The following is a 144,179-nucleotide window of genomic DNA, read 5'->3' on the forward strand; positions in this document are numbered from 1 at the left end:
ATTTGCATTTAAATAAATTTTATTTTCATTTGTGGCGACCCACCTAGCTTCGCTACATACATTGCAGACGTTCAGGTTCACGGATTTCCAAGAATGCAGGTTTCAAGGAATGAACGCAACCTTCGCATGATGAGCTCAGAATTATTTCTCTTACGTAGCGGTTGTTGACATTCGCTCTAGGTTTATTGCTCCTTAATTCGACTGGTATTAAGCAGCAATCCACATGTCTAAAGAACTGGAAGTTAATGTGAGGATGTCAGAGGCAGACACAATGTCAACACGATAGCGTTAAGGAGCTGGTGCCGCAGAAAAGCCGGTGTCGTCGGCGTCGGCCGTGATCGAAAAATCCCTCCTTCTCCTCCTCGCAATGTGTAATAGCGAGCCACGGTAGCGCAAGGAAATGAAGGGACGCCTGTTACATAGGTCGGTCTACAACCCAGACGGCGCCGCAAGGGAAGGAAAAGGAAATGAAAATTGGTTTTACGGAAAAGAAGTGGGCCCTGTATAACATATCTCTGTGGACACCCGAAACGCGCGGTTAGGAATGAAAAATGAACTGAAAATTGATTTTTAAGGAAAGGATGTGATGCGTCTGACATATCTCTAGATTGGGCAGTGGGGCCTTGCGGGCACTTAGGAATCACGCGGTGAGCGGCTAACAACGCAGCGCACAACCGAAGCCCGTTCACTACGAAGCTTGCGGCTTGCTGCCCGTTCGTTCAGCGCGGAGGCTATGCTGGCGTTCGTGGCATCGGGTTTGTCGAGAACGATGTGCCGACGAACTAAGACAGCAACATGAGCCCCGCGCGTTTCGGCAGGTCCCTAGCTGAGCATTTACGTGGTTTGTCGCTCCGCGCGTCCGTTTCACCGAATGTAGCAGAGCGATTTGTCTAACGGGGAAGGCGTCACGCCGAACGGGCGATGGCGTTCCGTGGACTCCCTGGCAATGCTGCAATACGCTGTCGCGTTCCACTCTTGCAGGTGAAGCTTAAGCGTCCTATAATTTTTTTTACAATGTGAATATGAGGCGACGGTGACGACGAATTTCGCAGTACACCGAGTCCACGAAGCTTCAGCCCTTCAGTGATAAGGGCACTCGACTGCTGCGCCAGAGTACACGCGATCAATCTAGTCGGCTGAGGCAGCGTTTCGATAGAACTGAACCGCAAACGCGACAGTGTGCTGTGCGATATGAGTGGACATTATAGACCCCCAGATGGTCGAAATTATCCCGAGCCCTCCACTACGGCAACTCTCTTTCTTTCTTAGTTCCTTTCCTAGTTCCTTTCTTAGTTCCTTAGTTTCTTTGTTAGTATAAGCACTGATGGTGAAAGTGGAAGAACTATTGTTGGTCAAGGAAACTAGCGAAAAGGTTGCTTCAGCAGTCGAGGACATACAGTCAGCTATTGACTTCCTTTCGTCACGGTATGACTCTGTGTTTGCTACAGTGACCTCTAATCAGGCTGAGCTTGCAGATCTTCGGTCACAAGTTCAATCACTGTCTTCAACAGTAGTTTCCCAGACAGAAGTGATTGACAGGATGAGTGGAGAGATAAATTATCTCGAACAATACAGCAGACGATGTAACTTCGAGATTCACGGCCTTCCAGTCAAATTTGATGAAAGCTTGCACACTTTCTCAAGTACCTTAGCAGGCAAACTAAACCTTGCCGATTTTCAACCAGCAGATATATCGGCAGTCCATCGGCTGCCGTCCAGAGGCGACTATATCCCACCGATCCTAGTACAGACTCAGTCGGTTTCTGTTAAGCAGAAATGGCTCGGAGCTCGGAAGGGCCTTCCTGATTTGGTGCAAGACGACCAGTCTCCTCGGCTGTTTTTTAACGATAACCTGTCTCGGGTTGATCGCGAGCTGTTCCGACTAGCAAGGTTTCGGGGCAAACAAAAGGGTTTTGAGTTCGTCTGGACCAAAAATGGGAAGGTCCTTGCAAAGCGGTCCGAAGGCGCACCTCTCATTCGCATCAACAAGTTTTCGGATCTTGAGTAACTAACATAACCATGTCTGATACAGGTTTCGTGAAGTATTCCGATTTTTCTGAAGTCCGGAAGTTTTTTCAGTATCAAACAGGCAATTCATTTCAGTTTACTCATGTTAATATTCGCAGTATACGGAAACACTGGGACCATTTTTGTGCGTTAACGCACCCTTTTCACTCAAGTTTTGACGTCGTTGCTCTCACGGAAGTGAACGCTTCGTCAGACGTGTTACTACATTTCTCGCTGCCAGGCTACCAGTTATATTCTTACACTCGTTTACAAAGAATGGGAGGAGGAATCGCAGTTTTTGTTAAGGATTTTTGGTCCGTTTCTGAAATTAGTGTTCCTTTCACTCAAGCAGAAGTAGTTGCGCTCCGCCTAAGTACACCTTGGTTGTCGCTGGTTCTCACAATTTACCGCCCTCCGTGTTTTAACGGTCGAATCTTTTTAGCTGAGCTTGATTTTGCAATATCATCGTTCTCCCGCGAAGAACACGTGTGCATTATCGGTGATATGCATATCGATATTCTACGCCCCACTGTGTCAACGGTCGCAGATTATCTGGACATTTTATCAAAGTGGGGACTAGCGACTACAATCCACAGCCCTACACGTGAGGAATACTTAGCTGGGCAGCTTGTCGCGTCTTGCATCGACCACATCAACGTGCGTTCTCAAAACCTGTCGGTGCGGTCTGATGTGGTTGAGGTCAAGCTTGCAGACCACTATTTCATTTGCTGCTCGTTAACAGATAGTTCCAGCCATCCTGCATCTACGCACAGCCAGCAAAAGGTATCAGTACTTGATTATAAGCGTCTTGATGAAAGAATAGCCAAGCATGATTGGGATTCTTTTATACACAGTGTGTCCCCTGCGGACTTCTATGACAGGTTCGTCGATGTTTTTCGTTCACACAAAGCAGAATCTTCCCGCATGGTGACAGTTAAACAACGAAATTTAGACAATAAGTGGATGGCTTCCGCAATACTGGAAGCCATTAAAGAGAAGGATCTGCTCTGGGCTCGATCAAGACGTGCCCCAAACTGTTCTCAGCTACAACTGCAGTTTAAACGTGAACGAAACCGTGTCAATGCCATGATCCGTCTGGCCAAGCGCAACCACTTTAGGTCTCAGTTTAATGACGCACGTTTTAACAGCAAGAAAACATGGTCATTGGTGAATAGTCTGAAAGGAGGGAGCGCTGCTATCTACAATGATACATATTTCATCTCGCAATTTCATAAAGATGGACAGAGCATTGCGAATGACTTCAACAATTTTTTTTTCTGGTCTCTGGTGCATCTCGAACCCCTCCTACCGACTGTCCTATGCCTCTGATTGTGATGGAATCTGCTTTCCTTCCTGATTTTACTGAAAGTGATTTAAGGTGTATACTTTTCAGTCTTAAACGTAGCAAATCTCCTGGTCATGACGGCCTCACGATTTCTGAATTGTGCAGAAACTTTGAAGTGATTAAAGGTGTTCTACTAGTTATCCTTAACACTATCATTTCTACTGGTATAATACCTGCTTCAATGAAAACTGCTAAAGTTATACCTTTGTACAAGGGTGGCTCCAGAAACATTATGAGTAATTACCGACCTATCTCTATTCTACCATGCATTGGCCAAATTTTTGAGAAGCATCTATTACTCACCATGACGAATTTTTTGAATACGCACAGTGTTCTATCACCTTGTCAGTACGGCTTTATAGCAGGAAAAGGAACAACGGTTCTTCTTGAAGAATTCTCTGACGTGCTAAATTCAGCTTTTGATAAGAGTCAAGTCGCATGTTCTCTTTTTCTGGACGTAAGCAAGGCTTTTGATAGCATCTGCCACGTTCTTTTGCTTGATAAACTTTCTGCGCTGGGATTTCGAGGTTCGTTTTTAGAACTGCTTACTAATTTTTTACAAGATAGGCGCCAATATGTGTCGATTTCAAGATTCCATAGCGATTTCACGGCAATTACCTCTGGAGTCCCGCAGGGTTCTATATTGAGTCCTTTATTATTCAATCTATACGTTAACGACCTTGCTACCAGTGTGCCACCTTTGCTGCTTCAGTATGCTGATGACACTGTTATTGTTGCATGTGCAAAGAAATACACTGATGCTGTTACAGCACTACAGATAGCAGCTATTAAAGTCATGGACTGGTTTAAGTTTAATATTATTAATGTTAATACTTCTAAAACAAAACTGATCTGTTTTCATAACCCATTAAAACAAGTTGAATTGACTGACCCTGTTTATTTGCATACTTCCTCTTGTTTTAATTGCAACTGTGTACCAGTAAAATATGCGCATTCGGTCAAATATCTTGGCCTGATCTTCGACAGCGATCTCTCTTGGAACTCGCACCTTTCTTTTGTTTGCCAAAGTCTTCGTGCTGTATCGTGTGTCCTGTATAACATCAGATATTTTATGCCTTTTTCTGTCCGTAAATGTGTTGCACATGCTCTAGCCTATAGTGTACTTAGGTACGGAATTACTGTTTATGGTCATTGCACGGTTCGCTGGCAACACAGGGTGAATTCGCTTTTGCGTTTGCTTCTAAAGAATATTGCTTACGACCTGTCCATTGGTAATGACATTGATATTTTTAGAAGACTAAAGCTTCCAAGTTTTAACTCTTTATTAACAGAAACTATTGTGCTAAAACACTTCTGGTACAGTCAGTTCACCATTCCATATGTTCCTGCTCGGGATTTAAGACCAAAATACCGCTATTGCATTCCTCGCTCCTCAACCCGGTACGGAAAGCGCACAGGCCATTACTATGTACCTGCCTGTTTCAATAGCTTGCCACCTACTGTACTCCGCATGAAAACTAAATACACCCTGAAAAAAACTTTGCGGTATGTCTCCGCGCTGCTTCCTGCCCCGTAGTTATTTCATCTATTTACTGTATTAATTTCAAATTACTGTAATCTCTCTTGATGTTGTAATAGTTATATATTTGTTTCACTATGTTTGGTGACCTTTTTCTTTTCTGCAAAGTTCATTGCAACGTCTCTATTTTCCTTTGTTTTGCCAACGTTCGCTGTCTGCCAGGCGCTGCTACTCAAGCCCTTTGAGGCTTTGGTAGGCCTGATTTATGTTGTCTGGCAATTGACATGAATAAAAGTTCTATCTATCTCTCTCCTCTAACCCTTCCCTTACGACGCCGTTCATTTGTCCACCCAGATATGTGAGGCAGTTACTGCGTCATTTCCTTTCTTCATAAATGTAAATTGTATATTGGTTGTTGAGGAAAGGAAATGGCTCAGTATCTCACATCTCGGCGGACACCTAACTGCGCCGTAAGAGAAGGGATAAAAGAGGAACTGACAGAAGAAAGGAAGAGGTGCCGTAATAGAAGGCTGCGAAATAATTTCGAGCACCTGGGGATCTTTAACGTGCACTGACCAAATTTTTTTATTTTTTACGCGTTCTTGTAGTACAATCAAAATGATAGTTTATAGGAAATACATGGCGCCCGTGTTCTGTGCGATTAAAGATCCACAGGTAGTCTAAATTATTCAGGAGCCCTCCACTACGGCAATTCTTTATTTCTTCTATCACTGTCATTTTCCTCCTTTCTCTCATGGTGCGGTTGGCTTCTCCGCCGAGATTAGACCATTCTTGCACCGTTTCCTTTCCTGAAACAACTTATTTTGGTTTGGTTTTCGGAGGGAAAGGAAGTGGCGCAGTATCTGTCTCATATATCATTGGACACCTGAACAGCGCCGTAAGGGAAGGGATAAAGGAGGAAGTGAAAGGAGACCAATTTTCATTGTAGAGCACACGGCTGTTTATTTTTTTGCGGTGCGTCGCCAACCGGGCAAAGCAAAATGAAGAGTAACAATATTATCTCCGCTTCGTTTAAATCTCAGGATCTAAATTTACATTGATTAAAACTTCGATGCAATGCCGCCAGTACACAATCAGCATCGAAAGCAAGCAAGGGCTCTGGTTAGACTTCAGATTTGTTGAGCAGAAGCCTCTTACTGGATCACCGATTTCTTGTGCGCTCAATGCATTAGCTAGCGGTACCTAATCAAGTAAGCACCGGTTCCAATTGCGGTCTTCGCACTCTCCGCTGACGGAGACCAGCTTGCTCATGATGTTCGGCACCACTTGGTTTTGTAACTAATTGCATCTGTCAGGTATAATATGTGCTTTAATTAACCCTTGTTTGCACACATTGAATGCTTGTCGAGCGGTCAAACTCTCTTGTTTGTATTTAATAAGCGTATTTAGCAATGGCTACCCAGCCCGTCCTCATAAACTTCATTCGTTTTTTAAATTCACCTTGCAAATATTTCGCGGTAGTTTTATTGTGTCCGCGTGGTCGCGTGGGGATTTCTTGGCGCTCCATTACGAAGATATCGCAAGCGTTTCACTTGACTCCTAATCCTGCTGTATTACAAGTAATCGCACGTATTCTGAGCCGCTAATTAGTGGCCCTCAAAGCTACGTTTTCCTTTAATGTTTTTAGCGCACGATGCTGTGAGACGTGCTTGTATAAATCCTCTGTTTATCCTCCTGAACGAACATCCTCTTTGGTGAAGAGGTTGCGCCCGGCTCCCGACCGAAGGGACTCCTCTTCACTTCTGCTTGACAACCTTTTAAAGCGAAAGCTTCACCACGGCCGCTGAACTGCATCTTATTTGGTGCCATTGAGCGGCAGTGGCTTTACTATCCACGCGGATCCGATTTTGCTGCGTCTGCACAAATGACCTCGAACAGTAGGAGTGGTGCTGCGCGCTGCCTATCCACCGTCTTACTATGGACGACGCAATTCAGCCGGAGCCGATGTCCTCGACAGTGCGTACTCGCAGACGTCGGACCGAGGTTTATCACCCGGTCGACATTGCCAACTGGTCGAGGGTTTTAGCAATCGATAGGGAGTGTAAACCCGCCAAACGGTCAGCCGAAAGCATGGGAGGACGGGAGCTTCGCCTGGCTCGACGGCGAGCGAAAGATGCCGAATAAAGACAGCGACGAACCCTGTTAGCAGCCGCAGCGGAGACTGGCGAGACACTGGAAGCGAGTTCTCGCAGTGCGGAACCCGCAACGACCCACGTGGTCCGTCTGCCTGTCAGACTGTGCTTCTGCCCCAAGAACGTTAGAAAGTTACCTCATCTGTAATCCATGCTTTTGCTTCCATAGCTAGGCTTATCTGAACTAAGCCGACCCATTTTTTTTCTTTGCAGCAAGCCTGTTTTTCTACGTCACTACACGCATTCCACCTAGTTGTACTTCCCAGTCGCGCCGATGCCCGGTTTTGTTCCGAACGGGACCATTAACGCGTTTGCTTTAAGGGGTAATGCGTTTTTAGTCCCCGCCTTGATGTCTTCCAAAATCAAGGATTGATACCGGTCATAATTCATGGCAGTTGACAGGCGTAAATGTATTTCATTTATTTTCTTAATGCTGCCTACTAGTAGTAACAACTAACTCTGCTTGCAATCCACTTTGTGAGATAACTTACGCTGACTCTATAAAACCCAGTTAGACGGCTGTACCTCTCGCTTGCCGTAGACATCTCAATGGCACCATGAAGGAGGTAAAGCGGAAAAGAACTGCGTGCTAGTACAATCTCCGTTGACACCGAACACGCATCACTGGACGCGATCTTGCTCTATGTTTCCTTCGCTTACAAACCACAGCTAAGGAGGCAACCCCGTGGATCCCTCACCTCGTAAATAGCAGGGAGGCCGTAACAACTCTCGACGCAATGTTGCAGGATGTCACCGATGAGGACCACCTCGACGTCGCCGCCTACCTGCACTCCACTGTAAGCACGAGTACACCTATATGAGAGTAAGAAAGGGAGGATGCTTTCGAGGGAACTAGGCATAGGTTAAAACCAGGTGTGTGCGTTAAGCGACAATGAGGACGATGCCATAAGCAAAATGGATACTATATGGATACTATATGGATACGCAAATCTATACAGCAGCGATTGTAAACAGAACTTTAATGATAAAGACAGTAGCGCAAACCATTGCCGCATCCCGCCAGTAAAGAAAAAGGAAGTGAAGAAATCATTAGCAACAGTGCAAAGGGGAAAAGCCGCTGTATAGGATCAAGTAACAGCAGATCTGTTGAAAGAGAGAGGGCAGATTGTGCTACAAAAACTGGCTACCCTGTATACGCAATGCCTTACGACCTCGACCGTACCACAAGCTTGGAAGAATGCAAACATTTTCTTAATTGATACGAAAGTAGACGCCAAGGACTTGAAAAAAATACAGACGGATCAGCTTCCTGTCCGTTGCCTACAAGGTATTTACTAAGGCAACCACTAATAGGGTCAGGACAACCTAAGACTATAATCAACTAAATTTGCAGGCAGGCTTTCGTAAAAGATATTCAATAATAGATCATATTCACAGTATAATTAAGGGGATAGAGAAATGAACAGAATAAAACCAAACCAAGCTATATATATATATATATATATATATATATATATATATATATATATATATATATATATATATATATATATATATATATATATATATATCCTTCATTGATTACGAGAAAGCATTTGACAAAGTGGAAATGTTAGCCGTCATAGAGGCATTGCGTAATCAGGGTGACTAAGAGCCTTATGTAAAAAAACTGCAACATATATACAGGAACTGCACAACTACCATTGTCCTCCATGAAGTGAGCAATTAGATACTGATAACGAAGGGCTTCAGGCAAGGAGACGCTATTTTCGCGATACTATTCACCGCCTGTTTACAGTTGGCATTCCGAGGCCTGAATAGGGAACAGTTGTGGATAGGAGTTCATATAGAATACCTAATTAATCTGCGATTCGCTATTGACTTTTCCTTGCTGAGTCACTCAGGAGATGAACGGCAAATCATGATCAATGAGTTACACAGAGCAGAACGATGGGTCTAAAAATTAACATGCAGAAAACCAAAGTAGTGCTCAACCTTCTAGCAAGGGAACGGCAGTTCAAAATTGACACCGAGGTGCAGGAAGTGGTAAAAGAATCTGCTTAAGGCAGGTATTGGCAGCTGATCTGGATCATAAGAGGGAAAAAACTAGGCGGGTAAGAATGGGGTGCAGCTCATATGACAGGTTCTCTCAGATAATGAATCCATGTAGCGGCCGCCGGGATTGTTAATCCTCGTGCAAGTCGGCCGGCCCCTTCCTTACCAGCCTGTTAGGCGTCAGCGGTGTAGGCTGGGGCTTATTATTTTTCAATCTTTTCATGTTGCCCCAACCTGATATATGTCCCTTCGTTACCACAGGTGCCCTCATGGGCGGTTACCCGGAAAAGTTTAAATTTGCGGTCGGGAGTGCAGCCGCGCAGGATGCGTGCGGCGGCAATGAAGATGCAGCCTGCCGAGTAGTTTAGGATTGCTCGTTTTGAGTCAACGAGGACTGTGCGCGTACGGCGTTCAGTGATAGCCATCGCCATCGCTGTCTCTTCTGCTGCGGCGGAAAAGGGGGCGCACATCGCGGCTCCGGAGATAGAAGAGTATATCGCGGCGTGGTTGCACGAAAAAAGTAGGTTGCACCTTGCCTTGCCGCGTCCATGAGTGTAGTGTGTTAGTCGGCATAACAAAAATCATTAAGTCCTTGGGATATGTGCTAAAGGCGCGCGTCGTGTCGGCGAGGCAGCTGCTTCTTCGGTAGCGGTTTGACATAAAGGCGGGTATGTTATACACCTGGGAAGAAGTGGAGAGGGAAGCGACAGCAACAGCTTCGGAGCAAGGACGCATTACCGGAGATGGCGTCGGAGTCGAAATATGACTTCAGGTGGCGGAAGGAGGCGGAGCGTCGGAGGCAGCAGGTGCCAGCATCCGACCACTTGCTGCTGGACTTAGTCGGGCCAGTGCTCACGAAGCAAGAGTCATAAGTGTCTTTGCGAAGGGTTTCGTGGCTGCGCGGGCGTCACTGTGTATTCAGACTGCAATGCCGACGGTGTGTGTGAAATGCAGTCAGGTAACGCTTTATTTTTTTCGGTAACTTAGTAAGGTACTCGTTATCATTTTGTTACTGTAAAGGTTAACGTACTTGCGTTAACATTTTTCGGTATCGTGAGGTGTCACGTTATTAGTTACTTTTTATTCCAGTTGTAGACCCCCCCCCCCTTCCGCCTACTTTTTTTAAAGAAAGAAAGCGCGGAGTGGCTAAAATGATATTGCAGATAAACGAAATGTACAGGTGTTCTCGACAACCCTTGCTGCGGCTTGCATTCATGCCAGAAAGACCTGCCCTTGACGACGCACCCAACTGAAAGAAAAAACACGAAACACGTGCACGAACACGCATTCAGGCACTTGCCTTCACCTACCTCCCTTCCCAAGCCACTGCACACGAAAATCTTTAAAGGGTGGAAGCATACCCGGCATTTTGAAACATCACATTGATCAAAATTGCTGTAAATTTCCTGCGAGTTCAGCGTTGTTTTCTTTGGAAAGTTAAAATTGATGATGAGGTGTCATTTTGTGCTTAATGTCATGTTCAGAAAATGTCTTCACCATGTGCCACAGTGTCTGAAGCCATCACATTAAACTCTGTAGGACTCTTGAGGCCACTCTAACATAGCTGGACTCCTGAACATTTTTGTAAATTATTCTCATTAAATCAAGATTTCGGGTAAAATGGCTATTTTGGCTAGAAGCTTTATATTTGGCTTATTATTTGGCTAGAAGCTTTATATAAAATTGTTATCGAGAGCTTTTGCAGCCAAGACGCACTGATTAAAAATTATGGCCATGCAGTAATGAAAAAGTAACGAGTGGTACTTTTTTCGGTAACGGTAACGGTAAGGCGTTACATTTTTTGTTAGTAAGGTAAGGCAGTAACGCGTTCCTTTTTAGCGTAAAGAGTAACGAATTTAGTAATTTTTTCGGTAACACCTACCACACTGGATGCAGTGTGATGGAACGACAACGACATCAATGTCTGTGGCCTGCGAGGCGACCGCGTCTATGTGAACAGGGAGACGAGGGCGCCCACTAAGGTACGCTACCGGCTCAAGGCACGAGAGCCGATAAATCCTATACGATGGCTGCAGAGGCGGGCTGCAACATCGACGATCATCGATACGGTAAGAGCGCGGGAAGCCAGTCTCAACCGGTTGAAGAGGCGTTGAATTACGCAATGATAAGGGGACATGAAGCGACAGAAGCGTGCGGTCAACGTCGAGTTGCGGAAACGTGAAGCGGAAGCAATGCGGCAGATGCGCGAATAAGAGGCTCAGGTAGGTGGTGGTGGTGAAAACTTTAATGGACTCAAGGGAGTGTAGCACACGCAGGTGCTTGGGCCCCCGCACGGCCCCTCTGCGCTCAAACGTCCAAACGCATCTCTCGCGGGGCTATAGAGCTTTCTCATCCGTACTCGTAACGAGTCTTAATTGTCCGTGGCGAATTTTTCTGCCGGCCTCTTTTTTGTTTATAGGTGTGTGATCGAATCGTCGGCAGTACAGACAATGCCGCGAAGGCTGTTAATGTTTCTTCTTGCTCGAAGCCGCCGGTGCGCGGCAATAACATTTTCTGCTGAGAGAGATGGCTAGTTTTATCTAGAATGACTGCAGCCCCGTTTCAAATATTTTCATTGCTCGAGATTGCGCAGTTACCTTTCAGGCTGAACCGGAGTTTCTTGGCCAACTTTAAATTCACAGCGGCCGAGAGGAGCGGGAATCCTGTCTTTCGTGGTCCGGCCAACACATCTCGTGCTATCTATGCCGCCTGGTTGTTCAGGTATTTGTGGCCGCAAGTCTGCCCTATAACGAGTCCTTTTAAGAACCAATTCATCAAACGTTAACTAGGCTGACAAATCCTAGGAATTTTGTCTTCCTCGCGCTATGGGCGCAATAGGGGTACTCGACGTCTCCGCAGCGGCTCGAGCAAGAGTCGAATTCGGAAACTATTGGACACCATTGATTCGTCCCGATTGTTCCCGATGCGGTGGCAGGCGCGTACGCAGCTGCAGGTTAACTGGCGCCATCTCGCGTCCTACAAGCGATCTGCGCATGCGCATTGGCGACGTGCGGACTCACGGTACTCGGGTAATGGTATACAGCACGATGCGCGTTATGGTAAAAGCGTCTAACATCTGCGGGGATGGTCCTCGTTTCTCATATGGGTAAATAACATAAACCGCTTGTTTCATCTCTACATGCGAAAGAAAGCACGGCATTGCTCTCATGAATGCTTCCCTGAACAAAATGGAGCAATGCTCATTTTCCCCTGATGTGCGGAAAAAGAGCGCAGTCGCTGGCAAAGATCAGGCGCTCGTGACTCTCCCGCTAGAAAAAATAAGTATTCTTAAGAGCACAAATGCGAAAGCCTTTCCCTGCCCTCGTTTTACACTAGTTTCTTCATTTTCTGCTTTTCCTGTAATTTATAATATTCATAATAATAATTGGTTTTGGGGGAAATTAAATGGCGCAGTACCTGTCTCATATATCGTTGGACACCTGAACTGCGCCGTAAGGGAAGGGATAAAGGAGGGAGTGAAAGAAGAAAGGAAGTGAGAGGTGCCGTAGTGGGGGGCTCCTTAATAATTTCGACCACCTGGAGATCTTTAACGTGCAATAAAATCGCACAGCACATAAGCGCCTTTGCGTTTTGCCTCCATAAAAACGCAGCCGCCGCGGTCGGGTCCGAACCCGGGAACTCCTGATCAGTAGCCGAGCGCCCTAATCCGGAGTTCCCGGGTTCGAACCCGACCGCGGCAGCTGCGTTCTTATGAATTTTTCAGGTTTTTATTTTTATTTATATCTTATTTATATTTTTCATTTTGCATTTATTTATTTTTGTTTATTCTGACTTTTCGTTTTTATTTTTAAATATCTGGTATATTTCATTGCATATACGCTGCTTGAGAACTGCGGCTTAATCAAATTTTGCCTTTTTGTTTTATTACCACAGAACTTCTAATTGATAGTTCGCGCGGAAAGCTTCCGTCTACAACGTTCGTCCACGCCACTCATGATATATAATAATTGGATTTTTTGGGGGGGGAAAAGAAATTGCGCAGTATATGTCTCATATTTCGTTGGACACCTGAACAGCGCCGCAAGGGAAGTGAAAAGGGAGGGAGTGAAAGAAGTAAGGAAGAGAGAGGTGCCATAGTGGAGGGCCACTCATGAGGCAAGAAAGGTTTTCGCCTTAAAATGCTCTCTGGGACGTTATGCCGCGCGACTATCCATACCTTGGCACAGCTGCGCGCAATGAGCCGATGCCACTCGCTCATCTCGCAGCTAACTAAACACGTGACGCTGCGTTGCGGAGCAGACGGCCCTCTCGCAACTGCGGGAAATCGCGTGACGTGCCATTAGCTATATAAAAAAGTGTGGCGTGTGCTTACCTTCGTGGGTTTATTTCAACTGAGCTTTTACCTGTCTTGTTCAGTGGTTAGGGCGCTAGTCTACTGATCCGCTGTACCCGGGTTCAAATCCGACCGCGGCGGCTGCGTTTTTATGGAGGCAGAACGCTAAGGCGCCCGTGCGCTGTGCGATGTCAGTGCACGTTAAAGATCCCCAGGTGGTCGAAATTATTCCGGAGTCCTCTACTACAGCACTTCTCTGTTCCTTTCTTCTTTTACTCCTTCCTTTATCCCTTTCCTTACGGCGCGGTTCACGTGTCCGCCGATTTATGAGACAGATAGTGCGCCATTTTCTTCCCCCAAAACCAATTATTATTATTGCTAGGATCAACCGGGTTGAACCACAGCTAACTTTTTGGGGCGAAAAGCTGCACTTCTGGAATGCAAAGCTGAAGGTCAAATGACGCATGGATTTGACCTATGGCTCGCCGCAAGTGCGGCTGAGACATAACATGCCACTTGTCGCACTGGTACTGCTCGTTCCGCAGCTGCGCTGACCGCGGCTCAAACCGCTCGCTCTCAGAATTCGCGTCACGTGACTAACAACGTAATTCGCTCCTGCTGATTAAAGGCCAGAGCTCACTTCCAGACACCCCCAAACCACTTGTGGAAGAGCCCGTAAGGCCAGCACTTTCGTTTATAATATTCCTTCAGTCGCAACAACAGACACCGCAGAAGGCGAGGTGGCTTCCAAGCCCTACAGGAATGGGATCTATAGGAGCTCTCACCAATCTGGCGAGTGCTCCTTGTCAGCGGGTGTATCTTCTTCTTCTTCACCCAAGGTATATGGCACATACCCACGTATCTGTTGCTAAACCGTGGTGGTGGTAGTGGTTTTATTAAAAATAATAGTAAAAAGGAAGGAAAAGATTTTCGCTAGCCCCGGCATCTGCCATCGATACTGAAGCACCTGAGCTGGGGCAGGGGAAATAAAGGACAGCAGGCAGAATGGAGAAATGAAATGAAAGAGGTGAGGGGACAGGAATAGAGGACAGGGGGAGAAGTAATATGTACAAACTATTTACACAATAAGTAATGTGTCCAGGTTGTGCGCGTGATTACTTCATGTTAGAGGAATTAAATCACACACGCGCACAGCACTGTGTAGGTTACAACTGGAGTGGGGCGTCCAGTTATTAATCGTTCAAGGTAGAACTCGCGGAGCGTTCGGTCACTGCGTGTAACTACCTGACGGAGAACAGACGGGACGTCAACCCCGTGTGTTCGAGGAATGCACAGAGGCTCACCAAAGTTCGCTCACGAGTGCGCGCACTGCCCTGCGGCCAGAATAGCGTCTTGATGGAGTCTGGTAGTATGCCCTGCGCCCTATAGGCCGCGAGCATATCGCGACGAGCATCGGCGAACGCGGAGCAGCGAAGGAGCAGATGTTCTAGTGTTTCCACTGCACCGCATCCGTCACACACATCACTCGTCGCGATTCCGTGACGCACCCGTCGTTCCCCGGGCCACACGCAGCCAATGCGCGCGCGGAGGATCATTGCACGTTGCGACCGTGTAAGTGCGCGACAGGCGGTGACACTGTCGATGCGCTCACCTCCCGCGATGCGTGGGTCGGGGTGCTGCTTTCGGAGATGGTCGTGAATGGTCGCACGCACGTCCTCCAGCGCAAGGGGCAGATCGCTGGCAGGTAGTTGGTGTGCAGCGGTCGCGAGGTCGTCAGCTTCTTCGTTGCCGGCGATGCTGCAGTGACCGGGCACCCACTGTGCACGCACGGCACAACCTCCCTGCGCGAGGCGCTCGATGCGCGAGCGAATTTCCCGCACTAGTGGGGTACCGCGGCCGTTAGATTGCAGGCGGCTGAGGGCATCGCGGGAGTCGCACAGCAGAGCACTCCTGGGCGGCGGAGGGCCGAGGGTGAGCAGCAGGTCCAGCCAGAGCCGGATCCCCATCAACTCCGCCGTGGTGGAGGAGCCCAGGAAGGTTGCGTGTTGCTGGCTGTGCAGTCGCAGGGCGGGGATGGTGGCCGCCGCAGCAAGAGAGCAGCTGTCGCGGGCCACTGAGCCGTCGGTGTACACGAGGAGATGGTCCTGGAGCGCCTCGTGTATGACGGCTCTGGCCAGCTGCTGCACAGCGGAGAGGGGTGTGCTCCGCTTTCCCGCGATGCCGACGATCTCTCGCTGTACCTCCGAGGCAGCAGGCCAGGGCGCGCAGGAGCCGTAGGGGGGTCGGCCTTGGGTCAATTGCTCATACTCGAGCAGCGCCGCGCCCATTCGTGAGCGCGGGAGCGAGCGCATACGCTGCAGCAGCGAGCCGCCGTCCGGTGCGCGGTGAAGCCGGTCGATGTGATTCAGTGCCCTGCGCGCTGCTTGGAGCTCAAGGACCCACGCTCCTGCCTCGGCCAACGTTGCGGCGCGCTGCGAGTTTTTGGGCAGGCCCAGGCACACGCGCAGGGACTTGCGGTGCTGAAGCTCGAGCTTCTTCTAGCACGGCTTGCGCACCGTGAGGAGCGGCCACGCATAGAGCACCGCCCCCAAAGCTGCGGCATTGTATAGACGCAGCGCGGCTTGCTGGGAGATGCCCTGGCCTCGAGCGGTGAGCTTGTGCATGGCGGCGGTGATCCTCTTCATCTGCAGACAGGCCTTGGTCGCCGCGGGGCGGAAGGAAACGCGCCAGTCGATGTCCAGGCCAAGGTACCGCACCGATTTACGCCAAGAAAACGGAGTCCCGTCCAGTGACAGTGGCGCAAGGTGCGCGCGCGAGCGCGAAACGCAGGCCATGGCCACCGATTTGTCCGCGCTCAGCGACAGACCAAGGCCGCGCAAGCTGGCATCGATTGCGGTCAGGGCTCCCTGAAGGCACCCCCGCACGCGGAACGCCTCGCCCGGTGGTCCCCGGCACCACAGAGCTATGTCGTCTGCATATATGGACATGTACACATGGTGTCGCCCGCTCGTGGGGAGGGAGGCCGGCACCACCGACATGGCCACATTAAACAGAAATGGTGATAGGACAGAGTCCTGCGGCTCGCCCATGTCGACCGGGCTAGGCTTCGAGAGCTTACCCCCTACTCGTACGCGCATGGTGCGCCCGCTCAGGAAGCCATGAACGTATCGCAAAAGGCGCCCGCTCACACCGGCCCCCTCAAGCACCGCGAGAATTGGTGCGCGGTGAACGTTGTCAAAAGCGCCCGAGACGTCCAGCAGCAGCAGCAGCAGCGCAACCTGGCCTGCCGCCCTGGCATGCTCCAGCGCTAAAACAACGTCCGATATAGAATCAGCCGTGCACCGCATCCCACGGAAACCCGTCTGCCACTCGTCAAACAAATCAGCCTCCGCAGCCCGCTCGTTCAGACGCTGCAAAGCCATATGCTCCATGAGCTTACCTGCCGCCGATGTTAATGCCACTGGCCGGTATCCGCTCAGCTCCGTAGGTGGGCGCCCTGCCTATCGGATGGGACAAACGACCGCGGTTCGCCAATCCTCCGGTAGCTCCTCGCGTTCCCACACCAGGTTGATCTGCTGCAGGAGGATCTGTCGTTGCTGCGCATCCAGGTTTCGCAGCATTTGGTATGTCACCCCGTCCGGTCCGGGCGCCGAGCGGCGGCGGCAGCGCTGCAGCGCATTGTTCAATTCCGCCGCGGTGAACGGCGCATCACATGGACCTTCCGAGGCGACGGGCGAGGGACTGGCGTCGCTTCTGGGGCTCTCAGGAGCAGCTATGTTAGCGGCGTTTGCGGGGCTGGGCGGCGCGAACCGATCGGCAAACCGCTCTGCCAATTCTACAAAGCTGAGCCCGCTGGAGATTGCGAGGGCGGCCAGCGGTTGACGGTTTGCCTGTGGTTCGGTGATGCGCCGCAGGGTGTCAAACAGCCTCCGCGAGCTGACATCTTCCTCCATCCTTTGGCATAGTGAAGCCCACTGCCGGCGGTATAGCTTGTTGGCGTGGCGGCGCGCTGCTGCGTCCAAGCGGTTGTAGACAGTCCAGTCGGCGGCTCTGTCAGTCCGTCGCGCCCGTCGCTCTGCGCGATCTCTCTTCTCGCGCAGATTGAGCAGCTTTATATCAGGTGTGGGCTGCCCTGCCCTTACCTCTGCTCGTTGGGTGGCTGCGAGAGCGCTTCGGACTAGACTTGAAAAGAAATCTGCGCCAGTGGCCGCCGCCTCGTCGACCGCCCGCCTGAACGCACTCCAGTTGGTAATGGAGTAGGCACGTGTGGGGCGCGCCTCCATCGCAGTGGGTTCAATTAGGATGGAGTAATGATCCGAGCCCCAGAGAGATGGTGATCGGAGCCATGTCGCCTCGATGCCTCTGGATGCGAAGGCAACGTCGATGCAGGAGCCGGTTGTTCCGCGTCGTCGAAAGGTGGGCTCGCCGGTGTTCAAGGGGGTGAGCCCCAGCTGCGTTGCTGCGTCGTGCAGGTCGTCTCCCCGCGCGGAGTGGCGCGCACTGCCCCACGCACTATGGTGGGCGTTAAAATCACCACAGATGATTTGGCGCGGGGCACAGCACGAAGACACAGCACGAAAACACAGCGCGTTCCACGCGACAGCTGGACGCACATAAACACAGGCCACCGAAGTGTCAACACCACCGACGCGCACTGTCACCACCACGCACTCCTGGGCGTCAGATGTCGCCGCCGCCGAGCCGACGAGGGTGTGCTGGACGTCCTGCCGCACGTATATGGCGCACCTTGATTTCCCGGGGCGATGAGATGTGACACAACAGGGCACTGCAGCACAGGTGGGTTCCTCGCACGTGGTGGCTGAGTGGTAGCCAATGTAGCCAGGTAGCCGCATCTGGGGCTCCCCGTCATGTGAGCGTACGTACGTCTCCTGCAGCGCGATAACTTCCGGCGAATCCTGTGCGATGCGATCTCGCATTTCGGCGTACCGCGCCGCAAGCGAGCGCACGTTCCACTGCAGGATGGATGGTATGCGGGAGGGAGTCCGGCGGCTAGCCATCATGCTGGCTTATCTGTGCGGGAGCACCCGCTGCTTCTAAGCAAGCCCGGTGTACATCGGTGCCCTCCGGGAAAAGTGCGCTGAGGGCGCGCAACGCCAGCTTTAGGCGCGCGATCTCCGCGTCCCGTGCGTCAGGGGGCTGGCCGTGAGAAGCGGCCGCAGGCTCGGGCCGCGCTGTACGGGACGCCGGGCAACCGGATCGCCGCTGCCGCTGCCGGCGCTGCCGTTGCTTCTGTGTCTGCTGCTGCTGCTGATGGGGTGTTCCCCTGACGACCTGCGCATAAGAAAGAGCGCGCGGCGTCTGCTGATGTTGCTGGGCTGGGGCCGCTGTCTCAGCCTGGACGACGGCTCGGACAACCCGCCTGGACATCGGGGCCATGGATGTGGCCATTAAAGTGGCCACGTGACGCTCTCGCTGCCAGTGCGGGCACGCTGGGTCAATGGCTGCGTGCCGCCCCCCGCAGTTAATGCAGCGGGGCTTGCTCGCGCAGGTACCAGGCTCGTGTGGCCCGCCGCAGCGCGTGCATCGGGCAGGAGCACGACACACCTCAGTGGCATGCCCCAGGCTGGCGCACTTGGCACACTGGAGCGGCCGGGGACGGCAGGGGCGGACCGCGAGCCTGCGCTTGAATATGGTGATGAACGCCGGGGGTGTCGGTGCCGCAAAACGGAGAGCGAGTGTGCTGCCCGACAGAGACGCCGACACCATCGGTACCGTTGACTCCGCCGCCGCTAGCAGCTCCTCCGCCGTCCTGCGCCCGTCCACACCGAAGACCAGGCCGGAGCTTTGATTCCGAGGAGGAGTCTCTTTGGCGCAGACCGGCACGCCGCGGATGACGGCCGGGACTAGCAGGGCGTGGAGAGCATCGCTGCTCCCCGCGTCCACTGCCACCACATTCCGCCGCATGTTTACCCGGACGGCGAGGACGCCCGGGCGGGATCCGATCTCCTCGGCCAACTCCCAGCCCTGTTCCCTGGTGAAGACGGTGCCCCGGTTCGCCGGCCGAAACAGCACCGTCCCCACCAGGCTGGACGGGACCTCCATGGCAGCCGCGGCTCGCTCCAGGGCAGCTCTCCGACGTCGCTGCGCCTTGGTAGTGATAATGCGCCACGGGACCAGGCTGGCCCCAGCATCGGCGTCGCCGCTGCCTGCGGGGCATTGCTGCGGCGCGCCGCGGAGTTAGGCGCGCTCGGTGCCAGCAGACGAAGCCCCAGCCGCAGCCTGGTCTCGCGCGGCGGGATTTGGTGAGGTCGCACCCGTTTTTCTTCCGGACGCCGTCGCCCCACCAGCAACAGCAGCAGCATCAGCAGCAGGCTGGAGGTGGGCTCCATGGGGCTTCTGCTGGGAAGGCCCTGCTCCTTCGAGTGTGGAGGGAGAGGGAACAATGACGGTGGGGGGCCTTCGAGCTTCCCGCTTGGCCACCGCGATGTCCCTTTTGGTTTCCGATTCCCTCTCCTCCTCGGACCCCGTTGAGCGTCGCCGTTTCCGGAGAGCAGACTCGTCCATTGGGGTGCACATGCTCTCCTCGGCTGCAGGTGTCCGCGGTGAGCCCGCAGCAGCAGCATCCGTCGTCGTCGTTTTGGAGGACGCACGCCGCGGTGACTCAGTGGTTAGGCCGCTCGACTGCTGATAATAATAATAATAATAATTGGTTTTTGGGCGAGAGGAAATTGCGCAGTATCTGTCTCATATATCATTGGATACCTGAACCGCGCCGTAAGGGAAGGGTAAAGGAGGGACTGAAAGAAGAAAGAAAGAGAGAGGTGCCGTAGTGGAGGGCTCCGGAATAATTTCGACCACCTGGGGATCTTTAACGTGCATTTGACATCGCACGGCACATGGGCGCCTTAGCGTTTTTCCTCCATAAAAACGCAGCCGCCGCGGTCGGGTTCGAACCCGGGAACTCCGGATCAGTAGTCGAGCGCCCTAACCATTGAGCCACCGCGGCGGGTGACTACTGATTCGGAGTTCCCGGGTTTTAACCCGACCGCGGCGGCTTCGCTTTTATGCAGGCAAAACGCTAAGAAGCCCGTGTGGTGTACGATGTTAGTGCACGATAAGTGTCCCCAGGTGATCGAATTTATTCCTGAGGCCTCCACTACGGCACCTCTTTCTTTCTTCTTTCATTGCCTCATTTATTCTTTCTCACACGGCGCGGTTCAGGTGTACTATGATATATCGAACAGATACTGCGCCATTTCCTTTCCCCAAAACCAATTATTATTACTAAGCAAGGTCTCCAAGGGTTCTCTACTTACTGTATTTTGTCCCACCCCTGGTCATTGTGGGCACGCCCGAATTGTGTGGTCGAGGGTCCATCTCGCCCCACAGTATTTGCACGGATCATTAACCCTAAGCTATGGGAGCACGTGAAAAGACCAGACCTTCCAAGGCCGCAAAATAGATACTGCGGAGTAAGTTGCGATAGCGCTCCCTTGTGTAGGAACGGATGCCAAGGTTAAAATTAGTGACAGCAAAACCACCGCCTAAAATTTTTGAAAAGAGACGATGTCACTGGAAGCGGCCAAAATCCTCACCCAACGAACACTGAATACGAAAATTCAGTTAATTTGGACGCCCGCGCACGCTGCCGCCACTGGTAACGAGGCGGCTCACGAGCTATCGCTAGCTAACATCGGCGAAGCCGTCGCTCCCCACCCCCCTCCCCGCCCACTGGGCATACGACGTGCGCCAGAAAAACTGCGGGGACACAATCCACCATTATAAATTGGGACGTAGACTGGTACCCACGCTACATGTTGGCCTAACTAATCGAGAAGCTGTGGCGTGGAGGCGGCTCCAATATATTTCCTGCCAACGCATACGTAGTTCTAGCCTAGGACGCTCGAGAGTGCGGAAAGACGTCGAATCAGACGGATGCCTTCCAAAAGCCCTCCAGTGTCTCCAGCATTTAAGGTTCCCAAACAATTGTGCACTTAACATCTTAACCACACATCAGCGACCAAAGCAGCAACAACGCGCTAGAGGCTCTCCCCTAACCGCACTTTGGGTCAGCAAAGTGGCCCCCTGAATTTTTATGCTAATCCGCTGTCCTAGTGTGAATGCTCATGTATCGCGTTGCGGTTTGAATGGCACCTGTGTAAACAAACTTTTTAGCGAAAGCTGCACCATGATAGCCAGCGGTGCATTTTAGATAAGTGTCACTAGTGTACTGAGTATTCGCCACTAGTTGCACTGAGCGACAAGTGTTCCCCTGCTGTGCCGCGCGGCGCCTTCCCTCAAAATCTAGTTTTCAGTCCTCTTTCTTCCTTTCTTCTTTCCCTCTCTGTTAGCCGCCGTGGTGGCTGAGTGGTTATGGCGCTCGGCTGCTGGCGCGAAAGATGCGGGTTCGATCTCGGCCGCGGCGGTCGAATTTCGATGGAGGCGAAATCTTGAGGCCCGTGTGCTGTACGATGTCAGTGCAGGTTAAAGAACCCCAGTTGGTCAAAATTTTCAGAGCCCCTCACTACGGCTTTTCTCATAGCCTGAGTCGCTTTGGGATGGTAAACCCCAAAAAGCCAAACTAAACCTTTCCCTCTCTCTTATCCCTACCTTTTCGGCGCGTTTCGACTGGCTACCGAAATATTTGAGACAGTTACTGCGCCATTTCCTTTTTTCAGCGACCAAACAAAACAAGTTAGCCGCTGGCGTTCATTGGCGTTGAAAGCGTTCTAGGGGCCGTTCATTTTCCCCAATGGAAATGTGCACAACTGGCTCCCTCTGGTTGCTTCATTGGTGGAGGGGAATGGCTCCCTGGGTCAGTGTAGATGTATATAATTGGTTTTTGGGGAAAGGAAATGGCGCAGTATCTGTCTCATATATCGTTGAACACCTGAACCGCGCCGTAAGATAGGGAAGGGATAAATAGGGAGTGCAAGAAGAAAGGAAGGAGGAGGTGCCGTAGTGGAGGGCTCCGGAATAATTTCGCCCGTCTGGGGATCTTTAACATGCACTGACATCGCACAGCACACGGGCGCATTAGCGTTTTTTCTCCGTAAAAACGCAGCCGGCACGGTCGGGTTCGAACCCGGGAACCCCGGATCAGTAGTCGAGCGCCAGTGGAGACCTAAATCTCGCTTTCATGTACTTACGAGGGGTAGGTGTCCAACTTCAGAAACCTACTTTAATTGCGTTCCGCACAGTGCATAGACCATACCTATTGTTTTGGATTGCATATCCTGAGTCTGGCTTAAGGAAGTGCCACTCTCCATCGACTTGAGGACCGCCCAGGTTACCTTAATTCTTCAATACAGCAAAGCAGTAAGCCTGGCTAGTTGGTACATTCTTTGCATGGAAACGGCGCAGCAGAAGGTGATCGACACGGAAAACCTCCGACCCACATCCTGTGTGGGCAAACTTATGAAGATGATGGTATCCGACAGGTTGTCCGAGGTTATGCAATCCGAACACCATGTTCGGGTTTCCGCACACAGATCTGCACAGGATGTCCTGCTACAACTCATTGGGGCTGTCCTCGACCACGTGAAATCCGCCCTCAATGACAAGGTCGTACTCGCCTTGGATTTGAAATGAGAGCATTCGACAACGTTACCCACAATATAATTCTCACCCACCTATTTCAAAGTAACCGCGGTTCGGTGACTCAGTGGTTAGAGCGCTCGGCTACTGATCTGGAGTTCGCCGGGTTCGAACCCGTTTACGACGGTAGCGTTTCGATTGGAGCGATTGGATAGGTTTGGAGCAAACTTTATTTGTGCCTGCAGTTGGGCGCTCGCGCGCCCCGACGAGGGCCTACGTCGTCTACGAGGTTTCCGTTACTCGGTGCAAGTCAGCGCTCGCCGTTGCCGGCTCGCTGGGTCCCTGCCTTTCGAGCGCCCCGAAGACCTGCTGGACGGCCCATAGCTCTTGGTCTTGGTCGTTGCTCTTCGCGGCTGCCTCCAGCCGCGGCGGGATTCTTTTTGATCTTGCTTCCTTTGGATTTTTGATGCAGTCCCACAAGATGTGCGTGTCATCTGCCGTCTCCCTCCGGCAGACTCTGCAGGTGTCGGTCGGGTAGGTCTCGGGGTACATGCGATGCATCAGTCCCGGGCTCGGTAGCGATCCGGTCTGGAGCTGTCTCAGTAGTACCACCTCTGCTCGACTCAGCCTCGGGTGCGGGGGTGGGAGAGTCCTGCGAGCCAGGCGGTAGGCCTTCGTGATTTCGCTGTAGTCCGTCGTGCAGTCCTTGTCTGCGAACCACGTCGGACGGTGTGTTGCCGGGGCGCGGTTGGTTAGCGCTCTCGCCGCTGCGTGTGCCGTCTCACTGTGGTTCTCACTGCGTTCCGACGTGTCGCCTGTGTGCGCCGGAAACCACTTGATTCTTACTCTTCTGTCTTGCAGTTTAGTTGCTCGTAGTACGCGCTCGGCCTCCCCGCAGACTTGGCCTTTGGCGAAGTTTCGCACCGCCTGTCTGGAGTCACTCAGCACCGTGTAGCAGTCTGTGTCGGCGATGGCCAGGGCGATGGCCACCTCCTCCGCTTGTTCCGCTCCGGCGCTTCTCACGCTCGCAGCCGTCCTCGTAACTCTGGTCGACGCCTCTATGACGACCGCTGTGAAGGCGTTCCGTTGGGATTTGGCCGCGTCCACTTACCGCGCGTGCTCGTCGTTGGCGTGCAAGTCGATGAGAGCCTTGGCCCTCGCCGCTCTTCTTCACTTGTTAAACGTGTGGTTCATGTTCTTAGTATGGGGCCGATTCTGGTCTGGCGTCGGACCTCTTCGGGGACGGTGAGCTTCATCTCCGCCTCGTTCGAGTGTCCTATTCCCAGGCCGTCCAGTATCTTCCTCTCGGCTTTGGTCGTGGACAGGCGCTCCAGTTGAGAGGTCTGTTGCACTTCGGCTATTTCTTCGAGCGTGTTGTGCATCCCGAGTTGTAAGAGGCGGGTCGTGCTCGTGGACTCGAACAGGCCCTGCGCCGTCTTGTACGCTCTTCTGATGATTACATTGATTTTGTTGCGTTTGTGTTGCAGCCATCTGTGGTAGGCTGCAACGTACGCGACGTGGCTGATTATGAAGGATTGGACGAGCCTGATTAGGCTCTCCTCTCTCATGGCAGCCTTCCGGGAAGTTACTTTTTTGAGGAGTTGCATAGCGTTCGCCGCTTTTGCCGTGAGACGGGCGATGGTTTCGCCGTTTCTTCCATGCTTTTCGATGACCATGCCTAGGATCCTTATTTTGCTGACCACGGATATCACGTTGCCGGATTTGGTTACGATTCTGATTTTTTCGCATTCGCGTTGTCTGGTCTTGCCTCTGCCATTGTTGGTAGGTGGGAGTATGAGGAGCTCCGATTTGCTCAGCGAACATCTCAGTCCGGTGCCTTCCAGCTGGTCTTCTATCGCGTCGACGGCGGCTTGCAGCGCGCCCTCGATGTGGACGTCGCTGCCGCCGGTCACCCACAGTGTGATATCGTCCGCGCAGATGGTGTGCCTGACGTCTTCGATGTCCGCGAGCTTCTCGGCCCCTCCGATCATTACCAGGTTGGACAGCATCGGCGAAATGACCGATCCCTGCGGTGTGCTGGTGCTCCCGAGCTTCTTCTGTTGCGTTTGTAGGTCGCCTGCTCGTAGCTCGGCGGTCCTGTCCGTGAGGAAGTCCTTGATGTAGTTGTAGGATCTTTCGCCCATGTTGAGCTTAGAGACATGGGACTGAATCGCCGAGTGTTTCACATTATCGAAGGCGCTCTTTATGTCGAGTCCCAGGATTGCCTTGTTGTCGCGGGCGCTGCCGCCATCGTCTATGATTTGGTATTTGAGCTGCAGCGTCGCGTCCGGCGTGCTTATGTGCTGTCTGAAGCCGATCACTGTGGCCGGGTACAGCCCTTCTGGTTTCAGGTAGTCTTGCCACGTGTTGAGCAGGACGTGCTCCAGCACGTTGCCCACGCAAGACGTGAGCGAGATTGGCCGGAGGTTGTCCGTGTCTGGTGGCTTCCCCGCCTCGGTTATCAGGATAGTCTTGGCTGTCTTCCACTGCTTTGGTAGTGAGGCCGCTCTCCAGCACTTGTTGAAGTATTTGGCGAGGTTTTCAATCGAGCCATCGTCGAGGTTCTTGAGCGCCTTGTTCGTGAAGAGGTCCGGGTCAGCTGCCGACCGGCTGTTGAGGTCGTGCAGGGCCGCGCGGACCTCTTCGACGTCGATGTCACGGTCGAGCTTCGCGTTGGGTAGGCCGCCGTACGGCACGTGTTGTTCGGTGGGTGTAGTGGGCAGGTATTTGTCATTGATGCGCCCAGTGAATTCGTCGGCGCCGTGTACCGAGACCACCCGATGTATGAGCTTGGCTAGTCTGCCCCTTTGGTGCGACTTGGTCTTGGTTTCGTCGAGCAGGTGCCGCAGCAGGTTCCACGTCTTCACGCTATGCATCTGCCCCTCTGCCGCGTTGCAGATCTCGATCCACTGTTGCGCGCACAGCGCGCGGCAGTGCTCCTCGATCGCTCGGTTGACATCGGCCACGTTCTCTCTGAGTCTGCGGTCAAGCCGTTGTTTCTTCCAGCGATTGAGTATCGACTGCTTGGCTTCGATGAGATGCGCTAGCCGGCTGTCTACTTTATCAATCGCCACGTCCGTTTCAATTTCCTTGGTCGCGTCGCGTACACTCTTGGTGATTTCGGCCGTCCACGACTCTATGTCATCGATATCGTCGTCAGCGTCTGTCTTCTGGCGTCTCGGAAGGCATCCCAGTCTATCCATCTGTGTGTTTTGATGCTGGTGTCGTTGTGTTCCGGTATGCTGATTCCCACGATAGTGTGGTCGCTTCCGAGGTCGGTTCCCGTGTTTCTCCAGGTGATCGCGCCCCGGACGTCATTCTTGACGAACGTGAGGCCCGGAGTGGTGTCCCGGAACACAGAGTAACCGAATCTCGTCGGATGCGTCGGGTCCGTGATGAGGGTGAAGTCGAGTTCCATGGCGTCTTGGTACAGGTCGCGGCCGTTTGCTGTGTACTTTTTGTAGCCCCAGGCTGGGTTCATCGCGTTGAAGTCGCCGCAGACGATCAGCGTGTTGCGGCCTGCTGCGGTGCTGGCTCCGTGCAGTATTGTTTTGAATCTCTTTTTTCTCTGCGATGAGTTGCTGTAGATGTTGAGCAGAAATATGCTTCCTTTTCTCTTTTTGCCCGGGGTGATTTCGGTGAGTGTGTGCTAGATCTTGATATTGCTTTGCAGCTCGTCCTCAACGAACGTGAGTTCCTTCCTGACCAAAGTGCACAGACCTCTCCCTTCGGGCTCGCCCTTGTGCACTGTGTAGCCGGGGAGCGATGGTGTGTCGGTGTTTCATGTAATAGGATCACGTCCTGCTTGCGCGCGGCATGTGCGATGTGCTGTTGGATGACTGCCTTCTTCCTTCCTAGGCCGCGACCGTTCCACTGCCACGCTGTTCAGTCTGCTGCTGTTGTTGCGTTGGCGGCCATGATTGCGTTGGTTTGTACGTGGTTCCATGGTTGGGCGGATGTTGCGCGAAGAGGGGCGCAAACTTCGGGCGGCTCACTATCGGCTGTAGGGTCCTTCCGATGTAAGCGAATCTGTTCGTGTTCTCGACTTCGTAGGTCTCCATTGTTTGTTTCATTGCTGTCACTGCTGCAATGTTCACCGTGAAAAATTGTTCGAGTTTGGTGAATCTCGCTTCGAATTTAGCCTCGGGATTGTCGATTCGATCGTTTTCTGCTTGCTTCTGCGTGGCCTCGATGGCTCGCTTCTTCGGTGCCGGTTCCTCTACGGCTGTCTTCTGGGTGTTCATGGTTATTTCGTCGGTGTTGCTTGTGCTTGGCGTGGGTCTCTGTAGAGGCTCGTTGTTGCATAGCAGCAACTTACGGATCTCGGCGATCTCTCTCGTGAGGCTGTTCATGGTCGTTCACAACACCGCGTTCTCTTGTCTTAAGGTCTCGTGGGCTCCTCGCACCTTATTTATATCGTCTTTCTTCGTGGCTTCGGTGATTTTCTACGCGTTCCTTATATTGTTCTCTTTAGCTGCGTCGACCCAGCTGACTCGCTCACATGATGCTGACCTTTTCCTACTGAGGCTTCTCTTGCAGCAGCTGCTGTCTCTGGATTTTGGCGCGCGGTTCTCTGATGCAGTCCTTGACTTTCCCGCAGCTGGCGGCTTGTCGAGTGGCGGAAAATCACTCTCCGGCAGCAGCTGGCGTTTGGCCTGTTGGCGCTCCCATTGTCGCTTGCGCACTACGTAGGGGATCTTGTATTTCGCCTTGCACGTTCGGTCTCCGGTCGGGTGTTCGTCCCCGCACAACTTTTTGGGGTACAGCGATGGTCTCCTTTGGGGTTGGCGAGTCCGCAGGCCAGGCACGTCTTGATTATGGGAGTCGGGCACACGTCCTTTCGGTGTCACACTCGGCCCCACTGCTGGCAAACGTCGATCTGTTTTCTGTAGAGGCGGCACGGTATCAGGGTGACTCCGTATCGGACGAAGTTCGGTACCTTGGGTCTCTGGAACACTACGATTGCGATGGTCGTGCTGCCGATGCTCTTTGCGCCCACTGCTAGCGGGTTTCTCTCGTTGACGATGTTCCTATCTAGCTCGGTGGTGCTCGCGTCGATGGGGATGCCTCTGATGACGCCCTTTACGGTGTCGTGAGGAGCCGTGCGATATGCGCTGACCTCGTAGGGTTTGCCTTGAATATAGATTTCCTGGATTTAAGCGTACCTTGCCGCGTTGTCTTCGTTCGGTGTACTGACGACCATGATGTTCTGTTGCGCTTTGGGGCCGATGGTGTCCGCGGCGCTTTCCTCGCTCGTGATCTTGGCCGCGGCGAGTATAGCCACTGCGACAGTGGTGGTGCCTGTCTTGACGATGTCCAGTCCCCCTCTGGGTCTGACGACTATCTTGCTCTCTTCCAGTGGCATGGCGGGCATGCGTGCTGCCTTGATGACCGAGGCTCTGACGTTTCTTGTTGAATTTCAATTTCGGGCTTGTTTGACTCCCGCCGGGTCCGTCGGGCTTGCCGCTGTCGGGGGTCCGCTGGCGCAGCCTCGACATGCGTTTCCCCGCGAGCGTCCACCCGGCGTCGTTGTGGTATTCCTCTGATGCTACCTCTTTTCCTTGAACTTCAACGCACATTTGGTTGTCCACGATCATTGTTGTCGTAGCGGACGCCTCCAACCCGGAGCTGGCGAGCGGCCGCCGCCGAGGAGTACGGCAGGCGGCAACCGGTGCGACGGTGTTGGGCCTAGCGTCCGCGGGACAAGCCTAGGCCTAGCACTCCTTCACACGCCTTAACCCAACGACTCCGGAATCCTCGTGCTTCGAAATCAACTTCGGCTTACCCTAAGTGCTTTTCCTTACGTAGAACCTTCTGCAAAGTGCAGCGGCAGCGTTTCGTTCCCACGTTACCGCTGTGGAGTGCAGGTGACTGACCTTCGACGCTGCTGGGGGCCCCCTTCGGGCTATTCATCGCTGCTGCCTGGACGACACGCACCATAACTTGCCAGAAGTGGCGAGAGTGCGTTGTTGGGGGCGTCCTGGAAGGCGGACCCTCAAGACTGGACACGCGATCTACATCACAGTGATTCGACGCATTTTTAATGAACTAAATTCTCCAACTAGGGACAGGGGACCCTATTTAAGCAGCGATCTGGCATGTGGTCAGCTAGCTCCTGATTCACTATTGCTCTATGTAAAAATGTAAATAAACCCTTTCAGTCTCTTCTCCACCTCGAAGCCCATATCGCCTCTTCGTCCTCCGTAACAGCAGTCTCCCGATCCGGAACCCGTGGACATCGACCTTGGCGAGAGACGGCCCAGGCGAATCAGGGGCCCGCATCTAACAACTGGTGCCTGCGGTGGAATCGAAGCGCAATTCCCCCCAACACCAGTGGCCTGCTATGGGGTTGGAGCACAACATCTAACAATGGCCGTACAGAGATTTTTCTGCACAAGAAGTCTGGGCTCATTTCTGAAGAGCGTAAATTCTCTCTTCGTGCATGTAATCCACACCTAATTGGGGATTGCTTAGTAGCAGGCCAGACATAATGGCATGGCAAGCAGACTTTGCAGCAGGTGGAAGTCAATGGTTTCCACTAAATTCTTCTTCCTGAAATTTGTTAATCTCTCAGTGATGGCATACTTACTACATTAAAATTTTGCTACTCGGAAAGACGAATAAGACAATGAGGCCGTGAAGTGTTATGTCTGAAAAAAAAATTTAGCGACGATTACGATAGCCGCGTGAATACGAGATTTCAGTGCAGCTCTTCATGACCGGTAGGTGACGTATTAAGCTGCTAGCCACCCTCCGGGGATCTTCCCGAGGTGGTGTTTCTGGTTACGGGCGCCTTTAGAGCAAAGCGTACACTTCAGGGTACGCGGGATGCCGTTCAGAATATTTAGGGAAAAGACTATATGGGTGTCAGTCTCTTGTAGGGGGGATTGTATATGCAGAAAAACTGCTTCATAAAATGTAAAACCGCATGAGTGCATCCCGATCACGTTCCTCTCTGAAAGTTACATCCTTCAGCTCAACGTGTGAAATTTGCACAGGGCTCTCTGGCGCAGGCATCAAGCATTGCCGATCAAATTTTCACTCTTGCACCTCCAGATCGCTGGTAAGACTACATCTGTCACCGAATCCATGAACTTTGTCTCGGATCGAACTGCTCCTTCGAGCGCGACAAAATAAAACATGCACGTTAGAAGAAATGCGCAAGGCGGTGAGAAGCCCATCCGGTCGATGAACATAAGAGGCGGTTTAATCCAGTAAAATATTTAAAAAGTTAATATTCGTAAATATTTGCGCAAACGCAGAAATTCGCTTGCGTCATTCCTCGCGTTTAGCTTCCAGAGACAATGGCGTCACCAAATAGGAAAAACGTCCTGTTCAGGAGTCCTGTGGGGATACGCGCCCGTACCACCTCATTTCTTGAAGCGAATAGCTGAACGCGGAAACAAACTAACAAAAAAGCAAACATTAAACATCAAGGAAAAAACGAGTATATAGATGAAGTGGGAGCAGAATATACAAAGCACGAAGAAACGAACAATTTAAGGCAGCATATAAACGGTTTTGATGGTTTTTAGAAAAACAAAAGAATACAGGAGCAATGAAGGGAGTTGCGGAGGGAAAATAAATTTCAAGAAGGATAGGCGCTAATTGTGTTGCTCAACTACGGCCGCATGACAAAGACAGCTAGAAGACGAAAAATTGTATACAGGTGGGAAAAAATTAATGTGCAACTGAAAAGCGACCGAAACGGGTCAGGAATATAGTTTTGAGAATGGAGAGCAGCAGCAGGAGGTCGCGGTTTCTTCGGTATAACACAGGATGGCAGATTCCACGGAGGCTAATGAGATTGAAAAAGGTGAATAGAAGAGAGTGTTATTTAACAATACGAAGGACAGATTCCACGGGGGCTAATGACATTGAAACGAAAAAAAAACGCAGAGGGGAGAGGGGCGGGGAGAGTGCAATTAACGGATGGTCTGTAGGCAAAGTAACCAAAATCAGAGCTTTAAAAAATGACTACCAAGGGAGAGTAATAATAATAATTGTTTTTTTGGGGGGAAAGGAAATGGCGCAGTATCTGTCTCATATATCGTTGGACACCTGAACCGCGCCGTAAGGGAAGGGACAAAAGAGGGAGTGAAAGAGGAAAGAAAGAAGGAGGTGCCGTAGTGGAGGGCTCCGGAATAATTTCGACCACCTGGGGATCTTTAACGTGCACTGACATCGCAGCACACGGGCGCCTTAGCGTTTTTCCTCCATAAAAACGCAGCCGCCGCGGTAGGGTTCGAACCCGGGAACTCCGGATCAGTAGTCGAGCGCCCTAACCACTGAGCCACCGCGGCGGGTCCCGAGGGAGAGTACGAGGGCGGAAAATAGTGAAGAAACTAGGCGAGGGGATAACGAATAAGGAATTAAGGAGGAAACGTAGGGTACAAGAAGAATGGAAAGGGAAGGCAGGAAAAGAGAAACGAAGCGGAGGCTGGCCAGACGCGACAGGTGAGACGAAGCCGGCGGGGTCACTACTACGCGGCGGGGGCCGCAGGGTCTTCCTCCTTGCCGCGTATCGAGTTGGCCAGCGGTTTCTTGAAGGGCTGCTCGTCCTGCGACTTTTGCCAATAGCTCTTGTCCGCGTCGCCGGCGCCCTTTTCCTGGTCGTCTTCGTCGGCCTCGGTGGCGCTCTCTTCCGAGGCCTCCTTGAGAGTTGACGCGCCGCTTGCCGCGGCCGAGGCGCCCTAGCGGTCGTCCTGCAGTGCCTGCGCAGTTGGTTTTCACGACTTTTACCTGCTGGTGCCGAAGGAGTGACAGGGAGGCGCACCATAGCAGAGCTCGGAGGATTGCTTTCGGCCGCCTGCTATTTGCTCTAATGTTCAGCGTTACTCCACTTCAAGTGCTCGCCGTGTAGTGAAAGCTACGAGCGTGAGGCGACGGCTGCCGCATCTGTGTGGTAGGCGCACGAGCCTGAGGACAACACACTTCGGGAAGCCGTTGTCTCGCGCCTGTGTAGGGAGCATGCACCGACGTCATCATTTCAACACGAAAACTTTACTGGCCCAGCAGAAGCGAGCCTACTCTGCTCTGCGAAAACCTTGCAACAACCGGAGCGTGACGTCACAACCCCGTGACACGATTCCGCGCCTCTATCCTCTTACGGCGCTGTTCGCGGGTCCACCAACATATGTGAGATAGTTACTAAGTCATTTCCTTCTTCAAATCTAATTTTCTTGACCCGACGCGGTGGCTCAGTGGTAACGGCGCTCGGCTGCTGACAAAAAGTACCCGGGTACGAACCCGACCGCGGCGGCCGCGTTTCGGTGGAGGCGAAACGCTAAGGTGTCCCTGCGCTGTGCGACGTCAGTGCATGGTAAAGATCCCTATGTGCTCTAAATTATTTCGGAGCCCTCCACTACAGCACCTCTTTCTTCCTTTCTTCTCTTACTCTCTGCTTTATCCCCTCTCTAACGGCGCGGTTTAGGTGTCCGCCGATATCATACCGATACTGCGGCATTTCCTTTCCCCAAAAAACAATTTCCGATTCAGTCGCTTCGACCTTTAGCGACTTTTAGCCGCTCCGGAGCAGCGTCGAAACCGATGAAGAGCGGCAGCTTCTTAAGAAAAGGAAAGGCTCATAACTGGCCCTCTGGGACAGTGGACACGTCAGTAGCTCTTCAACCTATGTGGCGCAGGTTATTAGTGGTGACAGAGAGCGCTGCATTCTTTGTTATTGACAACGTTGTGGCAGAAACGCGGCACTGAAGCTATATATCATCGGCGTTCATTATGGTCATTGGCGTTGGCGTACTGACCATTAATTTAACTGCCACCTGCCAGGGTTGAAGGGTGGGCGCGCCTGGCGCGGCGCCTACACAGTGTGCGGAATGCACTCAACGTTACAGACGCCAAGACGCGTCTCAGCTTTCGCTCTCTCACTTCAGACAACTCAGCTTTCGCTCTCTAACGGGTTCAACAGTAGTTAACCCGCAACTGATTTCTTGTGGTTGTATGTGCGAATTAAAGGCCGCCGGCGTGTCCAAATGAATGAATTATCGCATCTTGCTCTAGCCTTCATCGCAGGAGCTGCGCGCTGGACAACAAAAAACAGTGGCAGTGGTTTTATTAAAAATATTAGTAAAAAGGTAGGAAAAGATTTTTTCTAGCCCCGGCATCTGCCATCGATACTGAAGCGCCTGAGCTGGGGCAGCGGAAATAAAGGATAGCAGGCAGAATGAAGAAATGAAATGAAAGAGGTGAGGGCACAGAAAGTGAGGATAGAGGGAGAAGTAATGTGTACAAAGTATTTACACAATAAGAAATTTACACAAAAGAAACAAAAGGCGCCCCTGATTTCACTTGAATATCGCCTCAATGCACAGGGGAAAAATTTTAGTATGTGTCTCATATATCGGCGGACATCTTAACCGCGTCGTAAGGGAAAGGATAAAGGAGGGAGTGAAAGAAGAAAGGAAGAGGGTTGCGCCGTAGTGGAGGGCTCTCGAATAATTTAGAATATCTGGGGATCTTTAACGTGCACAGACATCACACAGCATGCGGGCGCCTTAGCATTTTACCTCCATAGAAACGCAGCCGCCGCGGTCGAGTTCGAATTCGGGAGCTCCGGATCAGTAGTCGAGCGCCCTAACCACTGAGCCATAGCGGCGGGTAGGAAAACGAAATGAAAATTTGTTTTAAGGAAAAGAAGTGGGCCCTGTATCACATATCTCTGTGGACAACCCGGACCGCGCCGCAAGGGAAGGGAAACGAAACAAAAATTGATTTTTAAAGAAAGGAAGTGACGCGTCTGACATATCTCTAGTTTGGGTGCAGTGTGTTCCTGCGGGCACGTAGGAATCACGCGGTGAGCGGCTAAAAACGCAACACACACCCGAAGCCCATTCACCACGAAGCTTGCGGCTTGCCGCCCGTTCGTTCAGCGCAGAATCTATGCTGGCGTTTGTGGCATAGGGTTTGTCGACAACTATGTCCCGACGAACTAAGACTGCAACTTGAGCCCCGCGCGTTTCAGCAGGCCCCTGGCTGAGCATCTACGTGGTTTGCCGCTCCGCACGTCCGTTCCGCTCGTCCGTTTCACCGTATGTAGCAGAGCGATTTGTCTAAGGGGCAAGGCGTCGCGCCGAACTTTCGAAGGCGTTGTCTGGGCTCCCTGGCAATTCTGCAACACGCTGTCGCGTTCCACTCTTAAAGGCGAAGCTTAGGCGTCCTACAATTTTTTTTACAATGTGAAGATGAGGCGACGGTGACGAAGAATTTCGCAGTACAGCAAGTCCACGAAGCTTCGGGCCATCAGTGATAAGGGCACTCGGCTGCTGCGCCACAGTACACGCGATCAATCCAGTCGGCTGAGGCAGCGTTTCGATAGAGCCGAACCGCAAACGCGCCAGTGTGCTGTGCGGTCAGTGGACATTATAGACCCCCAGGTGGTGGTGGTGGTGGTTGTTGTGGTAGTGGTTTTTAGTAAAATAATAGCAAAAAGGAAGGAAAACATTTTTGCTAGCCCCGGAATCTGCCATCAATACTGAAGCACCTGAGGTAGGGCAGCGGAAATAAAGGATAGCAGGCAGATTGAAGAAATGAAGTGAAAGAGGTGAGGATACAGGAAGAGAGGATAGGGGGAGAAGTAATATATACAAACTGTTTACACAATAAGAAATGTGTCCATGAGCGCGTGATTAGTTCATGTTGGAGAAATTGTCTAAATTATTTTGGAGCCCAGCACTACGGCACCTCATTCTTCCTTTCTTAGTTCCTCCTATATCCCTTCCCTTACGGCGCAGTTCGGGTGTCTAACTCAGACATGTGAGGCAGTTACTGCGTCATTTCATTTCTTCAAAAATGTAAATTGTAAATTGGCTCTTGGCAGCTCCGCTCGGCTACAGATCCGGAGTTCCCGGGTTCGAACCCTACCGCTGCGGCTGCGTTTTTTTGGCGGTAAATCGCTAAGGCGCCCGTGTGCTGTGCAGTGTCAGTGCACATTAAATATCACAAGGCGGGCGAAATTATTCTCGAGCCCTCCACTACCGCACCTCTTTCTTCCTTTCTTCTTTTACTTCCTCCTTTATTACTTCTTTTACTGCGCGGTTCAGGTGCCGAACGATATATGAGACAGATACTGTGCCATTTCCTTTCCCCCAAAACCAATTATTATTATTATATTTGGGAAGAGGAAATGGCGCAGTATCTCGAATCTCGACGGACACCTAAACCGCGCCGTAAGCGAAGGGATTAAGGAGGAGCTGACTGATGAATGGAATAGAGGAGGTGTTGTAGTGTAGGGCTCCGAAATAATGTCTAGCACCTGGGGATCTTTAACGCTCACTGACAAATTTTTGTTGTCATTTTTGCCGTGTTCTAGTAGTATAACGAAAATGATCGTTTATAGAAAAGAAATGGCGCCCGTGTTTGTGCGATTAAAGGTCAACAGATGGTCTAAATTATTCAGGAGCCCTCCACTACGACAACTCTTTATTTCTTCTTTCACTTCAGCTTTCCTCGTTTTTTTACGGCGCGGTTGGAGTGCCCGCCGAGATTAGACAATTCCTGCACCGTTTCGTTTCCTGAAACAACCTATTTTAATAATAAGTGATTTTTGGGGAAAGCAAATGGCACGGTATCCGTCTCATATATCGGCAGACACCTGAACTGCTCCATAAGAGAAGGGATAAAGGAGGGAGTGAAAGAAGAAAGGAAGGATCAGAGGTGCCATAGTGGAGGGCTGCGGAATAATTTGGACCACCTGGGGATCTTTAACGTGCACTGATATCAAACAGCACATGGGCGCATTAGCGCGTTTTTCTCCCATAAAACATTTTTCAAAGCCAATTTTTATTGTACAGCACACGGCCGTTTATTTTTTTTCCTGTGCGTTGACAACAGGGCAGAGCAAAATGAAGAGTAACAATAATATCTTCGCTTCGCTTTAAATTCAGATTCTAATTTTACATTGAATAAAACTTCGATGCAACGCCACCAGTGCACAATCAGCCTTGATAGCAAGCAAGGCTTTCACTTAGACTTTGAATTTGTTGAGCAGAAGCCTCTTACTGGACCACTGATTTTTGTGCACTGAATGCATTACCTAGCGGTATCTGAATAAGCAAGCACCGGCTCCATTTGCGGTCCAGTTCTCGGTTTCACGGCCACGAGCACGCTCATGTTGATGTGCGGCACTAACAAATTGTCTAGCCCAGGTATGTGATGCGTTCCCAAGTATCCTTGTTTGCACACATTGATTGCTGGTCTGGCGGTCAAAATTTTGTTTTTTTATTTAATGAGCGTATGTAGCTATGGCTAGCCAGCCCGTCTTCATTAACTTCATTCTTTTCTCAAATTCACCTTGCAATTATGGCGCGACAGCTTTTAAGTGTCTGTGCGGTCGCTAGGGGATTTCTTGGCGCACCATTACGCAGATATCGGCAGCTCTTCACGTGGCATCACATCCTGCTCAATTACACGTTATCGCACGTGTTCCCAGCCGCTAATTAGTGGCCCTTAAAACTAAGTTTTCCCTTAACGTCATCTGCGCACGATGCTGTGCGACGTGCTTGTACAAATAGTCTGTTTATCCTCCTGACCAAACATTCTCCTTGGTGAAGAAGTTGTGCCCGGATCCCGACCGAAGGAACTCCGATTCACTTCCGCTTGACAACCTTCTAAAGCGAAAGCTTTACCACAGCCGCTCAATTGCAACGCACTTGCTGCTATTGAGCAGCCGTGGCTTTACTATCCACGCGGTTTCGATTACGCTGCGTCTGTACGAATGACCTTGAACAGGAGGAGCGGAGCTTATAGTAGGCAAGCCCGTAACGTTCCACGTGACTCGCACCAGCTGCCGTCACGGCTGCGCGCTGCCTATCCACCGTCTCGCTATGGACGAAGCGAGTCAGCCGGAGCCAACGTCCTCGAGAGTGGGTACTCGCAGACGTCGGACCGAGGCTCATCACCCGGTCGACATTGCCAACTGGTCGAGGGATTTAGCTATCGATAGGGAGCTTACGTAAACGCGCTAAGCGGCCAGCCGAACGGAATGGAGGGCGGGAGCTTCGCCTGGCTCGACGGCGAGCGAAAGATGCCGAGTGAAGACAGCGACGAGGCTTCTTAGCAGCCGCGGCGGAGACTGGCGAGCCGCTAGAAGCGAGTTCTCGCAGTGCGGAACCCGCAACTTGCCACTTGGTCCGTCTGCCTGTCAGACTGTGCTTCGGCCCCAAGAACATTTGAAAGTGATCTCACATGTAATCCGTGCTTTCGCTTGCATAGTTAGGGTTAGCTGAGCTACGCCGCAGCCATTTTTTTCTTTGCAGCGAACCTGTTTTTCTAAGTCACTACACCCATTCCACGAATTTGAATTTCCCAGTCGCGCCCATGCCGGGTTTTTCCTCCGAGCGGGAACAATAAACCTTTTGCTTTCAGGGGTAATGCGTTGTTAGTAAGCGGATTGATGTCATCTAAAATCAATAAAGATTGATATCAGTCATATTTCATGAAATTTGACAGGCGTAATTGCATTTCGTTCATTTTCTTAATGCTGCTTACTAGCAGTAAGAACTAGCTCTGCTTCCAATCCACTTTGTGAGATGACTTACGCTGACTCTATAAAACCCAGTCAGACGGCTGTACCTCTCGCTTGCCGTAGACATCTCAATGACACCGTGAAAGAAGGGAAGTGGGAAATATCTTCATGTAAGTACACTCCGTTTCCGTTCACACCGAACACAGATCAGTGGACGCGATCTTGCCCTAAGTTTCCTTCGCCTACAAACCACAGTTAAGGAGGCAACCCCGTGGAACCCTCACCTTGTATATGGCAGGGTGGCCGTGACAACGCTCGACACAATGTTGCAGGACGTCACCAATGAGTATCACTTCGACGTCGCCGCCTACCTGCACTCCACTCTAAGCATGAATACCCCTATATGTGAGTAAGAAAGGCAGTATGCTTACGAGGGAACTAGCCATAGGTAAAAACCAGATGTGTGCGTTAAGAGTCAAGAAGGGCGATGCCATTAGCAATGTGGACAAGTTAGGTAAAGTAGCCGAAGAGTTCTGGGCATCTTTAACGTGCACTGACATCGCACACCACACGAGCGCCTTAGCGTTTCGCCTCCATCGAAATGCGGCCGCCGCGGTCCGGTACGAACCCGGGTACTTCGGGTCAGTAGCCGAGCGCCCTAACCACTGAGGCACCGTGGCGGGGGTTCTGCATTTTGCCACCACGGTAACAAGCCCGAGAACTCCGGCTCTGTACCGATGAGTGGCTATGGCTCAGTGGTTATAGCGTTCTGTCACTGAGTTACCGCATAGCTCAAGTGTCGCACACTATCAAAGCCGCTGAACACGGGCACGCCGGGTCAAGCCGACAAGCTCAGGCCCAACAATGCACAGACGCAGTTGGCTCCGCAGCGCAACCTTCAGTGTACTTGCAACATTATGCGCGATAATGCGCGACGTTTCACGACGCGCTGACCTTCACGTGAACATTGTGCTTGATTGTTTCGGTCCGTATCTTTGCTCGCCTTTCCTTTCTGCGGTTGTGCAAGATGCCTAGCGTAGCCGATAAATGTAAAGGTACATACGTAGCGGCTAATCTTTTGGTGTGTAGCATCGTCATCCAGATAATCTGATTGGTTTTGGTTTGCGGATGTTTAGCGTCCCAAAGCTACTCAGACCAAGCCTACGTCCGCATCTAGTAACGTTGGGCCAAGCAAAAAGCGCCCATGTGATATGCGATGTCAATGCACGTTAAAGAGGTGGTTTAAATCATTCCAGAGACCGCCATTACGGCACCTCTTTATTCCTTGCTTCGTTTAGTGCCTCCTTTAACTCTTCCTTTACGGCAAGGTTCAAGTGTCAGCCGATAAGTGAGGAAGATACTGCGCCATTTCCTTTCCTCAAAAAAACTTGTGGCCCCAATCCACGCTGTGAAAGTGATTGGACAGCGTAGCTGTAAAACGACACCGTTACCCATTACGACGTCACTTGAAAATTCACACACGTAGCTCTAAACAGAATGAAACCAGAGACAAGTGAAATATACTTATATTAACCTTTATTACTTCACAACGACAACGATCTTTATGACTGGCTTATAGTCAGCATGATATACACTGAGATTTTCTGAATGAGTTGCTAGGCTGGCTTCCCTGCTATATATTAAAGCTTGGTGACGTCCCAACGTGATTTCTATGCTGTTGGTTACTTTCCACTCAGAGCAGTTAACGCTACCTTCTTCCTTACCGGAAAGCACACGTAGGGAAAAGGGACGCGCTTCGCATTATTTGCAGGCGCCGTTATCATACATTATGCGGTTTGCACTTCACAGGAGGGCTTCGGATGACGTCATCCCCATACGAAGCAGCTGCAACTAATGTTTCCCGGAACGCGTCCGACGGTGTTCCCATTGTTCACACGCTCTTTATCATCCTACATGTGCTTTTGATGATTGTTTTTTGGGTTTTCTTAATGAAAACGATTACTGAGCTATCTTCTGTATGCCTGATTTCAAGGAGGATATTCTCAGAGTTTGCATTTAATTTTTAGCCAGGCTTTTTTTTTGCTTACGACAACGACACGAAAATTTCCTTGGACGGGAGAGGTATAGAGTTCGCTGTAAAACCAGTTTATAATTTTTGTGAGGAACGCCATAGTGAAGTGGTTCAAACAATATCGAACACCGGGGTTCTTCTAACGCACACTGACATCACACACTACGTGGGCCTCAAGCATTTCGCCACAATCGAAATGCGACCACCACGGCTGGGTTCGAACCCGCGTCTTTCAGGTCAGCAGCCAAGCACCATAACCACTCAGCCACAGCGGTGATTTTTAATCTGATTTCTATGATGAAAAATGGCGTTATGGCGCGTGTTGCGTGCAAACGTAATGGACGATATCTGAAAGTCACGTTATAGAGCAAGGCATCCAGGGTATTAGGGATTTTTGAGGAAAGGAAATGTCACAGTAACTAGAACCGCTAGCTGTAGTTTCACTTCTCAGTGGACACCTCGACCGCACCATAATGGAAGGGAAGAAGGTTGGAGTTAAAGAGGGCTTCAGAGTAATTTCAACCACCTGAGGACTTTTAACTCACACTGATAGATTGCACAGCAGACGGGCGCCTTTCGCGTTTCGCCACTATCTAAACGTGACCGCCGCGGCCGAGTTCGAACCCGGGTACTCCGTGGCTCAGCAGCCCGCCCTAACCCCGTTGTCCGCTGCTGCTGTTTCTGTGAACGGATGGAGAAATAAGAAAAGTGCACGGGACCTTGCTGTGAACGACGTGAAAGTCCGTACTCCGGGCTGCTAAGTTGGTAATAGACTGAAAGTTCGCGCACCATCTGCTCACAAACGCCAGAAATGCCGAGCACAATGAGTGACAAAGTGTGCCTTGCGCGTCAGGCAATTTTATCTCCCACATTTCATCCAGGTCAGGATGTGTGCCTCTCTACGTAGCATGTGGCAAATTCATCTTCATACGCGCGTTTATAAAGCAACTGCTGCTGTGGTTTGAGACAAGCCCGGTTTATAAAATCATGCTTAGGTGCTACATAGCGCCGACGGCACAACAAGAGGTACAGACGATGTTGGTCTCACGGGGATAATAACAGAAACGGTCAATTCCCAGAATGCTTTGCTCAGATATGAGTTTTCGAACCAGCAGACGGGCTCAGAATCAGAACACTATGGTAGAAACTGCAAGGTGGAGGCCAACAAGACAATTCTTCATTAAAATGGCGGATGGTTGCAGGAGACGGAAGGGATGCAGGAAGAACAACCTCGCCACAAATTAGCGGAAAACAGCCAAGAATAATGCAGAGTGTTATTTTTTCCAGGCGGCGGCTCTTTGTTCAAGAATCACTCTCTGGCGACTGATTACGAGACCACGGATACCATGCCCGCCGCGGCTGTTCCGGAAGGTGGAAGTGTACCAAATGGCAATTCCAATCAGCGATCCTGAGTAGCTTTCCTAATCCGAGGAGGAGGAAGATCACCATTTAGTAGGATAACGCTGAAGCAGCAGATGGTAACACTTCATGGTACGCGGTGTCCTGTGTTATTCCGTGGACCATTTACAACAGCGAACAGAACCACATTTTAATGTTTGACTATCAAACTAGCCAGAGGCATCAAAATTCATGAGATTTTGGTTTTGTCACCTGATAAGCTTTTTCACGAGACGAAACGGGCTACTTTTCGTCACGGAGGAACTTTGTTCTGTGGTTCTGTTCAATGATCTGTCCTACTATAGGGAGTCTAGGGACCATATACCAATCCGAGTCCAAATCACCAATTGAAACACGTTCTTTGGTTTCGCAGAGCAAATAAGCTTTGTCCGCATCGCCGATTGGAATACGGCATAAGAAAGTTCCCAGCCCTGTTGAAAACATCGCACAGACAGCTACAGGCTTTTTGTTACCGACGGCTGCTACGCGCGCTTTCGGTTGATAATCCTGCCTGCTTGCTATCGCCACAACGTTATAATGGTCAAAGAAAAGTTGCTGTCAATTGACACCTGAAAGCTCTCGTAGTCCTCTGGTGCTATCGCAGTTAACGTAACACGCAATGGCTGCCAGCTGTGCGATTAAACACGAGGTGGTCGCCAAGTTTTCCCCGAAAAGCTTAATACACGCATCGCATTGACCGAGTCGCTTACCTTTTGCTTGGAGAGGGCCGACCGGATGCAGCAAATCAGTACGATGTCCCACGTGACGAACAAGTCGGCCAAGCCCAGGATGATCAGGACCAGCGAGCTGAGCGGCATCATTGAGAAAAAAGAAAGAAGTGTGGGCATGTTAAAAAAAAATAAAATCCTCTCAGGACGGTTACGACTGTGTAACGGGATGTTCAGCGATAGCTGTTCAGGCGTTTAGTTTTGGGCTACATGCGGACTTGTGCAGTGGTCAAGCGAATAGCCCCTGTACTGTTAGACTGCTGTTCCAAACAGAGCCACTCGTAGGCTTATGCAAGCCAGGTTGACAGTGACTTAAGATCTCGGTGACATTAACGCACCCACCCGGTTACGGCGACGGCTGCGAGAAAGCCAGGGGCGGGCTCCTAACAGCTATCGCTGTAAAATAATGTTGCCCAGCCCACACAATGAGAAACGACCAAAGGAAGAGTAGTATCAAAATGGACACTTACACTCTAAACAGAAAGCATTAAAAAGGGAGAAAGCTGTCTTCTAGTGAACCTCCTTTTCATGAACAAAAGTTAATGTGGATTAGCCCAGCTAATCCAGGATATACAAAGCGAAAGTTAGATTGAGGTCTCCAATGAAACACGGAGCCAGTTGTGCGCCTTTCCTTTCGTGAAAATGAACGGTCTTTGCAAAGTTGTCAACGCCAATGAACTATATGAACACCGTCGGCTCACTTGTTTTGTTTCGTTTTTCAGGAAACGAAATGGCACAGTAACCGTCTCACATATCTCGGTGCACACCTGAACCGCGCCGTAAAGGAAGGGATCAAGGAGGGAGGGAAAGAGAAAACTGAAAATTGAAAGTTGGATTTTTAGGAAAGGCGCGGAGCTGCGCAGCGGCGGAACCCCTGAGGCTCGGCGTTACTAGTTGCGCATGCGCAGTTGTGACTAGGTGAGTAGGGAGCGAGAGAGAGAAATGCGTCGTGTGTCGTCACTGCTCCTCGCGCATGCACAGCACGGCTCTCCAGGAATCACGTGAAACTGCTCAATCCGCGGTTACCCGCCGCGGTGGCTCAGTGGTTAGGGCGCTCGACTACTGATCCGGAGTACCCGGGTTCGAACCCGACCGCGGCGGCTGCGTTTTATGGAGGAAAACCGCTAAGGCGCCCGTGTGCTGTGCGATGTCAGTGCACGTTAAAGATCCCCAGGTGGTTGAAATTATTCCGGAGTCCTCCACTACGGACCAATTTGTTCCTCTCTTCTTTCACTCCCTCCTTTATCCCTTCCCTTACCGCGCGGTTCAGGTGTCCAACGATATATGAGACAGATATTGCGCCATTTCCTTTCCACCAAAAACCAGTTATTATTATTATCAACCCGCGGCCAGTAAAACACTCGTTAAAGCTTTACAAGGCGCATTACTGTTTAAAGTGTAGGCTCTTCCTCTTGCCCTGCCTATCCGCGGCTAATGGGATTTTAAAAAAACGCCCCAGAATAGAACAATGGGTATTGAGGTGAACTGATGAAGGGCGGTAAGTTGGGCCTGTTGGTTTAGCACAGAGAAGGGAAGTATGCAGCGCAAGAAACACATGGACGACAAAAGAAAGACAAACACAGCGCTGCATATTTTCCTTTTCTCGGCTTTGAGGCACACCGTACTGGACAACTCCGGAATTTATTTTGGCCACTTGGGGTCCTCTAACGGGCACCGATATCTCCTGCTCTCGAGCGTGTGAAAACATGAAGCCCGATTCTGCTTTCCAGTGAGTAATGTTATTGGCAAAACACACGCCCCAAGCGCAAGACAGCTGAACGTGGAGGTTCCGTCGAGTGCGACCGCACGTTGCATGGGCTAAGTCTTCAACTTAAGAATTCGCAGGGATTCCGCCTCAATTCGCGCAACATCCAATATCATCGGATTCAGCTCAAAGTCAGGAATCGACTGCTACCAATACTTCATCGGTGAGTCCAGCGAACTTAATTTCCAGACCGTTTTCATAGCCGTTGCCAAGATGCCGGGAGCTAAGCATAACTCCTGCGAAATTCCCAACGCGACTCTGCTAAGCCGCCGGCGCAGCGGCGGCAATAACAGCTGCTGCGCTCGCCTCATAAGGCCACGCCGGCGCCTGTTTCATCATGGCAGAAAATAGCAACTCCACACCGGCACTTATATATAAGAGGATGAGATCCCAGGGAAATGGAATTTATCATCGCCGCGACAGCCCAGATGCAGCTGCGTTCCCAAGAGAACAAAGCGGAAGAAGGCACCTCTGGCTGGAATACCGTGCTTCGTAAGAAGTTACCAAGCACAATGCAGCCACCACCACCTCCGCCACCGCCCTAAGAGCAGAAAGCGCCCGTTATCCGAACTCGTAGATCTCCACGACTACCGGGCCTGAGCAATATTAAACACAAGATCGTGAAGAAACCCAAAGAAACATTGCACCTACAGGCATGCGCTGCACGCTCCTTCAAATTGGAGAAAGGGATGCGAGCAAGTCTCAATACCCGACTGCAAGAACGACCCATGCTGAGAGCGCCCAGCCTGTAAAACATCATGGTCTGTACGAACAACGAAGCAGACGCAACCCTCATCGCCGGCCATAAAGGTAAACAAATCCTGGCATTATAAGCTTTGATCACTTTGCCGGACGCAGTCTGCAAAGGATTAAATCACAATATCAAGCCCGGGATAGATGACGGCGCTGTCTTCCGAGATCTATACTCACCGGAAGCCTAAATTAGTCGGCGCGAGAAGACTCGGCCAGACCGCGTCTCTAGTGGTGGTTTTCATCGAACGCCAAATTTCTTTTACCATCCACTATGACTGGCTCGAACGTCGCTGCCACGTCTACCGGAAACCGAACCGGCCTGCATCACCTGCGGGACTACTGGGTACCGAATAGACGCCTCAGGCCCCCAGTCCAGAAAAGCACTTTGCCTGGAGTGCGGGCACCCACTCATTGGGGGAACCCAGGAATGCAAACCCAAGTGCGCCCTGTGCAACAGACCTCACAAGACGTACTCCAAGGAATGCAAGAAGTCCCAATCTCCTCTGCACTATACCGCCACAAGTTGGCAACATGAGAGCAAAGACGACGTCCACCAACCATGGCGGGGAAGACCCCACACCAAGAAGCAACATCCACCCAGCACAGAGGACTCAAAGTCTCTTCCTCGGGCCGGCTCCTCCAACGGGAAGCGATCTATGTCGCGCCCGCGGGAACCATCTGTGGGATGCAGAAACAGCAATATATTTAAGCAACGGGAACCCAAAGAAGCAGACGTCATCGGGTCCCTCCGGATCATGGGCGCAGCCGCAGCAGCAGCATCTCACGAACCCAGCGTCTCATGAACCTCCGGTTACACAAGCCATGCTCGGCCAGATCTATCAACAGATAATCCAGCAAATGAGAACGAATAGAGATGAGAGCCGAATTGAGACTCGGAAAATGATCGAGGAACCAATCGCTCCCATCTGGGTGAACATTAGACATATACGAGACATAGCAAACATTAAAGAAAACGTACCCGAGAGGAAACAAGTCCTGTTTCACGTGACCCACAATCGCAAACGACGACTCAGTCAGTGACCTCTCGTCATGTTACTCGTCTCAAAAGTAACGTTATGGCAGTGAAAAAGCCGGCGCTTCGAAAGAAAATCAGCGTTTAGCCTTTGCATCTCCCAAGAGAAGAAGCCCCCGGCAGTGATACTGACACAGGAACCACACATGATGGAACTTAAACTGGCTATAGAACATACCAAGACGATCAGCCCTCCGCGACTGTAGTCCACAAATCCTACACGGCCATTATGCATGACCGCATTTCAAACGATACACCTCACTGCTACATTAACTCTCCTACTTCAACGCAGAGGCGAGGAAGGAATCCACATCTTAAACGTCTACAGCCCACTCAAATAAACAATCCAGACTAGGACACCTTATTAACAGGTTTTTGCGCGCCAGCGGACAAGGCTCCCTGCGTGATTGGGGGGGGGGGAGAGAAGAGGGGGGACTTCAACGCTCCGCATCAACAACGGGGATTCTCGACGAGCACGGCCAGGGGTCGAAAATTGCCTAAGATCTTTGCTCACGAGAGGCTCGCAGTCCTCACGTACCCCACGTTTCCAACCAGACAGAATGGGCAACAGGGTCACTCGAGACACCTGCCCGGGTATCACACTAGTCAAGAATGCTAGAAACTAAAACTTGAGCAACACCGGCCAGCCCTTGGGCAGCGAACATAATATCCTCACCATCAGCCTAACCACAGGCAGATTTAAAAGGAAGAGCGGTAGCGCTCGTCTTACGGACTGGAACAATTGGCGTCTGAACCCCCTTCAGACAACCCCATCCCCGACAAACCGCTCAAAGCACGCTCACTGCTCGTAAAGACGAATGGACCCAAAACATCAAGAACAGCCTAACTCGCTTCACTAAAGAAATCCAAACGACTGAGGACTGCCCCGCCGAGAAAATACTACTACTACTAATAATAATAATAATAATAATTGGTTTTGGGGAAAAGAAATAGCACCGTATCTGTCACACATATCGGCGGACACCTGAACAGCGCCGTAAGGAAAGAGATAGAGGGAATGAAAGAAGTAAGGAAGAAATAGGTGCCATAGTAGAGGGCTCCGGAATAAATCGACGAACTGGGGATCTTTATCGTGCACTGTCATCACGCAGCACACGGGCGCCTTAGCGTTTCGTCTCCATCGAAACGCAGCCACCGCGGTCACACCTCCATTTTTGGGAAGCACGACGATCTCTCACCAAGACGTGGAAGAAACAGACACGTTCGCAAGCTTCGCCTTAGCAAAGACCAAATCAACGCTCAAGCTGAAGCATATGCGTGCACTCTCAAACGTAAGTGTTAGAATTCACTACGCGACATCCTTCAAGGCAACCTCGGGGTGTCCAAGTCGTGGCAGTTGATAAGAGCCCTCACTGACCCCGCTCGAAGCAAGTCGGAATCCCGCGACAGAATGAAAAAGATCATCCATTCAACTATGGGGACCAATGAGGATGTCCTTGAAAGGCACAAATATTTATGCAAAGATCCACCAAAACCCATCCAGAATACACGTAACTCCCTAACAAAGAACCCGATGCCTCAATCACGGTAGAAAAGGTTAGAGCAGAGCTCGCCTTCATGAGAAGGAACCTTACGCCAGGACCAGATGGAATTCCTTTCCTAACGATTTTTCATCTGCCTGACGACCAGATCACATTCCTCGTAAGCTACTTCGACACACACCGTTAAAACAAAGGCAGACTACTAATTTTGTGGAAAATTGCAGACCTAGGATTCATTCCAAAACCCAACAAACCCATTCTCCTCGAAAATCTATGACCCATCTCTCTAACCTTCTACCTCGGTAAGCTCTTGGAGAGAGTCATCACCACCAGATTGCCCATACACCTGGAGGAGAACGGCCTGCTGCCGCCCGCACAGTTTGGTTTCTGGCCCCACTAATCGACGCAGGACGTGCTCCATCTGTTCAAGGACCCCATCGAAGAGCCTGCCAAACAACAGACAAGACCTATTCTGGCGCTGGACCTTAAGGAAGCATTTGATAAAATATTTAAATCAGGGATCCTCGGCGGGCTGATGGACAGCAACTACGCAGCCAAGACTTACAACATCGGAGACTTTAACGCCGAGACAGGCAATTCTCAACCTAGGATACCCTCAGAAATAATAATATTAATTGGTTTTGGGGGAAAGGAAATGACGCAGTATCTGTCTCCTACATCGTTGGACACCTGAACCGCGCCGTAAGGGAAGGGATAAGGGAGGGAGTGAAAGACGAAAAGAAGAAAGGGGTACCGTAGTGGAGGGCTCCGGAATAATTTGGACCACCTGGGGATCTTTAACATGCACTAACATCGCACAGCACACGGGCGCCTTAGCGTTTTTCCTCCACAAAAACGCAGCCGCCGCGGTCGGGTTCGAACCCAGGAACTCCGGATCAGTAGTCGAGCGCCCTAACCACTGAGCCACCGCGGCGGGTCCCCTCAGAAATTGGAAAATTGTTTTTGGGGAAAGGAAATGGTAGAGTATCTGCCTCACATATAGGTGGACACCTGAACCGCGCCGTAAGGGAAGGGATAAAAAAGGGAGTGAAAGAAGGAAGAAAGAGGTGCCGTAGTGGAGGGCTCCGGAATTATTTCGACCAAACGAATCAACTCTGGGCCCACGAGGGACTGCCCAGGGTGCGGTGTTATCTCCCCTGGTATTCAACTCAGTAATGAAGGACTTTCCTGTAGAGCTGCAGAACATTCCCGGCGCCCACCACGTGATTTAGGCGGATGACATCACGGTTTGTGTGCCACATAGGGAGCGATGCCGAGGCGGAACAGCGTCTTTAAGCGGCGGCAGATGCTGTCCATCAGTACGCGAGGGCCCGGGGCTTCCAGTGCTGTAAGTCCGAACTCTTAATGCTCAAGAACATTGGACAACCTAATCCCACAAACATCACGATATACATAGACGAACAACAGGTACCAAGACCAACCGAAGCCACATGCCAGCACATACCACTGGGAAGACAGAACACCACTACCATCAACAAAGTCACGAAGACAACACACCTAACTATAAGAATGCTCTGCCGAATCAGGAACAAGAAGCACAGGCTAAAGAAGAAGGAGGTGGTCCGGCTTGTCCAAGCCTTCGTGGTATCACGTCTAGCCTATGAGATTGCGTATCTTCGCCTTTCCCGAGCAGAAGAGGAAAAGCTGGAGGCTCCGCCAGAATGGCCTACAAGGCAGCACTGGGCCTTCCCATGTCAATGACCAGTCTGATGTCTCTCGGAGTTCACAACACACTCCGGGAGACCTGGGAGGCTCAGAAAACATCCGAACTGAAGCGCCTTGCAACCACCCACACGGGCTGCCTACTTCTCTGCAAAATCCATCTAGCACTGCCATACACCATCGACCAAAGGACAAACCTACCGCTGAAAACATACAAGACACTACATCTTTTCGATCCCCAGGCACACGACCCAAAATTCAACATACAAAGAAGAAACGCCAGGCCAGAAGTCCTGCGTAGAAAGTGGGACGACCGTCCGGACACTCTCTACATTGACGCGGCTGGCCCTCAATGCGAAAGCATGACCCTGGCCGTTGTCAACAGACAGGGACGTCTGATTAACTCCGTATCCATCAAAACTACGAAACCCATTCACGCAGAGGAGGCAGACATAGTGCCTGCACTACCTACATGACCCGGCTCAAACATATTAACAGACTCCCAGAACGCCTGCAGGAACCTTATGAAAAAACAAGTACACCATACTGTACTGCCAATACTGAACAAGCACCCACCTAACAAAGCCAACATTATTTGGTTCCCCGGCCACATGGACGAGACGAGAGGGAATGCCGCTGCTCACAGGCATGCCCGAGCACTTCTCCTCCGGGCCTCTTCCACGTCTGGTGAGACCGCGGAAAGCAATCCACTACCAGTGACCACTTACAACGAATAACATCAACACCAGAGGTTGGCGAGGCGCACATACCCTCTGCCGCACGAAGTCCTATGCAAGGCTGAGGAACACACTCAGACACCTTCAAACGAATACCTTTATAACACCCGTCAAACTAAACGTTTGGTATCATACACTTGATGAACCGCAATTCTCACACTATGGAGAAATAGCCTCTACTTATCACATGGTGTGGGCGTGCCGATTAAATCCCGCTATCGGCCCTATACCAAACCTAGACGCGCGGCGATGGGAGGTCATTCTGCTCAGCAGGGACCCTGATCAGCAGCGCGGACTGGCACGCAGGGACCTCGCAGCCGCGCAAGCCAGTGGACTGCCGGAATAGGCGGCCCACCCAGAAGACCTTGAATCTACTTTCTTCGGAAATAAAGTTTTCCTCCTCCCCATCTGGAAGACAACCTTCCACAGTGGACAGTGCGTTGCTCGCTGCGACCACGCTTAATCCTTCGACTGTCACTTTACTGCGGATAAGATCGGTAGGCATAATTGTCCGTATCCCGTAACAATACATATATGGTCATACTTATCGCGCTGCACGTGTGGACAGCAGCTTTACTTATAGTGTATGGAAAATAGATTTCGGCACATTATTGTCTGTCATTGCTCCATCATGAACTAATCACGAGCGCAGCCTGTACCCATTTCTTATTTTGTAAATAGTTTGCATATATTACCTCTCCCTCCTATCCTTCCTTCCTGTCCCCTCATCTACTTCATTTCATTTCTCCATTCTGCCTGCGATCCTTTATTTCCGCTGCCCTTGCTCAGGTGCTTCAGTATCGATTGCAGATGCCGGGGCTAGCAAAAATCTTTTCCATGCTTTTCCACTTACTACTACTGTAAGGGATCAGTGGATGCCCGCGGCTTTCTGGGAACCATCCCTCCTTTTGTTGCTGGCTCGGCGCCGCAACCCTACAGCCTTCCTTTGACCCTCCCCTTCCCCCATCGGCACCAGGCGACAGCAGAGCGCGCTAAAAAAAAAGCACCCGTCTTGGTGTCAAGCACCCGGGGCAGCGGCGGCCACGCGCTTTGTTCTCGCCCTGCAGGGCTGTTTCGCACTAGGCGTGCAAGGTGCAGTAAGTGCTGTGGCACTACACTCCACGCCGCCCTCTTCCCCCGTCCCCCTCGTCATGAAAGACACCAGACGCGACGAGCCCTTGCGACGAACGTCTTTGTTTGGAAGGTTTCTAAAAAGGCAGTCTTGACAAGGAGAGGGGCAAAAAAATGATGAATGGCCAGCGACGGCCAGATTTGAGATAACTCCACCGACGGGTATCGATGAGGTGTTGGCTAGCCGGTAGACCCAGTGGAAGCTAAGCCGCCTTAGTTTTCCTGCATAGGCTCACAAGAACACTAAGCCGCCTGGGAAACTCGGGACCGAGCTGGCAGTTGCTCACAGCGGCCCGCTGAAGCCCGATGGCAGTTCTAATTGCGGGACGGCGCCAAGGTTGACGACGGGCCTCCACGAAACCGATTGCTCGTGCTGGCACGATTGTGTGTTTGTTTTTGCTTTTCTTTTTCTGCGGGGGAGAGTGATTTGGTAATACTGAAAAAGCTTCCGGGCGGGGCAGGCTGCCAAGTGCACCAATGGTTGTGGCGCCTTCCGAGAAAATTGTTTTTTTAATGAATTTGATGTCCATTTTGTCTTCATACCTTATGGAGAGGGTTATGTGCCTTACGGAAATTGAAGGGCGGGCCATCCACCTGACTAGCCAATTGCGTTTATAGTTCGACATGATTAGGTGGTACTGAATGGGGGCCAGTCCTTTAGGTCTTTAAAACAGAGCCCCGGAGCCTGGGAAAAGCGTTCTAGGCTACGGTAAGATGTAATGCATCTTCGGCTATGCCGAGTAGGGGCCTCAATAGGGGCCCTCCACAGTGCTAGCCAGTTCCACCTTTCGTTGTTTAACATTTTTTCCGCTTTAAATTGTCTCTTGTGCATCAGCTTTTATAATGTAAATTTTTGTATATAAAACTTCAAGTCATACTTCCTTAATCCCTGCATCCTATTTAGTCGCAAGACAGTCTCTAACAAAGCCTTCAGTCAGTCAAATCAAGCAACAATGTCGGCTGGTGGGCACCCCTTGTGCGAAGAAGATAAAGAACCAAGTAGGCCAGCAGAGACCTACACTTTAATACTACCTTATTGTCTGGAACGCAAGTATAAAGCGGCATACTACGGCGCAAAGACGGCAATACAATTATTTCGACTCACGGCACATAGAGTGGCCGAGCTTGGCCTCGTCGCAGTTGTCGCCGCAATTGTTGACGTTGTCGCAGCGGTAGCCCTTATAGATGCAGCGGCCGCCGGACGCGCACTGGAATTCTTTCGGTCCACAGGAGCCGTCTTGCGCTGCGGCCAGCCATTGGAAAAATTGGTTGTTGGGGAAAGGAAGTGGCGCAGTATCTGTCTCACATATCGGCTGACACCTGAACCGCGCCGTAAGGGAAGAGATAAAGGAGGGAATGAGAGGAGAAAAGAAGAAAGAGGTGCCGTACTGGAGGGCTCCGGAATAGTTTCGGCCACCTAGGGATCTTCAGCGTGCACAGACATGGCACAGCACACGGGCGCCCTTGCATTTCGCCTTCATCGATACGCGGCCGCCGCGGTCGTGTGTGAACTCGGATACTCCGGATCACTAGCTGAGCGCCCTGACCACTGAGCCACCGCGGCGAGTCATTCATGATCGAAATGTATCTGCACCGATGCAAAAATACTCCGCAAGGCACATGGCTGATCGCAGGAGCGAAGTGATAGCTACAAGCCCAATGTCAACAGTCGAGTGCATTGTTCCAAGGCCACCTAGACGGCACGCATTTCCGATTGTGTAATCTACCCCAAATGCCTGCTCACCACTCTTTAACTACATTTCACTCTTCTTTAGTAAAGCTTTCGCTTTAAAAGAAAGAGGTGCCGTAGTGGAAGAAATTGAAAATTGGTTGTCGGGCAAAAGAAATGGCGCAGTATCTGTCTCACATATCGGCGGACACCTGAACCGCGCCGTAAAGGAATGAATAAAATAGGGACAGGGAGAAGAAAGGGTGTAGTGGAGGGCTTCGGAAAAAATTCTACCACCTGGGGATCCTTAACTTGCACAGACGTCGCAAAGCACACGGGCGCTTTCTGCGTTTGGCCTCCATCGAAAGGCGGCCGCCGCCGCCGGGTTCAATCCCGCGAACTCGTACTCAATAGCCGAGTGCCATAACCACTGAGCCACCGTGGCGAGTAAGCCAATCACTTTCCTTTTCTCTCGCGCTAAGATGTCTGCAATACGGCTCAGTAAAGTACATAAACAGCCGCCGCGGTGGCTGAGTGGTTACGGCGCTCGGCTGCTGGTCCGAAAGACGCGGGTTCGATCCCGGCCGCGGCGGTCGAATTTCGATGGAGGCGAAATTCTAGAGGCCCGTGTACTGTGCGATGTCAGTGCACGGTAAAGAACCCCAGGTGGTCGAAATTTCCGGAGCCCTTCACTACGGCGTCTCTCATAGTCTGAGTCGCTTTGGGACGTTAAACCCCCATAAACCAAACCAAAGTACATAAACATCCCGTAGATTTCAAAAAATAGCAGCGAAAGCTGTAATGCACTCACACATAGGCAGGCCCGACTCACATGACCCCGCAGAGCACATTATCGAGAACGCACATCCGCCGGCCCTCCCGAACATTCTATCTGGCCATGAAGTGAAGGCGGTAATTTCTGGTCACGACATAATACGCATCCGGCAGCGCATTTTGCCCTGCAGCCTGTTTCACTCATTGCGCTCTGGTTTGAATGAAATCGACCTGCGCGTCCCCTTTCAATTCTTTTCTTCCTCGCAACCGCTTCCCTCTTTCCTTTCCTCCGCTGTCTTCCCTGTCTGGTCCAGAATTGCGTACTGTGCGTAAAAAATCGGGATATGAGCTTCGCCTTGCTGGAGGTCTGTAAATTAATTCCGCCCGCCACGGGTTATCAAAACGCGTGTGCCGACATCGCACAGCACACAGGAGTTTCTGCGTTGCGTTCCAACCCCATGGAAATGCATCTGCCGAGGTCAGGATTCGGTTCTGTTCGGTTCGGTTCCGTGAGCTACATGGCTCAGCCCATTATATGACGCACAAAAAAGAGCGTTGGCGCGGCCACTCACACTCGGTGTAGCTGGTGGCGACCATGGCCAGGATGTGGTTGTCGAAGAACTGCGTCAGGGGAGTCTTGGAGAAGAGCTTCAGCTGCAGCGAGTGCATCGTGGTGAAGTGGTGGTTGTCCTCTTTCGTGATCCACCCGCACCGCTCATCCTTGTCGGAGCCAAAGTTGAACTTGCTGATGACCTGCAAGCAGCGTTCAAGAAGTCAGCGCTGGGTAGGCACCGATGGCGTGCCATTTTGTGCACTTAATGTCAGACCTGTGCTGGCTTGCTGCTTGCCAACAAAGAAAACAGTCAGCAATATTGTAGTTAGACGAACGCGCTCAAACCGAAATCGCTTCAAAAAGTAAAAGTATGGGTTAGAACGAGGAAGCTACTGCGACGGCGATTTTCACACAACCTGACTCTTCATCCGCTCAGGAAACGCAAAACATGACTTTTGGGAGCCGGAACTTGACAGAGCCGACCCGTCGACGTCATCTCCATTGCAAGCACTAAGCATACGCCGACAAGGACATCACTGAGCGACGGCTTTGTATCGTCCTTCGCGCACATCGACCGTATTCACTGACCGAGATGTAGGTGATGCAGGACTCGTTGAGCACGCCTCTCCGCAGGTTCATCTCGACCACGGAGACCGTGAGGCCCGAGCTGCCCGGCGCCGAGAACTCGAAGCTGCAGCCGTTCTCGCCCGTGGCACGGAGGTCGCGCAGCTGCTTCGCAGTCAGGATGCCCGCCGACTGGGGCGCCGACGTGTTGTTCAGGCTCTGCTTGTTGTCCTTGCTGTCACAGTGGTCGTTCAGGGACACTGCGCAGTGACGGCACAGAGCATAAGAATAGTACTCAAAGAATGCAAGGTTGTCCGTCGCGCTATGTTGCGCGCGTAGACGTATACCTATCGAGACACTCACTGATTTTGTACAGTTCCGGGTCGTTGGGAAAGATGGCGGCGTCTACAACGGTGACGGCCAGAACAGTTGCGGTGCATAGCCACGCCAACATGTCTTCTCAGAACTCCAGGGAAACGGAAAGTGCGCGAGCAGAGCATTAGGAAGGAAGGAAGGAAGGAAGGAAGGAAGGAAGGAAGGAAGGCCTCAGACGTTGATGGCACATACCCACTACGGGGGAGTGGCCAAGACACAGGCGGTTAATTACTGGATACAGAAAATTTTTGACGGGAAAAGCAGTAGAAATAGTATGTAGTCTGATAGATTGGAAGAGGGAAGGAGAGGAACTTGGAGATTGAAGACGGGACAATTGCTTAATGTGCATAATAATACACAATGCCTGTAATGTTGCAATGTCTTACTGACTGAGATCGGGAAAAAGAAATTAGAATGGGAGTCGCTGCGTTTCTTGAAGAAAATTTTGCACAGCAGAGCGCACACTCCTGTCGCTTCGTTCAAGCAAAGAAGCGCCAATGGAAAGAACAACCGCGGAAGACACAGGCAAGCCCAGTTGATGAAATGGAATTTGCAAAAGACGCTTCCTCAAATGAGAAAAGCGGCGGCAGAACAGCAGGAAGTGATCTACTGTCTCAGGTTCGGCACAAAAAGGGCACAGTGGGGAAGCTGCCAGGCCAGATCTGTGAAGGTAGAAATTTAGAAGGGGAACCCGGCAACGCAAGCGCGTGAAAGAGACCTCTAGTCTGCGTGAGCGCCAGTCTTTGCTACTCCAAGGATGCAAAAGATGCTGATATTCGGGAGATGATGTAAGAGCCGAGGCAGCAAATTCCTGAAATATTGTGTAGCTGCGAAACCTCACCGCAGCTGTATATGCACACGATGGTAGGACGTACAACAACAATTGGGCCGCTGAGAGAGGCTCTTGCTAAGGAATCTGAAACCTCATTTAAGTGAAAGCCCATGTGACCTGGTACCCAAAGCAACCTTACCGAATTTAGATGCAGCGGAATCAGGAACTTAAAGAGGCGTAATGGCCGAGAGTCAGTGGGTGAAGATAAGGAAGAGCAAATGGACAGAGAGTCTGTCATAACCACGACCTGGGAAACGGTAGATTCTAATTTTCTTAAGGCTAAGATTACTGCTAATAATTCAGCCAGAAAAATTGGAGTTAAGTCTGGAAGACGGAGAGAAAAAGACCAATCCAGTGAAGGTGAAAAAATTCCCACACCTGCCTTTTCGCGATACTGCGAGGCATCGGTAGCAATAAGAACATGAGAGGAAAAGGACCTTAGGTGGTCCTGCAATAGATCCTGAAGAAGCGGGAAGGGCTGCAGCTTTGCATTCGATGGGAAAATGTCATCGAATTCAATCTGGACAGACGAGGAGTTGTTATATATTTGGCGGACATCAGTGAAATGAATATTTATGCGATCAAGGAGGGACTGCACGTAACATATCTGCGGGGTATGAAATCGAGACCAGGCAGCACTAAAAAAGGCAGAAGGTTGACTAAGAAATATTATACTGGAAGCGTGAAGAGGTGAGTCGCACAATTTGAAAAATGTTTGAACTGTTAAAAGGCGAAACCTAGCTGATAACGAAGGCATTCGCGCCTCAAGGTGCAGAACAGCATTGGCGATATATTTTGGAAGCCCCAGACAAAGGCGCAACGCCTCACGCTCCAAAAGCACAAGAGGGCGAAGTTTATAGGCAGGATCTCCTCAGAATAAAACACACCCGAACTCCACAATTGGGCGGACGTACATTTTACAAATCATCAGAAGCGTATGCCTTCTCATGCCTGACCTAGCACTACAAAGCCTGCGCAGGATGCCAATGGCCCGAACTCCTTTTGCAGAAACTTGCTCAATGTGTGGCCGCCAGGAGAGAGTAGAGTCGTATATTACACCGAGATACTTCACCGTCTGAACTTGAGGTATTATGTTACTTCTATAGACCAGGCAGATGTTTACAGGAACAGAAACTCGCTGTCACGGGGACGAGCGCGCGAGCGCATCATTCTCTTTCTTCTTCCCTGGAATCTTATGGGTGCCCCGTGTAATATAAATGAATGTTTCTGACGATGATGATTGATGGCCTCTGGTTGAATGGCACGTACCCACGGTTGGGGATTAGCCTGGGTAAATTGTTGATACAAATACACACATGGGCAAGGAGTGGAATAATTGGATAATTTTGTGAAGAAGGCCAAAATTTAGAGCAAAAAAGTGAAAGAAAAAGGAAATGAAATAATAATAATAATAATTGGTTTTTTGGGAGAAGGAAATGGCGCAGTATCTGCCTCGTATATCTTTGAACACCTGAACCGCGCCGTAAGGGAAGGGATAAAGGAGGGAGTGAAAGAAAGGAAGAGAGAGGTGCCGTAGTGGAGGGCTCCGGAATAAAAGCCGTGAATTCACATTGTAGCATAAGAATCGACCTGATGCAATTATATTCCCGTGAATTAAATCGCACACAGATTTCAAGGCATACCCCTTGGCGCTTGCCCCCAAAGGAGAGTAGTATGTTCGAGAGGAGAGTAGTAGTACTAGCCCCAGCCTTTTAAGTCGAAAGCCTTTATAGCTCATGACTCGCCAGCGGGTATGTTCGCAGAAAAGTGTCACACTAAAGCTGTCAATCAAACTGATGACGTCATCTAGATAAGACACCAAGCAGCTACACCATCAATCGTTATAAGTGTAGAAGTGAGGGGGGGGGGGTCATCGCAAAGAAAATGATAAATCCGTGTTGCTGATCAGTGTATGGCGCCATTGAGTGTCGCCACCATTGTTCGAGAGGAGCGTACCCCAGGCAATCTCGCCAGACGCCTCTTGAAACCCGATCCGGAAGGATGCCGCCTAAACGCTCTGTAGTTTTTAATCAACATCAGCACACATCAGCGACACAAGCAGCAAAACCGCACTAAAGGCTTTCGATTCACTGCACTTTAGGTCAACAAAGTGCCCCCTAAATTTTTTTTCCAGATCACTCATCGTAATCTCTCCTTTGTGCCATAGCCCTTGTGGCGTAATGAACTTTATTGCTAGGAGCAGAATGGCGAAATAGCCACTTACGATCACATATGTGCAATCGTAAAGAGGAGCCACCTCCGTAATCTCCAATAAAAGTTCCTATACAATCTTGAGCAATGGGAACTAGTGTTGGTCAGCTCAGACATAGGCGCTCAGACCCGGGCCATTGAATGGTCTACTCAGATCGCTGTCAGCCATGGACCGACAAGCGACCTAACACGGATCTGCATTTTGCCTTCTGACGAAATAAACGTTTTGCAATTTAATGTCATGGCGCCACTGTGTCGAATTTCTACAGCCGATTGTGCGCCTCAGTATAGTAAAAACGCTTTCATATGGCGTTCGTTGCATTCGTATTGATGTGAGAGAAAGAATAAAATTGCTTTTGGGGAAAGGAAGTGGTGCAGTATTTGTCACATCTCGACGGATACCTGAACCGCGCCTTAAGGAAAAGGATAAAGGAGGTACTGAGAGAAGGAAGAAAGGAAGACGTGCGTAGTGGAGGGCTCCGGAATAGTTTAGACCACCTAGAGACCTTTAACGTGCACTGACATTGCACAGTACACGGGCGCGTTAGCGAAACGCGGCCGCCACGGTCGGGTTCGAACGCGGGACCTCCGGATCAGTATCCGAGCGCCCTAACCACTGAGCCACCGCGGCGGGTGATAGAGAACTAGTTTATAACACAGACTTTGTTGCTGAAGCCAGAAAAGCTTCTAGAAGAGTTTAGTGACATGTATTGTGAAGTTGCGCAGCGCAGTTAGCCAGATCGCTCACGAAATATGGTGACTTCGTGATGAGATTTGAGACAGGAAATGGGTGAGGACGGTTGCTCACGATCTTCAGCTGAGTTTGGCCAGTGTTGTCCTGGATGTAGTGTATGACCTATTTTCTGTTCGGGTGTGTTGTCTTGCCCTGTATTGGGCGTAGTCATGGGTTTTGTGACGCATAAGTCGCTAAGGGTACCATGCATCACAAAGAGGGTCAAAATGCCTGTTTACTGCACTAAAGGATGTGAACGTTTTCGAAAAGTGACGGCTTAAGGACAATCTCCTTGAAAGAACGAAATAGAGCAACTAAAACGAAGAAACAGGGAAAGGAAATACAGGTACGGTCTAGCGGGACTAAAGAGTAATCGCGTTCGTTCAGACTGAAGTAGACTAACAAATTTTTCGTGGCCTGATGGTCACTTTGTCTGCAACAAACATGACGGCTCATAAGATAATTCTTTGCCTACCAAAAGGTATTTTATTCGCCGGAGCCTTCTTGCAGAAATAAACCCTGTTAGAGCACATTAATCAGAGTAGGTTAGCCCTGAAGTGATCGCCTTCAAATCTCGTTAGACTGTACAAGCGCTTTTCTTCGTTTTAGTTGCACTGTTTTGTTCTCTCAAGATGCAATACTAACTCGCCCACTGTCCTACGTTGCAGCATTTCCTGCTTTAAGGACGAACAGACACGTGATTTTCTTAGATCAAGCCTCTCACGGATCCATCCCGAAGCAAAGCGGAAAACAACAAATAAATACAAAGGCTAGTGCATCAGTACAGCGGCACTGAAGAACAGCTACTAGAAGAGGTCCGGAACAAATGCCTTGTGAAGGAACAGGTAGAAAACTACAAGGAGGAATACAGAGGCGAAGAGAATGCGAACATGGATAGGTCCATCACCAGGGAAGAAGTGATTGAGGCGATGAGGTCCGCCACCAAGAACACAGCAGCGGGGGCAGATAAGATTAGCAACCCGCTAATCAGAAAGCTCAGCGACAAAGCCATAGACCAACTAGTCGAGTACCTCAGGAAGCTTTGGCAGGAGGGCGTAGTACCAGCAGAGTGGAAGCACGCAGTGGTGGTCATGATACCGAAACCAGGCAAAAAGCTGTCGATCGAGAACCTAAAGCCGATCTCCCTAACATCTTTTCTAAGCAAGCTTTACGAAAGGATAATCACCAAAAGAATCCAAACACACCTAGAGAGAGAAAGGCTATACCCAGACCGCATGTTCGGCTTCAGAGCTAATCTAGCCACTCAGTACATACTGCTACAACTCAGAGGATATCCTTACCGCAATGCCTAGGGCTGGAGAAAACGTGGTCATGGCCCTAGACATCAAAGGAGCCTTTCACAACGTCAGCCACGCGGCCATTATGGAAGGCATCAACAATACCAATTGCGGAAGAAGGGTTCATAACTACATCAGGGCCTTCTTAAGCAATAGAACTGCAACGGTCGGTCTGGGAGAGCTAAGAAGCGATCCATTCTCCACACCATGCAGAGGCACAGCCCAACGATCAGTTGTCTCACGAATCCTATTCAACGTGGCGATGATCGGGCTAGCAAGGCAACTGGAAAGAATACCGGGAATTCAACACGCGATGTACGCGGACGACGTCACGGTATGGGTTACGCAAGGATCGCTGCGGGGAAAACAGGACAGGCTACAGGAAGCGGCCTCCTGTGTGGCGAACTACACCAAAGAGGTCTCAAATGTTCGACCGAGAAGTCAGAGCTTCTGAGGGTCGGAAGGCACCCCACCAAGGCAGACCTAGAAGTCCGTCTAGAGGGGCAGAAAATCCCAGAAAAGGAAATGATAAGGGTGCTGTGTATGTGGATGCAAAGGAGTGGGAAGTGCAGCCACACCATTAGCCTAATAAGTAAAGCAGCAGAGCAGGTAGGACGAATGATCAGCAGGATCTCACACAGGAGATATGGCATGAATGAAGAGTACACACTCAGACTCGTTAACAGCCTGATAGTCAGCCGTGTCACATACTCCTTGCCCTACTAAGTGACAAGGAAGACAGACAGGGAGCAGATAGATGTAATCCTGAGGAAGGCTACAAGATCGCTCTCCATCTACCCAGGAATACATCAAACGAAAAATTGCTCCAACTAGGAATCAGCAACACTTTTTACGAACTGGGAGAAGCCCTGCTCAGAGCACAAACTATGAGACTCCGAGGCACGCTAACAGGCCGGGCGCTACTAAAAAGGATAAGTGTGGATACACAAGGTCGCATGGACATTTACCAGGACGTCCCAGACGAAATCAGGGGAAGACTTAGGGTAGCCCCCTGCCAGGGAATATGGATCCGAACGTCCACGAGGGCAGACGGAAAGCGAGAGCCGAGTATGTGGAACTGGGACTGGCCCAACTGGAAAGCACAGTCTATACGGATGCATCACTGTACCTAACCGGGAGGTAATGCACGACCGCAGCGGTGGTGGTCAATCACAAGGTAGACCTGGTTACATGCGCAGCAGCCGGGATTGCGGACGCAACAGAGGCTGAGGAGATCGCCATAGGCATGGCGGTAGCTAATGGGTCCAGGGAAAACAAGTCCCTAAATATACTTACTGACTCGAAGGAGACATGCAGAAACTACATCAGAGGGAGAATAAGTAGCGTGGCCCTAAACATACTCTGAAAGGTAAAATGCTTGGATAGAAAACACATACACAACCTGATATGGATACCCGGACCCGCAGGCATTAAGGGGAATGAGAAGGCGGACGGCCTAGCTCGCGAGTTGAGTTTCCGAGCGGGGCATCCGGACTACTTCTTCACCCTGGGCGGCGACGGGGGGTACGCGGAGCACCTGGACCTATACAGGGGCATGATATATAGGTACCCAACGCTACACAGGAGGAGGCGACCGGGAGGAGGCGACCGGGTGGCGCAGGCTGCAGACGGGTGTTTTTCCCAACCTACACCTACTGAACAAGATGTTTCCAAAACAGTACAGAGCCACATGCCCTTGGTGCGGGGCGGTGCCGACACTCTACCACATCACGTGGGAGTGTGAGCGAAACAGAACATTCCACCAACACGAACACCCGAGTGGGGAGCAATGGAAGAGCCGGCTAGCCAGCAGCGAGCTCACAATCCAAAGGACCCTGGCGCAGCACGCTTGTGAGGCAGCGCGGCTCAGCGCAGCTCTGGAATAGGGGCCCAACCTTGCGAGGACAGGACCCGGGACAGCCTGAGACGAGGACGACGCGGGTCCTGCAGCCGCGAATTACTTAAAATATCCAATAACGTTTGCTTACCTTACCTTAGAGCAAATTATAGCGGAAACAATGTGTCGTAAATTGAGCGAAATACTTTTTATTGGTCGTTAAAGTTTAGTGCATTTAAATAAAGCGGTCTTTACTGTGACCACGTCTTTGCGTCATTCACAAAGTTTCGTAGGTATGTAGTATGTAAGGTGTGCTATTCACTGCGAAGGCGGCATCAAATCGTTTCCATGAAACACTTTCGGCGCTACAAGACTTCCATTCCCCAAGAAAGGCCTTCCAGGTGCTGGTCGTTGTCGACTGCATTATTCCACTTGGTCTGCCTCCTGTTCCTTAGTTGAGTGTTTACTATAGTTTCATGAAATCTTTGCAGATTGTTTCTTAGGAGAAGCCTACCTTTGCGAGCTCACGAAGCACATACGTCAGTTTAGGAGGGTAGAGGTATTGGCCAGTTGGTGAAGCCGCCCTGTGTCCTCACTGCCGTCTGTCCTGTGTCAGCTGCGGTGTATAGCTTACTGACATATGTCAGGTCTTCCGTTACTGCTTACACGGCTAGCAGCCCAACATATCCTCAGAAGTTGGGCTTGTCGTATCAGTGAGAAGGAAGTAAGTTTGATCACCTCACCAGTATACATGAAATCGCCCCCCCCCCTGCAATGCTATTAACCCAAGAAAAAGTTCCTGAACTAGTTATTTCCGTAAAAGTACACAACAGGTGAAGTCCATGGTAGAGAGAGAGCAGGTAGGTGGCTTTCTTGCAAACGCAATGTGAACAAGGGAAAGGAAATAAGCCTCTGGGAGTTTACCAAAGTTTCGACAAGAGGACAAGAGAGACAAGTCCTCTCGTCGAGACGTTGGCAAGCACTCAAAGGCTTTCCTTTGCCTTGTTCCCTTTGTGTTTACAACAGGTGATGGCAATTCTTGCTTGCAATACCAAGGCAAATGGGAAAATTATTAAATTTCAGGTCTTGCAATCGGTACAACGGAAGCCTCAACATATAAGGTGCAAGAGCGTAGTGCGTCCAAGAACCGATAAAGGGAGCGCCATATAACTCGAACTCCAGTGTTCCGTCATTCGGTTAACTGACATTGCAGTGTGTCTTGAATAAGTCCCCTCTTTACAGAAACGTCAAATTAAATAGTCTCAACCGCTGACAAGAAATGAAACAAAGCATTTACACTACCACCACTAAGCAGGTCTGTCGCAAGTACTTGCCCTTGGAGCGGACCAAGCCGGTCATCCGTCACTTAACGTCTCCGACACAAAGCACCCCCAGTCAAGTGGCTAAGTGCTCAAAACCAAGCACGCGGCGACAACACCGGAGCACATGCAAACACACGGATGGCGAATCTTTCAGCCCCACGCTCTCATTTGTATGACAAATATGCAACTATACATCTCTGGAATGAAGCATAGGCTTGCCTGTAAACAAGCAGGTGACCTGAAGAAGCGACCACATGTCACGACAAACAGAGGCAGATATCAAGAATGGGAAACACTATTAAACGCAGTTAGTTTCATGCAAGCAGGACCGGGTATGCGTCGCGTACTTGTTAGCATCATCATCATCAGCCTAACTGCACCCACTGCAGGGCAAGTCTCTCCCATGTCTCTAATTAACCCTGTCCTTTGCCAGCTGCGCCCACACTATGCCTAAAAACTTAATCTCATCCGCCCACCAAACCTTCTGCCTCCCCCTGCTACACTTGCCTTCTCTATGAATCCACTACGTTACTCTTAAGGACCAGCGGTTATCTTGCTTTCGCATTACATGCCCTGCCCAAACCCATTTCTTCTAACGTTACACTTATCATTTTTCTTTTCATAGCTCGCTGCGTTGTACTTAACCTAAACCCTTTTCGTTAGCCTCTACGTTTCTGCTGCGTACGCGAGTACCGACAATATACAGCTGTTGTACATTTTTCTCTTGAGGAATATTGGTAAACTATTCCTGATCTGAGAAAACCTGCCATATGGACTCCACCTCATTTTTATCCTTCTGGTTATACCCCTCTCATGATCCGCATCAGCTGTCACTACATGCACTAGGTATATAGACGTATTGCTTTACTACTTCCAGTACCTCGCTGCCAGTTGTAAACTGCTGTTCCCTTGCTAGACCGCTGAACATTGCTTTGGTTTTCTGCATATTAATTTTTAGACCAACCGTTCTGCTCTGCCTAACTCACTGATCAGGATTTGCAGTTAAGCTCCTGAGGGACTCAGCAAGCAAATCGCAGATTATTTAAGTATTGTCCATTAACTCTTATCCCTAACAGTTCCCAATCGAGGCCTCAGAACACCTGTAAACAGGTGGTGAATAGCTCTAGGTTTCCACTGAGCCGAATGCTTTCTCGTAATAAATAAAGGCTATATATAGGGGCTGCTTATATTCTGCTCATTCATTTATTACCTGATTGATAGTGTGAATATTATCTATTGTGTGATATCGTTAGTAAATGTCTTGTTGGCAACGGACAGTAAGCTGATCGGTATGTAATTTTCCAAGTTTTTGGAGTCTCCTTTCTCATGAATTAACATAATGTTTGCGTTCTTCCAAGCTTCTGGTACTTCTACTGCGCACTCCGTAGTGATATCTGTCAGATTATCGTTCATTGTATGAACATTAAAGGGCCACAGAAAGGGGTGTTCGAGCTTGGCTTTAAAATGCTTGCACTACGTAGAGCACAGGCCACCGAGCGTCCATGCCGCGTACGAGACCTCAAAAGCGAGCGGGAAATTTACATTTTTAAAACTCCCGCTTTCGCACCTCGCGGCGACCCGCGGTGCCGGACTTTCGCACGAAAACCTGGCAGACGACGTCACGTCTTGCAAATGACGTCAGCAGCCAGGGGTTATTATTGGTTCACAGCGCCAAATTCTTTCAGACGTCACGCGCTACCGCGGCCGCGTCCACTCCGCGCGCGCCGCAGCCGGCGGTGGTAGGGAAGGGGCCGAGTGAGTGGAGCCGGCGGAGGAGCGCCGCCGTTTTGGCGTGCGAGAGGAGAGGGAAAGGTGCGAAGACGCAGAAGTTCAAATTTCGTCTGCGTATAACTCAGCTTCCACAAAACGCATTAAAATAATTCTTGCTGGGAGATAATTATGAACCGTCGTCTTTTAACATTACAGACATATCGCACCTTAATTGAGACCCCCTTTCTAGGTCAATTTCAGATAATCTTCCGCAGTTAAAGTTGAATATCTGTTCAGCAGCGATATCCCTAATTTCTCCATTTTCCCTCTTACAGCTAACTCGTTAATGGACTTCCACTTCACTAGCTTCTTCAGTTTTCCCGTAAAGTCTTACCTAATTCGAGACCTTACCATTCTGTGGCCGCTACAATACAACTTTTCGAGGACGTGCACATCCTGAACGATGTCAGGTTGAGCGCATAGTATGAAGTCGATTTCATTTTTAGTCTCACCATTGGGGCTCTTCCAGACCCATTTCCTGTTCTCTCGTTTGCGGAAGGAGAATTTATGATCCGTAAATTTTTTCTATCTGCGAACTCAACTAATAACTCGCCCCTGCTATTCCTAGAATCTATCCCATAGTCACCTACAGCCTGGTCGCCAGCCTGCTTCTTGCCCACCTTCTCATGGAAGTCGCTCATCAGTACAGTATACTCTGATTTTACTTTCAACGGTCTGGACATAATGGCTGGATGTTGGCACGTAGGCCTGCACCACGTTCAGCTTGTACCTCCTATTGAATCTAATAATATCTGCCACATTCTCCAGCAGCAGCTCATGCAAAACGCACTAGTAGACAAGTTAATTTTTCCACGTCCTTGGCGCCTCTAGAAACAGTCACTATTCAGCGCGTTCTTGCCGCATATTTCATATAAAAAAGCGAACGTATCGGTCGACTACTTAAGCATCTACTAAAATACCCATGCCTTACTGCAAGGCAAAGGATAGGAGCACCACAAAACGTGTAAATCAACAGCCATAAAAAGAGGTCTCAAAATCTACCGTAGCGCTAAGTGGTGCTCAGGCAAGCAATGCAAGTAGGCAAACCAACACACCAGCAAGCAATGTACAAACCGTACTCCAAGATCATGCTATTCATTCTGGAAACTTGTTTCTTGTCGACGCAGTATTGCCAGAGAAACGCACAGCATTGCTCGCTCGAGCTACGTACGCTATATGCTCTAGCGGCGACGATCGCAAGGGGTGCTGTACAGCTTGTGCATTTGCTCGAGACAAAGCTCGCTGTATAGCAGATCAGCTGCAGCCACGCTAAAGCAGGGAATCGGCAGTTCCCAGTTGAACGCTTTTGGCTATGTCTTTTATTATTACGCAAATATGTATGGCGAATTCATCCTTTCGTCAAAGGCGGAAATACATAACAATTTCATGATCATGTGGGGTCGGTGTTTTTTTTTCTGCTTACTTAGAAAACTAGTTTGTACATTTTTTTAGTCTCCGTTATACATTTTTTTAGACGCCGTGCATACTCAAGTGTGCACAGGTTATCATGAGGCCGATGTATTGGTCAGCCTCGATTGTCGCTCCTAGGATCTGCGCTTTTTTTGCCCCGCGAAAAACGAGAGCGACTTTTTGAGCTCCTCCTTCCGCTGCATTTCGGTCATAGCTCGAATCGGGGCAGCTTTCTTGGGCGTTTCGATGAACACTTCGGGCAGCCAGTGGACGACCCCGATGCTCAGCAGGGTCGTGAATGCCACGAACATGCTGAAGGCGGCGTTCGCGTTCCGCCCGGAGAGCGTGATGAGGGAGACGCTGAACAGCGTTCCGGCACCACCGAAGAAAGTGGACAGACTCACGCCGATGCTTCCAATATGGGTGGGGAAGATGTCTCCCACGTAGTACAGGGCCACGCCCAGCACAGCCGACACGGCAACCTTCATGCCTGCGTGTACGAAGGGGATGGCCGGGTTGTAGTCCCTGCTGATTACCGCCACCTCGTCCAAGGCGCAGCTGCACACGACGGCGAGGAGCGCGGCCAGCGTGTCGCGCAGGCCCCACTTCGTCATGGCCCAGTAGGTGGCCGCGTAGTAGGCAGTCGAGAGGAAGACGTGCGCCACATGCCAGCGGAGAACCGTCGCTCTGTCTCTAACCAAGACGTCAAAGTAGACGGCGCTCAGCGTAAACGTGGCGATGAAGACAGACACCGCACGACGGCGCATCTTTACCGTTTCGATGATGCCCTCCGCTGCGGATGCGGAGGCCGCGGATGAGTGGCTGCGGTCTATCTTCCCCAGCTGGGTCATGATCATTGTGAGGGTTGCCTTGGCCTTGTTCATGTCCACGCCGTTGAGCTCTCAGGATGGCCACTTCGGCGTCGCGCATGTTACCTGTGGTGAGGAGCCACGCGGGTGACTCTTCCTGCTGGCAGCACCAGGTGGCGCACATGGCTGTCGGAACGAGGAGCAGTCCCTGGGCGAGCAGCCAACGCGGTTCCAGCAGCGAAACGGCGTGCACAAGCTGCGGCACCACGGTGGCCGCCACGGCAGTGTGAAGCAGAGCGAACAGCGGGCGCCACGCGTTCCCGGTCACCTCGTGCAGCAGGATGAAGGTGAGGATGTATATGGCGGAGCCAGCCGATACGGCCACGATGCGGGTGACGACTAAGGAAGCGTACGTGGCCGCCACGCTGCTGCCTACGGAGGAGAGGAGCAGGACGAAGGCGCAGGCCAGCAGGACGGGCCTCCTGCCCACGCGGTCGGACACGAAGCCAGCCACGGGCGCCAAAAATGTGTAGCCGACGACGTATGCGAGGGAGGACAAGTCGTACAGGTGCCACCGCTCGCACACGAGGTAGAACAGGCTCACGAAGCTCTCCCTCTTGTCGGTGATGTCGTAGTCCCATTTGTGGCAAGGCACAGCTGTCCTGTTTTCCAGGAGGCTGTCCTGCAGGCCGCGAGAAACGTTCAAGAATGTCACATTGGGAATATCGCACGTTTTAGGACCAGAATTATGAAGGCGATAGCGTTAAAGCCCCCGTTCTCCAGAAAATTCGATGTTGGCGTTGCGAGCGAGAAATCACGAGCGTGGCTCTGGCCGGTGGTCCCTAGAGAGCAACATAGGAGGCAGGTGGCCAACTTAGGAAAGTCACCTTGCAGCGTCATAACAACCTGCCCGCCGGATAGTGAGCAACCTCCACCGTGTCAGGTGGCAGTTAAATTAATGATTGATCGCTGGAGAAGAAGAGAGGTTACACAAGACCCTCCACTGGGAGCACCTGCCATCGCAGGGCAGTAGCTCATGGCCGAACCGCTGCACCACTGTGGGAGTGGTATGGGGAATACCAGGGGTCAATGAATGTAAAGGAGAGAATGATCTTAATTGTGCATATACGCGAATTAACTCACTAAGCTGTCACGCCAAACCCAAAACGCGGAGCTTAAATGTCCCTCCATATTTTTTTGGAGCGATAGCTACATTACGCTAGCATTTCAAGCCTTCAGCGCGGCCACCGTGGCGGCCCATGGCTCATCACGTGGTTGGTCACGCGGTGCGGAGCAGCTGCCGGCGGCGCGGCGCGCCGGCGAAACCGAGTGGGGGAGGGGGCAGGGAGTGGAGAAGGGAAGAGAGTGAATCTACGTCTAGGGACGAAGATGAAGAAGGAACGCCCAGCGAAAGGGAGCAGCGAAAGACTGACTTTGCAGTTTGGCTGGGCGAGTTCTAGTCGGCCAGCTGTAGCTATCGCGTAACTCCAGGTTTGACCAGATAAACCACAGCCATTTTTTATTGCAGAAGCAGTACTACGCCAGGTCTAACCACCCGTCGCGTATGCCGTGCTCCCCCCAGAGCCGGCGCTGCGCTTGGCAGGAGGTGCGACGTCAGCTCTCTCCGTTGCTATGACGACGCGTGACGTCAGCTTGCTCCCCGCCGCACCTAGAAGGAAGCCGCTCGTCGCGTGTGCCATTGCCCCCGGGCCGGTGCCTCGCCTAGCAGGTGGTCTCTCCTTTGATATGACGACCTCCTCGCCTTGCGCTCGCTCCGTGGCGGCTCCACTGGGATATAAAGCGGTGCGCTACGCGCTGGTTGATCAGTATCGCCATGGAAGTTACCGACGAAGGGTCTATATCTGAATTTTGTTGCTCTACTGCTTCGTAGCAGTTAAATTCTAAACTTGCTCCCCGCCGCAGCTAGACGGGAGCCGCTCGTCGCGTGTGCCATTGCCCCCGGGCCGGTGCCTCGCCTAGCAGGTGGTCTCTCCTTTGATATGACGACCTCCTCGCCTTGCGCTCGCTCCGTGGCGGCTCCACTGAGATATATAGCGGTGCGCTACGCGTTGGTTGATCAATCTCGCCATGGAAGTTACCGTCGAAGGGTCTTTATCTGAATCTTGCTGCTCTACTGCTTCGTAACAGTTAATTTCTAAGCTTGCTCCCCGCCGCAGCTAGAAGGAAGCCGCTCGTCGCGTGTGCCGTGGCCACCGAGCCGGCGCCGCGCGTAACAGGTGGTCTCTCCGTTGATATGACGACCTCCTCACCTTGCGCTCGCTTCGTGGTGGCTCCACTGAGATATATAGCGGTGCGCTACGCGTTGGTTGATCAATCTCGCCATGGAAGTTACCGTCGAAGGGTCTTTATCTGAATCTTGCTGCTCTACTGCTTCGTAACAGTTAATTTCTAAGCTTGCTCCCCGCCGCAGCTAGAAGGAAGCCGCTCGTCGCGTGTGCTGTGGCCCCCGAGCCGGCGCCGCGGCTAACAGGTGGTCTCTCCTTTGATATGACGACCTTCTCACCTTGCGCTCGCTTCGTGGTGGCTCCACTGAGATATATAGCGGTGCGCTACGCGTTGGTTAATCAATCTCGCCATGGAAGTTACCGACGAAGGGTCTTTATCTGAATCTTGCTGCTCTACTGCTTCGTAACAGTTAATTTCTAAGCTTGCTCCCCGCCGCAGCTAGAAGGAAGCCGCTCGTCGCGTGTGCTGTGGCCCCCGAGCCGGCGCCGCGGCTAACAGGTGGTCTCTCCTTTGATATGACGACCTTCTCACCTTGCGCTCGCTTCGTGGTGGCTCCACTGAGATATATAGCGGTGCGCTACGCGTTGGTTGATCAATCTCGCCATGGAAGTTACCGACGAAGGGTCTTTATCTGAATCTTGCTGCTCTACTGCTTCGTAACAGTTAATTTCTAAGCTTGCTCCCCGCCGCAGCTAGAAGGAAGCCGCTCGTCGCGTGTGCTGTGGCCCCCGAGCCGGCGCCGCGGCTAACAGGTGGTCTCTCCTTTGATATGACGACCTTCTCACCTTGCGCTCGCTTCGTGGTGGCTCCACTGAGATATATAGCGGTGCGCTACGCGTTGGTTGATCAATCTCGCCATGGAAGTTACCGACGAAGGGTCTTTATCTGAATCTTGCTGCTCTACTGCTTCGTAACAGTTAATTTCTAAGCTTGCTCCCCGCCGCAGCTAGAAGGAAGCCGCTCGTCGCGTGTGCTGTGGCCCCCGAGCCGGCGCCGCGGCTAACAGGTGGTCTCTCCTTTGATATGACGACCTTCTCACCTTGCGCTCGCTCCGTGGTGGCTCCACGGATATATATAGTGGTGCGCTACGCGTTGGTTAATCAATCTCGCCATGGAAGTTACCGACGAAGGGTTCTGAATCTTGTTGCTCTACTGCTTCGTAACAGTTAGATTCTAAGCTTGCTCCCTGCCGCAGCTAGAAGGGAGCCGCTCATCGCGTGTGCCGTGGCCCCCGAGCCGGCGCCGCGCGTAACAGGTGGTCTCTCCGTTGATATGACAACCTTCTCACCTTGCGCTCGCTCTGTGGTGGCTCCACGGGGATATATAGCGGTGCGCTACGCGTTGGTTGATCAATCTCCCATGGAAGTTACCGGCGAAGGGTCTTTATCTGAATTTTGTTGCTCTACTGCTTCGTAACAGTTAAATTCTAAGCTTGCTCCCTGCCGCAGCTAGAAGGGAACCGCTCGTCGCGTGTGCTGTGGCCCCCGAGCCGGCGCCGCGCGTAACAGGTGGTCTCTCCGTTGATATGACGACCTCCTCACCTTGCGCTCGCTCCGTGGTGGCTCCACGGAGATATATAGCGGTGCGCTACGCGTTGGTTGATCAATCTCGCCATGGAAGTTACCGACGAAGGGTCTTTATCTGAATCTTGTTGCTCTACTGCTTCGTAACAGTTAAATTCTAAGCTTGCTCCCCGCCGCTGCTAGAAGCGAGCCGCTCGTCGCGTGTGCCGTGGCCCCCGAGCCGGCGCCGCGGCTAACAGGTGTTCTCTCCTTTGATATGACGACCTTCTCACCTTGCGCTCGCTCCGTGGTGGCTCCACGGGGATATATACCCTTGGCCAGTAGTATTTTTTGCCGTATTCGTGCCAAAGTTCGACAAAAACCCAGGTGACCAGAAGATGGGTCATCATGGCTCGCCTGCAGGGCTTCGTCACGAAGGGCCGTAGGCACGACGAGTAGATAGACAGCTTCTGTTGGACTGTGGTTTTTTTATTCAGCACGCCGACACGTAAACAGAACGACAACAGTCCGCGCGAAAAGATTCGCGGGGGAGACTGAGCGCTTCCTTCTAGATACTCAATGAGGGGCCGTAGTTCGCTGTCGTCCCTTTGGTGTTGAATGAGGTTGGACGTGGAGATGGCACCAAGGAAAACAGAATCGTCGTCGGGGTCAGCTCGGTTGTTCTCGATAGGAGCACGAGACAAGCAGTCGGCATCACTGTGCTTTCTACCAGACTTATAGACGATGGTGACATCGAATTCCTGAAGTCAAAGGCTCCAGTGTGCAAGCCGTCCCGAGGGATCTTTGAGGTGCGCCAGCCAACACAGCGAGTGGTGGTCGCTGACGACCGTGAAAGGGCGGCCATATAGGTACGGGCGAAATTTTGTTACTGCCTATAGAATCGCCAGGCATTCTTTTTCGGTGGTGGAATAGTTCGCCTCAGATCGTGACACTGTGCGGCTCGCGTATGCGATTACGCGTTCGAGACCATTATGCCTCTGCACAAGGACCGCACCGAGGCCAATGTTGCTGGCGTCTGTGTGTAGTTCAGTGTCGGCTGACTCGTCGAAGTGTCCAAAGATGGGCGTACTTTGGAGACGAGTGCGGAGGTCTTCAAAGGCTTGCTGTTGCTCCAGACCCCAGAAGAATGGTTCGGAATCTTTCATGAGTCGCGTGAGGGACTCAGCGACCTGGGCGCTCTGCACAAAACGCCGATAATAGGCGCAGAGACCCAGAAAGCGGCGCACACTGCGCTTATCGGTGGGCACAGGAAAAGCAGCCACGGCAGCAGTCTTATCGGGGTCTGGGCTAACCCCTTTAGCGCTCACGATGTGTCCCCGAAACTTCAACTCTTCGAAAGCGAAGTGACACTTTTTGGGCTTCAGCGAAAGACCGGCCGAACGGATTGCTTCGAACACAGCGCGCAGGCGTCTCAGGTGCTCTTCGAACGTGTCAGAAAAGATGACAACGTCATCCAAGTACACGAGACAGGACTGCCATTTGAGATCGGCAAGAACGGTGTTCATCATCCTCTGGAAGGTAGCAGGAGCCGAGCACAGGCCGAAAGGGAGCACCCGGAATTCGTACAGACTGTGCGGTGTAATAAAGGCGGTCTTTTCCCGGTCGCGTTCGTCCACCTCGATTTGCCAATAGCCGCTTCGTAAATCTAGCGATGAGAAGTACTTGGCGTGGCACAGCCGATCCCGGGAGTCATCAATACGCGGGAGAGGATAAACATCCTTTTTAGTTACCTTGTTTAAACGTCTGTAATCAACGCAGAACCGTAGGGTTCCATCTTTCTTTGCCACTAGAACAACAGGCGACGCCCACGGGCTCGTCGACGGCTGTATCACGTCGTCCTTGAGCATTTCTTGAACTTGGCGGCGAATGACATCGCGCTCCTTCGAAGAGATGCGGTAGGGTGGCTGACATAACGGCCGTTGGTTGGCGTCAACTATAATTCGGTGCTTTGTGAGCGGTGTTTGCTTAACCTTAGAGGTCGAGGCAAAGCAGTCGCAGAAAGACTGGATAACGCTTTCCAAGCAGCGTTTATGGTTAGTTGGGAGGTTTGGGTTCACGTCAGTGTTTATGGGAGTGGTCGGTTCCTCCACTGATGCCGGGGCTCCGGACAAAACGTGCGGTCCCGCGAATTCGCTGAGTTCCTTGAAATACTGACATCGCACAGCACACGGGCGCCTTAGCGTTTTTCCTCCATAAAAACGCAGCCGACCGCGGCGGCTACGTTTTTATGGAGGAAAAACGCTAAGGCGCCCGTGTGCTGTGCGATGTCACTGCAGGTTAAAGATCCCCAGGTGGTCGATCTATTATTCCGGAGTCCTCCACTACGGCACCTATTCTTCCTTTCTTCTTTCACTCCCTCCTTTATACCTTCCCTTACGGCGCGGTTCAGGTGTCCAAAGATATATGAGACAGATACTGCGCCATTTACTTTCCCAAAAAAACCAATTATTATTATTATTATTATTATTATTATTATTATCCTCGAAATACGCAATCGCTGTTCTGCCAGGCAAACACTGGGGTTCACAACCAAAATTGGTCACCAAGAGTTCGGTTGGGCCCTTGTCCAGTTCAACAATTCCTCGAGCAACACAGACTTGCCGACCAGCAATGCCACAAACTTTGGTGCTGTTATCGCACTCTACAGTAACAAACAAGCTGGATCTTGATGGGATCAAAACGTGGTCGTCACAGACGCATAACGTAGCCCTGCGTGGCTCGGTATCGTCGTCGATAGGACCTTGGGTGGAAAACGACACGATTAGCTCCTGGAGGTTGATAACGGCACCGTACTCTTGAAGGAAATCCAAACCGAGTATGAGGTCTTTGGAGCACTCGGGTAACACAGCAAAGCAGCCAGGGAAAGTAACACCGCGGATCAGGATTCGCGAAGTGCAGACACCGATCGGATTTACCACGTGGCCACTAGCTGTCCGGAGCTGCGGCCCAGACCAAGGGGTCAGAAATTTCCTCAATACCGTGGCTAACCGTCTGCTCATTACCGAAAAATCGGCGCCGGTATCCACGAGTGCGGTAACCTCGTGGTTGTCGGCGGATACCGGAATTTCGGCGGAGGCCAGTCGGTCGCAGCACGTCGTCGAGGTCGTCGGGTCAGGTCGTCGTCGGTCGGAGCGTCGCGGTGAATCGTCGGGTGGAGGCTCTTGACTCGGTCCAGTAGCGGCCGCCCTACCCCCGGAGGACGCCGTCTTCAGTTTTCCCGACGTGGGGACGTACCTCTGAACTGGCCAGAGGATGACGGGCGGCCGGGCAAAAAGAACCGCCTTGGGGATGGCGATCGGGACTGGCGTCGCTGCGAGGTCGAAGATTGCACGTTTTCAGCCAAGCACTGTTCGATATCCCGTGGTATTTCAGCGTAGCGTGGTCGAGCTGCGTCAGGTGAAAACGCTCTTAAACCCATCCTGCGGTAGGGGCCTGAACTCCTGCGGCACGGAGGGTGCTGTTACGATTGGCTCCTGCAGGTGTTCAACAGAAGCTATGGGGGAAAAGTCTCGCATCGCTGGCCCGGGACATCGTAGCGCCTCGTTGTACGTCATAACGGAGGGCGCCGGGTGTACAGCGGGGGGTGGCTGCAAAACTCGTCGGATTTCTTCGCGGACCACGTCCGTAATGGCAGCGACGCTGACCTGTCGAGCTTCAAAGCGAAGTTTCGCCAGTTCCTCGCGCACCAGGCTTCTTACAAGCTCCCGAAGCTCCTCGGCGGGCAGCGACGTAGGCGTGTACTGGGACTGGGAAGCGGCTGCTACAGTAGCCTGATGTCCGTAGTGGGCGCCCCGTTCCTCTAAAGAGCGCTCGATACTCATTGCCTCCATGGTGAAGTCGGACACTGTTCGTGGCGGGTCACGGGCCAGTCCGGCAAACAGCTGCTCTTTTACGCCACGCATTAAGTGGCGTACCTTCTGGGCTTCGGGCATAGCAGGGTTGGCCCGATTGATTATTCGGGTCGTGTCCTCGATGAACATCGCGACACCCTCGTTCGGCTGCTGTGATCTCGAGCCCAGGGCGATTTCAGCTTTCTCTTTTCTTTCGCTGCTGGTAAATGTCGCTAGCAGCTCTCGACGAAAAGCCTCCCAGGTGGTAAAGGAAGCTTCGTGGTTCTTAAACCGCGTTGCGGCCGAGTCCTGCAGCGCAAAGTAGACGTTGTGCAGCTTGCGCTCGCCGTCCCACTCATTGAAACCTGCCACTCGGTCAAAGCTGGCCATCCAGTCTTCGACGTTCTCGAACCTGTCCCCGTGGAACGGTGGCGGCGATCGAGGTGCGTGAAGGACAAATGGCGGGACACTGCCGGAGTGCAGACTTGTCTGGCTAGCCGCGGTGGATGTCATGGCCCTTACCGGCGCTGTCAGTTGGCCGAACTCGGGTTGTAGGCCTCGCAGGCGGCGGCTCGCCTTGTGGACTGGTGTTGTAGCCACGCGTTGAGAGCTGACGTCAAAGGTGTCCTCGAGGTCAGCGTACATATGCCGTTACCCAGCACCTCTACCAATTATGTCACTGAGAAACGGTTGGCGTAAGCAGGGCTGGTTTACTTGCTTTAATTAGACGCGCAAGACGTTTGAACGCGCAAGGCAGCAGGCAGCACGAGAGATGAAGAAGACGAAGCATCTAGCCCCGAGATGGCTCAAGGCTTGCCAACTGCCAGGAAATGCAGTTTAGCCGCACTGTGGCGCCCCTAGAGTAGTTAGTAGCGTAGCAATATTAATCCTGAGCGAAGTTTCTGTCAATGCAGGCCGTCTTGCTGCTGTTGTCACTTCTACAGTGCTACTGCCGCTTTGCCGCTGCCTCATTAACTGTGAGACAGGTGCTGATTTATCTTGCGCCACATAATTATTTACTTTCAAATTTTTTAGATTTGTTTTATTGTTAAATTTTTATAGCACACTACACAAGATGAATGACTGCTTTTAGTGCGTTTCGGCAAAGTTGCACATGACTAAATTCGGCGGGTTTTATTTTTTTGATCAAGAGTTAGTTTTTAAATGGCCGCGCCCAGAAGATGCGTTTGTCCTTGGAGCTGTAGACCAGGCGATGGTCTGGACTGGGAAGGTTTGTTTTACTTCTCCCGAAAACGCTATTCTTTGAAATTGGTGTGGGTATAGCTGTGCTACACATTAACATTTGTTTAGCAATGTTTCTTAGTAGCAGTGCTGGTCATCTGATGGCCAACGTTTTATTTGAAATGTCGGATTACCGGACAGACATATGACGGAAGCAACAACCACTGAAACCAAGGCGCATAGGGGAGTGTTTCTATTTGTTTTAAAAATAAATTTGTGGTGGTGGTGAATGAGAATTTAATAATGTATTCCATCGCTTTAAGGTAATCATAAAAAATCAGAAGAAAAAAAACGGCCACATGCTGCCGGCGGGATTCAAATCCACGATCTACTAATTTCGCGTCCGGTGCTCTATCAAGTTCGGCTAGTTTACTTTTTTAGCCATTTCTTCAAACCTACGAGGCGTTTCGTCATAAATGTGCTTGAAATTAGCCTCCGCATGCTTTTGTTTCCTCAGAAATGCACCACTAAGATTTGGGTTCTGAACGCATATTGATTTCACCGAAGTGGTCCGTTGCTGCCGCTAGACTCGGTTCTGGTTAGAAGCCAAATTTTGCGCCGACCTTTTCTTCAGGTCTGTCCAGTGTGGCTGTGCTAGTTCCGCAAAGTTGGTGCCGCGAAATATGGAGCTCTGGTTAAGGTGAGGCTACCTCGTAATACTGCTTCGACCTTTGAGCACCCATGCTTAGAACTTGGTAGAGAGAGGTTGGTCAGATGGTTCTTGATAATCACAAAGTGAACACGGGAGGGAAAACGTCACGGTGCTTGCCAATGTTTCAACAAGAGGACTGTTATTAGTGACTTTCTTACGTTTCCTTACAATTTGTTATTATCTATGTACAAGCGGTGACTTACAGCAACAAAAGGTATTGAATATCATTGTGAGATTGCTCATGCCCTTCATTTATTCTTTTTGCTCTGGAGGCGAAACCCGGTTGAGGTCAGTGGGCTAATGTGTAGTTGAAACAATTTTTAGGCAACAAAACATGCAAATTCTTAACAGGAGAGGTGCAAGAAAAAGTGTAACATCACCATGTTACTTCAGATTTCAAATCTTGCTCAACATGAAGCCATTGCAAAGATGCGCACACGGTGTTGGAAAGCACGATCTTGCATACTGCACAAACCAAAGCCAGCTGCTAACTGCTGATCATAATAAATGTGCTCACACGAGTTCAGACAGAGGATGGTTGAGGTCATCAAAGGGCATATTGCAGTACACATGCTTCGTGCCGGCTTTTGAAAAACCTACTTACTATGCATCTTATTTGATGTTTCATTTGTCGCATACAGCAGGAGGTAATGCTATCCACGTGTGGCTATGAGGGTAATGCCAGAAGTAATCTGACGTGCAAATACTAGGGAAAACTCTGTCCAGTAATAAACAAAGGTGGCTGTTCTGTGATGTACTTTTGTGTGTATATGTTAATGCAGGCTAACATTACAACTCTGTATGCAACCCATGTACAACTGATATACACCTTGGTGCCAAAAGTCTCTCTGCCAGGAGTGAGCATATTGTTACGTGACGGCAAGCCAATGAAAAGAGGACTACATGAAAGATGGCGATGGAATGATTTAATGGCGGTGGGCCCAGAGCGAGCGCTCCGTGCCGCGCCACTGCCCACTTTGTCGTCTTCTGGTTCGTGACACAACCCGGTGCCCCCGAGCGATCATCCCGATTCTGCGAACTACAGCCTTTGTCCGTAAAGTACCCAGACTGAGTGTATTAAAAAATGCGTTTAACATTGAAATCATTTGTGCAGCACCTCTTCGACATAATCTCCCTTGCAGTATATACACAGCTTCCAACGCTTCTTGAGATCTTGGAAACAGTTGGAAAACGCTTCTTTTGGCAAGGCTGTCAGCTCCTTTGTCGCCGCGTCTTGAATGGCCTCCACACTCCCCATCCAGCGACCTTTTAGGACTCTCTTCACACAAGGAAACAGGAAAAAAACTTATGTGAAGAGGTCAGGCGAGATTGGCGGATGGGGAAGTACAGTAATGCTCTGCTTGCTGACAAATTTTGTCACGCTGAGAGCAGTGTGCGGCCTTGCGTTATCGTGGAGAAGGCTTCATTGTCCAGATGCCCATAAGTCAGGGTGACGGTGTCGCTGTGCATCACGCATGTGTTGGAGCACTCGGATTTCAAACTCGTGTTTCACCGTCCGCCCTTGTGGGACGACCTCATGGTGTATGACATCGCTGGCATTGAAAAAATAAACTATCAGCATCGTCGTTTTGGTCTTCTAAACTATCAGCGTCGTCTTTGTTTTGGTCTTCTGTCGCCGCACCTTCCTTGACGCCGGAGAGCTTCTGGACTGTGATTCGGCGCTCTGCCTTTTTATTTGAGGATCGTATTGAAAACACCATGTTTCATCTTCAGCACTGATGCTGTCGACGAATGCAGCATCTTTCTCTACCTCGGAGAACAAATCAGCGCTCACTGATGCCCGCGTGTCCGTCTACGTAGTCCTGTGTGAGGGAGTGTAGCACAAGTCTGGCATTCAGCTTTCGTTTCCCCAAGTTCTCACCAAAATTTGGTGGCATGTTGTCTTACTAATGTCGAGAGCATCTGATAGCATGCGGACTGTAATGGTGCAGTCTTCCTGTATGATTTACCTGATCCGAGCCACGTTGTTCACAATCCGTGAGGCTGAAGGGCATTCCTGCCTTGTGTCATCTTCCACCAATGTTCTCCCCAAAACAAACCTCTTGTGCCACTCAAAAACTTGTGCCCGCGATAATGTCTCGTTGCCGTAAGCATCACGAAGGAGCTCATACGTCTGTGTGGCTGTCTTGCCAAGCTTCACACAGAATTTTATGTTTAAACGCTGTTCGAGGTGGCCGTCCATCTCTCCACATTCACTCACAGTAGAATGCACAGACGACTAGCGACAACGTATTTTTCTACATGTGCTGCCATGTAGTGGCCGCCACAGCAATTAACATAAATAGCTCAGGTTAGCCCAAAAAGATGGCGCTACACATACGCACCACATTTGTTTTGGGGAATCATATATAGAGAAAATGAATCAGTCTCATAACTTTGCGGACAAAGGTTGTAAAATACAGTGACGATGAAACGTAAGACGTGGTGATGGGCGTGATAGAGGGGATGAACAGAGTCCGTGAGAATATTTTGTATCAAGTAGCCAAAAAAATTTGTGCTGTTCTTGACGCCACATGAAAAAAGTTAACACTGATTAGGAAATAAATTACTTATGTGCAGTAAGAAATGGGAACATTGGCTGTGCCAGATGCAGGCATGCTGCATTCCTGCAGCAGCCATAGCTTGAGCAGTGGCAAAGGGAAATGGAGCTGACAAAACAGCTTATTTGGGGTCGTCTATTCTTTGACTTCCTTTTAAGATACAGCTGTGAGCAGGTAAATCAAGGCACAGAATGTCAAGTGTTTGGGAATAATGCTCTGATTAAATGTACTGCCAGGCTTTGGGTTCAAAAATTCAGCTTGGGAGGTATGCTTCTTCATTGCGCATCCAACTCACTGGACACATGTTGGCTGACACAATACTAAATGTGCCCATAGAAAAAGACAACTACTTCTCATGTCACTTTGCCATCCAGTTCCGCATTTCTGGGTAAACTGCAAGCTTTTGCCCCCACTGCATTGAAAAGACATTCAGGTGGAGAAAGCGAGTATTCCACACACCGTCACATGCCAACAAGCAATGAGTACGGCAGCCTCTGTTGTTTCTCTTCCGTCACCGCAATGGTTTCATATTTGGTTGTATTAGCCACGGTCGGTGTTTCTGCACGCACCTCAGGCACGTGTTTCAGCACACGAGTCAGTTATTTCCATATCAGTGCTAATTTTTGTAACGAGATGTCAAGAACAGTAAGAACTTTTCTGGTTACCTTGTGCAGAGGTGGTGCATATGCTACCAGTTCAGTTATTTTGGTCAAGCTTCAGCAGTGGTTGACTTTCGAAACAAAAATACAGCATCTACAAGCGAGTGACAGGGTACAAGAACAAAGATGAAACTCGGAGCCAGATAGCTCTGCTGTTACTAGTTAGACAGACGGAATTCCAACAAAACTATGAGGCCTTCACATTTCTCTGCCGCAACAAAAAATCTAAGACGTACTGAATCGCTTCGATCAGCATTTCACAAGGGACTGCAGTACAACATATGCATCGAAGTATTGCTCAACATGAAGAAATGACAAGCCAAGCTTGTGACAGATTCGTGCAAGCTGTTAACGTACAAGAGGGTCAAATCAGCACTATGCACAACCAGATGTTTACGAACCGTGTAGGCATGGAATCGGTGACGCCGCACTCTGCGAATGTTTTTTTGTATGAAAAGACACTTGTATTATGGAAAGCAATCAGCCACTGCATGGGAGCACAACTATCCATGTTGTACGTCAAAGAAATGCAAGCACCCAGGTCGGAGGATCTCGCACCACATCGTAACCGACCAAAAGCTTCTGACCTCATGCTAGGCGAAAACTCCGAATGTGTGCTTGCTTGCTGCCAACCGTTTCAAAGTGTCCTGGTGGACAGAGGCCCACATCAGTGCCAGCTTTCAAAGACCAATGCAACACGTGTGGCACTCCCAGCTGTTACCCTGTGTAACAACGAAGCTTTGTCAACGCGGTAGTAGCAGTGTTATCGCTGAGCGTGCGCTGCTGGCTGGCTCTAGAACAACCGCCGACGGCCAGAACACCATTCAGAGCCTGGTTCTTTCAGGGTCATTTCACCCCTTTTCAACTGCATCATGTTGCTAGCCCTTGAACATTTGCTTATGGTGTGAACATTGTTGAACGGTGCACCCCCTTCGTCAGATGCATTCACTGTTTGTACTCTTAATCACTTGATATGGCAGCAAACCAAAAGGAATGCACGTGATGCCACTTTGGAACTGGACAAATAATCAGATGTCAGCCTCCTATCTTCTGATGAGATTCAAAAGCAGTCCTACCTGCCAGTGCTAATGAGCCTTAATGACAGTGCAATCACTTGCACTGATGCAGTAGCACCATTACAGGGAGAGAGTTCTTTCTAGTGGATTTCACCGAGTGCATCAAGACTGAATTCTTTGTTGTTAGTCTGCCAAGTGCAGTAACTTTGGTGTGATGTGACTCCCAGATGCTGAAGTTCATACCACACCTCGATAAACTTCACTGCGGGTCAGCTGATATGAAATCCAGAAATGCAGAGTTGGCAAACATAATTGAGCATTACAGCGATGTACTTGTTGAAGGGACAGGTCTTCTGCATGGCGAGTATGCAGTAGCACTGGACAAAAGTTCGGAATATTCATTTTGGCACCATATGAATTCTCATCAGACAAGAATGGTGAGTTAAGTAAAGAAATGCAAACCTAGGGAAAGAACAAGTGTTCACACAAGTTGCTGAACCAGCCCATTGGCAATTCTGAATAAAAAAAGATGGTTGTGTTCAGATCTACCTTGACCCATGAAATCTGAATGAGGCAAACAAACATCCATAAACATCCATACATCTGAAAGCTGATATTTCATACCTTGCTGTCAATTTTAACTGGTGGATCAGCGTTACTAAGATAAGCTGAAGTTATCAGGGACCAGCTAGACTGGCTCAGAGGCTTCGGCATTTGGCTGCTGGCTTAAATGGCTGTATTTCAACGAAGGCAAAATACAAAAGCACCTGTGTGCTGTGCGATGTGAGAGAACAAAAGAACCGCAGTTGCTCCAAATTAATCCGGAGCTCTGCACTATGGCTTCCCTTATTGTGCGTGTGACACTTCGGGACATTAAACCCCACAATCTGCAATTTGAAGCCAGTAATGACGAAGATCGGTAACCTTGGCCATGTGGTGTCGGCTGATGGAGTCAAAGCAGATGCAGCAAAGTTCAAACCTTTGATGCAAAACACATAGCCAAATGGCCAACAAGACCTACAGGAGCTTTCTGGGTATGGCTAACTTCATGACAAAGCTCACACCACAAGGAGACCTCTAGTTTGGGCTAGTTGGTTCATGATTCGCAAAGAAAACGGCAAGAAATACGGGGACAAAAGAGAAACAACACGACGGGACCATCGACAACTTACAACTGAGTATTATTTCGCGTGAAACCTGCCTTTTTCTAAGCCAACACGCCGTAACAACCGTGCACTCACGCGTTTGCAAAGTCGCGAAGCCAACTCACGCCGTACAACAGATCACTGAAAGGTATCTAATACATGAAGCACATTAAGTAACCAAGTAACATTTTATCATGGCCATCTGGAATAAAACCCAAACGACGTGAAGAAAAATATAACAAACAGCTCTGCACAAGTATGAACATCAAACGATCATGACCACGCAAACCCTTAACAACCGAAAACTATACAACACTTGAGGAGTGGCACCAGATCACCAATAGGAGCGTGGAAAAAGTGCAGAATGAAAATTTAAGACTAAAGCTGCGTCAAAGGTAAAAAAGACGGCGTGATGAGTGCGAAAACTTTTACCATTTGGAGCCGGTCAGTCGGCAACCATATGAATGATATCCGACTACCAACAAGAACATCGGAAAAAGGGAAGATAGTCAAAAACAGGGTCAGACCAATGTCTGCGTCAAAGGCACAAAAAGCGCACATAAATCCGCGCAAACAATGGCACTTCGTCACAAAGAATAGCACCCAGTGCTGAAGGTAGTGCACGACAAAACAATAAACCTACAAAATTTCATCTAGCAAAGTGAACTCCTCGTTGCTAAGCGTCATGGATGGCTTGCTGACCCATCTGCTCAATTATTTCCAGATATAAAAGGCTTCCATCACCTCTCTCTACTCTGTCCTTTCCACTCCTCAAGAAGATAGTTTTCTCGAACTCAGGACGGCAATTCCTGCAAGCTTTGCAGGGATTCACTGGGAAGCTTCCTTCATTAATTCGCAGATTTCAACAGTGCTCGCTGGCACGCTCATTGAAACATCGACCTGTTTGGCCAATGTATATGAGCCCGGAGCTTAAAGAAATCTGGTAAACAACCAGAGTTCTGCACTGTGTGAACTTGTGTTGTTGTTTCACAGTACAAGCCAGTTGTTTTTCTCAGTTATTCATAGCGCAAATCCTAGAAAGTTTGCATGGGGCTGTGAATGTGACCTGAAGGTTATCTCTGCCTGCTACTTTATTAAGATTGTGAAACTCCTTGTGGATATACGGTATTACAGCCACACGATTGCACGAAATCAGATCTCTACTTTCAGGACCTTGCTTCCACTTCTGCAGAAGGGCTTCACACACGAAAGAAACCACACAAGAAGGGTACCCTGCTTCTTTTAACTGCTGAACTTGAGCGCTGAATCCTGACGAGGTCATATGGGGGCATGATTTGTTCAAAGCCGCTTGTAAGGAGTTCGAAATAATAATAATAATTGGTTTTGGGGGAAAGGAAATGGCGCAGTATCTGTCTCATATATCGTTGGACACCTGAACCGCGCCGTAAGGGAGGGGATAAAGGAGGGAGTGAAAGAAGAAAGGAAGAAGAGGTGCCGTAGTGGAGGGCTCCGGAATAATTTCGACCACCTGGGGATCTTTAACGTGCATTGACATCGCACAGCACACGGGCGCCTTAGCGTTTTTCCTCCATAAAAACGCAGCCGCCGCGGTCGGGTTCGAACCCGGGAACTCCGGATCAGTAGTCGAGCGCCCTAACCACTGAGCCACCGCGGCGGGGTAAGGAGTTCGAAACAATTGCCGTTTCACGAGCTTCGAATGAGCACAGTTAAAAAGGGAGCAAACCTTTCTTTGAATGTTGACTATACATCCAACACATCCAACACAAGTCATCTTAAGAAACCGTATCCTAAGATTAAAGAACTGGAGTTCACCATTTGTCGGGACCTCTTTTGTCACGGTTGTTGCGGCGTGTTGGCTTACAAAAGGGCAGGTTTTACGCGAAATAAAATTAAGTTGTATGTTGGCGCTGGTCCTGTCGTGTTTGTTTCTCTTTTGTACCCATATTTTGTGCTGTTTCGTTTGTGATTTACACCACATCTAGCCCAACAAACTCAATTCAAGTGGCTGTTGCACAAAAGCACCCTTTTGTTCAATGTCCAGTTCCATGTGATTTTGCATGAAGAACCGTATCCTTGACACTCAGATGCAAGATGTGAAGGCGTTTTGTTTTCCTGCTGCCAGCTGTTTTCAAAGGCCGACCGGCATGATCTCTGGCTGCGCCTCGTGTGACACCTGGACGGCGCCTTGCTAGTCCAGTTGGTTGCACCTTGATGATGCGGCCGCGCCTCAGTGAACTTGTTTTTGCTGCTGTTGAAGCAAGATGCATCGCAGCTCTTGAGGATCTGTGCGCGCTCTCTTCAACAGTGCCAGGTCTCTTTGGAGCAGGGTGAGATAAAATGGGTTATCTGCAGCCAAACTGTATTGCCGCCACAGCTCCTCTGTGATGTTCTTGAGTACCTCAGCAGCATCCTGTGAAAAACCCAAAATAGCTCAGAGATCTGTGAAATGAGGCACTAAAGTACCAACTGTAATGACTTTCGTAATGCGCCTCTAGCACACCACTCACTTTTCTGTACTTTTTGTACTTTCATCTTATTGCTTACAGCTGCCCTTGGTTACAATGGCCATGTGATTAAGTTATTCCGATATGGGCACTATAATTCACAAAGCAAATTGCACTGTAGAAGTTCGCAAGGTGCCAACATGATGGGTTGTGGAAAGGTAGAACATCAATGCACTGTATCAAGTGAGAACGTGGAAAGGATGATAAGCTGCAGCATATCTTGCAATAAACCTGCATCCTCATATACTTGGCACTACTAACGATGATCATGTCATGAAAGTTATATTACATAGATCAAGTACATAAATATTTAATGCGCAAACACAGAGAAGTAAGCTGTTTGTCGATCATTTTTACAAATAAACAGTTTTTTGCACTCGCTGAGTTATTCAACATGCCTGTGAGGCACGGTACCTCAAAAAACTTCCAATAAGAAGCAAGAAATACTGAAACAGCTATGCACTCTGGTTACGGGGAAAGTTTCACATTACACTACTACTCTGTCACCAATGCTGCCTTTGAAAGCTCTGTTCATTGCTAAAATCGGTGTAGTAGCATAGTGAGAGGGTTGGTTACTGCGAGTCCAGTTACAGTTTTGAGCAGGACAGAGAGAGGTTTTAGCTTCTCTTAAATGAGAACCCTGCATACTGCATTAGAGATCTGCCATGCAGCCAGACTTGAAACTCATATATTGTATTGCACAAAAAAAAAAGAATGTGCCCCACACCTCACGGCATTGATGATTGGAACATGGCCTGGCAACAGCAAGCTGCTCCTCACCTTCCAGTGTGTCTTGGGGCAAGCTTGTAGCATCTTGCACCAAGGCCTGTGGCTGTTGCTGGACAGGTTCATTGCCTGGCTCGCCTGAGCCGCTCCCTAGCTGGTCTCATGCACTTACGGAAGTCGCGGAAAAAGGCAATATTTTGACACTTGTTACCTAGGGCGAGCCATGCGAGCTGGTGGCGGTCTTGAGTGCTAGGTATAGAGGCATTCAGGAATCCTACCCCATAGGTGCTGTGAACGAGTGCCTAGTGCTTGCAGAACGCCCCCTGCTGGCCAACTCGGCAGGTGCAAGTGCCGACATCCTGCCACACTTTATAGATTTTGCCATCCTCTTTGTAGCTGGGAACTTCAAACAGATTGCTGCCAAGGGTTCGGATGCTTGCAGCAGCCTTTTCAGGCATCCTTTCGTGGAGTTTGTCATATAAGAGCTTGTGGCTTGGTACACGGTTGTAAGCGTGCTTCAGCAGCCTCTTCTTCAGGTGACCTTCCAATAAGCTTGTGATAAGGTCCACAACGGCGACAACATTAAATGCTTTATGCCTGCCCAGAACCACATCCTTAAGGACCCGTATGGATGCTTCAGCGAAATTATTGGTGTTGTGGCCCCTTGTGAGCATTCCAGAGCGGTACAGAAGCACCCATTCTGCCTTGCGCTCCAGGAAGCCAAGAACGCGTGTTATGTAGCCCTTATGACACTTGGCCTTCATTTCCGCTATGGCAGTATTCAGGACATTAGCAGTTGATGTATACATAATCTGCAAATGAGATTATAAAACACATGTCGAATGCCCACCAATATTTTCCTCCTGTAATGGCACTATTTGTGCATAAAAATTTATATTGAGTGATCTGTCTCTGTGTCATCTGCGGCTTATGTTTCTGATGTTGAAAGGTAACCAACATTTCTGATGCTACTCAATATCGGGCTGCTAGACACGCAGCAATGACAGCTTTCCACGAACTATAACCTTGTCCCAAATATTTTACCAAAGTGGTGCATCCATTCACATATTCTGAGTTTGTTTGCTCCCTTTTATGCTATAGGAGATGCGACTTAACTATCGGATATGTTAATGATCGTACGTTGCATTTTTTACAATGTCTAAGATTGTGTGGGTGTTTTGGGCGCTTTACATCCAAACCTCACTGTTACTTTCAAACTGCACACGACTGAGAACAGCAGGTATTTTCAATCCATGTTGCACACACTTGTTGCCATTATAGCTATTTATTCATTATTTATTTGTGGGCACAAGTTTGCCTAATCAACAGTTTGCCGCCAAAGCTTTCTTTCACCTTTTTCCTTCTTGCCAACACCGCATGACAATTTTCTATTAACAATAGCCTGCATGGCCCCATTCTAGAATGTAAATACTTTAATACCTATGCTACTAATAACCTTTGCTGGAAAACCTATGTTAACTACATAACATAGCACCATAAGACAGCTATAGTATATACTATGTCCAACCCTGTTCAGAATCATCTTTCTAAAAGCTACGCAATCAGATTTTCACTAATGCTGGAGTGAACACACTGAATCAATTACTTTAATGTGTGTAATTAGCAGCTTAGCAGAAACATTACAAATAACCAACAAACTCTAAACATGGACTGTCACTAAGTGCGTATTTCTCACGTTTTTCTTAATATTGATCTTTTCAGAAGATTTCTCACTCTATAAAAACCACCTAAAGGTACTTTCTGATCGCTCATAGCATTTGCATTGATGTAATATTCATCATACTCACAAACTTCATGTACCTCTTCAATTATTAACACGTATACAGTTATTTCTGTCAGAGACATTCCGTACTTGGAACTGCTTGCCAGGCACATTAGCCACTATCTCCGGACACACTAGCTATTATTCATTTCAGCATGCACTGAATTTATGATGGGTGTTGTGTTTAATGTGTTGCGTCCGATTTTATTGCTCTTGTGGTTCTATGAGCATGTAGTTATTGATTTCATTTATTGTACTTGCAGCGCGCCTTGTATTATACTCGGTGTTTTTGACTTGCCTCTTCTCTTGCCAACCCAGTGGCTTTGGCTGTCAAACGTAAGCTCGCAGGCTTGATGATAGCCGCAGTGACTGTTTCAATGGAAGTGAAATACAAAAATACCCATGTGCTATATGATGTCAGTGCACATCAAAGAACTCCCAGGCGATATGAAATAACGTGGAGGCCTCCACTGCAGTGCCCCTTGTAGTCCATGTGTCACTTCAGGACATCCAGTACCACGATTTACATTTTTCTTCTCATCTCTGCGTCTTTGTGACATTTGACCAATTTTATGCATTCTTTTCCCTCCTCTCCGCAATGCTTCTTGTAAGCTGGGAGGGTGAACTATATAGGCATGCAAGCTTGCATTTGTGATGAATGCAGATAATCATTATTTTATGACTGCATAACAGAACACAATGCTTGAATGCTTGACAAGTCAGCCTTAATTATAGGTTAGATTTACCAGCCTCAACTTTTGGCAGGACGATGAAAAAGTCGCAGAATGTTTGCTACCTTCTTGTTAAATTTTTTAGTCTATGTGGTACTGTGCTCAAATAATTCATTTGTTACCGCACTGCCATTGTTTACGAGCTCTGCCTATCCCAAATGTAGTAGGGATTTGATGGATTACCCTTGTAAAGTACAAATTTAAAACTTGTTTATGCAACTATGAAATGGAAACCATTCATCTTATGTGCGGCAAAAACACTGAAAAGTAATTGGGTTTTGAATGGTGTAATGAATCGGCATTTTTGAAACTGAGCAACAATGACAACTAAGAGGCACTAATGTTTTTATGTGCTTTTATCCTCTCCTATCGAGCCATAAATCAAGCAGCCAAATATTGCAGTAGAAATGATGAATAAATATCAACATTTTTATTCTTGAACCTTCACATAGCACTCTATTGATATGGACATGACCTTGATGCTTTAACTTTTGTTGTGCCGTCTAAAGTAAGAATATTTTATGAATTATTCTATTAATTATGCACACGGGTAAATGACAGCTTTAACATGTGGCCACTGGGAACAAAAGCATGCAAATGTCATTCTGCCCTCACCCTTTTACCAAAGATGCCCCTATGTGAATACAATTGAAGAAGGCCTAAACAAAATGCATGTGATGGGCCACTCTTGTTTATATCTACTGCTGTAATTATAATTTGTTAGCTCATGAATGTTCTGAGTATTATTCTTTACTTACATGAGTGCCACCAAAGCAGGTTGGGTAGCTCTGCTTCAGCAGACCAAATGCAGCTTTGTAGCTCTCGCTGCTCTGAGAACTATGTAGTAGTACAGCAAGAGGCATTGCGCCAACTGCAGTTGCTGTAAGTACCACCATGAGACTGCTTTTTGACTCATCACATGAGGCTGTAGAGTCTACAAATATCTCCTTAGCAGCACTCAGTCCTTGCGTCCTTTTCATGACCTCCGTCACCACAAGAACTGCCCAGCAGGTACCATCCTCTGACCTTGTGGTGCTCACCTCTGCCCCTGCAAAAGGCAATATAGGACTCCTACTTATAGTGGCATTAAGCAGAGAAGCAAAGGTAAATAAGGGGCTTGTTAAGATATACATTTAAAAGTTGCCAGCCGTCAAAGCAAATCGGAACTTTAACAAAATAAGTTTCATTTTCTTATTCATCAGATTAGGAGCAGCAGAATCATTTGTTAGATGTTAGATAATTCAACACAACGTAGGAGAAAAGGCAGCTACATGCCTCCAATGGAATCTGAATCAAAGACCTCCACGTGTTGCAGATGGTGCTCGACCAACCGAGCTATAGCACTACTACTATCAAGTGACCTCTGCTAGCGTGCACTTCGCATGTTGAACCTTTTGATGCCTGTTTATGGCATCAAGAGTGCCAAACTAGATACCTTCTTTATGCTTTTTAGCGAGCAAGGGAAGGGAAATAATTGGTTCATTAATATGTACACAAGAAACGATCAATAAAGTCCAGGAAAGCATAGGGGAGCACTGTTATAGTTATTCTTTTAATGTTGTAAACCTATTAGGAATTAGTGACAGCGTTATTATTTGTTGGGTGTAGGATAACTGCGTAACGTAACGTGACAGAACGCACAAGGAAAGACAACCACATGCCGCCGATGGGGTCCAAGTAGGTTGCACCTGCATGCCCATGTCTGTAATGCTATGCTTCGGGCTTAGGGTGAGGCAAATGTATCACTTGGCAGAGTAATGTTGGCATGTATGGATATTAAAACTCGATATTAAAAATAATAATAATGGGTTTTTTGGGAAAAGGAAATGGCGCAGTATCTGTCTCATATATCGTTGGACACCTGAACCGCGCCGTAAGGGAAGGGATAAAGGAGGGATTTAAAGAAGAAAAGAAGAATAGGTGCCGTAGTGGAGGGCTCCGAAATAATTTCGACCACCTGGGGATCTTTAACGTGCACTGACATCGCACAGCACACGGGCGCCTTGCGTTTTTCCTCCATAAAAACGCAGCCGGCGCGGTCGGGTCCGAACCCAGCAACTCTGGATCAGTAGTCGAGCGCTCTAACCACTGAGCTACCGCGGCGGGGCAGATAATGAAAAGTAGATGCTGTAGCATACTCAATGTTTCACAATGCAAAAAGTATTCATCATGGATGGGATTTTTGTTGTAAACCGCACAGCTTTAGCAATGCAGACCAGAGAAGGTTGCTGTAAGCTGATTCAGACATGCGTATGGCTTTTCATCCTGCTCTAGTTTCACCGAAAAGGGGGCCACTGTGGCTTGAATGAATATACTTTAAAACCTCAGGTGGTCCCTCTAAGGGGAAAGAAAAACTACTGCTAGCCGAGAGGTTACCCCTGTTGGCAGCATGATGTGCAACAACATTTGGTGATAATTCTGGTGAAGCAAAAGCTAAATATTTTTGAAATACCTAGACCACAAAAATAAAAATAATCACACAAATATGTGCAAATGCAAACAGTTAAACACCCAAAAAACCTTTCCAGCCCCATCCTTTCAAAAATTCGCAGGAATTTCAAAGAAAACAAACTACACTGTTCAGATATATTGCAGCTTACCCTTGTCAAGATAGCATGACGCTTTTTCTGAAAGTTTGCTGACAGAGTCCACTGCGCTGCCATAATGATGATCCCGCCACAGCCGGAACCAGTAATAAACAGTGCCTGCGCTTGGATTCACGGCACCACTGGCAAGCTTCTCGGCGGCGTCATCTTCAGCTTTTAGCTTCTGCTGGTGCATAGCTATGGCCTGTGGTGGTGTGAGGCCATCATGAAAATAGTTATGCAACACAGCTCGAGTGTCAGCTGTGGTGCGCAGGAGACGTAATGCATCAGTACAGTCTAGCGCATAATTATTGTCATCCCTGACCTTCACAATGGCACGCTACGGCGTAGCCCTCTTCAGGAATGGGTCCCGATTCCTTGTGTCCCTAGTAATGTTTTTTTTTTATTTTGATGTCCACAAAGGCTGGACAGGTGGTGCCTGTTTGGCCAGTAATCTTATTCCTGTTCTAGTGCTGGCATTTCCACTTCTTGTGGAATGCGATCCTAGTAAAAAAGAAATTCAAATGATTTTTCTTAGAATGACACTCATATTTTTGCGTAAGAATATTTTACATCAGAGAGACACTAGTAACAATAATGTAAATATTGCGCAGTGCTCTGCAAGACATTGCTGTCCAGCGGCAAAGCCAGCCTTACAAAAGTGATAATTGGAATCTGTTACAGTCCACAATTCCGCAATTCTAAAAGAAATGCAAATGATTTCTCTTCTCAGAATAACGCTCATCTTCTCGCTTTAGTCTATTTTACATAGGAAAAACACTGGTAACAATAATGTAATTATTGCGTAAATCTCTGCACTACATTATATACTTGCGGAAAAGCCAGCTTAACAAAAAGCAGAAAATTGGAATGTCACAGTCCACAGTTATATAATTTTTCCATGACAGTCTTCAGAACTTGCACACAGCACCCTGAAGCGCGTGATTAGCTCTGATACATGAAGCAAAGTAAGTTCGGCTTCAGTGCCGAGCTGCTATGTACTTTTTTCCCAGGTGGCCTCGGCTGTAAATATTGCGTAATTTTCTGCACTACATTACTGTCATGCGGTGTAGCCAGCCTAGCAAAAAAAACTGAAAATTGAAGTTTGTCACAGTTCACATTTGCGAAACAATTATGAATAGACGACCGCTCTTTCGAGTAATACATCAAGTGCATGGGTGAATAAAATGCAAAATTTCCCATACCTTTTTGGCTTTGCAACTTCCCAGTCAACGATCCACGTGGTTTTCGTCGCTACACCGTAGCTGGTGAGCCACTCGTACGCGTCTCCGTCTGAGTTCAGAGCCACACGAAAATAACTCAAGTTCTCGACGCAATTGTCACTTTTTAACTCGCATTCGAACGGCAGCGATGATGCCGCCATAATTCACGGATGGAACAAGCTACTCGAATAAACAGCCCAAAGCAGCCGCGGCGGACTCAAAACTTCTTTATGGGCGGGAATGTGGAGAAAAGGAAAGGCGGGAGTGAGAGAAAAGGGGATGCTGTGCACTGTATGTAACAGCCGACCGCGAGAATCGCGCAGCCAACCAGGCAGCGTCCTCTCCTCCTCGCTTCAGTGCTTTCTCTCTCGCGACGCATTCGTGTCCTGGCGCCAAAAATGCGCAGGACTCGTGGGTCCGGCGTTGAGAACAAACGACAGGTTCCTCAAAGCCGTTCTGAGGCAGCGGAGGGCCGTTTCACCCCGTAAACAGCAAGGGTGGGGGGAAGGTCCCTTGTAGACGCCACCACCTGCACTCGTGGCGCTGCAACCACGTCGACGGCCGTTTGAAGCCTCTGTCGATTGATGCTTCTCAGTGGCTTGAATATTCTTGGCATGTTGGCGTCTCCAAACGTAACAGCTCCTCCGCGGCCAGTACAATCTCGATCGGCCAGTGGTCACAATCATTGGTCGAGGAGAGATGACTTGAGTTTTAGCGTGGGAGGCCCTTCTTCATCTTGTCTGCAAGCACACAGCAGAATCCTGAACCTCGGACATCGGATGCATTAGTCGAAACCAACCACTCAACATTGCGCCATTCCCTAGGCAGTGCACGAAATTCACCCAAGAGCCGCCAGGGAGTTATGCAATACTACTGCATTGTCAATATAAACGTAGGCACAAAATTTTGTAGCTGACAGCAATATTCTCGGCTACTAAGAACATCTTCCATGTCTGCCAAAGCCCGATTCGAAGAACACGACTTGAAGAGAGGTGGCAAATTTGGAAGCAAAAGAAGAAGAATAATGTGACACCACGCCAAAACAAAGCTAACTAGTACCTAAAAAAATACGAAAAGGCACCGAATTGCCACCGAACGGATACCTCAATTATGGGAATAACCTGATGAATCCGTCGGCATTGCCATGACATTTGCCCCTTTTGTATCGCACAGAAGAGTTATAATGCTGGAGGGCTAGACTCCATCGTAGCAAGCGGCCATTCTTGGGCGACATTTGACGCAGCTATGTAAGTGGACAATGATCTGTCTCGAAAGCAAATTTCGCTCCGTAAACATAACAGGCTAGCTTCTGTGCGGCCCAAACCAGACAAGCGCATTCCTTTTCCGAAGCGCTGTAGGCGTCTTCTCTTACGATTAACTTCCTGCTGGCATAAAGGATAGGGTGCTCCTCATTGTCTTTTCCAACTTGGCTTAATGCGACCCCCATCCCCCGGCCGCTGGCGTCACACAATGGACAACGAATTCCTTGCTGTAGTCCAGCGCGCGTAACACGGCCCGCGAAACCAGCACACTCTTCAAGCTCTGAAACGAAATTTCTTTTGCTGCGTCCGAGATAACTCTATTCGGCTTTTTTTTGCGAAGGGCATCCGTCAAAGGACTTGGTAGCTGTGAATAGTTGGGTATGTACCTTTGGTAGTACCCCACAAGACCGATAAATGAACGTACATCCATCTTTGTTCGGCGCTACGGGAATTCAACGATAGGGGCTATCTTGAGGTCTGACGGCCTCCTCGTACCTCTGCGGACAACATGACCAAGATAAGATAGGTGACATGTGATCAACCAAAACTACATTTTTCGGCCTTAATGGTTAGCCAAGCGTCCCTCAAACTCGTCAGTAGCCTCCTCAGATGGGAAACATGGTCTTCCCACGAGTAAGAAAAAAATGGCCACATTCTCAAGGTAAGGCAGCGCGAAATCCTGCATGTCCTTGAGGATGATGTTCATTAGCTTTGAAAAGCTAAAAGGTGCATTCTTTAGCCCAAAACTGAGCACCAAAGGTCGGAATACCCCCATGGGAGAAATAAATGCTGCATACCGACTCGCGCTTTCCGAGAGGGGGACCTGCCAGTACCTCCTCACTAGGTCAAGGGTGGAGATGTACTATGCCGCGCTAACTGTCTCGATCCTTTCTTCGATGTTAGGTATTGGGTACAACTGGTCCTTCGTTATAGTGTTCAGCTTCCTGTAGTCCACGCAAGGTCGCGGATTTTTTCCTGGTGCCTCTACGAGTATCAGCGGTGTAGTCGCTCTCTGTAGAGGTGTAGTCGCTCTCTGCTGGCTCTATCACGCCAAGTTCCAGCATGTGCTTTATCTCCGCCTGAATTATTTCTTTCTGCCTTGGAGAAACTCTGTAGGCTTTCGATCTTACTGGATCGGTCTAAGATAGCTCTATCTCATGCGTGATGAGATTTGTCTTCCCCGACCGGTCGTTAAACTCTCCCGGAATTCGCACAGCAGTTGCCTCAATTCTTGGAGTTGCTATGGTTCTAGATCCATGGTACTCGCGGATCAGGACACGATTTCCTCTATGCTGTTGGTAGCATTTTCTTTCATGTCCTTTCCACTCAGGGGTTTCGTTAGTAGCTCTTCGGGGATATTTACTGCCATGTTTACAACCCCGCTCCTTTCTACATAGGGCTTCATTAAATTGCAGTGATAGATCTTTATCTGGTGTCCTCTCCCTGGCATTTTCAAAGTGTAGTTGGTTTCTGAAATCTGATCAAAAACTTCCACTGGTCCGTCCCAGTGAACTTCCATCTTATTTTTGCGTGCGGACTGTATCAGATAGCAGCTTATCAGCCCGAGAACGGCGGGCCGCATCTTTCACTCCCTCGTTCCCCTTCCCCTCTTTCGTTTCGTGGCCTTTAAAAAGGAAAGGAATAAACTGCCGTGGGGCTTTTTTCTTCGTCGGCACTGCACCTTGCTGCAATGTGTGCCTATTCCCTTTAGACGTACGATACATGGTGTCAGAAGTGCCGAAGCCCCGCCGATATGGATATTGTCAAGCCTCCAGAGCCGCTACAGTTCTCCGGAAACCTACGAAGAAACTGGCACACGTTCAAGCAAAAACTGGAGCTTTTCTTCACGGCTACGCCCACTACACCGCCCAGATCGGAAGCCGCCAAGACGGCAATCCTTCTCAGCGCCGCGGGTGAAGAGGCTCTCGACGTCCATAACAACTTCTCCTTCGAAGCAGGTGAGAGCAAGGAAGACTACCAGACAGTGCTGCGCAAGTTTGAGGCGTACTGTGTGGATGAAGGAAACGAAGTTTACGAAAGACACGTTTTTCGCCTCCGCGTGCAGGATGAAGGAGAGCCTTTTGAGCAATATCTGCGGCAGTTAAAGAAACAGGCGAAGCTATGCAATTTCGGCACGCTCGAAGAATCTATGATAAAAGATCAGGTTGTTTTCGGCACTAACAATCCGAAGATAAGGGAGAAAATGCTACGAGAAAAGGACCTAACCTTACAGCAGGCGGAGCAGATGTGCAAAGCGGCCGAGGTCTCGGTGCGGCAAAATGCTGCTTGGTCGAATGACACCCTACAAGTAGACTACGCCCACAAACGGGAGCATGACCGGAAACCTTTTCGATGTCGACAATGCAACAGGGCTCATGCGCAAGGAGACTGCCCGGCGTATGGAAAGATATGTTATGCTTGCAAGAAGCCGAATCATTTTGCGGTATGCTGCAGGCGCCGCCAGAGCAGACAGGTAGATGAAGTAAAAGAAGATAAGATGGAGGACGGGTTCGATATTTTAGATATCGGAGTGCGCGGAATCAGCGACGGGGCCGGTGCAGACTGGACGGTCAGCGGAAACATACGCGGCAAAGAAATTAGATTCAAAGTTGACACAGGCTCACAAGCAAACATAGTTCCTGTAACTCTTTACCGTCGTTTGAAAAACACCGCTAGCCTCCAGAAAAGCACTGCAGTGCTGAAGGCGTACAACGGCAGTGCTATCAAGCATGTCGGAGTGGATAGAGAGATCCTTGTTCTCAACGGTGTGGCACACGTTGTGACCTTCTTCGTGGTCAAGAAGGGTCGGCAGGCCATACTAGGGCTGCAGACATGTCAGCAGTTTGGGCTAGTGCCGAAAGCTGTGGATTCGGTGGAATGGAATGAGACAGCACCGGAGAAAGCCTTTCCAGACTTGTTCCAGGGTACGGGGTGTGTTGGACGGCAGTACCGGATGGTCCTGCGGGCGGATGCTGTCCCAGTAGTGCATCCAGCACGAAGAGTACCTTTGGCCGTCCGGGACCCTCTTCGACAAGAACTGGAGCGCATGGAAAAGGCTGCCATTATCAAAAAGGTGGATGATCCCACAGAATGGGTAAGCCCTTTGGTGATAGCGCGTAAGAAAGATGGAGCGCTTCGTGTCTGCATGGATCCAAGGGAAATCAACAAGAACATCAAACGCGAGCACTATCCAATGCCAACAAGGGAAGAGATTGAGGCAGAGCTGTCGGGTGCAAAGTTTTTTTCCCGGCTAGACGCAAATGCAGGTTTCCATCAAATCCCATTAGACGAAGCTACATCGCGGGTGTGTACTTTTGCGACACCATTTGGGCGTTACCGATTTTTGCGTCTTCCTTTTGGAATTTCATCAGCGAGCGAAGTTTTCCAGAAAACGCTAACTGAAATCTTCGAGGGACTGGAAGGCGTCCGCATATACATTGATGATATTCTAGTGTGGGGTGACAGTGAGAAGCAGCATAACGAGCGCCTCCATGCCGTGCTAACGCGGGCAGCACAGGCGGGCTTGACGTTTAACAGGCAGAAATGCGTGTTTGGGTTGAAAGAAATTGCGTTCTTGGGCGACGTAATAGGTGAGCAAGGCGTTCGTCCCGGTCGCAACTTAGTTGAAAGCGTCCTTTCGCTGCCGGCGCCGCAAGATAGGCATTCAGTGCGCAGAATGATGGGCGTTGTTAACTACTTTCGCAAGTACGTCCCGTCACTGAGTGATAAGACAGTCTTACTGCGGACACTCTTAAAAGAAAACGTCATGTTTGAATGGACGGCGGCGCATCAGCGTGAATGGAGAGAAATTTGCGACGCACTGACAAACCCTCCATTACTCGCGCTTTTTGATGAAGCAAAGGAAACCAAGATAACTGCGGACGCTTCGGGGACTGGTTTGGGCGCTGCACTACTGCAGAGATATGGCAGTGACTGGCGACCAGTGTCGTACGCATCAAGGACCCTAACAGATAGCGAAACCCGCTATTCGCAATTTGAAAAGGAAACGCTTGCGGTAGTGTTCGCATGCGAAAAGTTCCATCATTTTGTTTATGGCCGCAGGGTACTGATCGAAACTGACCATAGGCCCTTGCTTGCAATTTCCCAAAAGAACATTGCAGACATGCCTCCGCGATTGCAGCGTTTTTTTATTAGGCTGCTACAATATGATTATACGTTGCAGTTTGTTCCTGGCAAAGACTTGCTGCTGGCGGACATGTTGTCACGTGCACCAGTGCCAACGCAGGCGTCGAGTGCCTCATCGGAAGCAGACTGCGACATCCATGCCGTACAGGTCGTCTCCAGCATCGTAAGCACGCCAATGAAAGAGCGTCTGGAAAAGGAAATCAGGGATGACCCGTACTTAAGCGAGGTGAGACAGCGAATTTCACAAGGGGCTGCCATCGACGGTGAACTGTCTGTGGTAGAAGGAATACTGCTCAAGGGCTCTAAAGTTGTCATACCTAAATCTATGAGAGCAGAAATTCTTCAGAGGATTCACGAGGGGCACCTCGGACTAAACAAATGCAAAGCCAGAGCGCGGAGATTGGTATTCTGGCCTGCGCTCAACAGTGCCATTGACGAGTTCGTGCGAGTGTGCAGTACTTGCCAAAAGTATGCGTACAACCAGCAGAGGGAACCCTTGCTCATGCAGCCCACCCCGGATAGGCCATGGTACCGCGTAGGAATTGACCTCTGCCAGTTTGGTGGAGCCGCTTATGTCGTAGTGTACGATGCCCACTCAAATTTCCCTGAAGTAGAGAAGCTAAGAGGCACAGCGGCAAAAGAGGTCATAGCCAAGATATCGGCCATTTTCTCACGGTACGGCATCCCGGTGCAAGTGTGGACTGACAACGGGCCCCAGTTTTCATCGCGAGAATTTCGTTTGTTTGCGCAGAAGTACGACTTCCAGCACATCACATCGAGTCCAGAATTCCCAAGGTCAAATGGGCTTGCGGAAAAGGGGGTTCAGATAATTAAGCGCATCCTTAAGAAGACGAATGAGTCACGCGGTGACTTTTGGTTGGGTCTCTTAGCCTACCGTTCTTCTCCCTTAGAAGATGGCCGCTCTCCGGGCGAACTGCTGCAAGGCCGACGCCTCCGCACTTCCCTGCCTGAATACAACGAGGATTCCAGTGTCCCAGTGCGAAAGCATTGCCAATCTTCGAGGGGAAAGGTACTGCCACCTCTCAAAGAGGGCAGTTCAGTTCGTGTGCACGGCGACAACTGGTCACGCACAGCAACAGTAATCGAGAAAGCAGCACCGAGGTCGTACGTGGTGAAGACTGAGAACCAGCGGCTCTTGAGGCGAAACAGGCAACACTTGCTGCACATTCCCGGAGGCGATGAAAGTATGCAGAGAGATCAAGACGTCGACAGCCTGGGAAAACAGTGTCTCAGCGACAAAGACCAGGATATCGACCGCCCGGGAGGACACGCACATACAGACCGACAAAACATGGTGCATCCGACGCACGCGGCTCAGGAGACAGGCCGGGACGTCGACATCTCGCAAGAGCAATCTCCACGGCACAGACAGAACATCGAAGATCCAAAAGCAGCTACGCATGAAAACGATCTCACCTCGTCAGGTCCGCGGAAATCAACCAGGCAACGTGCGGAACCTCGACGACTTCACTATGACTGCAGTTTCCGCCAAATATCGTAGTTTGACTTTTTGTTTTTTGTTTTTTTATACAGAAGAGAAGATGTATCAGATAGCAGCTTATCAGCCCGAGAACGGCGGGCCGCATCTTTCACTCCCTCGTTCCCCTTCCCCTCTTTCGTTTCGTGGCCTTTAAAAAGGAAAGGAATAAACTGCCGTGGGGCTTTTTTCTTCGTCGGCACAGCACCTTGCTGCAATGTGTGCCTATTCCCTTTAGACGTACGATACACGGACCTAAGAATAAGCACACGATCCCCCGCCTTTAAGGTTCTCAGTCTAGCATTCTTGTCGTAGTACTTCTTCGCCGTGTCCTGAGCCGTTTTGAGATTCCGATCCACTAGTTCTCGCGTGGCACTCAGGCGGTTTAGTAACTGGAACACATACTCCACTACTGACTGACTCTCTCCTGTCCCCTCCCACATTTCTCTAAGCATCCTAAACGGGGAACGAAGAGCCCTTCCGTACACTAGTTCTGCAGGAGTGAAGCCCGTCGCTTCGTGCGCTACTGTTCTCAGGGCGAACAGCGTTGTCGGGAGGCAACTTTCCCAATCGTCTTTGCGCTCATAGCAGGAAGCACGTAGCATTTTTTTTATCACTGAGTGCCACTTGTCGACGCTGTTCGATGGAGGGTGGTAAACGGAGCTATGAATCAACCTCACCCCATACCTCTCTAAGATCGTGGTTGTGAGTGCGCTCGTGAAAACTCTCCCCCGAATCAGCCTGAATTTCTGCCGGAAAGCCAATTCGAGCGAAAACAGGCAGGAGACCGTCCACTTTCTCTGCAGAGCTAGCTCCTTTAGCGGCACCGCCTCTGGGAGCTTGGTACCCGGACATATCATAGTGAGTACGTACTTATAGCCTGACTTAGTTCTGGGTAGTGGCCCGACGCTGTCAATGACCAGACGTCGAAAAGGCTCCGATATAAGCGGCACCAGCTTTAGCGGGGCCTTCCATCTTTCTCATGGTTTTCCGGTGCGCTGACACGCGTCGCATGACTGCACGTAGCGTTCATCATCTCGGAAACATCCCGGCCAGTAGTATTCCCCAAGCAGCCTTTCCTTCGTTTTGTTGACACCTAAGTGCCCTGACCAACTGTTTCCGTGACAAAGGCCTAAAAGGTCAGAGCGGTAATTTTTAGGCACGACCAGCTGATCAAGCGTCTTCCTCTTTTTGTCCCTGTAATGGCGATACAGCAATCAGCATGTGTGGTGCAATGTCCCGTTACGCCTAGCAATACCCTCCATTGCTATGAAGTGTAACCTTGACAAGCTAGGGTCTCTTTCCTGTTCCGTGATTAAGGAGTCTCTGTCAACGCGGAATAAGCGAACCATGCACAGGGAGGTTGGTAATAACATGGAGCCTGGACTGCACGCTTCTTGTAGGCTGGCATCGATTGGGCTACCTTCGGTAGCAGGTTCCTGCTGCTGTTCATGTGCTCGAGCTGCATTTTCTTTGCTTGGTTCCGCAATCTCGGGAATTCCCTCCCTCTCACCAGTTGCCTCTGATTCCTGGTTGTATCTAAGCTTGGAAGTAAAGCTCGCGTGATTTGGACCTAGTCAGGGCTTTCACTGTCCCATGAGCCAGCTTCTGACCTCGATCGCAAAGCAACTGGTTTGACTTATTGGAGTATAGTTACGGGTACTGCAATTAAACAGCCGACGAGACGGCGGCTTCTGTCACTAGCTCGCCGAACGGGCCGGAAATCACCACCCTTGCCATAGGCAGGCACACACTCTGATTTTCTAGTACCTGTCCTATCCATGCTGCTTCCTTAGTAAAGTCTTCCTCTTTGACATATGAGGGGTGAACAATGTCTATTGTTGTCCCGCTTTCCCGAAGGACCCTGCACGATGTTCCGTTTACTTGGAGCTCTTGAATATATGGACGCAGAAGCTACAAATTGTCATCACTGTCGTTGGCATATGAGAAAGCTAATCGCGTCTTTTTACACCTTGCTGCAATATGTCCAGTTTCCTGACAGTTGAAACAACGGAACGGCTTCCTGGCCTCGAACTCCTTCGTCAATGCTTTCTGAGCTTCGGCCTGCTTGGCACGATCCTTAGTTTTTTCTGGGGCCTGTTTAGTGCCCTTTACTGTCTCGCGATTCCTAAATTGTGATCGATTGTTGGGAATAAAATGCTTCCTTAAACCGAACGCTTTTTTTTCAGACTCGCTTGACTCGGAGCTCAGCTTTCTCCGTGTTGCATATTGGTCCGCTAGTTCTGCAGCTTTCTCCACCGTGCTCACAATTTCTCTGTCTTGCACCCATAACTTAACGGCCTCAGGGATACTGTTATAAAACTGCTCGACACACATTCGACCACCTTGTCTTTGGTGTCATATGCCTCCGCGCCCTTCAACCACTCTGTAAGGTTGGCCTTCAAACTGAATGCGAATTCTGCATAGCTCTCGCTACTTTCCTTGCTGGCACCTCTGAACCGCTGTCGGAATTCTTCCGCCGAAAGCCGGTACTTTCTTAGCAAACTCGCTTTCACCTTCTAGTAATGATCAGCATCTTTCGCGTTAAGCCTCGCGACTATAGTGGCCGTCTCACAGGGCAACACTATTAGTAGCTTCTGTGGCCAGGTCTCCTTAGCGTAAAACCGTTTCTCACATGCCCTCTCGAAATTCACGAGGTAATAACCAAGATCCTCGCCAATCTTATATGGCTGCACCAATCTGTTCATATGAAACGATTCGGCCTGACTCGCTCTCTATAGGTTCGTCCCTCTCGAGCTCTCATATTCCAGTTTCTTTTGGTTATGCGCAAGCTGCAACCTTCTGAGCTCCCGTTCCTCTTGCTCGGCCGCTAGCCGTTGCTCCTCATTTCTTTGCTAATTTTTCGTTTTCTTTCGCTCCGCTTTGAGGAGTTCCCACGTATTGCTAACTCTTTCTTCCTCGGCGGATTCCGAGAGCAATGTGCAAATGTCTGACTTTTTCATCTATTCCTCTACCTCTACACCCAACTCTTCGCACAGTGACACCAAATCTGTCCTTAGCAACTTCACTAGATCCATGTTTGCTGTTCTGAGCCTTGACTTTGCTTAACAACTGTTGACGTGAGCTATACACACTCGTCTCACTGATCAACTTCCCACGATTCCCAGCAGTTCAAAGCTTTAACCCAAACATTTGAAGCCTGGCGAATCTCAAGCAAAGTTCAAGCACTCACCCACACAAGCAACACCACGCCGCATGACGATTCCACCGCTGTCACCAGTTGTTAGGTGCGGGCCCGTGGTTTGCCTGTGCCGTCTCTCGCCAAGGTCGGTGTCCCCGGGTTCCGGATCGGGAGAGTGCTGTGGTGGGGTGACGAAGAGATGAGAGGGTCTTCGAGGTGGAGAAGAGACTGAAAGGGTTTATTTACATTTTTACATAGTTCGAAAGAGTGAATCGGGAGCTGGCTGATCACACACCAGATCGCTGCTTAAATAGGGTCCGCTGTCCCCAGGTCCCTAGTTGGGGAATTTAGTTCATTAAAAATGAGTCGAATCACTGTGATGTAGATCACGTGTCCAGTCTTTAAGGTCCGCCTTCCAGGACGCCCCAACAACACACTCTTGCCACTTCTGGCAGGTTATGGCCCGCGCTGTCCAGGCAGCAGTGATGAATAGCCCGAAGGGGGCCCCATGGCAGCGTCGAAGATCAGTCACTTGCACCTCACAGCGGTAGCGTGATAACTAAAGGTTGCCACTGCAGTTTGCTGAAGGTTCCACGTATAAGGAAAAGCACTTAGTCTAAGACGAGGTTGTTTTCGAAGCACGAGGATTCCGGCGTCGTTGGCTTAGTCAAACAAGGCCGCATTTGCCACGGCTCATTTGCAGGCCCGCGCCGCTCGCCGGCTCCACCGCCGTCCCCTCCGGGAGAAAGACGTTGTTATGTCCCGGGTGGGTCCGGCGTTGAGAACAAACGACAGGTTCCCCAAAGCCGTTCTCAAGCAGCGGAGGGCCGTTTTACCCCGTAAAGAGCAGGGGTATGGGCGGGAAGGTCCACTCGTGGCGCTGCAACCACGTCGACGGCCCTTTGAAGCCTCTGTCGATTGTTGCTTCTCAGTGGCTTGAAAATTCTTGGCATGTTGGCGCCTCCAAACGTAACACCCGTCTCAGCGGCGTACTCTGTTGACGCGACGACACCGTGTCGTCAATGCATTCCTATTCGGTGCTGTGCTCATGCGACCAACGCTGCATATTATAGCTGCATGAAAGCAGTGCAGTGCTTATAGAATGAGCTGATGAAGTATATTAATTATATTTTAAGGCGGAACTTTGCAGAAAACAAAGATTTTTCATCAAGATTCAGTCCATTCTGGTCTAGATTAAGCACGGCTTTCTGACCACAACATAATTCCTAAATAGCGATATGAATGGCAAGAACTTTACAATTAAACCTTCATTTCTCGAATATAATGCGCAATGCGAATGAATAACTGGAAACGCTTCTTGGAAACTGTCGTCTGCTCACTCGATCACAGCGTTTTCCCCCGCTAGTCAAAAAGAAATTTTGAGCGCTAATTTCAACTGTATTACTCGAATGACCCCTTGGCTGCCGCTTCAATCCACAGCTACGTTGCCCGGTCTATTACCGCATATATGTGACTAACGTACGATGCAGATGGACTATAGTAGGGCACAATTAAATCTTGAGTAAAGCTCTGTCCACATTATGGAGCACCGAACAGAATTTCTTCGAGAGAAAATGTAGAGCCCTGGTAAAATTTTCTGTTTACCTAAAAAAGCAGCCAAACACGAGTCGAAATTGTAGGCGCAAGGATTTTGATCATTCTGGCTTGTTTGATGGAGCCCAACATTAAAAGGTTGATTTTGGTCGCTGTTGTAATGGGTAAGTGCAGTTATTTTACGCCGCGGATCGTGGCCAGTGTTACCAACTGCTGAATTTCTTTTCAATTATGTCTTTATATGATCAGCGCGAAAGCAATACATATACCGTATTTATGCGGGTAAGGGCAGCACTCGTGTAGACACCATATATAGCGTCAGCTGTCCGGGTTATTAAAGTAGTTTCTTTCCGCTTTCGGTCAAGTGCCGAAAAAAAAGAAAGTGAACGCGCAAAAAATCACAGTTCAAAGTCTTTGTCGTACTTTAGTAAGCTGAATTCTCAAGTTTCAACGCAGTTTTTTCGGCCCTTACGAACTGGTGATTCCATGCTCTTATCGATAAATTTTTTTCGAGCTTGTAATGCACGCAAACTTAAGCATAGGATCTTATTAATAACTAATAAGAATTTACTGCTGCTTATCTAGACTCTAAAAATCACACGAAAGGTGCCACAGCGTCAGAAAGCCGCTTTGCTTCTATAGAGACTCACGCTATGGCATGGGCGCAATCACCGCCTCGTCCGCCATGTCGTACAGCCGCCGCGCCACCTATAGGAGCTGGAATGACCAAATCCAGGGTGTGCAACTTAAGACTTGTAAACAATTTTTAAAATTCGCTTTTTGAGTTACAGCGCTGCGGCGGCTCTCTTCCCTCTTTCGCTCCAGCCCTTTGCTCATATATATATATATATATATATATATATATATATATATATATATATATTAAGGAAGCCAACAGTCACCGAAATCGAGGTGCATAGGGGAATGTTTCTTTCGTTTTTTTAATATCTATGCCAATCAATTAGTTTTTTTAAAGAAAATTACTTATAAAGCAGCAGAAAAAACAACCATGCCGCCGGTGGGATCCGAACCCACGACCTCCGAATATCGCGTCCGGTGCTCTTACCAACTGAGCTACGGCGACGGCTGTCCAATCTGCTGCTTTCGTGGGTATTTATGTTTTTGCGTGTAAGCGAACCTTGAGAGTTTTCACCAGCGCCACCCTCGTCCATAGCGGTTGACGTAGCACGTCCTGTAATACCGCAAGTGTGACGTACAACGTCATCTAACGGCGAGGGCGGAAACTGTGCGAGAGCCCTCTTATGCTACCTGTGGCACCAAGACTGCCAGAACCGAGACCCCCGTTAAGCTATTAGCAGACAAGGCAAATGAAGTGAGGGGCTCGTTTGACAAACATATCAAGGAAGCCAACAGTCACCGAAATCGAGGTGCATAGGGGATTGTTTCTTTCGTATTTTTTAATATCTATGCCAATCAATTAGTTTTTTAAAGAAAACTACTTATAAAGCAGCAGAAAAAACAACCATGCCGCCAGTGGGATCCGAACCCACGACCTCCGAATATCGCATCCGGTGCTCTTACCAACTGAGCTACGGCGACGGCTGTCCAATCTGCTGCTTTCGTGGGTATTTATGTTTTTGCGTGTAAGCGAACCTTGAGAGTGTTCACCAGCGCCTCCCTCGTCCATAGCGGTTGACGTAGCACGTCCTGTAATACCGCAAGTGTGACGTAGAACGTCATCTAACGGCGAGGGCGGAAACTGTGCGAGAGCCCTCTTATGCTACCTGTGGCATCAAGACTGCCAGAACCGAGACCCCCGTTAAGCTATTAGCAGACAAGGCAAATGAAGTGAGGGGCTCGCTTGACAAACATATTAAGGAAGCCCACAGTCACCGAAATCGAGGTGCATAGGGGAATGTTTCTTTTGTTTTTTTTAATATTTATGCCAATGAATAAGTTTTTTTTAAAAGAAAATTACTTATAAAGCAGCAGAAAAAACAACCATGCAGTATTGCTGTTGGGCCAAAAGCCAGACAAGGAGTAGTCATTAAGAAGACAGCAGCACTGCAGCTTGCTAAAATCATTTTATTCAGAAGAAAACTCTTCTGCTTGTCTTAAATAATTTATCTCGGCCTAGCGCACGTACGTCGCACATGTCACCAACTTCTGTCTCTCAAGCATTCATCTCTGGCTCTCTCTCTCTCAACTTTCGCCAGACGCACGAGACGCACCTTCCTCCTGTTCCTTGCATGCCATGCAGCACATGGAACACGAAAGACGAAAAGGGAAACGTCAACAGGAAAAAAGGCGAAAACATCGCAAACGAGTAGAAAAAAAAGGAACGTCGAGGAAGACAACCTTAGACTGACAACAAGTGCAAGAGCAGGGAAGCTACAACAGCTGAAAACATTTGTATGCCACCATTTTTCTTTTCTTTCTACTAGGAAAAAAAGAAAAGGTGGGCACAGAAACGAGTGCTCCAGTTAGAACGACAGCAAGAATGCATGTCAATATGTTCTTGTCACCGGTGCAAAAATAAAAAAAAAAGCATGGAACGAAATGAATGTAATGAGAGTCACAGGGAAGATATAAGCAGTGACTTCATCTATGTGCAGTGTTTGCTATTAAGGGCCACCTTGTAAACAATAAGCAAGCTATGCTTCGGCTGAAGTGGGAAAGCAACCCAAGAAGCTCAGCGAGTAATGAAATGGGATAAATCAAGACAATTATGCATGTCTATTGTTCATTCCTTTCACTTCAATTAGTTTCTATAGCACCTGCATTTCCTCACTGCGTGCTACAGGTAAGCAGTTGTCAGTCGTCACCTACTCTTAGCACCTGAAGGTGAGGCATAAAAACCAAGTATAATTCTGCAACCAGGTGTTTCTAAGCATGCTCACATAAGCAGTATGCTGTTCTGGCATATTCTAAATAAAGGCAGAAATCACCTGCTTCGGTCTTTCACTTTCAAAGCCTTGCCAGCAGATAATTACGATGTGCTTAAGATAACACTGCATTATTCATATTTGATGTCCTGTATTATGGTAAAAGTACAGCTCTTTGCTTACTATACGTGCTTTCAAATGATTTACTTGTACAATAGGCATCAATCTTGTGACTTAGAGCATCATTCTTAATAAATGCCTTAGACAAGACATAAGAGACAAAATGTGCAAAAATATTTCCGAGAGCCATCAATTCACCTAAGAAGGCTTACAGAGCCTCTAAATAATTCCGAAAGGCATACAATAAGTGTTGCACACATTTTTGCTACGAAATAACAAATCTAAAGACTGAGAACAATTCTTAACTCATGACTGTAGCATTCCAGCAAGGGGGCTGTCATTAGCACAATGTGACCAGTCCAGGAAATTCCTCTGTGCAGGACTTTCTTTTTGGTAAAAATACAACTGCCCGTGCAAAGGCAGAGCATCAAAAATTCTCAGCAGCATAATAGTCCGTTTCTCTAGACAGGCTGCACCGTTATGATGCAGCATAGAGTGGTAGCTACATGTTTTACACAGCTAAGGAAGAATAAAGACACGATAGGGGTAATATATTAATAACATAGAATTGAGATGGATGCACCTAGGAAGAAAATGATGTTCAATAGTGTTTATAAATGTACTGCTCATAATTACTGCTCTTGGTTATTGGAAACGTGCAAGATTGGCCTTCGTTACCATTGTTTAAAAAAAAATACACAGGCACAAACACCAGTATCTACATGTTTCTTGACAGCAGGCCCCTTTCATGAGTAAGGCAAAAGGGACCCTTGAACATCTATATTGATTTATTGTGTAGAGATTACATTATGCAACTGCAGCAAAATGACCACCACCTAAACTGCTTCTCATTCAGTAGTAAACCGAGCCCCAAGTGTAAGCGCTGGCTTTAGAAAATGTAAGAGCAGCCCATAATGCATTAGAATAGCCACATACAGAGTGTTAAGCAAAGCTCATTATGTCATTAAGGTCATTGTCTCAGGCACTTATGAAACCACATGACATTCAGAAATCATCTGCAGCTAAACCACGACTTAAAAAAGACACTTGCATCAAAGTGTGTTTATTACTTTGCACAATTTCCATTATTGGCACCAACCAATATTTTGGTTCATTGGACCAAGGCTTAAGGGTAAACAAAATAGACTACCTCAGAACCGTTGGCAGGCACCAATACTGTTTCTGAGCAGTGCTACATAGACAAGAGCACTGGGAGCGGGCAAAGTTCCTGAGACAAGAGTCCCTTTATATTGACCGATTTGTTCATAGGCAGTTAAAAGCATTGTCACATATTATGCACCTGCATTGCACTTGACATTGACTGAGCATGTAAGGAGTTCTCAAGACTCGAATTTACATGGGGTGCTCAAAAAGTGAGGCAAAAGATTCTCTGAAATTTCAATTACAATTTCACAGCTGTTGTTTCGAAAGGGCAGCTAATAGATGCCTCAGGCCTAAAGTACATTCACAATAATGATTTGCAGATGTCGTGCACCTCACCACTGTAAACGTGCCTTCACAGCTTCAAAGAGGATAGACCTTCAATAAGGGCATGTCCTGCAGCATTTCATGGCTTAAAATCGCTGCTCGAAATGTGTGGGTGTGTTTGGAGCAAAGCACTGATAAACTCGCTCCAAATGGAGCAGTACGAAGACAAGGGAGATATAAGGCTTGTTTGAGGTGGAGAGAGAGAGGGTGGCGGGGCACCAAGCGCCCCGACTAAATGCCACCAACATGTCTGTCCAGCCGGACAGGGAGAAAAGTGGTCGCGAGCAAGCAATATCTACTCTCAACATGCACAAACGAAAATAACACGCTCATTTCTCTTCTGTACAGCGGTGCTGGAGGCGGGCACACGCACGCACGCACGCACGCACGCACACACACACACACACACACACACACACACACACACACACACACACACACACACACACACACACACATCCAGGGGAGCTAACAAATAAGCGCAAACAAGTCTACGTCGCCATCATTGGGAGAACTTTACAATGTCCACCACACCTACCAGCGCAAGTATTTTTGGGAAATAAGGGCATGGAACAAGAGAATGGGCAAAAAAATTTGGGTAAAGGGAAAAGGATGGGAAACGGGAAAATGAGGTGTGCACACATGCACACGCAACAAAGTAAAAAGGTTTGTGGGGGTGATGATCATGACATGGTGTTGTACAGCGGGTTTGAATGCCTTTGCCGCACGGTCAGTTTGCTCAGTGGGTGAGTTTTGCCCCGCTGCTTGCGCACTTTACGCTGGAGACCACCAGGCAAGGCTGTCGCATTGGCACCGACAGGCGCAGGTGCCGGCATGGTAGCAATGAGTGCCACGGTGGCGGTGCCCGTGACCATCGACGACTGCAACTGCGAAGGCGGGCGTTCGCCGGCCCGCGGCGCCCTCGCGAGCAAGGCTGTTATACTGCGTGTTGCCGACAGTCTCCGGAGTCTGTCAGCTTCGACGCTCGTACACCTGCTCGGTGTAGGAAGGGTTGACGCAGCAGCAGGCACCGGAGGTGGCTCAGGCCCAGGTCGGCTCTCCGAAAAGGTGCGGCCTCCACGGAAGGGCGGACAACAGCAGTGCCGCTCGCAGACTGGGGAGTTGGGCGTACTCGAGCTGGCGCCGCCACCGCTGCTGTTGTTGGGTGGCTCGTGGCCGCCGTCGACGGTGCTCCTTTCAACAATGGCCAGCCTTTCGATGATGCCAGATGGCTTGGTCTTGCCGTTGCGCGCCTTGGCCTCGAGCTCTTTGGTCAGCCGCTTGACTACGCCTACCGAAGACTCGTCATGCTGAGGGGTGCTGAGGGGTGGAGAGTCGCCGCCGGTGGCCGGAGCGCTGGGAAGCATAGTGCTGCCCAGTTCCTTGATAAGTCGCGCTTGCTCTTTCTTGGAGCGCCCCGTGCTGTCCCCAACAGGGGGCTTCCGGTCAGCGCTGCCTGCTACAGGGGCCGCTGGTTTGGTGCCACCTCGTAGTGGCTGCAACCCTTCCAACACTGCTCACTGCTGCGCGACAATGCCCACTTGGGGCCTTTCGCTCCGTTCGAGCTCGAGTGACGTCCGGTTCGACGTGTTCCAGGCCATGACAGGAGCCACGTGTTGGTGAGTCGCGCCAATACCTAAGAGATGCTAGGCGCATAGAAAAGGTGATTCAGCGCAGAATTCAAGCACTGCAAACACAGCGCTGGAGGACATTTTGCCAAACACTTGATCCACGGAAGCCTTTACCACGCGTTTGGAGTCTAATTCGGGGTATTCGCATGTCCCCTCAACAGCGCTACGCGTTCAAATCCGTAGCGCTCCACCAAAGGCGCAGTGTGGTTGAGGTAGCCGAAGATTTATGCGCTAGAATAACAGGCCCTCCGAATCCAGGCACAACGCTCCACTGCAACAATTTTCCATCCTCACGAGATTCTCGGATGGATGTACTATTCTCCATGGAAGAACTTGATGCTGCGCTGGCTTTTTGAAGAAGGTCATCATCACCAGGGCCCGATGGTGTGACGTATTCCGCACTTGCCAACATTGGCCAAGAAGCTCGATGGGCTTTTGAACACTTATAACAAGTCACGGACTGCTGACATAGTTCCTCATGATTGGAAGACCAGTAGTCTGGTTCCACTTCTAAACCGGGGAAATCACCGCTCAACCTTTCATCATACCATTTAATTGCACTCGCCAGCTGCGTCAGCAAAGTCATGGAAAGGATGCTGCTCACACGCGTGGAATGGTACTTGGAGCGATGTCATATTTATCCAACCTTCATGTGTGGTTTCCGACGGGCCGCTCTTCTATCGACAATGTGGTTGACCTTGTAACGTCGGTGCAACACAGAAAAAGTTTGAAGATTGACCGTGGAATTTTTTGGATATCAAGGGCGCGTACGACAACGTAACGCATCAGGCCATTTTGGACGCAATGGATGCTGCTGAGATCGGAGGCCGCACGTTCAGCTGGATACGCAGCTATTTATCAGAGAGGTCGTTTTTTGTCCTGACTGCGGGCGGACCAACGTCCTTACACCGAAATTCACGCGGAGTCTCTCAGGGTGGTGTGCTGAGCCCAGTTCTCTTCAAACTTGCTCTCATCTGCCTGGTCGACGTATTGCCACAATCTGTTCAAATCTCTATATATGCAGACTGTATTTGGGCATCAGGTATGACCCGTCCTCTAGTTCGTGCAAGACTTCAAAAGGCGGCATCGATATTGACATCATTTCTTCGCCTGCAGGGCGTGGACATTTCAACCGAAAAGTGTTCACTTGTGGCGTCCACACGCAAAATAATGGCACGTTACACCGTTCGCATCAATGGCGAAGCCATCCCCTATGAGAGAAGCCACAGCTGCCTTGGTGTTGTCATCGACAGGAACCTCTCGTGGTGTCCACATATCTACGACATGAGAAAGACTAATTGTGATTGCCCACGACCTCTCCTTCCTCGAGGGAAAGTCCTGGGGCGCATCAGTGCGTTTGATGCTACAACTGTACCGTGCCCTATTTCTGAGCCTGGCGCATGATAGCCTTAGCTGCTTATGTGCCATTAAACCCAACACAACACAACAACACGTTCCCAATTTATGGGCTACATGCGGTACAGTCTTCCGATATTCAGTTCCATTGGAAAGACAAATATCAAGACTCTTCAAAGTATGCAAGCGCAAGCTCTTCGTATCTGCTTGGAGTGCTTATATGCGTATCAACAGCAGCAAGTGTTCTTCTTGCCCTAGAACATCCTTATACTACATATATCGCTATTTACACCATGAGAACACATATTCGGCACCTCACACGGGTTCCCTGTCATCACCTCGCAACACTCCCAATAATTAGGCCGTGTGCTGCATTTGCCAAAGTCATTGAAACCCACCGCGCAAACCTTCCATCGGAGTTCACCCCTGCGTCAAGACCGTGCTCACCCTTATCGAGCCTTCATGAAACTCGGGTTCACCTCTATATTCCTGGCACTACGAAGAAAGCTGGTGTATCACTGCCCGCTCTCAAACAGCTGACATTGAATCACCTGCATTGTTACCACAGTCATCGCATACATGTTAACCAAGATGGATCAGTTCACTCGACCAGTTCTGCGGAGTCGGTGGGGATACCGGCCACATCCATCTTCATGAAAGTGAAGACGACCTATCCAACATCTTCAATTAGTGCGCATTTCGCAGCCTTGCGGTCTGCGGTAGAGTTCATCAGTCAAGAACCTCCACATGACTGGATGGTTTTCACTAACTCTAAAGCAGCCCTTCAAGCCCTGCAAGCTGCGAAAAGCCGCGGGTCGCAGGAACAACTTGTTGCTGAGATCCGTCTAGTGTACCACGGCACCGTATCCAAAGGTCATGACATCATTTTTCAATGGCTGCCAGGACACTGTGGTATTACCGGTAGTCACCAGGCCGATGCGGCTGCGCGTTCGGCTCACAATGGCAGGCTTCCAGTGAGGATCCCAATATCAAGACCTGACGCTGCGTGTCTGCTTCGCCCTTTGGCGCTGGAGCTCCCACTTTCAGCGTGGAACACGGGAGAGTTTTGCAACCTCCTACACAAGGCACTGGACTCTGGACTGCGCCTTCGACTTCCACGTAACTTAGCACGTCGCGGAGCTTTACTGTTATGCAGTTTATGGATCGGTGTTGCTTTTACCAACCACTATGCTTACCTGATGGGGATGACCGACAGCCCCGCCTGTGAAAGTTGCGGTTGTGAGGACACAATCGCTCACCTTCTCTTTGAGTGCTCAGAATTTTCGAGTGCAAGACATATATTGTGTTGTACCCTGGACTGCCTATCTTCGCCCACTAAGAGAGCAAACGATCCTAAGTCCGTGGCCACAGCAGTGGACTGCCCTCAAGGCATACAAGGCACTCTTTGCCTACTTGAGAGCGACTTGTTTGAGTGACAAATTGTGACATCGTTGTGCGTGTGTGTATATTACGCCCAGTTCTCCTTCTCTCTTCCTCCTCTTAGTCCCCTAATTCCTCTTTTCCAGTGCAGGGCCGCCAACCGGAACCCATTTCAGGTTCACATCCCTGCCTTTCCCTCCTTCTCTATCTATCTGCAGAAGAACCCCGACGTCATGCCTGGTTGAACACTCAAGACGAGCAGCTCGCCGACCGTTGACATTACAATCTTCGTCGGCGCCACGCACAATACAAGCGAGCTTACCGAGTCTTAGTTTGGACATCCGTTTGTCACGTGTCACGGTGGACTCAGTGAAAACGTTTTCGCCGCAACTGCGGGCCGTACATGATGATCCGCATGATATGTCAGCGGGACTCTCAAGTTCTTCTTGATGGACTGACAAATCCGAGGAACGCTGAACCCGAGGAGAAGTACCGCGTGTCGTGGATTGAAATCCATTTTATGAGCGCTAATATAATCATGTATTCGGGCTCATGCACTTTACTTCAAGGCGAAAGCTTTATATGTTCCATTGAATCAAGGCTGCTAGTTGTCGGCGTCAGAGCACAAAAGTTCGAAGAGCCATGAAGATGGCAAGAAGTAGAGAAAGATAAAGAAAGAGACAACTTTATTTCCCACTGGTGCCGCGAACTAGGGCAGGTGAGTCCTGTGAGGCCCCAAGTTAGGGGCGACGTACTGGGCCCATGAAATGAGTGAAAGTTGCGTGCTCTTATCTGGCTGGTTGAGGATTTGGTCCGAGCATTCCGCAGAGGGAGCTGGCAGAAGGGCCGTGGGGGAGCGTTATTTTCGCATGCCCAGAGGATATGCGCCTCAGTGGCGGACGATCCTTGGTTGCAATCTGGGCATGTGGGGTCGTATTTCCCAGTGGTGATCAGTGATAGCCTTGAGTGGGTTAGAATTAAGAGCGTCTGATTTCTACGGAGCAGGGTTGCTTATGTTCGGTCGAGGCTGGGTTTGAGAGGCGGGAAAGGCCATCACGTCTTGTTGAACATTGGTGATGTCGGCGCAAGTTTAGAGGTCAGCGAGGTCTCCAGAATCCATGGCGCGGCAGCCGGGATTGTTAACCTTCGGCCAAGTCGGCCGCCCCATCCTTCCCAGCCTGTTATGAGTCAGCGGTGTAGGCAGGGGCTTATTATTTTGTCAATATTTTTAGGTTCCCCAACCTGATATATGTCCCTTCGTTACCACAGTTGCCCTCATGGGCGGGTACCCAGATTAGGTCAATTTTGTGGTCGGGAGTTCTGACGCGCAGGATGCATGCGCCGGCAATGCAGATGCAGCCTGCCGAGTAGTTTAGGATGGCTCGTTTTGAGTCACTGAGGACTGTGTGCGTACGGCGGTCAGCGATAGCTGTCGCTATCGCTGTCTCTTCTGCTACGGCGGGGGAGGAGGCGCATACAGCGGTGGCGGAGATAAGAGCAGGTCTCAACGTGGCTGCACAGACCATGTAGGTTGCACCGTGCGTTGTCGCGTCCATGAGTGTAGTGTGTTCATCGGCACGATAGAAATCATCCAGTTCTCGGGCTTTGTGCCAAAGGCGCGTGCCGTGTCGGCGTGTCGGCGAGGCAGCTGCTTTTTCGGTAGCGGTTTGACAAAAAAGCGGGTATGTAGTACACCTGGCAAGAAGTGTAGAGGGAAGCGACTGGAGCAGCTTCGGAGCGAGGGCGTATTACTGGAGAAGGCATCGAAGTCGAAATAGGAATTCAGATGGCGGGAGGAGGCGGAGCGTCGGAGGCAGCAGGTGCCAGCATCAGACCACTTGCTGCATGACTTAGTCGCGCAAGTGCTCACGCAGCAGGAGTCATAAGTGTCTTTGCGAAAGGTTTCGCAGCTGCGCGCGTCACTGTCTCTTCAGACTCCCCTGCCGACGGTGTGTCTGCAACGCAGTCAGAGTTGGCGGTAACAGTTTTCAAGTAACGGCGTTACCGGTAACGCTTTATTTTTTCGGTAACTTAGTAAGGTATATGTTACCATTTCGCAACTGTAAATGGTAACGTACGTACGTTAACGTTTTTCAGTAACGTGAGGTGTCACGTTGCTAGTTACTTTTCATTCCAGTTGTTGACCCTCCCTCTCCGCCTCCTTTTTTTGAAAAGAAACCGCGGAGTGATTAAAGTGATATTGCAGGCAAACGAAATGTACAGGTGTTCTCGACAACCCTTGTTGCGGCTCCCGTGCATGCCAGAAACACGTGCCCTCGACGACGCACCCAACTGAAAGGAAAAGACTGATCACCCATAAAGCACCAAATACGTGCACGGACACGCATTCACGCACTTGCCTTCGCCTACCTTTCTACCTAAGAGACTGCACACAATGATCTCTGAAGAGTGGAAGCATACCTGGCATTTTGGAACATCGCATTGTTCAGAATTACTGTAAATTTGCTGAGAGTTCAGCGATTTTTTCTTTGGAAAGTTAGAATTGATGATGAGGTGTCACTTTGTGTTTAATGTAATGTTCAGAAAATGGCTTCACCATGTGCCACAGTGTCTGAAGCCATCACATGTAACTCTGCAGGACTATTGAGGCCACTCTAACATAGCTGACTCCTGCACATTTGTTGGAATTATTCTCGTTAAATCAAGATTTCGGGTAAAATCGCAGTTTTGGCTAAATGTTTTATATGCAATATAAGCGTTATAAAATTGTTATCGTGACTTCTTGCATCGAAGACGCACTGATTAAAATTTATGGCCATGCAGTAATGAAACAGTAACGAGTGGTAATTTTTGGGTAATGGTAACGGTAAGGCGTTTAATTTTTTTTGTAGCTAAGGTATGGCAGTAACGCGTTGCTTTTTTAGCGTAAAGAGTAACGTATTTAGTAATTTCTCGGTAATGCCTACAACACTGTATGCAGTGTAATGAAAAGGCGACGACATCCATGTCTGTGGCCTGCGAGGCGACCGCGTCTACGCGAACAGGGAGACGAGGGCGCCCACATAGGTACTCTACCGGCTCCAAGGAACGAGAGCCGATAAATCCTATACGACGGCTGCAGAGGCGGGCTGCAACATCGACGATCACCGCTAAGGTAAGAGCGCGGGAAGCTAGTATCAACAGGTTGAAGAGGCGTTGAAGTACGCAACGAGAAGCCGACATGATGCGACAGAAGCGTGCGGCCAACGTCGAGTTGCGGAAACGTGAAGCGGAAGCAATGAGGCAGAGTCGCGAACAGGAGGCTCAGGTAGGTGGTGGTGGCTAAAACTTTAGTGGCCTCAGGGGAGTTTAGTACACGCAGGTGCTTGGGCCCCCGCACGGCCCCTCTGCACTCAAACGATCAAATGCTTCACTCGCGGGGCTATAGAGCTTTCTCATCCATACTCGTAACGAGTCTTAATTGTCCGTGGCGAATTTTTCTGCCGGCCTCTTTTTTGTTTATAGGTGTGTGATCGAATCGTTGGCAGTACAGACAATGCCGCGAAGGCTGTTAATCTTTGTTCTTGGTCAAAGCGACCGGTGCACGGCTTTAACATTTTCTGCTGCGAGAAATGACTAGTTTTATCTAGAATGACTGCAGCTACGTTCAATGAGTTTCATTGCTCGAGATTGCGCAGTTACCTTTGAGGCTCAATCGGAGTTTCTTGCCAACTTTTAAGTCACCGCGGCCGAGAGAAGGCGAAATCCTGTCTTTCGTGGTCCGCCCAACACATCTGTTGCTATCTATACCGCCTGGTTGTCCATGTATCTGTGGCCGAAAGTCCGTCCTATAAAGAGTCCTTTTAAGAACCGCTTCAGCAAACGCAAACTAGACAGGCAAATCCTAGGCATTTTGTCCTCCTCGCGCTATGGGCGCAATAAGGGTACTCGACGTCTCCGCAGCAGCTCCAGCAAGAGTCGAGCTCGCAAAATATTGGACACCATTAATTCGTCCCGATTGGTCCCTATGCGGTGGCAGGAGCGCACGCAGCTCCAGGTTAACTGGCGCCATCTGGAGCCCTACAAGCGATCTGCGCATGCGCACTGGTGACGCGCGGACTCGCGGTACGCGGGTAATGGTATACAGCACTGTACGCGTTATGGTAAAAGCGTCTAACATCTGCGCGGATGGTCGTCGTTTCTCATATGGGTAAATAACATAAACCGCTTGTTCCATACTGAGATGCGAAAGTAAGCACGCCATAGCTATCATGGATGCTTCCCCAAAGAAAATGGAGCAATGCTTATATTCCTGTGGGGTGCGGAAAAACGACGCAGTCGCTGGTTGGTTCAGGCGCTCGTGACTCTCACGCAAGAAAAAATTCTGCTTCAGAGTGCAAATGCGACAGCCTTTCCCTGTCCTGATTCTACCTTAATTGTTCATCTGCTTTTCCTGTAATTTTTTCATGGTTTAATTTTATTCGATTCATATCTCTACTTTCTTTCCACTTTTTCATTTTGTATTTTTATTTATTTTCACTTTTCGTCTTATTTTCCAATTTATGGTATTTTTCATTACTTATACGTTGCTTGAGGACTGCGGCTTAATCAAATTTCACGTTTTCGTTTCAATTACCGCACAACTTATGATTAATTGTTCGTGCGGACAGCACCCGTCTACAACTTTCGTCCGCGCCACTCGTGAGCTAAGAAAGGCTTCTGCCTAAAAATGCTCTCTGGGACGTTATAACGCGCGATTATCCACGCCTTGCGGCAGCTGCGCGCGTTTTGCCAATGGCACTCGCTCCCTTGGCAACTATCTCATAACGTGACGCTGCGTTGCGGAGCCGACGGCCCACTCGCAACTGTGGAAATCACGTGACGCTTCATTGGCTATATAAAAACGTGTGGTTTGTGCTTAACTTCGTGCGATTACCTTAATTGAGGTTTCGCCTGCCTTGCTAGGTTCAGCCGGGTTGAACACGTAACTTTTTGGTTCGAAAAGCTCCACCTCTCGAATGGAAAGCTGGGGGTCAAACGACGCATGGATTTGAACTCTGGCTCGCCGCACGTGTGGCTGAGACGTCATAACACGCCACTTGTCGCACTGGTACCACTCGTTCCGCAGCTCCGCTGACCGCAGTTCAGACCTCTCGCTCTTAAAATTTGCGCCACGTGACTAACCACCTAATTCTGTCTTGCTGATTAAAGGCCAGTGCTCACCGCCTAGACACCCCCAAACCACATGTGTGAGAGTCCGTAAGGCCAGCACTTTCCTTTTTAATATTCCTTCAGGGGCAACAACAGACACCGCAGAAGCTGAGGTGGCTTCCCGGCCCTACGGGGATGGTATCTATAGGAGCTTTCACTAATCTGGCGAGTGCTCCTCGTCACCGGGTGTATCTATTGCTAAACCGTCGTCGTCGTTTTGGTGGACGTACCCGCCGTGGTGGCTCAGGGGTTAGGCCGCTCGACTACTGATCCGGAGTTCCCGGGTTCAAACCCGACCGCGGCGGCTGCGTTTTTATGGAGGCAAAGCGCTAAGGCGCCCGTGTGCTGTGCGATGTCAGTGCACGTTAAAGATCCCCAGGTGGTCGAAATTATTCCGGAGCCCTATACTACGGCACCTCTCCCTTCCTTTCTTCGTTCACTCCCTCATTTATCCTTTCCCTTGCGGAGCGGCTCAGGTGTCCAACGATATATGAGACAGATACTGCGCCATTTCCTTTCCCCAAAACCCTATTATTATTATTAAGCAATGTCTCCAAGGGTTCTCTACTTACTGTATTTTGTAACCCCCCTGGCGATTGTGGACACGCCCAAATTGTTGATGCCACTGGTGGGGGGGATGGACCCCTTTCAGAGGATTTGTGGCTTTTTCCTTGAATTGTATGGGGCTATAGCCTACAATACGTTGAAAGAAATTGACAGTGCTTTCTACACGAAATATATGTGCATCAGTAGATGTGCTCTTACGTTACAAAGCGGGAAGGAATACTTTTGCATATACTCATGCAGTCGTGGGGCAGGGGCTCATAAAACCTGGGCTTCTTCAGGAAGCGCGTCCGAGCCTTCGGGGTGAGGAAATATGGAACTTTAATTTTGGGAAAATGAAAAACCAGCGGGTTTACTGGCACATTGGAGTAACTTATTTCCATAAATTAGGAAAGAGCAAACAGTCAAGTATTAAAATTTAGCCGCGCTGAGCGACTCAATGAGGCTTGTTATCAGGGCCCAGAGCAATCGTTCTCAGTCAGGTCGCCTGTAAATTATCCCAAGGTTCCGCCCCTTCATCAGTCGGCGGTCAATTCGACACGTGGTACAGCTTGGAAGAATGAAGCACCCGGAGGCACTCGTGGGATTCGGCGGGTCCACTGCTACCTCGCACAGTAGAACGGCATGTCTCTATCGAAAGCACGTGATTCGTGTAGGTGCCGCAGTCGCTCCTGCGGTGGGTCCTCTTCCCATGGGTCGGCTCCTGTCAGACGCAGCTAATAACTGCAAGGCACAGTCCCATCTTCTCTCCATAGTCTTGTCCATCGTGCGAACCAGACAAAGAAAAGGCCATCTCCCGCTCATTAAAAGCGTGGGATAGATTGCGCAGGTAGGTTCCCAGAGGCATCCTTTTTTTCACGGGGTCAACGAGAAGCCAAATGACGTGTCCGCAGCAGGGTTGTAACAGCTTCGTCCCCCGCCAGACGAGGATCTGCGGGTAGCAGTCACTGCTGTTCCCCGAAGGGACGACTTAATTGCTTGCAGAAGAACCAACATTTCTCCGTCCCCCGTAACATTGTCTTCTTTGACGTTGAACAGATTCTTCGAGGTTTCGCTGAAAGTTTAACCACATGCTCAAGCCAGCACTCAGCTCTGCTCTAAGAAAGCCAGTTCAAAGAACGATTACGACAATGTGGTTACTATAGCTGTTGGAGAAAAGCCTACACTAAAAACTCTCAGGTCCCACATCTGCTGAGAAAGCCAAACATGCTACTACGCACATTCACACGCATAAACGCACGAAATAAAAACTCAAGTAGCAATTTGATATACATGAAGAGCACCCCGGAACGTTTAGAAAGAATGGCTAAGTGCGTCCGCGTTTCAATTTAAATAACCCTTGTAATTTATGTCGAAATGATACTGATGCAGAATAAAGCTCCACCTGAGAAGGCGGTTGTTCGTTGATGTCACTGTTTGCGGCCAGAAAGGGCAGAATGGTCCGTTTCTAAAGTGAATTTCGCGCCTCTGAGATTGAAACTACAAGTTTCTGGACAGGCCAAACAATGCAAGTGCTCTCTTTTTCCAACACGCAGTACACCATCTTTCGAGAGCTCAGTTTTCGGCTCAGGCAGAGAACGGAATGTTTGTTGCCGTCGTCATCCCTCTGGGAGAGAACGGCACCTAGTCCTCGATCACGCCTATCACACTGGACAGTGAATTCTCGTTCGTAATCAGGAGCTCGCAAAACCGGGCGGCTCATCAGTACTGCATTCAATTTTAAGAAGGACGCTTCCTTCTTTTCGCCTCAGACTACATTTGTCGGCTCTGTCCGGCGGAAAACATCGGTCAGGGGACTTGCCAAAGTGGAATAATCACGAATATAGTGAATGTAATATCCTGTGAGATCCAAAAATGCCTGAACGTCCGTCTCTGTAGACAGGGTGGAAGTAGGAAATGGAGAACTTCTCAGCCGAAGCTCACCATTCTTGGTTGATAGCTTCACGTTGGAGTAGAAAAGCTGCATATCTACTGGCGTGCTCAGGGAGCGATGCATCTCAGTACCCTCGAGTAAGGTCTAGTGTTGTTACAGAGGCTGCTCGACTGACCGGTTCCACTCCCACCTAGATATTGAGGTTAGGATACACTTATCCTCGGTGAGAGCATTTAACTTCCGGTAATCTACTACAGGCCTTGGCTCTTTAACCGGAGCTTCCACCAAAATCATAGGCGAAGTTTGTTCGCTTTCGGAGTGTTCGAATAATCGCAATTCCAGCATGCGTTTTACCTCCATATCAAGGATATCTCTCTGCCTTGGAGAGAGTCGATGGCACCTTGAACGCACTGGCTCCTCGATAGTTAGCTGAATATCATGCTCAATCATATAAGTTCTGCCTGGCCTGTCTGCGAAGCAGTCATCAAACTCTGCTATCAGTTCGCCGAGATCAGACAACTGACATTCTTTTAGTTCTCTCCGCTCAGTCTACGTGAGGAGTTCCTGCGTGCTGGTTTCCTCTTCGCATAGACAGATAAGGTTGTCTTCCATTTGCTCAAGAAGGTTCAGTGTTAGATTTATCGCGGCGTCTCTGCACGTTAGGCTTCATTAGCCTTACGTGCAGAATGTGCGTAATGAACGTGCATTCATTAGGTTGCAATGGTAAATGCGCACTTCTTTACGCTTTCCCCAGGTTTTATCCACGTAGTTGATGTAATAGAGCTTGGCAGTTACTTCAGCAGGCCCTTCCCACTGTACTTCGAGCCTATTCTGCCTTGAAGTTCTCAGCAACATTACCTTGTCAGCGACACAAAACGTCCCCTGGCGGGCTGTCCAGCCAGAGTAGACCTTAGAACGAGCCTGGGCTGACTTCATGGTGGCCTCCACGAGCTCTTTTATGTAGACTCAACACGAACTCCACTACTGTTGGGTCCTCTCCGCGCCCTTCCCAGGCTTCGCGTACCATTCGTAGAGGTGAGCGCAGTGACCTTCCTTACACCAACTCGGCAGGGCTAAATTCAGTGGATTCGTGCGGCACTGACCGCAAAGCGAAAAGTGCCGCAGGTAGACATGCGTCCCAGTCGCGCTTTACATAGCACAATCCCCTAAGCACGCACTTTAGAACGCAATGCCACCTTTCAAGCTGCTGCTCTGCGGATGATGGATTGAGCTGTGCACTTTTTTAATGCCGCATTGCTCTAGAACGGAGGTGGTGATGACACTAGTGAATACACTACCCTGATCACTTTGGATCTCGAAAGGAAATACAACTCGGGTAAAGACTGATAACAGTGAACTCACAACACTCTGTGATGTCACCTCGCGCACCGCAACAGCCTCTGGAAACTTTGTGGCAGGCATGGTGAGGATATAACGACATCTTTCCTCTGTCAAGGGAAGTAGCTCAACTATATCTATCACCAGCAGTGAAATGGCTCATTAACGATCGGTACTAAAACCATCGGCGCTTTCCACTTATCTCGTGCCTTTCTGATCCGCTGACATGTGTTACACCACCTTACAAAACGCTACATGTCCTTAAAACATTCAGACCAATAGTATTCCTGTAAAAGCTTCTGCTTTGTTTTTACTGATTCCCAGGTGGCATGACCACGAATTGCCATGGAAAAGTCGTAGTGAGTCTTATCGGTTCTTCTGGGGAACGACCAATTGGTCGCGCTCCCCTCCACGGATATCCTTGTGGCATTTAGGTAGTTTTCCTGAAACTGCGGCTTCGGTTGTAAGCGTAGGGAAAGGGCCCTCAATTACCACTGTCGCGATAGGCAAGCACAGGCTTTGTTTTTTCACTGCCTGTCGGATCCATACACATAAGCCTGTGTAATAGGATTGTGACACATACGACAAATGGACAACATCCTTCGTTGCATCGGAGTTGCTTCCCGTTCACTACCAGGCTATACGTTTGAGGTTGCAACAGCTTCATATTTTAATCGCAGTTACTGACATACGGGAGCGCAACCTTTCTTTTTGACAGTTCACTGCTATGTGACCTAGCTCATTGCATCTGTAGCAAGTGAGCGGCCTCCTAGCCTCAAACACGACTTTCTTTTTCCTACTGTTTGGCCACTTTCGCACCCTTCTCATTGTCTTCCTATCTTTGAGGTTTATCGGAAGAAACTTTCCTTTCGTCTTTCTCGACTGTAGAGTTCCCAAAGTGCCTCTGGTGACGGTAATTCGCACTTCTCCCGAAAATACGGGGCCTATAAACTTTAGTGTTGTTAAACTGCTGGCGCGAAGCGCACTCCTTAATGAGTTCGGGAGCTTTTGTCGCAGACGTTACATTGACGCGGTCATGTAGCCAATTTCTTTCCTCTTCAGGGAGGGAGATGTAAAACTGCTCCAACAAAATACTCTCCACAAGAGCGCCCCGGTCACTATATAGGACCCGGTGCCCTTAAACCATTCGACCAAGTTAACTTTTAGCTTGTACAAAAAAAACCGGGATGGCTCTTGTCTCTCGACTTCTCAGCGCCTTGAAATCACTGCGTGAAAGCTTCTGCGCTAAGTCTACTTTCGTAGAAGGCAACCCTTGACCTTCTCGTAGTTGTCCGCGCCCTCCTTGCTGAGCCGCGCTACAACCTCCGATGCCTCGCAGGGCAGAAAGTCTATCAACTGAAGGACAGTTTGTCGCACGTTCGTCCAAAATTTTCTAGATAGAGACAGATATCCCCTGACAGCACATATGGCTGCATGTGCCTAGACATCTTGAACTCAGCCTCCTCGTTGAGAAGAGGTACCGCTTGCTGGGGACAATTGCCCGACCTCTTGCTCAACTTTACTTCTGACTTACGAATCTCAATTGCCCGTTCCTGTTTTATTGATTCATTCTCTCTTTCACGCTCACGCCTTTTCTGCTGTCTGAGCTGCTCTTCCCTTTTTTGTTCAATGATGTTCCACGCCTCACTGAGCTCGTCTTCATCTGCCCCAAAATCAGTGATTGCCTGAATAATCATGGGTTTTCGTGCAAAACCCTTTTGTATCGATACCCAATTCCTCATACAACAGCAACAGGTCCGGCTTCGGCAGCTTCTGTTGGTCCACTATAGTTCTGAGTCTAGGCTATTTCCAAAACAACTATGCAAAAATACCAGGCCTCGATGATTTAAGCACAGGTCTACCAGTTCTAAATTTTAACCCTATTTTAGAATTTGGCCATCAGAGGAAAGCCAAGCACTCACCCACAGATGTGATCATGTCCTGAGACAGCTGCTCTCTCGTTGGCTGACCGTTGTGGTCGCGTGTACGTTCCCATCTCACGGCTGGTCACCAGTTTTCGTGGTGCAGGGGCTCACTCGAACCCGGGCGCCTTCGGGCAGCGTGTCCGTGTCTTCGAGCTGAGGAAATATAGAACTTGAAGTTAAGGAAAACGAAAAAGAAGCGGGTTTACTGGCACTTTGAAGAAACTTTTATATAAATACATAATTTACATAATTTATAAAAGAGCAAACAGTGAAATGTTAAAAGTCCGTAGCGTCGAGCGACTGGATAAGCCTTGTCGTCAGGGCGCACAGCAATCGTTCGCACTCAGGTCGCCTGTTAAATATCCCAAGGCTCCGCTTTTCCACCAGTCGGCGGCTAATTCAACACGCGGCACTGATCGATAGAATGACACAGCACATAGCACGCGGAGGCACTCGTGGGAATGGGCGAGGAGGATTCGAGGGTCCGCTGCTCCCTCGCACAGAAGAGCGGCAAGTCTCTGTGTCACCACTTCGCGCACTTTTGCGTGCGCTCCCAGACACCCTTAGAGCGTGTGGGTGTAGCTGTCTCGGTCACAGAGTAGATGCCCTCGACCCAGCGTGGCAAGCTCAGCCGTAGACCAGCTGCCAAGTGCCAAGGAGGTTGGTCGTTTGGTGCCTGGCTTTCGCTGGTCGCAATCCAGAGAATGGGTCGGAGACAAAGGTTCACAAAACAAAATAGCTTATACAGCGAAGAGACGATACAGAGGAATTTACAATCACTCGTACTATCACATACAAAGTGATTTACAAATACAATGGACTCGTGGAAAGTAACAGTAGAGAGAGATTACAATTTAACAGAACCTTTGCACCTAAAGCGCACTAACGCAGAGAGACAAACACAATTTGTTCATCCGGCACTGCGACAGTCGAACGACCTGAAGAGCACGACGGGGCCGATCCGCAGGTTGGTACACGTTGCCTCGCTGCTCCGGGCTGGGCGAATGGTGTTTTCCAGGGAGTCGAGCGGGCGCGCTTCCCGGAAGCTTAAACGCCGACTCTGGCTAACAGACAGCGATTGCAGCCCCTCATTTCTAGGCGCAGCCCGCGTCTGTTTGTTCTTCGCGCTAAGGCAGGCGCGCATATACACGCAGTATCAACTGCACAAGCTCCTTCTCTTTCTCGCGTCGGGCGCGCGAACCCATTGGTCGAGAGCAGAAACCGCCTTACAGAAATTTCTGGTTCTATCTCGCAAGCGAAGACGCCGGCGCGAGAGCGAAGGGGAGAGGGTACCACTTTAGCGCGGGCAAGGTCACGCCCTCTCCGTAGACAACGAGCAGAAACTGCTCCGACATTCTAGCGAAATCGACGCCGCGCGTGGCTATGTTTACTTTGGCGCCCCGCCGGCGAACTGAGTGAAAAGCCCACGCAAGGTATATGCGCTCTCCGGGTGGCCGCCATCTTCAATTCCTCGGTTTCACGCTGAATGGAGGTGGTAGCAGACCCCACAAAATCGAGAAGCGTCATGAATAAGACCTAACGGTCTTAAAACTTTTTACATCTTTGAAATATTTTGAAGGGCCATCTATATATATTGCCTTTCTGTGTACTCGATTTTGTTTTGCTATTACTTTCTCCACCGCGAAGTTCCCCAGCGCGGAGTTTCTCCAACACAGAGTTTCTCCAACGCGGACTTTCTCCAACGAGGAGTTTCTCCAACGCAGAATTTCTCTAGCGCGGAGTTTCTCCATCGCGGAGTTTCTCCAGCGCGGAGTTTCTCCAGCAGTCTCCTAAGGTACTTATCAAGGCAGTGTGATCAGTGAATCGGGAATTGCCAGGCTTTTGCCGATCAGCTTTTACCGCTAACTCTTCTCAGTCCACGGTCCTGAATACCTAGTTTTAACGCGGGGGTATGGTACTGAATAGATATTGTCGTCCTGCACTGACGTCCTTTCCGTCTTGGATATTACCACTTTCCTTACAGATGCATATAGTACCTATAAGGCCGCTATAGTTTTATTTATCAGCAGCTTTGCATATTTATCTTCTAAACACTGGAAAGGCAATGCCCACCGAACTGCTGTGGATTCAAATAAGTGAAACGTTTTCTCCTACTACATGCAGGACAATATTGGGGTTGCTTATATTGTGCGTATATCTTTATTGCCTGGTTTAAGGTGTAAATATGGGCCACAGCCACTCGCTGTTGGGAAGGCCAGTCACCTTCGTTGGTCAACGAAAGTCTAAGATTCGTCAAACGTTTCAACGATTATCTTAGAGAACACCTTGCATGATCATGGAATGTTCGCTGATGCAATCTGTGCTACTCTGGTATTGAGATATTCTTTTGCTGAGCTTATCCAGCTGTCTAGGGTAGAGGAAAACCATCTTGAACCCTTTTATTACCTGTGGAGTGTATTCAGCACTCAGCGCTTATTTCGCGGTGATTAATGCACGGGAGGCCTTGAAGTGAATTTTTTAACAAAAAAAGAAATGATGATGACTGCCAGCGCCAAAGCCCAGAGCATTGTTACGGGCGGAATGGTGTTCGTACCCTCGTCTTAGTCGGAATTGTTTTGTCGGCATAACTTTATTTTATAATTAAATTCACCTTGCAATTATGGGGCGATAGTTTTAAAGTGTCCCTGCGGTCGCTTGGGAATTTCTTGGCGCGCCACTACGCAGATATTGGCAGGTTTTCAAGTGACATCATATCCTGCTGTATTACACGTCATCGCACGTAATCCGAGCCGCCAATTAGTGGCCCTCAAAAATAAGCTGTAGTTTAGCGTCATTGTGCACGTTGTTGTGCGACGTGCTTGTACAAATCCACTGTATCTCTTCCTGAACGAATATCGTCATTGGTGAAGAAGTTGTGCCTGGCTCCCGACCGTAGGGACTCCGGTTCACTTCCGCTTGACAACCTTTTAAAGGGAAAGCTTTACCACGGCCGCACAATTGCATAGCACTTGGTGTCATTGAGCGGCCGTGGCTTTACTATCCACGCGGCTCCGATTTTGCTGCGTCTTTACGAATGACCCTAAACAGGAGGAGCGGTGCTGCGTAAGTAACCACGTGACGTACCACGTGACTCGCAGCAGCTGCAGTCACGCGCTCCCGCGTCGTCGCGGCGACTGCGCGCTGCCTATTCACCCTCACGCTGTAGACGAAGCAAGTCAGCTGAAGCCGACGTCCTCGAGAGTGGGTACTCGCAGACGTCGGACCGAGTCTGATCACCCGGTCGACACTACCAGCTAGTCGAGGGATTGAACAATCGATAGGGAGCGTAAACGCGCTAAACGGCCAGCTGAAAGCATGGGAGGGCGGGAGCTTCGCCTGGCTCGACGGCAAGCGAAAGATGCCGAGTGATGACCGCGACGTGTCATGTTAGCAGCCGTGGCGGAGACTGGCGAGTCACTGGAAGCCAGTTCTCGCAGTGCGGAACCCGCAATGACCCACGTGGTCCGTCTGTCTGTCAGACTGTGCTTCGGCCCCAAGAACCTTAGAAAGCGACATCACATGTAACCTGTGCTTTCGCTTGCATAGCTTGTGTTAGCTGAGCTTATCCGACCCATTTTTTTTCCTTCAAGCGAGCCTGTTTTTCAACGTCGTTACACCCATTCCACGAATTTGAATTTCCCAGTCGCGCCGATGCCGGGTTTTCCTCCAAACGGGACCATTAGCGCTTTTGCTTTAAGGGGTAATGCGTTTTTGGTTTGCGCCTTGATGTCTTCTAAAATCAAGAATTGCTATCGGTCATATTACATAGCGGTTGACAGGCGTAAATTATTTCGTTTATTTTTTTACTGCTGCTTACTAGTAGTAACAACAAGCTCTGCTTGCAATCCACTTTGTGAGATAACTTACGCTGACTCTATAAAACCCAGTCAGACGGCTGTGCCTCTCGCTTTCCGTAGACATCTCAATGGCACCGTGAGGGGGTAAAGTGGAAAAGAGCTGCATGTAAGTACACTCCGTCTCCGTTGACACCGAACACAGATCACTGGACGCGATCTTGCTCTACATTTTCTTCGCCTACAAACCACAGATGAGGAGACAACCCCGTGGAACACTTACCTCGTAAATGGAAGGGAGGCCGTGAAAACGCTCGACGCAAGGTTGCAGGACGTCACCAATGAGGACCGCCTCGACCTCGCCGCCTACCTGCACTCCATTCTAAGCACAAATACACCTATATGAGAGTAAGAAAGGGAGTATGCTTCCTAGGAAACTTGGTATAGGTAAAAACCAGATGTGTGTGTTAAGAGACTAGGAGGGCATTGTCATTAGCAATATGGATAAGATAGGTAAAGTAGCTGAAGATTTCTACACAAATCTGTACAGCAGCCAGTACAATCAGAGCGTTAATGATAAAGGCAGTAGCGCACACCATTGTGGCGTCCCCCCCCCGTAACAAAAAAGGAATTAGAGAAAGCATTTCTAACAATGGAAAAGGGAAAAGCGGCTGGCTAGGGCCAGGTAAAAGCAGATCTCTTGAAGGACGGAGGACCGATTCTGCTACAGAAACTAGCCACCCTGTATACGCAATGCCTTACGACATTGACCGTACCACAAGCTTAGAAGAATGCAAATATTATCTTAATTCATATGAAAGGAGATGCAAAGGACTCCAAAAAAATTACCGAACGATCAGCTTATTGTCCGTTGCCTACCAGGAATTTACTAAGGCAATCACTAATAGAGTCAGGACAACCTCAGACTTTAATCAACAAAATTATCAGGCAGGCCTTCGTAAAGGATATTCAACAATAGATCACATTCACACTATAAATAAGGGGATAGAGAAATGCACATAATATAACCAACACCTATATATATCCTTCATTGATCACGGGAAAGCATTTGTCAAAGTGGAAACCTCAGCTGTCATACAATCTTTGAGTAATCAGGGTGTATAAGAGTCTTATGTAAGAATACTGGAAGATATATACAAGAACTGCACCGCTACCATAGTCCTGCATAGAGTGAGTAATTAAATTCTGATAAGGAAGGGCGTCAGGCAAGGAGATACGATCTCACCGATGCTGTTGACCGCCTGCTTACAGTTGGTATTCCGAGGCCTGATTAGAGAACAGTTGTGGATAAGAGTTAATGAAGAATGCCTAAATGATCTGCGATTCGCTAATGACATTGCCTTGCTGAGTCACTCAGGAGATGAATTGAAATCATGATCAATGATTAACACTGAGCAGTACGGTGGGTCTAAAAATTACCATGCAGAAAACCAAAGTAGTGTTCAACACTGTAGCAAGGGAACAGCAATTCACAAATAACAGTGAGGTAGAGAAAGTGGTAAAGGAATACATCTACTCAGGGCATGTAGTGGCAGCTTATCCGAATCATGAGAGGGAAATAACTAGAAGGGTAAGAATGGGGTGCAGCGCATACGACAGGTTCTCTCAGATAATGAATAGCAGATTACCAATATCTCTGAAGAGAAAAGTGTACAACAGCTGCATCTTATCGGTACTCTCCTACGGGGCAGAAACGTGGAGGCTAATGAAAATGGTTCAGCTTTAGTTAAGGACGACGCAGCAAGCCATGGAAATAACAATGATAGGTGTAAATGTTAAGAGACCGGAAGTCCGGGCCGAGTGGGTGAGGGGACAAACGCGGGTTAATGACATCCTAGTCGAAATCAGGAGCAAGTAATGGACAGGTCATTTAATGCGAAGGCAAGATAACCGCTGGTCCTTAAGGGTAACGAAGTCGATTCTAAGAGAAGAGAAGCGTAGCAGATCGAGGCAGAAAGTTAGATGGCAGGAGGAGATTATGAGGCTTGCAGGCATAGGGTGGGCGCGGCTAGGAAATGACAGGGCTTATTGGAGAGACATGGGAGAGGCCTTGGCCCTGCAATGGCTATAGGCATGATGATGACGAAGCTGCCCTCTAGAGCAATACCTTTAATAAAGGGAGTGTGCTAGAGGACACTCGACTACAATTCAGCACCGTTATGTTTATATCGTGCACTCCGCATAAGAACCCCGGCGTCATGCCTGGCTGCGCACTCAAGACGAGTAGCGCGCCGACCGTTCACCATACAACCTTCGTCGGCGCCTCGCAGAATACAAGCCAGCTGACCGAGTCTGAGTTTGGACATCCATTTGTCACGGTGGACTCAGTGAAAACATTTTCGCCGCTACTGCGCGCCGCACAAGATGATTCGCGTGCTATGTCAGCGAGACTGTCAAGTTATTCTTGCTGGATTGACAAGATCCGAGCGACGCCGAACCCGAGGAGAAGTAGTGCGTGTCGTGGGTCGAAAGCCATTTTATGAGCGCTGGTATAACCATGCGTTCGTGCTCATGCACTTTATTTCAAAGCGAAAGCGTTATATGTTCCTTTGATTCAAAGATGCTAATTGTCAGTGTGGGAGCACAAAAGATCGGAGAGCCATGGAAATTGCAAGAAGTTGAGAAAGATAGAGAAAGAGACAACTTTGTTTCCTACAGGTGCCGCGAACAAGGGCAGGTGGGTCCTGTGCGGCCCCCAGGTGGCGGCGACTTACTGGGCCCATGAAATGAGTGAAAGTTACGTGGTCGTATGAAGCTGGTTGAGGAGTTGTTCCCAGCATTCCGCCGAGGGAGCTGGCAGGAGGGCCCGTGGGGGAGGATTATTTTCGCATCCCCAGAGGATGTGCGCCTGAGTGGAGGACGATCCGTGGTTGCAATTTGGGCATGTGGGGTTGTATTCCCCATTGGTGATCAGTGATAGCCTTGAGTGGCTGAGAAATAAGTGCGTCAGCAATCTTCGGAGCAGGCTGGTTTATGCTCTGTCGAGGTCGGGTTGAAGAGGCGGGAAAGGGCGTCACGTCTTTTTATGAACATTGGTGGTGTCGGTACAAGTCTGGGGGGCTTCAGGGAGCGCTCCAGGATCCATAGCGCGGCCGCGGGATTGTTAATCATCGGGCAAGTCGGCCGGCCCCTTCCTTACCAGCCTGTTATTCGTCGGTGGTGTAGGCAGGTGCTTATTATTTTTCAATCTTTTTTGGTAGCCTCAAACCCATATATGTCCCTTCGTTACCATGGGCGGGTACCCAGATTAGGTTAATTTTGCGGTCGGGAGTGCAGCCGCGCAGGAAGCGTGCCACGTCAATGCAGATGCAGCCGGCCGAGTAGATTAGGATTGCTAGTTTTGAGTCAACGAGGACTGTGCTCGTACGGCGCTCAGCGATAGCCAGCGCTATCGCTGTCTCTTCTGCTGCGGCGGGGGTGGGGCGCACACCGCGGCGGCGGAGTTAAAGGTAGATCGCGACGTGGTTGCACGGACCACGTAGGTTGCACTTTGCCTTGCCGCATCCATGTGTGTAGTGTGTTCGTCGGCACGATAGAAACCATCCAGTTCTCGGGCTTTGTGCCAAAGGCGCGCGTCGTGTCGGCGAGGCAGCCGCTTCTTCGGTAGCGTTTTGGCAAACCGGCGGGTATGGAATACACCTGGCAATAAGTGGAGTGGAAGCGACTTCTTCGGTAGCGTTTTGGCAAACCGGCGGGTATGTAATACACCTGGCAAGAAGTGGAGAGGGAAGCGACTGGAGCAGCTTCGGAGCGAGGACGTATTTCCGGTGAAGGCGTCGAAGTCCAAATAGGACTTCAGATGGGAGAAGGCAGCGGAGCGTTGGAGGTGGAATTCGCCAGAATCCAGCCACTTGCTGCATGAATTAGCCGCGACTATGCTCGCGCAGTAGGAGTCATAAGTGTCGTTGCGAAGGGTTTCCTGGCTGCCCGCGTCACTGTCTCTTCAGACTCCTCTGCCGACGGTGTGTGTGAAATGCTCTCAGTGTTGGCGGTAACGCGTTACATGCATCGGCGTTGCCGGTAACGCTTTATTTTTTCGGTAACTTAGTGACGTACCTGTTACCATTTCGAAACTGTAAAGGGTAACGTACTTACGTTAACATTTTTTGGTAACGTGAGCTCTCACGTTATAAGTTACTTTTTATTCAAGTTGTCGGCCCCACCTTCCTCCGCTTCCTTTTTTAAAGAGCAAGGGCGGAGTGCCCAAAGTGATGTTGCAGATAAACAAAATGTACAGGCGTTCTCGACAGCCCTTGTTGGGGCTCGCGTGCGTGCCAGAAACGCCTGCCCTTGAGGACCCACCCAGCTGAAAGAAGAAGATTGAATACCCATAAAGCACGAAACATGTGCACGAACACGCATTCACACACTTGCCTTCACCTACCTCTCTTCCCAAACCACTGCACAAACAAATCTCTTAAGAGTGGTAGCATGCCCGGTATTTTGGAACATCACATTGTTCAAAATTACTGTAAATTTGCTGAGAGTTCAGCGACGCTTTCTTTGGAAAGTTAGAATTGATTATGAAGTGTCATTTTGTGCTTAATGACATGTTCAGAAAATGGCTTCACCATGTGCCACAGTGCCTGTAGCCATCACACAACTTTTCAGGACTCTTGAGGCCACTATAACATAGCTGAGCTCCTGAATATTTGTGTAAATTATTCACGGAAGCTCCGCCTACTTGCTCGGCAGTGCACCGAGTCGCAATGGAATGAGCCACATTTAAGAAATACGCGAATTTACTCACTTGATCCAGCATTAAATCTTCGAGTGCCATCACAGCTTCGCCGTAGAGACGCCACGCTTTTATATCGACTTTGGTTGGGTGTTGCCTTTACCAAAGCCTATGCCTTCCGCATAGGGATGACCGACACCCCAACCTGTGACCACTGCGACCATGAAGAATCAATTGGCCATATATTGTGCTCCTGCCCGCAGTACAGTCCACAGAGGGCATGCCTTAGCCACGTACTTGACCAAGTGGACGACCAACCGCTATCCGAAAAAAGAATACAACATCAAAAGGACCTAAAGTCGCAGAAGAAGGCCATGCAAGCGCTCTTGCGCTTCTTACAATCTACCGGCCTGTGTGAAAGACTTTAACTGGAACGCCTTGTGTGTGTGTGTCTCCATGTGTGCACATTGCTTTTTTTGCGTTTTCCTCTCTGTCATCTTTCTAACCCCTATCCCCCATCCCCAGTGTAGGGTAGCAAACCGGAGACTCACATCTGGTTAACCTCCCTGCGTTTCCTTTTCATTCTCTCTCTCTATTCTCCTTAAATCAAGATTTCGGATAAAATCACTGTTTTGGCTAGAAGTTTTTTATGAAATATAACCTTTATAAATTTATTATCGTGAGTTCTTGCAGCGAAGACGCACTGATTAAAATTTATGGCCATGCAGTAATGAAAAAGTAACGAGTGGTACTTTTTCGGTAACGGTAACGGTAAGGCGTTACATTTTCTGTAGCTAAGGTAGGGCCGTAACGCATTACTTTTTTTGTAGCGTAAAGAGTAACGTATTTAGTAATTTTTCGTTAACGCCTACAACACTGGATGCAGTGTGATGGAACAGCGATGATACCCGCCGCGGTGGCTCAGTGGTTAGGGCGCTCGGCTACTGATCCGGAGTTCCCGGGTTCGAACCCGAACGCGGCGGCTCCGTTTTTATGGAGGCAAGCCGAAATGCCAACTCTGCGGCAGAGACCACATACTCGGAGACAGCAAATGCAAGCTAATACATCGTACACCGTATGAAGCCAAGAAAAGATACTGGTAGAAGAAAATGAGAGATGAGGAGGCCACGGCAGGAGCCAGTGACCGATCGCAACAGTCAAGGGTGCACCAGAGCCGCCCGCGCACTAAACCAGGCAGCCAGGGGAGCGGCTATACAGCTCGAGACAACTTCTTTCCGAGGCTGGGAGGAGGACAACGACCACCTTCTCGGGGAAGGAGCGCCTACAGAGGAAGAAGCAGATCCAGGGGACGTTCGAGCTCGAGAGACCGGACCTCCAGCCGGACCCGGGGAGGATCAACGGCCTGGGGCGGCGAAAGCAAAAGGGTGAGTTTCGCGAGCAGGACCTCCCAGAGCGATGACAACAATAATAAGAAAGATGAGAAAGATGAGGAAATAGAAAAACTAACGAATATCGTTAAAAACATGAGTGATACGATCTCCAGTCTTAAGAGGGAGGTACAAAATCCAAAACCGGCCCTAGCTACGACAGAGGCTAAGCCAACGGCAGTTTTCAGCACACCCCAAACAAGTACACCATCCCTGGTAGCACCTAAAGCACAAACCGCACTAAATAACAGCCAGGAGAGCGAAAGTGACATGGTGGTCGAGGATGCCGTCCCGCCCCCATTCAAGCGCAGAATCAGGGAAGAGAGCAACACAGACCTGACTGCGGATGAAAAGCTAAACAAACTAGGAGCCAAAATGGACAGAAATTTAAAAACTTTCGCAAAGGAAAGGGATAGCAAACTAGAGGATTTTGTTCACCAAATCCAGAACCAAAAGCAGAACAATTTTCGTTTAATAACTGAGGCACTTCAGCAGTGAAGGGGGAAAATGCTGTCATACATGCACGGCTCGCTACAGTTGAGGAGAGCATCACCAAGCTTAGCAGTGGACAGGTCGCCCAGTAGTACTCAAATTTGGCAGTGGAACTGTCGCGGCTACCGACGCAAGCGGCCTGTGCTACAAAGCGCCTTGTCGATGCTCGAGACAGCCCCGCTAGCAGTTGCGCTGCAAGAGACCGGCGGTCCGGCTAAACTGCAGGGTTATCGGGTTTTCCATAGCAGCATGGGAGACAAATCAAGAGTATCAACATTAGTCAAGAGAAGCGTAGCAACAATAGCGCACGATCTAGAAGAAAAGGTAATCGAAAACGTTTTCGTGGAAATTTTAACAGGAAAGAAGGAAGAATCAAACATTTTTCTCTTAAACATATACAGCCCACCCAAACAGAGGAAGGTTAGGTTTAGGGCGGTAATTAACAAAGCACTGAAAATAGCAGAAAACCAAGCCTTAGTCATAGTAGGCGACTTCAACGCCCATCACCCGGAATGGGGTACCCGAAAGAAGACCCAAAAGGGAGACAATTATGGGAGGATATACACAACCTGAGACTTAAGATACTAACAGGTCCGGAGCACCCCACACGAGCTGGAAATAGCGTCAGCATGGACACTTCACCGGATTTAACCCTCGTCAGAAACGTAGGAACGGCGAAATGGATTAACACGGAACAGAACTTAGGCAGCGATCACTCGGTCGTAGCAACAGAGATAAGAACCAATAACAAACAGATAGGCAACAAACAAACCCCTACGAAGATCACAGAGTGGGACCACTTGAGGGAGCTCAGAGGAAACAGAGACGAGACAGTCATAAATAACATCGGAGAGTGGTGCGAAGCAGTTAAAAGGATGCGAGAAAGGTAACCAAAACGCTAGACGGGGAGAAAGCTCCCGAGATTGCGGACAGCCGACTCCTACACATGTGGGAAGCCAAACAAGGCATGGAGCGCCGACTAAAGAAACAGGGCCGGAACAACCGCAATCTCAAAAGAAGATTGGCGCGGCATAATAAAAAATAGAGGATTACGCCTTTAAACTGTGCGAACAAAATTGCAATAGCAAATGCGACGAAATGGAGAGGAGCATGAATCTCCCCCAGACGTGGAACATTCTTAGGCATCTCATAGACCCACAAAAATCCAAGACGCAAGCGAAAGTTACAATGACCAAAGTTAGACATGCGTGTGGGGAATACGATGACGAAAGCTTCATGCGCAAACTAGCTGAAACCTACATAGGAGACACAGACAAAAGTCGGTTTCCCGATTATGAAGGAGCCCCGAACGAGGCCCTGGACGCGCCCATTACGGTAGCTGAGGTAAGGGCGGAAATAGTCAGACTGAAAACCAGATCGGCTCCTGACCCAGACGGGATTACGAACACAATGTTAAGGAACCTCGACGACAACTCCATAAAGGCCCACACAGATTACATGCAGGAGTGCTGGGAGAAGGAGGAGATTCCCCCGCAATGGAAAACGGCCACCGTGGTCCTAATACCTAAGCCCGGGACACAGCCGCAGATAGGGAACCTTCGACCTAGATCCCTCGCATCGTGCGTAGGGAAACTAATGGAGCATGTCGTCCAGACCAGAATATCGAACTACATGGAAAAGAATAGGAAGTGGCCAGATGAGATTTATGGGTTCCGACCCCATTTCAGCTCTCAAGACGTCATGCTGCGACTAAAACAGGATATCATTGACTCCAGAACCAGGGACGCAAAGGTTATCCTATGTCTCGATCTCAAAAAGGCATTTGATAATGTTAAACATGAGGCAACATTGAAAGGACTCAGCCACGCCGGAGTAGGCTACAAAACATATCGCTACATAAGAGACTTCCTCACAGATAGAACTGCGAGCATAAGCTTCCAGGAGATTAAATCCGGGAAAATAAAGCTAGGAAGCAAGGGAGCCCCTCAAGGGTCGGTGCTATCACCCATTCTCTTTAACATGGCCATGAGAGAACTCCCGGGCGAACTTGAAAAAATTGGCAACCCAAACTTAGAATATAGCCCGTATGCGGACGACATTAATCTATGGATCAACCGAGGAAGTGATGCAGAGATTAATAAAACCCTACAGGCAGCTGCCAGTATAATTTCAACGTATGCAGAAGAACGGGGCTTAGAATGCTCGCCCGAAAAATCTGAAATATTCATACATAACGAAAAGGCTCTGAGACAGAGAGAGAGAGAGAGAGAAAAACTTTATTCTGAGGAGCAAACCACCCTCGGAAATTCAGATTTCTGTAGGAGGAAAGGAGGTATCCAAAGTGGACACAATCAGAATCCTAGGCCTTCATATGCAGTCGAATGGGAGAAACACGATAACCATCAAAAAGCTTGAGAGCCACGTGAAGCAGACCCTAAATCTCATCAAACGTGTCTCGAGCAAAAGAGGCGGTCTTAAAGAAAAACCTACTTAGGCTCATACACGCTTTCATAATAAGTAGAATCAGCTACGCCACTCCGTACCTAAATCTCAAAGCAGCAGAGAAGAACAAAATCGACGCTCTCATAAGGAAGTGCGTCAAGAAACCTCTGGGCCTGCCCATGTGCACATCCTCAGAAAAACTCCTAGCGTTGGGCGTACACAACACACTTACAGAGCTCGCAGAAGCAGTCCAGACATCACAGCTAGAGAGACTCAGCACAACACATGCGGGAAGAGCCACACTAGTCAAAGTCGGACTCCAAACAGACAGGGGAGCTAGACAGAGGGAGGATATCGACATGGAGATTAGGAGCAATCTCGGGATTCCCTCCTTACCCAAGAATATGCACCCAGAAATAAACAAGGAAAGAAGACAAAAGCGGGCAGAGGTGATAGAACGCATCTACGGTGACAAGCCTCATAAGGAGGTCGCCTACGTAGACGCAGCGGGAGATAGACATAGTCAGTGCACGACCGTCGCGGTAGTGAACGGAGCGGGTAACCCCATCACGGTCGCAACTATCCTAGGGACAAACACCGAGACGGCGGAGGAGGTCGCAATAGTAGCAGCTTCCGTCGGTTCCAAAGCTAAATACATCATAAGCGACAGCAAAGCTGCAGTCCAAATTTTTAGTAGAGGGAGAGTCTCTCCCCTTGCCGCCAAAAGTTTAAGACAAGCGACATTGAATAGAACAATCGATATAATCTGGACCCCCGCGCACGAATCTGTCCTTGGCAACAAGGCGGCCCACGAGGTAGGTCGAGATCTCTACCACCGAGCTGCAGAAGACGGGCCACCGTTCGCAGATCACGGAAGAGAAGGGAGACTAATCTCCTGTCAGGAAGTTACAGAATATTATAGACAACATCGCAGGTACTTTCCTCCACCTAGCAAAGCACTCAACAATCAACAGGCGGTGGCATGCAGGCGTCTACAAACAGATGTCTACCCACACCCAATTCTAAGCAAACATATCATTCCAGAAACAGAGGACGATAAATGCAAGAAGTGCGGGGCGAGAGGGACCCTCGACCACATAATATGGGAGTGTAGCCAATCCCCAGGCAGGGCAAAGAACTTTAATAGTAGAAACGCCTGGAAAACCTTGCTCCGGAGCACGGACCCTGAGCTCCAGCTCACCGCCGTCCGACTGGCTGAAGAGGCCGCCGGGATATAAGAGATCCTGGCCAACATCTGACGCGACTACCCCATGGGGCCGGATCTCGCCTGATCCTCCTTTCTCAACTGAGGGTATGGGACAGGGGAGGTCTGGCTGAGGTGGTCTCATTCTGTTGGACAATAAAGGTTTTTCACTCACTCACTTATGGAGGCAAAACGCTAAGCCGCCCGTGTGTTGTGCGATGTCAGTGGACGTTAAAGATCCCCATGTGGTCAAATTATTCCAGAGCCCTCCACTACGCCACCTCTTTATTCCATTCCTCTCTGAATCCCTCCTTTATCCCTTCCCTTACGGCATGGTTCGGGTGTCCAACGATATATGAGACAGATACTGCGCCATTTTCTTTCCCCTAAAACCAAATAAAAATAATAATGATAAAAATAATAATACCGGCCCAGCTGGGCGCTGTCGCGAGTGTGCAGCATGCTCTGTATGCCGATGACATCACAATGTGTGTCCCGCAGAGCTCTCTCGGAGACATTGACGCCAACCTGCAGGAGGCGGCGACCATAGCGGACCGTTATGCTTGCTGCTGTGGCCTTCATTGCTCTCTCCAAAAGTCTGAATTGTGCAAGTTTGTGCACAATGCAGACTTGAGCGCAAGCGCCCTGTCACGTGGCATCTTTCATATTTCGCCGTCTCTCTTTGGAACGCGGAAAAAAGGACCACGTGAGACATACCCAGAAGGAAACAATTTCTTAGAGATTTCTGAAGGTGCTCTAGAACTTTGCATATCAAACTTGGGATCTGCAGCGAATGTTTAAAATGTTAATGAATTAAACAAAGCTAATGAGTTAGTTAAATGAAAAATTAAAAATAAATGTGTGTTAGCTCAGCAATCCTGGATATACAAAGCGAAAGATGCCGGCGTTCACTGTGTTCTTTGGTGCTGGCGTTGACAACGTTCTAGATGGCGATGGCATTGAGCAAAGGAAAGGCGCATAACTGCCTCCCTGGATATGAGGAGGCCTCATTCGTGATACATGCGGCGGCGCTGAGATAGCGATGTGACCTGAATGCATTAGCGCTGACAGCGTTGTGGCTGACATGCGGCACTGCAACAATAGCTAGTCCGCAGCGTTCATTTGGTGATCAATCTCTCGCGATCAACGATTAACTGCATGCCACCTTCCATTGTGGTAGGGAGGGCTCGCTGCCTATCCGGTGTGTGTAACGTAGTCAAAGCGGGGTTTTGCAGTCGGGCACCAAGATCATACACATGAAAGCGAAATTGATGTCTCCACTGGCCCAAGGAGCCGGTTGTGCGCTGTTGGGATTCGCGTAGCGTGATTGGGCCGGAGAAGAGACGAGGACGATCGGAGGAAGAAAACTTGGAAAATTTTATACAAAGACTATTTACATACCGTACAAGTAAGGGAAACTAAGAGTGCCTCTCTGTAAAGGGATCGTCTTAGCAATCGGGAGCCTCTCCCAGCAAAGAGTATCTCAAGAGGGTAACTCTCTCTTGTACCAATCCAGCAGCTCGTTAAATACACTTAGTATTCCCCCAGATCCCTAGCTGGGGAATACACTTCGAAGAATGATGTCCAATCAAATGATGGCACTGATACTACCACCCACGGCAGGGCGGTCCCGATGTTCTCTCGCAGCTCGGTCGATGGAAAGGGAACAGGACCCGGTCACATTGTCGTCCACACGACCTCCTGGTGGGCGCGCACGTGGGTCTGGACTGCGCCCATGTGGAACAGGCATGCTCCTGCGTTACACAAGAATGCGGGCTCTCTCCCAGCAGAACTTGAAAGATCTTGTATTTCGTCGTCTGATGACCGTAACGTGGAACCTCTTTCGAAAGCGCAGCTCTCGGGCAATTGTTCAACGCCAGCGTGACTGAAGAGGACAACACTCCGTTCGTCGACCCGAAGGCATGTTCGAACACGTGGGGACGCCATTGTCGGCGCTGCTTCCGACATTCCTGCAGCCACGTTTCTTCCAGAGGGCTCATTCACCTTCGCGGTTGTTTTCAGGGAATCTTCCCCATGTCCAAATTCACCGAACTCAACAGCAGGAAGGGAGCGCGAGCACAACAGCACCCCCGCCGCCAGATGTTGCGCCCGGAAGATGGACTGCTCGCACGTATCTCGGCTGACTGGGCGTGCCAGGAGCCAGATGCTCACTGGGTGTCTTCGGATGACCTTCACAATACGCAGCTGTTGAATATGCTCCTCCCAATTTTGTGAGAAAACAGCTGCGTCGTCAAGGTAGGGGAGAGTGAAATGTGCAAGTCCCCGCAGCACTTGGTCCATTAGCTTTGAAAAACAGTACGGAGCATTTTTCGAGCGGAAGCCCAACATTACAGGGCGAAACGTTCCCGCGGAGTACACAAATGCTGCGTACCCGCTGGCGCGCTCAGTGAGTGGCACCTGCCAGTAACCACGAACTAAATCTAGTGTGGATATATATTCTGATTTAGCGACTGTTTCAACCCTCTCCTTCATGTTCGGAATGGGGTAGGTGTGGTCAACTGTTACTGAATTCAGTCTCCGGTAGTCCACGCAAGGTCTCGGATCCTTGCCTGGAACCTCTACAAAAATGATTGGCGACGTACAGTCACTTTCGCAGGGCACTATGACGCCAAGTTCGCAAATACGGCAGATCTCCGTCACAATGATTTCCTTTTGTCTTGGAGAGACACTTTGCTTCTGATCGTCTGTTCGCTGGACAGCTGAATTTGGTGTTCGATAAGGGTTGTTTTTCCTGGCCTGTTTGAAAACATCGCCTCGAAGTCACGGACGACGTTTTTCATGTCTCCTCGTTGACTTTCCGTCAAACGTGGCTCTCTGTCGATTTAATTTAGCAGCTCAATCGCTGCTTGCTCGTCCTCATGTGAGACATAAGGTATGTCTGAGATCTCTTCCTCTGGCATGTTCAGCACCATGTTAACCATGGCCTGACGCTGTACATAAGTCTTCATCAAATTAGTGTGGATTATCTGATTGTGTTTGTCCTTAAAATTTACCTCATAGTTGGTGTCCGAAAGCTTGGACACCACCTTAGTTGGCCCTTCCCATTGCACCTCATGTTTGTTCCTTTTTGACGGACGCCGCAACATTACCTTGTCGCCAGGTTGAAAGGTGCGCTTGCGTCCAGATTTGTCGTAGTACACTTTAGACAGTGACTGCACTGCTCTGACATTTGCTTCCACGAGGTCTCTGGTTTTCGCAAGTATTCCCAGTAGCGTTAGAACGTATTCCACTACACAGGGATCCTCTCGGTAACCCGCGCATGACTCCCTCAGCATGCGCATCGGTGTCCTCAAGTCACGCCCGTAGACTACTTCAGCGTGGCTAAATCCTCTGCTTTGGCGGGGGACGGAACTCATTGCGAAGAGTGCTGCTTGAATGCAGCCTTCTCAATCTCCCTTATGCTAAAACACAGAGACCTAAGTATCCGCTTTAGCACTGAATGCATGCGCTCGACTGGATTTGACTAAGGGTGGTGAATGGAACTGCGGATTATTTTAATCCCACACCGTTCAAAGAACGTTGTTGTCAAGCGGCTTGTGAACACGCTCCCGTTATAGCTTTGTATCGCAGGGAACTCCACGCGAGACAAAATTGACAACAGGGCGTCTACAACACATGCGGAACTTAGCTGCTTGAACGAAATGGCCTCGGGAAATTTGGTTGTCACGCACAGTGAGGTCATAATGTAGCGACAACCCGAGTTGGACGCTGGCAGCGGGCCGACAGTATCCATTAAAAGACGCCGAAAGGGCTCTGTAATGATGAGAACTAGTGTCAAGGGCGCTTTCCATTTATCCGTCGACTTGCCGACCCGCTGGCAGGTGTCGCAAGATCTAACAAGTTGTTCCGTATATTTTCAGCAGCCAGGCCAGTGATATTCGAGGGCTAATATAGCCTTTGTTTTCTTTAAGACCAGATCGCCCGCCCATGCATTTCGGTGTGCTAGTTCTAGAAGCTGCCGGCGGTTCTTCTCAGGCACCAGAAGTTGCTCATATGCGCTCCCCTTTGAGTCGCAGTATTTCCGATACTGAAGGCCTGATTTTTCATGAAAGCTGATGTTCTTTCTGGCGACTCTCTCTCTCACATTACTGCTTAGAGCTCTTAACGAAGGGTCGCTTTTCTGCTCTGCAATGAGTGATTTCCTATCAACCTTAGTCAACTCCTCCCAAAAGTCGAAGCCGGTGTCAATGTCGAATCCTTCACGTTGGTTCCTGTTACCCCATTTTCTACGGAATCAGCGGTTCCTTGGATTTCATGAGCTGCTGCTGGTTTGGGAACACCTTCATGGTCATGCTCGTGAGGTTTAGACTGATAAGTTTTCCTGCAAGAATCCCCCGGCTGGTCGGGAGAATGGTTCGGTACTTGCTCATTTATCGGAGCACAGTCGAGTTTCTTTGCGAGCTCTCGCGCTCGAGAAAGTGGTAGCGCCATGCAAGCCAAGCCCGACGTGAAAGAGAGACCTTGCTCTTTCAGCAGCTGCTCAGATTTGTTCGAAAACAGGTAGGGCAAGTCTGTCGGAAAGTTTGCGCTAACAGCCGCTTTTGTGTCTAGCCTGCCAAAAGTCCCCTCTAGAGTCACCTTCGCTACAGGCAAGCACGCTCTCTGTTTTTCGGCGACCTGCTTAATCCAGGCGCATTCGCCGGTGTAGTCCGTGCAGGAAACACAGGATGGGCGAGCAACATCCATGGTAGCCGCTGAATCCTGTAGTGCTCTGAATTTCTTGCCATTTATCATCTCGTCCCGCATGTATGGCTCCAGCAATTTAGGGTTTTCTCCCGACTCTCGCATGCACCTGAACGCCATCTTTTGCTGTTTGCAGTTCAATGAGATGTGACCCTCCTTGTTGCAATTATAGCAGACAATGGGCCTTCGCGCTTCAAACGCGCGAGCACCAGGTGCCTGCTGTTTCGGCGAATCGGCAGATTTGGGTGACTCAATTTTTTTCGCTACCTCCTCCTTTTTATCCCGCATCCTCTGTTCGGTGACCCCGGAGTGGTGGTGGCACCCTTCGGTCGGGGATTCTCTTTAAATAGGTTTCTCCCTTTCCTAACCTGTTATCGTACCCTGCCTTGCTTTGGAGGTTTCGGCGAACGTAATACTCGTCTGCGAGCTGTGCCGCTTTTTCTACGTCTGTATCTGCTAGCCTATTTTGCAGCTATATCCTTAGATCTTCTAGAGTCGCGCTATAGTACTGCTCTAGTGCGGTGCACTCCAGTACCTTGTCATGACTTCCGTGCACCTCAGCGGTCTTAAGCCACTCGTTTCAGTTGACTTTAGGCCGGTACGCGAAGTCAGTATGCGACTCTCCGCCTTTCTTTGCCTGCCTGAATCGCTGCCTAAAGGACTCAGCAGAAAGCCGTTACTTTCTAAGCAGTGCGCTTTTTACCTTCTCGTAGTCGTCCCACTCTTCCTGTGAGAGGCTAGCCACCACTTCGGCCGCCTCGAACGGAAGAAGAGGAAAAAACGCAGCCGCCGCGGTCGGCTGCGTTTTTATGAAGGAAAAACGCTAATGCGCCCGTGTGATGTGCGATGTCAGTGCACATTAAAGATCCCCAGGTGGTCGAAATTATTCCGGAGCCCTCCACTACGGCACCTCTCTCTTCCTTTCTCCTTTCACTCCCTCCTTTACCCTTCCCTTACGGCGCGGTTCAGGTGTCCAACGATATATGAGACAGATACTGCGCCATTTCCTTTCCCCCCAAAACCAATTATTATTATTAGCCAGCCTCCTTTGAATGACGTGGTCCTTTAGGCTTGCCGGAGCCGGAGCAGCCGTACTCTTTTCATAGGGACAGTACCGCCTTCAAGATGCTGCCGTGCCAAAATATTCAAATAAATCTAGGTAAATTAAGGAAAATTAGGAAAGTAATCACAGCTGAGGCGACAGAAGATCGAAAAACGTCTTCGTCTTGCTCTTTTCTGGCTCGGAAGAGGCGGCCATGGTTTCCCAGGCTGTGGAGCGACCAGAACATGGACACGACCACCCGTCCAGCGAGACCTCATCGCTTAGTGCGGATGAGTCAACGATCGCGGACGGTGACGAGTCAGGGGCCGATATGGCTGACATGGACAACGGCGGCTTCAAGTTGATGAGTCATCGCAAGCAACGAACGGTAAGAATCCCAGTAGTGGTTGCGCCCACAGAAAAAGGGCTTGATTTAAGAGAGAAGAATCCCATCTTACTTATCGCGGCCATTCAATCAATACTGGGATATCATCCTTTTCGAAGTCGGTTCAACATGCATGGAGCTCTTCAGCTGGATGTCTCGACGGAAGAGCAGGTTGACAAGCTCCTGCAGAGCTCTAAGATTTTTGGCATCAAAGTTAACGTGGGGTTGCCTCATTCCTACATTAAAAACACCTGTGTTATTAAGGGTGTACCAAAGTGGTATTCAGAATGCGACCTACTTGATTATCTGAAACCACAAGGTGTACTGCACGTGAAACGACTTGTGCGTCGTGTGGAGTCTCCAGGAAAAGAATGGGCTGCGAAACCTACCAACTCTATCGTGTTGACATTCGCTCCCAACTCAGAGCGCCCCGAAAAAATTGATCTGGGAATCACAAAACACGCAGTTGTAGATTTCACTGAAGCTCCTCCACGGTGTTTTAGATGCCAACGGTTTGGGCACGTGGCCAAAGTTTGCACAAAGGATCGACGCGGTAAGCGTGCGGAGGCGACCATGACTTTAAAACCTGCAGGGCAGATTTGGCTTCTGCCAATTGCGGTGGTGATGATCCAGCGAGTTTCGGAGGCTGCGTCTTCGGTGTCAGCACTCTGCACCGTCGGATATCCTTTATTGCGTGTCCCAAAACCCAACCGACTGTGACGCCTGTGCAAGCGTTAGACGAGTTCCCAGTGTTGGAGTCTGTTGTTGTTGCGTTACCCAACAATGTCCCTAAGAGACCTGAGTCCAGCAAGACGCCAAGGTCCAATGCGCGCGAGTCGGTTGTTTGACCTCTAGAAAAAGTGTCCACGTTCCTGAGCGGCCGGATCACAGCCAGACACCACGGCAAGGGGGACCCTCATATGCACGAGTGACAACGAAACCAGCTACTGCGGCCAAGATTGTGCCCCCGTTGGCATCTTTTGTCGATGTTGTGAGTGAGTGCGTTGCGCAAAATAAGGAGCTCAAAAATCAAGGTATGTCTGACCTTCTTCACGTTTTCTTTGGGGCCCTGCGTTCACATGTTCCAGTCATGGCGCCTGGCAACCTGAAGAACTTCCTACAGCTTGTGCTTTCATTTGAGTTCCTAATTACCACCTTCGCAGTGAACTTCCTTGCGATCTAATATGGATGGTTCGAAACCTCGTGGATCTCATATGCACCGAAAAGTGCCGTTTATATTTAAGTGGAACTGCTCTGGGATTTTAAGTCGGTTAGCTGAACTAAACTATTCTTGAAAGAGACGCGTTCCAGTATTGGCCCTGTCAGAAGCTGGCCTGCCAGGCGGGAGATGTTTGACTAAATATGTCGCCCATAAAAACTGCAGCATAAAGTGATTTCCTGCAGGAAGTGCTGCGCTTTACATAATAAGAGAAATTCCACATGTTTCTCTAAGTGTTGCCGATCTTTGCACGGATGACATTGAGGTAGCGGCTGTGAGAATACAGCTCGGCTCTCGAACCTTTTATATTGCATCCGTGTACATGTCTCCGCGGAAGGTAGCATTGTACAGCAGCTCTGCGACCGCTGCACAGCTCCTAGAATCATCTGCGGTGATTTCAACGCCCATCATGCCGTTTGGGGTGACAGGAACACGGATTCCCGTGGACGCAAACTCGTAGAGGTAATTGACATTTTGGACCTGTGTATTGCCAATGACGGAGCCCCCCCTTTCTTCCGGCTTCAAGCCTCAGAGACAGCTACAGACCTGACACTACATTTACTTGACGTCCGCGTGAGTTGGTGAACAGCGCCGGACCGCATGGGAAGTGATCACTACCCGATTTTTGTGTTTGCTGCCGACTTTCGTATGCATGGTCCTAAAATTAGCAATGGGGTCAACTGGGACAAGTACAGAGAGCACCTAGAACGTGGTTCTGGTGATGTTGTTGACAAAATGATTTATAGTAAGCTAGCAGCAACTACGGCGGTCAAGTTACCTGATCATTTTCTGGCCCTGGATTGAAAACTCAGAAACCTTTGCGCAGCGAGAAGAAGGGCGGAGCGCCAACTCGTGCGGAAGTAGGACGACAAACAACTGAAGACGACCTTCAATAGGCTGAATTCTGCTATTAGACGGCACAAGAACAAGCTGTACAGGTCGAAATGGGCCTCATTTTGCGCTAGTTTGACTGTGTTCTCACCGATGACGAGAATATGGCGAGTTATTGGC

The 144,179-nt window shown here is 49.7% G+C and overlaps 3 protein-coding genes and 2 pseudogenes across 3 annotated transcripts; 1 reads left to right on the top strand and 4 right to left on the bottom strand.

Moving 5' to 3' along the window:
* Nucleotides 1–23,036: 23,036 nt before the first annotated feature.
* LOC144120030 (uncharacterized) lies at nt 23,037–26,672 on the bottom strand (annotated as a pseudogene).
* Nucleotides 26,673–26,832: 160 nt separating this feature from the next.
* LOC144120031 (uncharacterized) lies at nt 26,833–28,333 on the bottom strand (annotated as a pseudogene).
* A 15,387-nt stretch (nt 28,334–43,720) lies between these two features.
* Nucleotides 43,721–54,012, bottom strand: LOC144120032 (uncharacterized). The gene is made up of 5 exons (XM_077652510.1): nt 53,922–54,012; nt 53,583–53,818; nt 53,014–53,194; nt 51,104–51,241; nt 43,721–43,755 (listed from the first exon to the last, which is right to left on the bottom strand). The coding sequence occupies exons 1-5, from the start codon at nt 54,010–54,012 to the stop codon at nt 43,721–43,723; spliced, it is 681 nt and encodes a 226-aa protein (XP_077508636.1).
* An 11,468-nt stretch (nt 54,013–65,480) lies between these two features.
* LOC144120033 (organic cation transporter 1-like) lies at nt 65,481–84,368 on the bottom strand. The gene is made up of 3 exons (XM_077652511.1): nt 84,297–84,368; nt 66,216–66,837; nt 65,481–66,139 (listed from the first exon to the last, which is right to left on the bottom strand). The coding sequence occupies exons 1-3, from the start codon at nt 84,366–84,368 to the stop codon at nt 65,481–65,483; spliced, it is 1,353 nt and encodes a 450-aa protein (XP_077508637.1).
* Nucleotides 84,369–96,036: 11,668 nt separating this feature from the next.
* On the top strand, nt 96,037–97,203 carry LOC144119032 (uncharacterized). Its single transcript, XM_077651770.1, has 2 exons — nt 96,037–96,198; nt 96,884–97,203. The coding sequence occupies exons 1-2, from the start codon at nt 96,043–96,045 to the stop codon at nt 97,073–97,075; spliced, it is 348 nt and encodes a 115-aa protein (XP_077507896.1). The 5' UTR covers nt 96,037–96,042; the 3' UTR covers nt 97,076–97,203.
* The last annotated feature ends 46,976 nt before the right edge of the window (nt 97,204–144,179 follow it).

Source organism: Amblyomma americanum, chromosome 2 (genome assembly GCF_052857255.1).
Source record: "Amblyomma americanum isolate KBUSLIRL-KWMA chromosome 2, ASM5285725v1, whole genome shotgun sequence".
Classification (NCBI taxonomy): Eukaryota; Metazoa; Arthropoda; class Arachnida; order Ixodida; family Ixodidae; genus Amblyomma; species Amblyomma americanum.

Bases quoted from the DNA above. Each gene is read 5' to 3' on its own strand.
- LOC144120033 (XM_077652511.1), bottom strand. From the start codon at position 84,368: ATGAACCTGTCCAGCAACAGCCACAGGCCTTGGTGCAAGATGCTACAA. The intron at 66,838-84,296 runs GTGAGGAGCAGC...CGCGGCCTGCAG, and splicing joins GCCCCAAGACACACTGGAAG to GACAGCCTCCTGGAAAACAG. The intron at 66,140-66,215 runs GCAACCCTCACA...CCGCATCCGCAG, and splicing joins TGGACATGAACAAGGCCAAG to CGGAGGGCATCATCGAAACG.
- LOC144120032 (XM_077652510.1), bottom strand. From the start codon at position 54,012: ATGTTGGCGTGGCTATGCACCGCAACTGTTCTGGCCGTCACCGTTGTA. The intron at 53,195-53,582 runs GTCAGTGAATAC...CGCTGCTTGCAG, and splicing joins CCTGCATCACCTACATCTCG to GTCATCAGCAAGTTCAACTT. The intron at 51,242-53,013 runs GTGAGTGGCCGC...GGCTGGCCGCAG, and splicing joins CGCCACCAGCTACACCGAGT to CGCAAGACGGCTCCTGTGGA.
- LOC144119032 (XM_077651770.1), top strand. From the start codon at position 96,043: ATGTTGTCACGTGCACCAGTGCCAACGCAGGCGTCGAGTGCCTCATCG. The intron at 96,199-96,883 runs GTGAGACAGCGA...CTTCTCCCTTAG, and splicing joins ATGACCCGTACTTAAGCGAG to AAGATGGCCGCTCTCCGGGC.